Source organism: Urtica dioica, chromosome 8, assembly GCF_054948205.1.
Source record: "Urtica dioica subsp. dioica isolate 48M chromosome 8, U.dioica_male_clone48M_v1_H2, whole genome shotgun sequence".
Taxonomy (NCBI): Eukaryota; Viridiplantae; Streptophyta; class Magnoliopsida; order Rosales; family Urticaceae; genus Urtica; species Urtica dioica.
This window is the reverse complement of record NC_142763.1, coordinates 7,130,585-7,246,534: the sequence shown is the minus strand read 5'-3', so window position 1 is coordinate 7,246,534 and position 115,950 is coordinate 7,130,585. Positions and strand designations below refer to the sequence as shown.

Below are 115,950 nucleotides of genomic sequence, written 5' to 3'. Positions count from 1 at the left end.
CCCAACAGCGAGGAAGGCGGCAAGGCGCCCTTAAAATCGAAAACATCAAAACAAGCAAGATATTCAACACAGTATAACATTCAAAGACGAAGGTTAAAGACAACTCTCGCACCATCAAGACTCACAATATATAAAGGGCTTGCGCCGTCGAGACTCGAACAAAAAGAAAAAGAGAGCTCGTGTCGTCAAGACCCTAATAATAATATAAAAAAAAAGACGTTCGGACGAAATGTCGAAGTCATTCCAGCTCGACTAGACGAGGAGACGAGCTCGACTAGACGACGTAACGAGTTCCACTAGCTGGTGACGAGCTCGACTAGACGACGCAACGAGCTCGACTACCTGGTGACGTGCTCGACTAGACGACGTGATGAGCTCGCCTAGCCGGTGACGAGCTTGACTAGACGAAGTGACGAGCTCGACAAGACGAAGTGACGAGCTCGACTAGACGACGTGACGAGCTCGACTAGCTGGCGACGAACTCGACTAGACGAGGTGACGAGGTCAAAATCCCAACACCATCAATACTCTTACAAAATATTATTTTGAAAAAGATTGCACAGATAATCCATAGACTCTTAAAAATTATATAACTATTAATGCTCTAAGGGAAATTGTTCATTTGTCGAATAAACCCAAAACTGGGACCCGCGAAAGATACAGCGGACTAGAAGGACGCTCAACAAGCTGCGCCACCAAAATGAAAAACCAACAAATGATGATTTTCCCAAAAGCATACAAACACATAAACTACGCAAAAAGAAAGGGGCAAGCACGGAATGTCATAAGCGACCGTACGAACAAAGGACATGCAAGCTCCTAAAATGACGAGTCGCTATCGCCACTCAAGTCTACTCGCTCCTCGCCCCAAGGGGGAACCTCATCGTCCTCGCTAGCCTCGGTCACCTCTGGAGGCAAGTTAGAAGGAACATGGGAGAAAGAAATAGGGAGACCCGGGTTCTCTGTTATCGTCTTTCCTTTCCCTCGAAAGATCCCGCGCCAGTAAGAAATCGTACGCTCGTACGCGTGATTGGAAATGAGCTGGCGCCGCGCCTCCCGAAGTACGACGCACTCCGCCCGAAACGCATTACGCTCCGTCTGAACGGTGGAACGATCGGCATGAACAGCCTGTAGGTTCGAACGAATATGTCGGAGCTCGACGGCCTGATTGCGGTTCTTTCCCGATGAGTCGACTGCCTCATCCCGCAACTTCTTGATCATTGAGGCGCCCTCCTCCCGACCGGCCTTCAGACCATCTTCCCTCGCAAGGCGGAGGGCTTCGGACGGTGGTTCGGCCGTCTTCGCCAAGTCGCAGAAGTTGCGCTTCACAGCAAGGGCAGAGAAGTAGCACTGCAAACATATAAACAAAAATAAGTTAAAAAAAAACAAAAGAATTTATATATATAAGTAAATATGTATACCTGCAAGGCATTCTGAGTAAGTGTCTCGACGAGAGCAACGTCGGGCATCCGATCTATTTTGATCACCTCCAACGGAAGAGCCGCTTCGATACAAGCAATGGCCTTAGCAGCCAAGGGGAGTGACCCCCGAAAAGAAGACGACACTGCGGCGGGTGACGTGCGATGAGCTTCCTTATTCTTCTTCGAAATGTTGCCACGAGGAAGAGCAGACGACGTAGCCTTGTCGTCTCTAGGCCTCTTCGAGCTGGCACCCGACACCCTCACGGACAAGGCAGAGGCCTTGCCGGCATGAGAAGACGAGACGAGCAGAGGAGGCGGAGAAGGAAGCCTCGCGTCAATGAAAGATGTCGACCCTATCGACCTACGCCCACGAGCACCATAAAGGCAAAATGGGTCAAGCGGATATATAGCCCAATAGAACTTAAACTTTTGCAAAATAGCCATAGTTTGCCAACTATAAGCAAACTAGCCCAGGTAAGATTAATCTAGGCTGTATTAAATTTAATCCCAACGAACTATAAAGACAGAATGTAAGCTTTATGAAGGCTGGATTAAAATTAATCGATGCAGGATTAAAAGTCATAGTACTCTCAATTGGCTATTTTGCTATACCTAATGAAACTATGGCTATTTTGCAAAAGTCATAGTTTGAATTGGCTACTTCATACAATTTTTCCAACATAAAGTAATAATGTTCTTTTAATAGAAAGGTCCGATAAATTTTACATTCGATGTCCCTCAACCTCATATTTTGCAATCTGCATTCACCTTAGAAAAACAATTTACTATGTATAAGCCAATTTTAAAAAGTTATCCATATAAATATTACTCAAATTATTAGGATACGTTCCCCCTCAAAATTCCACCATTTATATAAATCTTCAATAAGTCAAAAATATTTATTACAGAATGTGCAATTTTTTTTTATATATATCCAATTTTAGATTAGATTTTATATGCACTCCCCAAATATCGACATTAATATTAATTAGGTCACTCTTCAAATATCCAAAAAGAGGTGTACCATTAGTGATAATTTATTAGTTTTATTTTTTGTTTTACATAGCACACTGTTTTTTTATAAGGTCAATGATCAATCTATTTTGTTTAACATGGTCAAAAAGTTCTCATAAATAGCACAAAACGAAAAAATAAAAATAAAAAAAAATTAAAAATAAAATTGAACTACCAACTTGTTCAAAGCATCTCTTGGTACAATGAAACGATACAAGGCATATCTGTAAATGCAATTCCCTTTTTTTGTTTTGTTACGAGAACTAAGTACTAATTCTTCAAGTCAATTAGTATTTTAGAAAAATATTATATTTTTCCATACATGCTAGTTGATAAATTTTGTGACATGTCAATATGGCAACGTAGTAGAATAATGCTTTATTAAACTCCTTTAGTTGGTTGATGCCATAACTTATTTATCATAATATGCCAATTCATTTAATGATATTTATTAACCGTTTGGATTTTCCAATGTTATTTAATTATATTATAAGCATCGTATAGAATTTATCCAAAAATGCTCATCCTTTGAATATTCTAATTTAGAAATAAAAATTACCGATGCATTTATTTACTTGTTCAATTATGAAAGAAATTTTGCTTATTAATCTTTATTTATATTTATTTTTATAGGAAATAGCTTCATCATAGATTATTTGACGGATAATGAGATCGTAGCGGATACAGATTCTTTAACAGAGAATGAAGTATTGAAAGAAAAGGTAAACCCATCATATATCGTACATTATCTTCGCTTATCTCACTTCGTTATCTCACTGCGTCATTTCGATACCTCGTACTTTCCTACGAGTATCTTCGCTTATCTCACTTCGTTATCTCACTGCGTCATTTCGATACCTCGTACTTTCCTACGAGTATCTTCGCTTTTCTCACTTCGTTATCTCACTGCGTCATTTATTTTATGTCCGGTATCTCACTCCGGTATCCCTATCAAACATTACAGATATCATTGAAAAACGAGTATTGGAGTTCTTGCTGCATGAATCTTCCTCGTATGACAATTATAGCTACTTGAATCTTCCCATACTTTGACATGAATTCGATTCTTGATACGAGTTATCTCCGCATAAGAACCAGTGTCAATGCTTCTCACTAATTAATAGTTTCCGCCTCAACCAGATAGAATTAGAAATCTCGTGTCACCAATCAACGAGCTAACCAAATTTAATAAGATTGTGGATAGCTTCTTGAATAGTACTAGAGCCATGAGAAATTTAGACTCTGCATAAGTTATTACAAGCAACAAAATATCATTAAAAATCAACTCTATCGGAGTCGTATTATACCCATCGTTGAAGTTTGTAGATCATATACCTTGAGAATCAGACTCCGAAAATGGTGTCTAACTAACCTTGTGACATGTGTGAATGTCGTGGAGAATCGCACGAGATTCAATTACCTCGAGGTTATACTGTTGTACAAAGTACGAATTCGTACAACAGTTTTTGAACACTACAGTTAATCAAAGTTCTCGTCGCCGCGACCTATCTAGTTCTAGCCGCAACGGGAATGTACGGCAGCTACATTAAACTATCGTACAGAGACAACTATGTGAGACAGATAAAAAAAACGGCCATGCAATATATTCGTCTCCGCGGTGAGAGTGATTCCCGCCGCGGCCAAATTACAAAAGCTTTGACATTTTAAATAAATTGTTGTACAACATGGTCCTAGCCGCAATGAGCGTAATTTGCGCCGTGGCGAGGAGGCTTGGACGACATTTTTTAAGAACTGTCATCCAAAGTGTGTCGTCCAAACCATAGTTCGCAGTAGTGTCATGTGTTACTTCTTGTTAGCATCATTTATTGAAACTGAATGATAACTTACAGATTTTATAAAGGTCAAGGGTTTTTGAGATGAAAGCTCATAATACTTCAGACTTCTTTGTCAAATAGGATTATTAGATGCCAACCAATGATAACCTGATGAGTCTAACACCTATATGTTCCTCACAATTGATCACAATACAAAAAAATTGAACTTGATTCTGCCACTCTCCTTTGTGGGCACGTTGTAACGCTGTAAATGTTGATATACATATATGTCTTGTGCAGATACAAAGAAACCTGCAATTGAGAATACAAGAACAAGGGAGATACCTGCAAATGATGTTCGAGAAGCAATGCAAATCAGGTATGGACAAGATAAAGGCTTCATCCTCAGCTTTTGAGAACCCTTCTGCCGCGCCTTCCGACCCAATTCGAGATTCCCCTGAAAAGGGTGACCCAGAGACCTCCAAAACCGACCACGGGAAAAGTGAAAACGATGCCAAAACTACACCGCGAGAAGGTTCTGATAAGATCAACGGGCATCAAGAGGAAGCTGAGACACACGAGCCAGACTCGTGCGAAGCCGGTTCTCAACCAACAAAGCGTCCGAGAACAACCGAATAAGCCGACTCGCAAGTCAACTTAGCATTAGAATTGAAACTGACAATACATCAATAGTAATATCGAGTAGCCGTAGCTTGGAAGAAGAGCTTTTTAAACTTGTCAATTATTGCAGTTGGAACTATCATTAAACAAGTTTTGCCACACTCTATTCTTAATACTCGTATTTAGGGCTCTGGGAATTATCTGGCTCCATTGCCGTGTTAATAGCAAGGAATCGACTGTTCTCTGGTCTAAATTATAATAATACAATGCCGTCGACTACATAACCTTGAGATTAATACTGTTGTGTTCTCTCTATTATCCCTTGGATGTTTACTTGTAATATCTTACCGGCTAATTCCTTTACGGATTGTATTGCGTGTTGTGTTGTGATTGTCGAAGAAAATTCGGCAGGATTGTGTGTGATTGAGAATGGGTAATCTTTAAAAATCTTTAATTTCCCATCTTACAAAAAAAAACACAACGCGATTGATGACCAAACGTGAAGCTTAAATCATACACGGCCAGAGGCAATAAAATGAAGTGACAACCAAACTTCAAGCTTAGGTTAATTAGAAAATATAATCTAGCATGCTTCCTTTGAACCTAAGCAACACCAAAAAATATATATTAAAATAGAAAACAAACCCATTTTTGATCTCGTACCAAATCACTAACGTCTCTTAGAATCAAACTCACGACTTCCAAACTCACAGTAGGTAGATTCTATCTCTCTTGTCCATTCTCTCTTCTCCTTTACACTCTTAATCCCCACAATATAACCACACTCTCATCATTCCTCCACAACAAAAACAACCTCTCTCTTCATCCCCGATCTCCTCTGATCATATCACCACGCCATGGCCTCGAACCCCATGGCCGGCTCTACCTCGTTCCCTGAAACCGAGGTATAACTTTCCTAACCCCACACACTCACAGACACAATACTCGATTCGACAACACGACATAAATTTTTTTTTTTTTAATTTTTTTTTTGCAGAATCGGCCTCCGACACGACAAGCCTTAGAAAAACAATTTACTATGTATAAGCCAATTTTAAAAAGTTATCCATATAAATATTACTCAAATTATTAGGATTCGTTCCCCCTCAAAATTCCACCATTTATATAAATCTTCAATAAGTCAAAAATATTTATTACAGAATGTGTAATTTTTTTTTTTTATATATCCAATTTTAGATTAGATTTTATACGCACTCCCCAAATATCGACATTAATATTAATTAGGTCACTCTTCAAATATCCAAAAAGAGTTGTACCATTAGTGATAATTTATTAGTTTTATTTTTTGTTTTACATAGCACACTTTTTTTATTTTTTGTTTTACATAACATGGTCAAAAAGTTCTCATAAATAGCACAAAACGAAACATAAAATAAAATAAAATAAAATAAAATTGAACTACCAACTTGTTCAAAGCATCTCTTGGTACAATGAAACGATACAAGGCATACCCGTAAATGCAATTCCCTTTTTTTTTGTTGTTACGACAACTAAGTAATAATTCTTCAAGTCAATTAGTATTTGAGAAAAAATTTATATTTTTCCATACATGCTAGTTGATAAATTTTGTGACATGTCAATATGGCAACGTAGTAGAATAATGCTTTATTAAACTCCTTTTGTTGGTTGATGCCATAACTTATTTATCATAATATGCCCATTCATTTAATGATATTTATTAACCGTTTGGATTTTCCGATGTTCTTTAATTATGTTACAAGGATCGTATAGAATTTATCCAAAAATGCTCATCCTTTGAATATTCTAATTTAGAAATAATAATTACCGATGCATTTATTTACTTGTTCAATTATGAAAGAAATTTCGCTTATTAATCTTTATTTATATTTATTTTTATAGGAAATAGCTTCATCAAAATTTGTTTGAGCAATTTCACTAAGATATTCTCCGCAGAAGAACCAGTGTCAATGCTTCTCACTAATTAATAGTTTCCGTCTCAACCAGATAGAATTAGAAATCTCGTGTCACCAAACCTTGTTGGAATCAACGAGCTAACCAACTTTAATAAGATGGTGGATAGCTTCTTAAATAGTACTCGAGCCATGAGAAATTTAGACTCTGCATAAGTTATTACAAGCAACAAAATATCATTAAAAATCAACTCTATCGGAGTCGTATTATACCCATCGTTGAAGTTTGTAGATCATATACCTTGAGAATCAGACTCCGAAAATGGCGTCTAACAAACCTTGTGACATGTGTGAATGTCGTGGAGAATCGCACGAGTTTCAACCACCTCGAGGTTATACTGTTGTACAAAGTACGAATTCGTACAACAGTTTTTGAACACTACTGTCAATCAAAGTTCTCGTCGCCGCGACCTATCTAGTTCTAGCCGCAACGGGAATGTACGGCAGCTACATTAAACTATCTTACAGAGACAATTATGTGAGACAGATAAAAAAACGGCCATGCAATATATTCGTCTCCGCGGTGAGAGTGATTCCCGCCGCGGCCAAATTACAAAAGCTTGGACATTTTAAATAAATTGTTGTACAACATGCTCCTAGCCGCAATGAGCGTAATTTGCGCCGTGGCGAGGAGGCTTGGACGACATTTTTTAAGAACTGTCATCCAAAGTGTGTCGTCCAAACCATAGTTCACAGTAGTGTCATGTGTTACTTCTTGTTAGCATCATTTATTGAAACTGAATGATAACTTACAGATTTATTAAAGGTCAAGGGTTACTCTGCTATTTAGTTTTGAGATGAAAGCACATAATACTTCAAGACTTCTTTGTCAAATAGGATTATTAGATGCCAACCAATGATAACCTGATGAGTCTAACACCTATATGTTCCTCCCAATCGATCACAATACAAAAAAATTGAACTTGATTATGCCACTCTCCTTTGTGGGCACGTTGTAACGCTGTAAATGTTGATATACATATATGTCTTGTGCAGATACAAAGAAACCTGCAATTGAGAATACAAGAACAAGGGAGATACCTGCAAATGATGCTCGAGAAGCAATGAAAATCAGGTATGGACAAGATAAAGGCTTCATCCTCAGCTTTTGAGAACCCTTCTGCCGCGCCTTCCGACCCAATTCGAGATTCCCCTGAAAAGGGTGACCCAGAGACCTCCAAAACCGACCACGGGAAAAGTGAAAATGATGCCAAAACTACACCGCGAGAAGGTTCTGATAAGATCAACGGGCATCAAGGGGAAGCTGAGACACACGAGCCAGACTCGTGCGAAGCCGGTTCTCAACCAACAAAGCGTCCGAGAACAACCGAATAAGCCGACTCGCAGGTCAACTTAGCATTAGAATTGAAACTGACAATACATCAATAGTAATATCGAGTAGCCGTAGCTTGGAAGAAGAGCTTTTTAAACTTGTCAATTATTGCAGTTGGAACTATCATTAAACAAGTTTTGCCACACTCTATTCTTAATACTCGTATTTAGGGCTCTGGGAATTATCTGGCTCCATTGCCGTGTTATCTGCAAGGAATCGACTGTTCTCTGGTCTAAATTATAATAATACAATGCCGTCGACTACATAACCTTGAGATTAATACTGTTGTGTTCTCTCTATTATCCCTTGGATGTTTACTTGTAATATCTTACCGGCTAATTCCTTTACGGATTGTATTGTGTGTTGTGTTGTGATTGTCGAAGAAAATTCGGCAGGATTTTGTGTGATTGAGACTGGGTAATCTTTAAAGATCTAAAATTTCCCATCTTACCAAAAAAAACACAACGCGATTGATGACCAAACGCGAAGCTTAAATCATACACGGCCAGAGGCAATAAAATGAAGTGACAACCAAACTTCAAGCTTAGGTTAATCAGAAAATATAATCTAGCATGCTTCCTTTGAACCTAAGCAACACCAAAAAATATATATTAAAATAGAAAACAAACCCATTTTTGATCTCGTACCAAATCACTAACGTCTCTTAGAATCAAACTCACGACTTCCCAACTCACAGTAGGTAGATTCTAACTCTCTTGTCCATTCTCTTTAATCCTTTTTCACTCTCAATCCCCACAATATAACCACACTCTCATCATTCCTCCACAACAAAAACCAACTCTCTCTTCAGCCCCGATCTCCTCTGATCATATCACCACGCCATGGCCTCGAACCCCATGGCCGGATCTACCTCGTTACCTGAAACCGAGGTATAACTTTCCTAACCCCACACACACACAGACACACAATACTTGATTCGACAACACGACATAATTTTTTTTTTTAAATTTTTTTTTTGCAGAATCAGCCTCCGACACGACAAGCCTTGTCGAAGAGCACTTGCCGTGTGTATGGGGACGAGATCGGGTGCAACGAGAACGGAGAGGTGTTCTCGGCGTGCCACGTGTGCAAGTTTCCAGTGTGCCGGCCGTGCTACGACTACGAGCGCAGCGACGGAAACCGTGCTGTCCTACGTACATTTTCGTATCTATGCGCTGAGAAAGTTTCGTGAAATCTTGTGACCTAAGTTATTATTATCCTGTTCAGGTTCTCCCAGGGTCGCTGGGGATGATGAAGACGAATTCGATGGAGAATATTTTGACGACGAGTTTCCAATTAAGAATCATCTTCAGCTTGATCACTCAGATCAGAATCCTCTTGCCAACGACCTATTTGAAGCCATTTTCAGGGCAATTATAAATAATTATTTATTTTACGGGACGGTGGAGACAACCATAACAATAATAACAGTAATCAGCAATGGCAGCCCAATGTTCACGCTTTCTCTGTTGGAGGAAGTGGTAATTGGATTTCCTAATCGATATCAGAAATATATATATATATATATATATATATATATATATATATATACACATTCAATTAATTGCGTTGCTGTGATTGGAATGTGTAGTTGCTGGTAAGGAATTTGAGGGGGAGAGAGAAGGTTATGGCAATGAGTCCAATGAGGAATGGAAAGACAGAGTGGAAAAGTGGAAAGCGAGGCAAGAAAAGATAGGAAATGTGCTCAGCAAAGACGATGTAAACAACGTTGAAGCCGATGGGGATGATTACATGTAAGTCTTAAATCACCTCTCAATAAAAGAATAAATAAAAATTACTCACAACTGAATAACAAGAGTAGGCCAATTTTTATTTATTATTGAGCTATGATTAAATGGACAATCTTAACATTAAAGTTGTGTACTTGAAAAAGAAAGTCACCGATAATCTCCACAAGAGCAATTCCCATCTTTATGATACTAACTGAAGAATAGAAGTAAAATGAAACAAGGTGTAGTATAATTGTTGAAAGAAATTACCAATAATCTCCACAAGAACAATCTCCATCTTTGAAATGGTGAAACCTACTAGCGTCCTTGAGAACGATTTCTCTCCCGGAGACCAAAGCGATCAACTTGATCGCGGAGTGGCAATCGCCGCTGACCCGATGGCCCTGCACGATCTGCAGCGGCGTCCCGTCGGAAGTACTGATGATCCCGAACGAGATCGCGAGTTTCTCGCTCTGATGCGACGACCGTTCTTCGCGTTCGTCGAGCACAGAGCCTCGCTCGGGTACGTACCCGAGCTGTGTGATCTCGGCCGTCAGTTCCTCGAGTTTCCGGTAGATTTTTTCGGTTTCCGCATGGGTCTTGTCTCCAGACCGAAACACGTGAGCCTGTTTCTTCACCTCTATCCAAGTGTACGCCGGGAAAATCCTCAGACCCTTCCTTTTCATGGTCCGAAGCACGGAAAAAGCTTCCTTTGCCTTTCCTGTGGCCTTGTCTATGTTCAAGAGGACTAGATAGCCGTTGACAAATTCCGGCTCCATTCCGTAGATCTTCTCGGCGGCGATTCTCCCGAGCTCCAAATCCCCGTGGACCCGGCAAGCGGTGAGAAGCGCGTCCCACATGTTGATCTTGGGCTCGAACGGGGCTTTCAGTATCATCTCGTGGGCTTCTTCCAACCAGCCTTCTCTCCCGAGCAGCTCGATCATGCACGCGTAGTGCATCGCCCGAGGCTTGACATTGTGGTCTCTGCTCATCGACTCGAAGATCGCCCAGGCTTGATCGGAGAGGCCCGAGTAGGAACAAGCCGAGAGGACCGTGAGGAACGTGATGTGGTCGGGGATGATCTCCCGGTTGTTCTCCCTCGTCATCCTCTCGAAGAGCTTGATGGCCTCGCTCCCGAGCCCGTGGTTGCCGTACGCGGCGATCATCGCGTTCCACGTGATCACGTTCTTGAACGGCATTTTGTCGAACACGTTGCGGGCGTCCTTGGCGCTGCCCCACTTTCCGTAGAAGTCGATGAGCGAGGTGTTGGCGACGAGGTCGAATCCGTAGCCGTGGCTCACAAGGTCGGCGTGGGCTTGCTTGCCGTGCGCCAGCGAGGCGAGCCTCGAGCAGATCTTGATGACTATGGAGTACGTGAATTGGTTGATTTTAACGCCCGAGTCTCTCATCTCGTAGTACGAACTCAGGGCTTCCTCGGTGTGTTCGTGGAGCACGTTCGCTGCGATGATCGAGTTCCAAGCCACCGCTGTCTTCTTCGCCATCCTGGAGAACACGAGCCGAGCTTCTTTAATGGAGTTGCACTTGCTGTACATGTTGATCAGAGCGCAGGCCACGAAGGCATCCGATCGATCGTCACGATTCCGAGGCCAGAGCAGGCTCGCATCACGGTGGTGAATGTGTGGGTTCCGATCTCGGAGAATTTCTCGTGGATCACGAGGAACAGACTGATCGCCTCGGCAAAGTGCCTCGAATACACGAGGCCCGTGATCATCATGGTGGATGAGACCAAGTCCCTCTCGGGCAATGCGTCGAACAGTGTGCGTGCTACTTTCATCATCCCGCACCTCACGTGCATATAAAGAAACCTCTTCCTCATGTACAAATCCAATTCAAGGCCAGTCCTGGAAACGAATTCAGAGAGATTTTTCACTTCTCTAACGGAGTTCAATCCGATGCAAGCCCATACCAGTGAATCGAGAGTACTGGTAGCCACCTTCGGCTCCTCGATCGATGCCGTTTTTTTCTTCTCGCCAACGTCCACCGCGAAACGTTTCGCCTCCGGGCGTGGCTGGAGAGAGCACTTTGCGCGGGAAGCCACAGCCTTCGGCGGCGATATCAGAGATCTCCGGCGCTCGAAGGACCGAGTATCGGAGGAAGAAAAACCGAAGACGCAAGAAATTGTGGCGGTTCGAGATTTCCATGGCTATAGAGATGAGATCGTAGCTTTGGAAACACACGCAGAGAAGAAAGATCAGAGCGAGTTTCGTTCGGAGATTTGCTTCGGAGAGTACGAAGTCTGAGACCAACTCCATCCACCCGATTAAACCATTTTCAACTCTTATCTATAACAAATTGAAATATTATTTTTATATTCTTTTTTTTTTTTACTTTCTCTTTTTATTTCCATACTATTATATTTATGGGCAGTGTAGCAAAATAACAAGTTTGAAACTATAGATTTTATTTTTAGCTTATATTTCATATTTTTTAGGAAAATAGTCAACGTGCTTAGGTGTCAATAATTAATAGACTAATTTACCCTTTTACTAAATCAAATGGAAATAATGAATATAATTATATTAAATAATAGGCAATAACGATGTAAAATAACAGACAATTTCAAAATTGTTATACGTAGCCTTTAACCTCTAACAAATCTCAACAAAATATTTTATCAAAGATATCATCAATCACGCGGCGCGCTAATCTAGAACAGTTTCACCAAGACTGACGTTACTGTGTAAGAACCTGTCAACACAGATAATAAACGTAAATTACTGGAAATTATCTCATTCTCCACATTTAAGTAATTTGAATGGAAATAAATGGAAATAACTGTAAATAAATAATTTGTAACTCTACATTTTTCCAAAAACTGACATTCGAAAATCTTCACTCCCGCCAACCACCACCGTGAGGCTCGTCGCGACCCCGTCTCCAAGCTCTCCCTCCCCTACGCTCTCGTCAACCGCCTCTTGTGGGCGTTTATCTGGCTCCGACGAGCCTTAGCCGACCTCCTCCGCCGCCTCCGGCCGATCTGCGTCATCGGCGACAACTTCTTCGGCTGGACTGCCCCCTTGGCCCGCGACCTCGGCGTCTTCCTCGTCATCTTGGCATGTTGAAGGTTTAAAAAAAACCCCAGATATGATTTTGTGGAGAGAGAGAGAGAGAGAGAGAGAGAGAGAGAGAGAGAGAGAGAGCGTGGTTAAAAAAAAAAGCAGATCTGATTTTGTGGAGAGAGAAAGAGAGAGAGAGAGAGAGAGAGAGAGAGAGAGAGAGAGAACGTGGATTCTAATATCTGGTAACTACTTTCTACAAAATAGGAATTTAACATGTACAAAAAAGGAAAAAAAAATAACTTGATTTTAAAAAACTGCTTTAATTATTGAAGGACAAAAAAGTAAAAAATATTTTGCCATCTAATACGTTTGGCTGTTTCCCTAGAAAACTCCAAACATATGCTAAATCTCAAACCTAGTGTTATAGGTGGCCTAGTTACTTAGAAAACTCTATATTTATTTCATATCTTCCAATTATACCACTTATTCATTATTTAATAATAAAATATTACTCCATAAAATAATTCAAAATACAAATTAACATAAACTAAACTTAATATTTATTAATGTCATTTTAGTTTTTCTCAAACTCTAAATGTCAATGTTGTATTTGAAAATAAATTTAAAATACAAAAATATAAAATATGAATAATTTAAGGATAAATATGATATAATTTTATAAATAAGTGCAAATGTATAAATTATAAACTTTACAAGGGCTAAAAAAAAATTTAGTGTAGTGAATAGTGTTGCGCCATATTTGGCGCAACACTAAAATCAATTAAACACCCACGTCATTTTGGCGTGGGATATAGGGTATGGTTGGACTCCACCCTGACATCATTCAGTGGGAATGACGTTCGGGTAGAGTTGGTCTGAAGCTTGAAAGAAACGGTTTCTTTCATTGTTAGCTCTGCATATGTTGTTTTGACTGTTTGTCTGAAGACTGAACATAAAATACTTTTTAAATCACTGACATAAAATACAAAAAAAAAAAAAGTAGTTGGCTGAGTAACCCAAGAAACCACATTTGTAGATAGCGAGATCCGACCTTTGTTAAAATTAATAATAGTTCATTGAAAAATTAGTAGTTCTAGGCAAGGAAAAAAAATGTCATTTTCGTTACCGTTCCGAACTTCTTGATTTACGAAAAATCGACAAGTCGATGGAAAACCGAACGGAAAAAATGTGGAAAAGGGTATTCGATTTGCAGTTTTCAAATGCCGTTTTCCATGGAAAAACGACAACACTACTACAAATACAGTTTTCCGGTGCGGTTGACTTTTGGGTGCGACTATTCGCACCTAAAAGTCGCACCAAAAAGACTTTCAGGTGCGAATAGTCGGACCCAAAAATCAATTAAGCGCTGAAAAATTTTCGGGAAATTTTTTGAATTTGGGTGCGACTAGTCGCACCCAATAGTGTTGTACTACTATTGGGTGTGACTTAGTCGCACCCAATACTGTCTCCAAACTTATAGGTGCGACTAAGTCGCACCTAAATGTCCAAAAAAATTTCGGCGGCCAAAACTTCCCCCTTTTTTAAAAAAATGTCATTGGGTGCGACTTAGTCGCACCCGAAACAACTGACACAGGTCATTGGGTGCGACTTAGTCGCACCCAAAGGTGTCATTGGGTGCGACAAAGTCGCACCCAAATTTAAAAGTCTTTATATATAAAGCATGCTCGATAGGTTTTCATTCAAACACCAAATTCGCCCAAAAAAACCTTACCGCCTCTATCTCTCTGTCTCCGACTCTCTCCTTCTCTCCCACCCCGTCGCCGCCACCACCCCGTCGCCGCCACCACCACTACGCTCCTCCGACCGCCGCCACGACCTCTCAGCCTCCGTCACGAGGACCGCCGCCACTGCCCCTCTCTCTCTCGGGCCACCCCGTCGAAGCCACCACTCCAACCTCCTCTCGCCACCACTGCCCTCTCTCTCTCTGGCCACCCCGTCGCCGCCGCCACCACTACGCTCCTCCGACCGCCGCCACGACCTCTCAGCCTCCGTCACGAGGACCGCCGCCACTGCCCTCTCTCTCTCCGGCCACCCCGTCGCAGCCACCACTCCAACCTCCAACCTCTCGCCGCCACTGCCCTCTCTCTCTCCGGCCACCCCGTCGCCGCCGCCACCACTACGCTCCTCCGACTGCCGCCACGACCCTCTCTCTCTCAGCCTACAGGTTCGTCTCTCTCTATCACTCATCTTTCCCTCTATCTATTTCCCTTGGTCTCTTACAGTCTCTTTGCCTCTGAGAAAAATTAGGGGTTTTTTCTTCTAGAGTGAATGAGGGAGTGGGTGTGACCGTGTGGGTGTGTGCTTCTCTGTTTGGGTGCATTTGATGTAATGTTGAAAGAGTTATCTCTAGAAATTATGTATTTTCTTTTTAAACTATGAAGTGTGAAGATCAGAGAATGAGAGAAAAGAGTGTTTGGTCCGATTAGGATTTTAAATTTTGGGGCTTTTGGATTTTGAACGTAAATCGTGAAATTGATGTTTGAATATTTCAATTTGAGGTTGAGGTTTGGTTGTTACGTGTTCAATTGGTTGATTTCATGGAATACGTGTTCAATTTGTGACTTTTGGATTGATTTCACGGAGCAGGTGCCTCTCGCTGCGAGACAGTCCTACTCCGACAGCCTCTTTCGCTTCGTCCGAGCACGCCTCACTGCAACCCCGAGCTTTTTTCCGTTGCTCCGTCGCTCACAGCCTCAAGCCACCGTCCTTGCTCGTCGGCTCTTCAAGAGGTTAGTTCATTTATTTATATTCTTATATGTACTCTAATTAATTAGAAAGTTAATTAGATAGCCAATTTAGTTTAGTTAGGTTAGTTTTATATGTTAATTGTAATTTGAAATTATTACTTAATATATAACATTAGTAAATTGTAAATGATATCATTAGTTTACTTAATTTGAAATGTTAATTAGACATTTTAGTTTAGTTAGTAATGTTATATTGTGAATGTTATGTTAATTTTAGTAATGTTAATTTGAATTAATTTGATAACATGTTTAGATTGTATAGTAAAATGCTTAGGTTTGTGATTTAGTAAATTATATGTTTGGATTGAATTAACAAATGTTATGTTAATTTGAATTAATTTAATAACATGTATAGATTGTATAATAAAATGCTTAGGTTTGTGATTTAGTAAATGATATGTTTGGATTGAATTAACAAATGTTATGTTAATTTTAGTAATGTTAATTTGAATTAATTTAATAACATGTTTAGATTGTATAGTAACATGCTTATGTTTGTGATTTAGTAAATGATATGTTTGGATTGAATTAACATATGTTATGTTTGAATTAATTTAAGTTGATAGAATTAGTTAGTTTGTTGTAAACGAGCCACGGAGGTTCTGTTTAGAGTTTAGTTGATTATTATGATAGTTTTAGATGATTTGTATATGCTTTTAAATGAGTTTGCTGGTTTTTGGTTTGTTAGTATTATAGGGGAAACTCTGCCGAATTTTAGATTGAGTTTCTAGCATATTATTCTCAAATAACATAAAATTCATAATCTCATCTTCATTCATTGATCTTCGTCCCGTACCAATAAGTAATCGACTTCATTCGTCTTCGTCACTTAACAACAACTCTTAATAATTGTTCTTTTTTCATTTCGTTTAGCGAAATCAATGTCCAATCCAAGTAGAGATTGGATCACCGAAAACAATCGGTTGTCCTTGCAGTATAAACTCGGAGTTAATGAATTTATCCGCGTTCCGAACGATAATTACGAATATCGATGTCCATGCAAGCCTTGCAACAACGTGAGATGGCACGACATTGGGGTTGTAAGGCATCATCTGCTAAACAAAGGTTTTACCCCGGGCTACACAGAATGGTATCATCATGGCGAGGTCGTGCGTTCCGTCGGTCATCTTGAAGAAGTCCCCATCGGAGAAACAACCCAGAGAGGAGTAGGAGGAATACATGCTGCTATGGAGGATATAAGAGATCACGAGGATTTCGATGGTGTTACGGAGCCGGCTCCGAGCGATGTGCGTGTGGAGGAGCAAGTGGAAGACTTGTTCGCTGAGTTGGAAGCGGAATTGTACCCTGGATGCAAGGAGTTTTCGTCGTTGTCATTCTTGGTTCAGTTGATGCACCTTAAAGTCACGAACCATTGGACGAACAAGTCGTTCACAGAACTGCTGCAGCTTTTGAGGAAGTCTCATCCAGCCGGTAATCGAATACCGGAGAAGCACTACGAGGCAAAAGCGAAGCTGAAACGTTTTGGCATGGGATACGAGATGATCGACGCGTGTATTAATGACTGTGTCCTATTCCGAAAACATCTCGCGAACGTCGACGTGTGTCCGATATGTAACGAGAGTAGATGGAAGCCAACTGGTAAGAAGATACCGCAGAAGATATTGCGATATTTTCCCTTGAAAGATCGATTGAAGCGACTGTACGCATCTCGACACACGGCGCTTCATATGGAGTGGCACGAAAGAGATCGCGTCAGGGAAGCTGGCGTTCTACGACATCCTGTTGATGGTACCGCGTGGAAGAATTTGGACGAGAGATACCCAGGTTTTGCTGCAGAGCCTCGGAACGTGCGGCTTGGGCTAGCTGCGGATGGATTCAACCCGTTTGGGGATATGAGCCTATCATACAGCATGTGGCCTGTAGTATTTACGACGTACAACTTGCCGCCTTGGTTGTGCATGAAGAAAGAGTACCTGATGGAAAGCTCACAGGTTTGAAGTCGCATGATTGCCACGTGATCTTGCAAAGATTGTTGGCTGTTGGTATTCGTCCTTTTGTGCCACAACCAATACATGATACGATCACTGAGCTTTGCAACTTTTTCAAGTTGATAAGTTCGAGAACATTAAGAGCTGAAGATCTCGAAAGAGCGCAAGAGTCTATCGTCGAGATCTTATGTAAGCTTGAGATGATATTTCCACCTGCTTTTTTCACGATCATGGTTCACGTGGCGATCCATCTACCAGAGGAAGCGTTGCACGGCGGCCCGGTGCATATGCGGTGGATGTACCCTTTTGAGAGATACCTTGGGACGTTAAAACATTTTGTCAAAAATAGAGCTAGACCAGAAGGCTCTATTGCTGAAGCTTATGTTGTAGAAGAAGATCTAACGTTCATTGCAAGGTATATTGAAGATAAGAAGGTAGTTGAAGAAGTTCAAGTGCGAGAGCTCTCCATTTTTCGATCCGAGATGTGTGTGCCTTATGGGATGATGAACGCGATAGTATTAGACGATGAGCAAAGAGAAAAAGCGGAGTGGTACATCTATACCAACTGTCCTGAAGTGGATCCGTATTTGGTGTAAGTAATCGATCCACTTGCTTCTCTAACTTATTTCATTGTTGTATTTTCTTTACGCAATGTTTTAAACATGCAACAGCGAGCATTTGGATTTCCTGAACGAATCTGGAGTTCGCGATATTGAAGCGGAGCATAGAAAGGGATTCAAAGATTGGTTTGCGAACAAGGTAATAACACAATAACCCGGTTTTTTATAAACACACAAGTGCTAACCAATACTTTGTTTCGTAATAACCAGATTTTTGAAATGAAAGCTAGTGGGTCTGACGTGTCTGACGAGATCTACTCGCTTTCTATTGGTTCCCTTTTAAGTCGCTTATCAATATCCATGCTGCTTTGTTAACGGCGTGAAGTTCATTACTCATCGTCGCGATAATCAACGAGTCACTCAAAATAGCGGTGTATGTGTGCCTGTGGATGATTTCACTTACTACGGTCGTATGGAAGACGTCAAAGTGCTGAATTATAGGTACGACTGTCGTGTTGTATTATTCAAATGTATATGGTACGGTGACAAGCACGATGCTCGACGACTAGTTCACAACGATAAGACTACTGGAGAAACGAGTGCTTTTACCGCGAAACAGTGGTTTACAGAGGAGCCGTACATACTCACAATTCAAGAGAAACAAGTCTTTTACATCAAAGATCTTGTTTTAGGTGGTAACTGGGAAATCGTTCAGGAATGCAATCATCGAGGGATTTGGGACGTTCCTGAAGTCGACCCCACCACCTCAGCCTCGATTCCGTTGACAATAGAATTGTCAAACATCGATCGTCTGAATCATCGACATGAAATCGAAGATGCTGAGCTAGTAAATATCGTTGACGATGGTGAGGAAGACGATGATGATCATGAGGAATGCATCGTTTTTGAGGGAGAAGATGTTGATGTTGATGTTGATGTTGATATAGGTAGTGATGACGATGAATGAGAACTATCTATGTAACCACGGTTTTCCACCGCCATATGTGAGGTTTTATAATAAAATATATCCGTGGTGTCACCCACGTTTTTGTATGATGTTGTTTCCTTTTGTTTTGTGATGTATGTTCACAAATGTTGTTTTATTTTATACGATGTCAATTTATAAATGTTGTTTTCATTTTATAGGATGTCGACCGCTTCAGGTTCTGGTGGAGATTCGCCACAGAGACCGGATTCTCAAGGTCCGCCACAGGAACCTGAGTCCCAAGGTCCTAAGAAATCAAGGGGACCAACAACCGGCTCGACGTCGGCGCGAGCAACACAGGGGGTACCGGGTGCGAAGGTGGTCAAGTGGGACCCAATAAGCCAAACATTCTATCAAGAGATAAGGAAAGAAAATAAAAAAGTTGGACTATTTAACAACCGCCTCGGTGCTTTGGTGAAAGCACATATCCCGCCTACGACTCGTGATTGGAGTGAAGTGACGCCACAGATGTTGGCTGCTATTTTGAGCGCACTTCATTCCGAGTTCAGATTTGTGTACACGGATCTTGACACCGGCGAGGATCAACCTGCGGATTGCTTTCAGAATACGATTGATCAGGCTATCATTCGGAATGCCAAGATCAGGCGACGCAACCAGAAGTCCAAGCTATCAGAGAAGTTCAGATTGGAGTTTTGTGGGAGCACAGAAAACGCTAAGGCGGAAACACCACCGGGATATAAGAAAGAGGATTGGGAGGCGGTGGTAGACGAGTTCGCGACTGACGATTGGAAGGTACGTAATGTATGATTGTAATAAATCACAATATCTTTATCAGATTGAATAATGACAAAATTAATTATTTGCAGAAAAAATTTACTCGCAACAAGGAGAATTCGAAGAAGAAGAAGACGAGGTCGACTCAAGGATCTCTTTCTTTCTTGGCTCATCGTCATTTGAACGTAAGTTATTCTAATTTTGAAATACTTAAGTTGAAATAAATTCAGTACTTATATTTTCATAACAATTACAGAGTAAGGATGATGGGACTTTGGGCTCCGCGTTAACGACGTGGGAGCAAAAACACCATAATAGAAAAGGTGAATGGACGACAGATTGGGCGAGACGAGCACATGTAAGTCATATGTTATAATTAAGAGTACGTTACTTACATAATAATTAATTTTTAATAATTTTTTTATGTGTAAAGGCGCGGATAGTTACTCTACTGGCGGATCTTCAGCGACAAGCAGAAGAGCAAGGCGTAGTCTTTGACCAGGACGCCGCAGAGGAGCACGCGATGCTAGAAATTCTCGGGAACCGTCAAGATTGGTACGTTGGAATAGGTCCAACGGTCCCGAGAACATCTTGGGCTATTGCTCAGGCTCAGGACGAAAGCTCGTCGTCAGGCTCAGGCTCGTCGCGGCGCCGCGTTCCAGATCCAGTGGTTGGCGAGCTCCAAGCTCAGGTGGCGGCACAACAACTCGCTATGGCGGCACAACAACAGCAGATGGAGGAGATGCAGCGACAAATCTTCGCGTTCACGCAGCAGTTTTCACCCTTGCCTCAGATGTCGTCCGGCACGATGCCACAGATGCCGCAGATGTCGCCCGACATGATGCCACAGATGCCTCAGACGACGCCGCCGCCTCAGATGCACCCTATGCATCAGACAACGCCGCCATCAGTTTCAATGGCAGATGCTCAGACGACGCCGCCAGGTTCAGCAGATTACCAGCGAGAGCGTACGAGCGGCAGTGAGCGTACGAGCGGAAGTGGACGAGGAGGTAGCAGCAGTTCTGGAGGAAGATTTGGCGGAAGATGGAGTAAAATGTTCAAGGATTGGTTTACAAACCGAGGAAAAGGAAAGGGAAAAGAATGAACATTTATTTTAATTATTTGTCGTACATTATATAATTATTGTAATCGAACAACAAATGGTTAGTTTTTATTATGATTATAAATATTAATTAATGAATTTTCTAATTAATAAACTATTAAGTTATTTGATTACAATTATAGAATTCGTAATATATTATGATTATAAATATTAATTAATGAATTTTTCTAATTAATAAACTATTTAGTTATTTGATTACAATTATAGAATTCGTAATTAATGAATTTCTAATTAATAAATATTAAATAATAAATAAAAAAAACTTAAAAACAGCTATCGGGTGCGACTAGTCGCACCCATAAATTTGGCGCGAATGAATTTGGGTGCGACTAGTCGCACCCAAAGACTTGGCGCGAATGATTTTGGGTGCGACTAGTCGCACCCGTTGGCCTACCCGCCAAATTTATGGGTGCGACTAGTCGCACCCAATGGCCTTCGCGCGGACTTTTTCGCACATTTTTTCTAACTTATGGGTGCGAATATGGGTGCGAATATCCGCACCTAAAAGTCGCACCTAAAAATCATGACCTTCGGGTGCGACTAGTCGCACCCATGACCTTTAGGTGCGAACTTTCGGGTGCGACTTTGTCGTACCTAAAGGTATCAATGGGTGCGACTTTCGACCTTTGGGTGCGAAAAAAGTCGCACCCAATGCTTTTTTTTGTACTAGTGCAACCCGATGAAAAACCGAACGGAAAAAATGTGGCAAAATAAATTTAAAATATACACATGTAATACATACATATATTTTTCAATTTTTAAACATATATAAATAAAATACATTATGTATATAATCTTTTTTAATAAAAAATTGTATATATATATATATAATATTTTATAAATTTGTGTTATTAATGTATAATATTTTATAAATTTGAGCTATTTTGTATGTAATATTTTGTATATAATATTTTGTATGTAATATTTTCAAATGAAATAGAATCTTCACAAAATATTTGAAGACTAATATGTAATAATATTTTATTGTAATACTTGATACATTGTATATAATACTTAAAAAAAAAACGACAGCAGCAAAAACGACAGTAAAAAGACAAACGACGAAAATCGATAAAAACCGAAAAACGACGACGAATCGACATATTACCCTTTCGACGGCCGCTGACTCGCCGGAAACGAATTTCCGGGCGAAATTCTTGGAAATTCGTCGGCTTTAAATCCTTGGTTCTAGGTACATAAATTTAATAAAAATTCAAAAGTGTCGATACAAATTAAATTTTTTATGAATAATTTAAATATAAATATGCAATCAATTTATAACGATTATTTCGTCTATTATATTTTTTTAAATAAATACGATTTAAGGAAAGAAATATCTATTCCTTTACACCATTAAAAAATGAGTTTAGTTTTATTTTGTTGGATGTATCTAGTTCGTTGTGTATATTTTTAAGTGTTGAAATCTAGAATAAAGTCAATATAGCGGCTCATAATTTTATAATTTACTTTTTTTATATAAAAATAAACTAATTTGTTTTGAATATATCTCGATGAAGTCTATGATTAACTTTGAGTTACATGATTAAAAATGAATTTTATTTTTCAAAATAAAACAATTTATTTAAAAAAAATAATCATATAAAACTAATTATTTAACAAAATAACAATTGTTTTAAGTTTACATCAAAATAATCAAAATTCTTATCTAATTAGCAATTTTTTTATACAGCTATACTACATATAGATTGCATACCTCAATATGTAAATCTATTCACATCTAATATTTGCCTTTTTTTTTTTTTTTTTATTTGGACTATCTCTAATTTTTAGATAAACCTAACTAGCTAATAATATACCAATAAAAATGAATGATTTTTTGTAGGGCTGTACAAAACCGAACCGAATTTCGGATAAAACCGATACGAAACCGAAATTTGGAGCCGCGTCAGCTAATCGAAATTCGGATTCGGATAACAGATCCGGTTTACAAAATTGGACCGGTTATCGGATTTGATTTTGGGAAAATCTGGATATCAGTTATTTAACCGATTTTTTTAATTAAAAATAAATATATATTAAAAAAAACTTCTCATATATCAACTCATACTGCTACTACAACTTGATTTGATTATGTGATTTATAAAGGTATAATTTATATTCCATTAATAGGACGGTTAATTTTATCGTATTGTCTTATTATGTATTTGGTTCAAAATATTATTATATTATCATATCATGTATTGTTACTTTGAAGAAGGAAGTAATATTTTGATATATGGTTCAAAAGATTTTTTGGTATTGTTTGTTTCCATTCCATTGTATATATGGTTGTAATTGTAAATACAAACTGAATGTTAAATGTTGAGAGTTGAGTGGGTGTCAACCGAGGTATAACTTTCCTAACCCCACACACTCACAGACACAATACTCGATTCAACAACACGACATAATTTTTTTTTTTAATTTTTTTTTGCAAAATCGGCCTCCGACACGACAAGCCTTGTCGAAGAGCACTTGCCGTGTGTGTGGGGACGAGATCGGGTGCAACGAGAACGGAGAGGTGTTCTTGGCGTGCCACGTGTGCAAGTTTCCGGTGTGCCGGCCGTGCTACGACTACGAGCGCAGCGACGGAAACCAGTGTTGTCCTCAGTGCAACACTCGTTATAAGCGCCACAGAGGTGTGTGATACTACGTACATTTCCGTATCTATTTGAAGACATTTTAAGGGCAATTATAAATAATTATTTATTTTACAGGACGGTGGAGACAACCATAACAATAATAACAGTAATCAGCAATGGCAGCCCAATGTTCACGCTTTCTCTGTTGGCGGAAGTGGTAATTGGATTTCCTAATCGATACCAGAAATATATATGTATATATATATATATATATATATATATATATATATATATATATATATAGACATTCAATTAATTAAGTTGCTGTGATTGGAATGTGTAGTTGCTGCTAAGGAATTTGATGGAGAGAGAGAAGGTTATGGCAATGAGTCCAATGAGGAATGGAAAGACAGTGTAAAAGTGGGAAGCGAGGCAAGAAAAGAGAGGTGTTGAGTCTTCAAACCAATTCAAGATGATCTGCGCTAATAATCAATGAACACAGAAATAACTTGCATCGCAAGCAACACATGCAAACACAAACAAGAACTGAAACTAAGCGGAAAAAGAAAAGAACTCAGCGATTTTATCCTGGTTCGGTCTTAAATTGACCTACGTCCAGCCTTGGGGTTTCTTCACTATCAATGAGATCAAGACTCTCGAGTAGATATTACAGATTACAAGTATTGAGGAATCTCTCAACTGTTGTTTCTCTCTAACAGCTTATCTCGCTCTCTCTCTACTTTCTCTCACTACGACGTGTCTCTCAGAAAACAGAATGAATGAATTACAAGGAGAAACCAAACCTAGCTCAATTTAAAGACAAACCCACGCGGTAGCTTCCTGTGCACGTCATCAAGATCCAACGGCAGAATTACAGCAGACGTGCTGAAGTCTGATGTAGGCGATTCCCTTGTGCTGCTCCACGTGGCACACTAGGATTAGATCACTTCATAACAATTCTCCACCTTGATCTAAGTCCTCTCAAATCATTTAGATCATAAACCCCTTGTCCATTTACTCTTCTTTTACACAGCTTCCAACATTGACTATCTTCAGACAATGTTGAAACTTTGTTGCTGGTAGTGGCTTTGTCATCATATCAGCCGAGTTGTTTTCGGTGGCAATCTTCATCACATTAACTCCACCTGAGTTAATCATTAACTCCGATCTTGGAGAATTTCTCGTGGATCACGACGAACAGACTGATCGCCTCGGTGAAGCGCCTCGAATCCACGAGGCCCGCGATCATCATGGTGGATGAGACCAAGTCCCTCTCGGGCAATTCGTCGAATAGTTTGCGTGCGTCGATCATCATCCCGCACCTCACGTGCATATAAAGAAACCTCTTCCTCATGTGCAAATCCAATTCAAGGCAAGTCCTGGAAACGAATTCAGAGAGATTTTTCACTCCTCTAACGGAGTTCAATCCGACGCAAGCCCTTACCAGTGAATCGAGAGTACTGGTCCGGATTCCATTACAGCCAGCGATCTCCAAAACCCCGAAAAGCTCGAGTGCTTCTTCGTATCTCTTCCCCTAAACAAGCATCTCTATCTCATTACAAATCCCACTCATCGATCTCGTAGCCACCTTCGGCTCCTCGATCGATGCCGTTTTTTTCCTCTCGCCAACGTCCACCGCGAAACGTTTCGCCTCCGGGCGTGGCTGGAGAGAGCACTTTGCGCGGGGAGCCACAGCCTTCGGCGGAGATATCAGAGATCTCCGGCGCTCGAAGGACCGAGTATCGGAGGAAGAAAAACCGAAGACGCAAGAAATTGTGGCGGTTCGAGATCCGAGCGAGATTTCCATGGCTATAGAGATGAGATCGTAGCTTTGGAAACACACGCAGAGTATTGGAGATGAGGGACTTTGGCTGGTTGTGTTTCTTCGTTGGTTTTATTTAACGTCTTTTTGTTTTTAATTTCTCTTTGTTTGTTATTGTTGTCGTTTTAGTCTGAGGCTTTAATGAATTGCAATACGACTTGTCGTGTGGACATAGTCGATTGACGTTTGTTAAAGCTGATATTTTTTGTATTTAAATACCTTTGTACTCTGGTTATTTTGAATCAATGAAACAGTATTTTTTCTTTCATTCTTGGATCGGATTCTCAAGTCAAATATGGTATCAGAGCTTTTCCGTGATCTCTGAGAATCTTGATCTTCTTTTCTCATCTCGTCTGGTTCCTGGATTCTTAATCCTCTGCTTCATTGGCGGACAATCAATCCTCGACGACAGAGATGCCTTCCATCGGAATCACCGGAAATCCTCGCCTTAGGTCGACCTTTGATGACCAATCATCGCCGTACTATCTTCATCATTCAGACTCTTCTGGAGGTAGCCTTGTCTCCAATGTCTTGACAGGTACCAATTATATGTCATGGAGTCGATCGATGCTCATTGTCCTTGAAGCAAAGAACAAGTTAGGGTTCATCGACGGCACGATCTTGAAGCCTTCGCCTGAAGATCCAGATCTTCTTCGCTTGTGGAGTCGAAACAATAGCACGATTATCATTTGGATCATGAATTCTGTGAACAAGGAAATCGCTTCGAGCATTCTTTTTGGAAGAACTGCCAGAGACATTTGGAACGATCTGAAGGATCATTTCAACAAAGCAACGGGCCAAGAATCTTCCAATTAAGGCGTGAATTCATCAACCTATCACAAGATCAACAATCCATCGGTGTTTACTTCACAAGACTCAAGGCTATATATCAAGATCTTTGTGATTTCAAACCAGACTGTACGTGTCCGTGCACTTGTGGAGGAAAGGCCAAATTGAATGAATTCGCTGAATCGGAATATGTTATGCAATTCCTCATGGGATTGAATGAGAACTACACTCATGTTCGGGGTCAAGTCCTTCTCATGGAGCCGATTCCACCAATAAGCAAAGTCTACGCCATGTTGTCTCAGGAAGAGACTCAAAGATCAGTTGGTTTGGATTCCTTGTCCTCCAATGATCAATCCAACTCTCTTGCCATGGCGGTTCGTGAAGACAACAAGAAGCTCAGAGGAAAAGAGAAGTATATGCATACACTGCAAGATGCTTGGTCACACAGTGGACAAATGCTACAAAGTGCATGGATATCCCCCTGGTTACAAGTTCAAATCCAAGAACCAAGCCAACACGGTTGAAGGATCAAGCAATGGCCATGGAGGAGGTCCAGACTATTCAGCATCAACGGTCACTTCTCACCTTTCCTCTGATCAAATCCACCAGTTGATCAACCACTTGTTCAGTCAGCTCACAGCTTCCAACAAGACAAGTCCTGGCACATCCGGTGAAGTCAACATGACTTCATTCCATACAGGTTTACATGGTTTGATCAACTCTTCTTTTGCTTCGAATTTTGTTAATGATTCTTGGATTCTGGACTCAGGGGCTACACGGCACATATGTGCTAAGAAATCTCTTTTTTCAGAACTAAGAACTCTACAAAATTCGACAGTTACTCTCCCTAATCATACTATCACTGATGTTAGTTTTATAGGGACTGTTAGGCTTCACAATAATTTGGTTTTGCACAATGTGCTATATGTACCTTCTTTTAAGTTTAACCTTATATCTGTGAAAGCTCTAACCAAAGACTCTAATGTTGTTGTGACTTTTTCGGATACTACTTTTATGATTCAGGAGGCCAAGTCTTGAAGACGATTGGCAAGGGTGAAGGAAAAGATGAGCTCTACATCCTAACCAAGAATAGCTTCATCAACCTAACTATCCGTGTGAATCAAGTCTCAGCACACACTTGGCATCAAAGGCTAGGACATCTATCCTCTAAACGTTTAGTTGCTCTTAAAAACCGGTTAGCTTATAGTGGTCGTGATGTAGATACTCAACCTTGTTACATTTTCCCTCTTGAAAAGCAACATCCTTTACCCTTTCATTCTGTAAATAATCTCTATGAATCTTGTTTTGATCTGGTTTATTGTGACATATGGGGACCATATAAAGTTCCTTCTCGTCTTGGACACAGATTTTTCTTGACTCTTGTTGATGATTGTACACGGTTCTGTTGGATTTTCTTAGTGAAGCATAAGTCTGATGTTCACACCATCATTCCTCGTTTTTGTGCTTATGTCTCTAATCACTTTTCTGTCACCATTAAGAATTTTAGATCTGACAATGCTCATGAGCTTCTTTTTGCATATTATTTTTCCAAACATGGAATTATACATCAATTCTCCTGTGTTGAGACTCCACAGCAGAATTCTGTTGTGGAAAGAAAACATCAACATTTACTCAGTGTAGCAAGATCTCTTTTGTTTCAATCACAGCTTCCTATAGCTTTTTGGAGTGATTGTATTTTGACTGCTACTTACATTATTAACAGAATTCCTTCTCCTATTTTATCTTATAAAATCCCTTATGAGCTTTTATACAAAAAGGAGGTTGATTATCTTCACCTGCGAGTTTTTGGATGTCTTTTTTTTTGCTTCTACGTTGCAGGCACATAGGACAAAGTTTGAACCAAGAGCCAGGAAATGTGTTTTATTGGGTTATCCTCAGGGTGTCAAGGGATATAAACTCTTGGATATTAATACTATGGAAGTATTTCTATCAAGAGATGTTGTTTTTTTATGAAAACCTTTTTCCTTTTCATGATATCACTGAAAAGGATGCTGTTAAAGATCCTTTTGATGATTGTCCTATTCCTAACGTTGTTCCCAATTTTATTCCTGCACCACCTAGGACTAACATCCATTCCTCTACTCTTGAGGTACCTATAATTGACACAGGGTCAGATGTTCACATCTCTCAACATTCCACAGGAACAGATGTACCTACAAGGAGATCTGTTAGATGTCCTGTACAACCTCATTATCTGAAAGAATACCATTGCAATCTCATAAAATCAGGTGCACGTTTTACTTCTAAACACACCCTTGATAATGTATTAAGTTATGAGAAGTTGTCTATGCCTTTCAGAGATTATGTGTTGTCTGTTTCACTGCACATTGCTCCACAATTCTATCATATGGCTGTAGATAAAGAGTGGCGAGATGCAATGAAGGAAGAGATTGATGCCATGCATAACAACAACACTTGGACAGTTATGCCTCTTCCTGAAAACAAAACGGCTATAGGCTGCAGATGGATCTACACCAACAAGCTTCACTCAAATGGATCTTTAGCCAGAAGAAAGGCACGTCTAGTTGCAAAGGGCTACACACAAAAAGAGGGAGTTGACTTTCTTGACACTTTTTCTCTTGTAGCTAAATTTGTTTCAGTCAAAGTTTTGCTTAGCTTAGCCTCTTCACAAAACTGGTTTCTTTTTCAACTAGATATTAGTAATGCCTTTCTAAATGGTGATCTTTATGAGGAAGTATATATGGAATTACCTATGGGGTATATGAAACAGGAGGAGAACAAGATTCATGGTTCTAAGTTGGTTTGCAAGCTTCATAAATCTATTTATAGGCTAAAGCACGCTTCAAGGCAATGGAATTTGAAATTTACAGAGTTCATGGTGCAAGCTGGGTTTACTCAATCTAGGTGTCAATACAGAGAAGAAAGATTAGAGCGAGTTTCGTTCGGAGATTTGCTTCGGAGAGTACGAAGTCTGAAGCCTGAACGAAACGGTTTCTTGCATTGTTAACTCCGCCTATATTGTTTTGACTGTTTGTCTGAAGACTCTGAACATAAAATACTTTTTAAATCACTTACATAAAATACCAAAAAAAAAAAAAAAAGTAGTTGGCTGAGTGACCCAAGAAACCACATTTGTAGATAGCGAGATCCGACCTTTGTTAAAATTAATAATAGTTCATTGAGAAATGGGTTATATAGCTATATAAGCCACACGTTTATAAGGATTTTGGTTTTAACCAACTTTCTGTTACTTTTTTGTTAATAGCCACAGCAATCTATTTACAGCATGTTAAAAAACATGAATGACCTTAAATAACTCCCGCCCATTTTTACTCCAGATATTAAAAAATTAAAAACCAAATATTCGGTGAATAACTACTCCCTCTATTCAAGGAACGTCATTAACGTCATTAATTAATACACCAAATCACGCAGCCTCAACAAATCACTCGAACACAATTTCATAACAAAAAAACCCAAACCATTTCAGAGCAAAAAAAAAAAAAAAAAAAAACTCAGATCGAAACTCGGCAAATGAAGAAGTTCTGGAACTTTTCGGCGATTAAAGAGTTTTCGGAAGCTTTTATGCAATTGAAGATCATAAACACTCGAACCCGACAACAAAGAAAAGGTAATATCCCGAGTTTTTTTTTTGTTTTTCAAAAATGGCTGTTCTAAATTTTTTTTACGGCTGCTCTAATTTTTTTTTTTTTTTCCAAAAAAGGATGTTCTTACTTTACCGAGAAATTGTGTTTGCATCCTAATGTTTTTGTTCAAGAATGTTAATTAAGGATTTTCAATATGAGAATGGCGTTGTTTTTTAAATCAATAATATTGTTTGAGTGAGTGGCGTTGTTTTTTTGGATCTGCTGTAGAAAATTGTTTGAATCTGCATCGGGGATCGAGTCTGAGAAGGACGCTGTGGAAGAGGTGACGCGGGGATCGCGGTGGATGGCGACGAAGGCGCGGGCTATTTTGGGGTACGCAGCGGTGGGCGGCGTGGGGATGCTGCTGGTGGCGACGAAGGTGGCGGCGACGAGCAACAAGCTTCTTGCTGAGAGAAGTTTATGGTTTTTTTTTAATACAGTATGTTCGTGTAAATAGATATCATATTTACAGTATGTTCGTGTAAATAGAAATCATATTTACAGTATATTCGTGTAAATACGAAGCTTATTTACAGTATATTCGTGTAAATACGAAGCTTATTTACAGTATATTCACTGTAAATAGAAAGCCAATTTACAGTATACTCGTGTAAATAAACTGAAAAAATTCTGGAAATATTTTGAGCACGAAAATTTTGGAAATTATGAATATATGGAAGACAAAATAATATCAATGAATGAAGAATTAATTCGAAATTAATTACCTAATGAATTGCAACGAAAATAGAAACTAATTAACTAAAGTCAACGCTGAAAATTTCCAAATACATAACAATTAATGGCTGAGAACTTTCAAAATCTGCTCAAAATTCAAATTTCAAATTTGAAAACTTCCCTATTCGGTTTCAATATTTAATTCGAAATTTAAAAAAAATTGCCTAATTAAAATAGCGTAAGGACAAAAAGGTAAAACTAATTCAATTAATAAGCTGCCACGTAAGCAAGATGGCTATTTACGGGAAATTAACGAAAGAATGGGTAAAACCAAATTGCTAGTGTTTTAGATGGCTAAACAGCTAATTTTTTGTTGAAAAATTAGTAGTTCTAGGCAAGGAAACAAATGTCGTTTTCGTTACCGTTTCGAGCCTCCTAATTTACAGAAAATCGACAAGTCGATGGAAAACCGAACGGAAAAAATGGAGAAAAGGGTATTCAATTTGCCATTTTCAAATGCCGTTTTCCATGGAAAAACGACAAACCGATGAAAAACCAAACGGAAAAAATGTGGTAAAATATATTTAAAATATATACACGCAATACATACATATATTTTTCAATTTTTAAACATATATAAAGAAAATACATTATGTATATAATATTTTTTAATAGAAAACTGTATATATAAATATATATATATATATATATATAATATTTTATAAATTTGTACTATTAATGTATAATATTTTATAAATTTGAGCTATTTTGTATGTAATATTTTTTATATAATATTTTGTATGTAATATTTTCAAATGAAATAGAATCTTCACAAAATATTTGAAGACTAAAATATGTAATAATATTTTGTATGTAATACTTGATACATTGTATATAATACTTAAAAAAAAAACAGCAGCAATAACGACAGTAAAAACGACAAACGACGAAAATCGGCGAAAGCGACAAAAAATGAAAAAACGACGATGAAATGACATATTACCCTTTCGACGGCCGTCGACTCGCCGAAAAAAAATTTTCGGGCGAAATTCCTGGAAATTCGTCGGCTTTTAAATCCTTGGTTCTAGGTACATAAATTTAATAAAAATTCAAAAGTGTCAATACAAATTAATTTTTTTATGAATAATTTAAATATAAATATATCTGGATTGTGAGCTTTGTAAAAAAAAAAAAAAACTTCAAATCATTATTCTTTTACTCAAAAAGTAAAATACTTTGACTATGCAATCAATTTATAACGATTATTTTGTCTAATATTATTTTTAAAGAAATACGATTTAAGGAAAGAAATATCTATTCCTTTACACCATAAAAAAAATGAGTTTAGTTTTATTGTTGGATGTATCGAGTTTGTTGTGTATATTTTTAAGACTTGAAACCTAGAATAAAGTCAATATAGCGGCTTATAATTTTATAATTTACTTTTTTTTATAGAAATAAACTCATTTGTTTTGAATATATCTCGATGAAGTCTATGATTAACTTCGAGTTACATGATTAAAAATGAATTTTATTTTTAAAAAAATAATCATATAAAACTAATTATTTAACAAAATAACAATTGTTTTAAGTTTAAACAAAATAATCAAAATTCTTATCTATTTAGCAATTTTTTTATACAGCTATACTACATATAAATCGCATACCTAAGTATGTAAATCTATTCACATCTAATATTTGCCTTTTTTATTTTATTTTATTTATTTGGACTATCTCTAATTTTTAGACAAACCTAACTAGCTAATATATACCAATAAAAAAAATCAAAATGAATGTTTTTTTGTAGGGCTGTACAAAACCGAACCGAAAATCGGATAAAACCGATATCCAAACCGAACCGAAACCAAAATTTGGAGCCACGTCAGCTAACCGAAATTCAGATTCGGATAACTGATCCGGTTTACAAAACTGGACCGGATATCGGATTTGATTTTAGGAAAATCTGGATATCGGTTATTTAACCGATTTTTTTTAATTAAAAATCAATATATATTAAAAAAAGCTTCTCATATATCAACTCCTACTACTACTACAATTTGGTTTGATTATGTGATTTATAAAGGTATAATTTATATTCCATTAATAGGACGGTTAATTTTATCGTATTGTCTTATTATGTATTTGGTTCAAAATATTATTATATTATCATATCATGTATTGTTACTTTGAAGAAGGAAGAAATATTTTGATATCATATATACGCGTAAATATACCACGTGGCGAGAAATGAGCAACGAGTTGTATTCGGAGCTGCGTATATTACATTAATTACACTTTGCCACCGACTTAACTTACCTGATTTACTCTCATAAAACAAATCACAAGCTGAAACCCTACTAGTGATTTCTTGAAGGGAATCAAGCAAAGTGAGCAACGAAAGTCGATTATTCAGCGGCGAAGAGACAGACTCGATCATTCAACGTACGTACGCAATTCCTTAATTAATTTACCCACATTTACTGCGATACATGATTGTAATAAACCCAAATACAAAACCCTAAATATTACCGCATTAGTCTTTAACTCGTAAGCTAATACTCGATTAATTTTGGAGAATATCGATTGCAGATTGATCCTAGTTCGTTAATAGTTGCGGTGCGATGGATGATTTGTGGATTGATTTTCCAGCGTTGGACGAGGAGTTCCTCTTCAGCGACGAATTCAAGAAGAGCGTTCGGGACGAACATGACCTGTTGCTGAGCGAAGAGTTTTCGTCGATATCAGCCGATTATTCTTGCGTCACAAGCAACCCAATCGAGGATGAGAAGTCAACGCAAGGACGAGTAGGACCCGAGAAGTGTATGGAGAAGCTGTTGCTGTGGAAAGAGCGTTGCGATGCAGAGGATGAGGCGAAGAACAAGTCAACGGCGATGAGAGGGCAAGAACGACCCAGGAAGAGCATGAAGGTGCTCTTGGAAAAGCTTCGCGAAGCCAAGAAGACGACAAAGACAAAGACAAAGACAAAAACAAAGACAAAGTCAAAGACAGGCACGACTGTGAAGGAAAGGATCGCAAAGGTTCTCAAGAACAAGAAAGCCGAGAACGCCAAGGCCCACCGGCTCTTTTTCCCTCATTAATTAGCTAATTATTTTTTGAGTGGGTGCCAACCTAGTTGGGATGTGCTCAACCTCTCATATATCATTCCTTTCTTGATCAATATCAGTGAAGTATTATTTTTATTTCATTTTAATAAGCTGAAGTATTAAAAAAAATTAAAATATATGATGATTAAATAAATACCACCACGTAACTGTTCATAAGCTGAAGAAGGCCGCACGCACGGACACCGATTTTTTCTATAACTCCGCCACCAAGTCCAACATGATGAATATACACGGCTCCCGCTATTCATCCACGACCCGGTTTGATTTATTTTTATTTTGTTTCAATTTTATTTTTTATTATTTGCACGTTTTCGATTTCATAGGAGAAATTCTATTGAATTATTTTCATTAATTTCTTCTATCAACCCGACGATCACCGCAACCGCGCAAAAAGCTTAAGGTACGAGCATGACTACTTGGTGTGGGAGATGGAGAGAGGGTCGGAGGAGCTGCTCAAGTTTCCGCAGTACTTTGGGTTCAGCTTGGGCAAGAGAATCGCGCCCAGGCACGAGCATCTCAAGAAGAGGAATGTCAAGATTCCTCTCAATCGAATGCTGATATGGGGTGACCAAAAGTTCTATGCCGAATGGAAATAACCAATAATTACCGTAACCTACTTTCCTTTTTTAATTGAATATGGATCGTGTATATAGTAGGGACATCAGAGGACTAGTCGTTTCTGTTGTCACTTTTAAAAAAGATGGGCAAAATATGGATCCTAATTTTAAATACAACAATTCGCTTCTAATTTTTATTATTAAAAAAAAAAAACAACATTATTTTTTTTTTACTAACGAACCGTCCTCATCTGGAATATTGAACTAATTTGGTAAACATACGTATATAGTTATTTTTTAATGACTTACCAGCAAGTATATACCCGTTATCTGACCACTCTAGAAATGATTATACGGGTGAGTGTAACATGTAAATTCTCTCTTTTTTTTTTTTTTTTTTTTTTTTGTGATATCGAAACATAATAGTGTATTTAGTCGTATAATCATTCCTTTTAGAGTTGTGCTTGGTCTGATCCGGTCTCAAATCCATGAAAGAACCAAACCGGTTTCTTTAGTTAGACCATCAAAAATTGAAACCAAATCGGACTTGTGAAAAATAACTAGACCAAATCAAACCGATGTCCTCATTTTCCGAGTTTAGAAGTTGAGATTACTATAAATTATAAAATCATAACTCATCATATAAAGAAAACTATAAAATCATGTATGGTTAACTGCATTCAAACCCTAAAGCACCAGGGATTATGTAACATCATTCTCAATACCAGAAATATTACTATAAATTGTCTAATCCCACCCAAATCTATAAAAAAAAAAAAACATAAAAAATCTGAGGTATCATAGCCAGCCATGGATTCTGAAAGGCACGATTTGGGATTGGTGTATTTTTTTTTTTTTTTTTAAGTCTAGGTTTTGCTTTAGAAGAACGATAGAACGTTCGAGCAAAAAAAAAAGGAATGATGGAATGGGTATGTTGTTTACTTTTAATTTTCAATATTGTTTATTTTTAAAATTAACTGGTCTGGTCCAATCCAGACCACGATTTTAAATCTTAGACCAGACCAAACTTTTTATGAAGATAGACCAGATCAGTGAAATTATAGATCATTTAAGAGTAGACCGTTGGCCGTTGGTCTAAAAATATACGGTCTGGACTTGTCACGATATTTCTGAGCAATCCTGATTCTTAATGCATAAGTACTATATTTTTCTAATTTTTTATGATCATACATTATTTAATATCCTTTTATATAGTTTGGATTATTCGTATTGTAAATTTTAAATTCAACGTGCAATATCAAAGCAATGTATAACGAGTCTGTCTTTTAAATTATTCCTAATATATTTTCAAACAATTCTTATAATATATCTTAATGAAATCATTGTTACGGTGAGAATTACAAATACATTATTCACTTCATTATCTTATAGCAATATAATAGTTATCTGTTAGTTCGACATATTATTTTTAAATATGATAAAGATAAATATAAGTAAGATTTAAATTTATTCTATAATGTATAGGTATAGGATAAAGTAAATTAATCACCCAAGACATACTGAGGCTTCTTAATTAACAAATGTAAAATTTATAAACTAGTTTATTAGTAGGACGATTAATTTTAATCGTATGTCTTATTATGTATTTGGTTCGAAATATTATTTTACTATCATCACGTATTATTACTTGGAAGAATAAGTCTTATCATCATGTGTTTGTTAGCATCATTTATTGAAACTGAATGATAACTTACAGAATTTATAAAAGTCCCAAGTTACTCTCTCATTTAGTTTTGAGATGGAAACTCATAATACTTCAGACTTCTTTGTCGAATAGGATTATTAAACACCAACCAATGATAACCTAAACCAGACGAGTATAACACCTATATGTTCCTCACAATTGATCACACTACAATATTAAACTTTACCTTTAAACTCATAACATTTTCGGCACTAGAAATTGTGTCTGGCATGACTTTACATGGAGAGAAATTCATTACTAAATATAAAAGATAAATTCTCACTCTTATATGGTTTATTTTAACAGAAAAATGGGACAAAACATACCACTGAGTAAAGTAATGAATTTCTTTACGGAAGAGGAAGGTATCATCAAAGGAGGACATTATCTCGCACCATTGAGCTAGACACCCACTTCATCTCTATAGCCTCGACTACTTCAACATTATCGTTCGGGGGTTTGAATTGTGACTTTCTAAACCCTTATGCAGATCTATAGCACTAGATCCCATAAGTGAATGCCACAACTGTTGTGCTCGAAGAATACATCAAAAAGGGTTTTCAACGGATTCACTAAAAAAGAAAAAATTTGAAGACTAAATACGAAACGACTTTATGAGTGTTTTGTTCGAGTGCGCACGTACATTTTTTCTAATATCTTATCATATATTATTTAGCATTTTTATTGTTAATGTAAATTTATTTTGAATTCAACTTACTTGTATTGAAGCATTATAGAATTTGTTTTAGATATAGACATCTAAAAGTCAAAATATCGCATCTAAAATGTCATTTAAAAGTCTTTTTTTAGTAGTCCCAAGCACACGGACTATTTTTCTATTAATTATTTAGTATCCTTATTTGGATTATCCATATTCTAATATTTAAATTCAACGTGTGTAATAGATAATTAAAGAGATATATAACGAATTAAAATGTGGAACCATAAATTATAGGATGAAAATTTTCATTCCAAATATTTATGCGTTAATCTAGATGGATCTGGAAATTCATTTGTTTTTTATATAAAAAAACTAAATGTGATATTATTATTATTATTATTTTTTTTTTTGTAGTTGTTGGTTGTAAAATATTTTACACTTATGTATATATACTTTTGATGACAAATATGTGATTTAATAAATTAGTTGATTCTAATATATTATCGATTCTACAAGCGAATATATCAATTAATAAATTATTTAATGGAAGAAAAATAAAGGTGAGGGATTCCGATTTTCCAATCTCTTCGTCTCCGCTTCATAGAGCATGGACAGCCTGTGACGACCCGACTTTTCGGACCGTCTTACTTATCTTACTTTTTAAGAACTTTAGAAAATTTGAGGTAAGTTTTTTTAAAAAACATAACTTAAAATATAAGTTTGAAAACTCATAACCTAAAAATAAATTTTCATTTAAAACTTGATGAACGAAAACAACCAAAAAAGTCGAAGTTGCATAATCGGAAACTTAAACCCATAAATACCATTGTAAATAAATACCATAAATAAAGTCGTAACCTTTAACGGAATCGAAAAACATAACTTAAACTATGAAAAATAAAACCTTGGGTTTGGATTATTGAAAAACTGGAAGTAAAGCGGAAGTCTTTTATTTTCGAAAACGGCAACCATAACCCAACCCTCTCGCTATCGCCGCCGCTGATCCACCCTCCTCACTTGTTCATATGATGTTTTCTTCATTATTATTAGTACTTTTTCCCATTAATAAAAGATACATAAATTCAATTTTTGACACTTTCACGTGCTTCATTACATATTTAACTAAATTTCTCTTTTCAGGTTTTAAATTTGAACTAATATACAAAAGAATAATAAAAGCCATATTTTAAAAGATCAAGCAATGTTATATCGATAGAATAAAGCAATGCAGCTACAAAGAATAGAATAGCTGAAGCAATATGAGTGTGAGCATGTATATTCTCTAGAATCTCAACAAATCATAATAAGTGTGTCCCTTAAAAGAATTTTATTTTATTTTTCTCTCATCTCTCTTTACAAAAATATCTCTAGCCTTTATTATCCATGCTGCAAAGCCTTTAGCATATAATGTGATAGAAAATGACAAATCCAATGTGACAAAATTTATTTCAAGAATTTTTTTTTTTTGAGAAGTGGCACTATGGACGAAGATTACATGATATATTAACAGTGTAAAGCGCATGTGGCATTATTGATCAAGATTACTTAATTTAGAATAAATCTTAAGGGACATGTATTTTCTCTTTCTCTCTCTTTAAAAAAAATCTCTAACCTTTATTCTCCATCCTACAAAGCCTTTAGCATATAATGTGGAAAATGACAAATCCAATGTATGACAAAATTTATTTCAAGAATTTTTTTTTTAGAAGTGACACTATTGACCAAGATTACATGATATATTAACAGTGCAAAGCACAGATGACACTATTGGCCAAAATTACTTAATTTAGAATAAATCCTAAGGAGACATGTATTTTCTCTTTCTCTCTCTTTAAAAAAAATCTCTAACCTTTATTCTCCATCCTACAAAGCCTTTAGCATATAATGTGAAAAATGACAAATCCAATGTGACAAAATTTATTTCAAGAATTTTTTTTTTTTTTTGAGAAGTGGTACTATTGACCAATATTATATGATATATTAACAGTGCAAAGCGCAGATGACACTATTGGCCAAGATTACTTAATTTAGAATAAATCCTAAAGAGGCATGCATTTTCTTTTCTCTCTTTAAAAAAAATCTCTAGCCTTTACTCTCTCCATCCAACAAAGCCTTTAGCATATAATGTGATAGAAAATGACAAATCCAATGTGACAAAATTTATTTCAATAACTTTTTTCAAGAAATTTATTTACAAAATGACGCCCGATTAATTACACGTGTCGAATTGTGGCCATGCCACATCATATTTTGACAAGAAAAAGAGCAATTGCGTCGCTTAAAAACAGCAGTGACGCAATAGGGGCGACGCAAATAACCCTTTTTGTAGTAGTTGTGACACTATTGGCCAATATTACTTACTTTAGAATAAATCCTAAGGGGCATGCATTTTTTTCAGCCCATGGGGCTTGAACACATAACCTCTCCGTCGAGGTAAGTGTAAGATTACCACTAAACCAAGCTAGCTATCACAAACATTTTTTTTTTGCTCGTAAAGATATATATTTTAACATGTAAAATTTGTTACAACTAGTTTTTTTTTTAAGTATAGGTAAATTTTCATATATGGAAAAAAAAACTCATCATGACCACAATAAATTAATTAACTAAAAAGTAAATTTAATTTACTCTTTAGTTAATTTATTAACTGCGAGCGTGGTGAACTATTTTTTTAATGAAATGAAAATTTGGATATTTTTTAAAATAAGAGTAATCTATTAAACTACTGGCTTAATTGCCCATTTTAACATAGCCTTTCCTAATATATTATGAGAGTAATCACTCTTTTTTTTTTACATGGAAGAGTACAACAGACTGGTAACGATTTAAATAACCACCTAAACTCTGTATTAAAAAAATATCATAAAAGTCTAACCATACTTTATAAACTTAACATTGTTTTTTTTTCTTTTCTAATTTCTAACATTTTTCGACTAATTTTATCTTCTTTTAACATCTATAACGTTGCACACGCTAATTTTACACGTAGTACCAATGAACTCCATTTAGGTATATTATGGGTTATTAATATTAAAATTGAGTTATATAATAAACATCATAATTTGTATGAATTTTATCGTACATTAAAATTCATGCAAATTATAATATACATTATAATTATAACGTACGATACCATACGATAATGTACGATATGCTGTACGATAAAATTCATATATTTTTTTTAACATTTTAAGAGAAAAAAGTCAAATTCACGTGAAATTTTGTCATTCTATGTTATCATAGCTCGTCAGATTCCTTAATATCTCATTGAATTTAGTTATATCTCGTCGGAATCGAGCGTGAAAGATCGAATGAAAGATTGAAAAGATAGAGAGTGAAAGTGAAATGAATGTATTTATTCAAAAGCGTATTTGTGTCCGAAATTGGGACAAAAGTCAATTTTTAGATATTTTTAAAGTGTGAGGTCTAATCTCGATATTTTGTTAATTTGTAGGTGTATAAAATGAAATTTCTCTAATTATATGTAGCCTAACTCCATCTATCTATCCCTTTCCAAAGAGTGTCCTTCAATTACACTGTGCAATTAAATTGAGCTGAATGCACGCACGGATATATTTATACGATATACATAATATATATATATATATATATATATATATATATATATATATATATATATATATATATATACACACACTACTAACTGGAGGTTAACAAGCTCCCAGATCTAAGCTACGACATTAGGACGTACGTATATGATATTATATCTATCAACTACTATAATAACAAATAAATAAAAGTCGGCAGTTTAATATACCACAACAAAACACACGCAAACAATTTATGTCTCAGAGTCAGACTGATACCATATGGTGGTGTGTATATAAAATTAACAAAAATTTATCGATATAAGCCACATAAATATAAGCGTTTGCGTTTTAGCTAACGTTTTGTAAATTTTTCGTAAATAGTCAAAAACTGTTGTAAAGTCCATACATCACTTCACACGTGTACATATTCAAGACCCTTAGCCAATTTTCACTTTAACATTAATATATATATATATATATATATATATATATATATAAATATATATATATATAAATCGTTTTCCAATGTTTTCAATTAATAAATCGTCGAGTTTCACATCCTTGGGACTAAAATACTCAAGTAGTATAACGATAATTCTTTTCCATGTGTAGGAGGGTTTTATGAGAAAAATGTTACATATATAAAATGAAAAATATATATTTTATAAAAAATTAATATCGTCATCGATTGTCTGATTTTACTGAGATAACGGATACCGACAAAATTTTTATAGATATTTAAAGTACCGCTACTGATGTACTGATCCGAGTTTTATCGAGATACCGATTATCGACAGAGATACCGACGAATATTCTATAAAATCATATATATGCATATCATATATATATATATATATATATATATTTTAAAATAAAAATCTTAACTTATATTAGTTCTATTTTCTTTTCAAATGATCTTAATGATCTTCATATTTGGGTTCCTACAATTTTTATGTTTCTTTTCTTTACAAGGACAAGACTTGATATAAAATTATTATGCATAATAACATGTGTACATGTACTATAAATGCTCTCTGTCAACAATAATTCAAAAATTAAAAATAAAATTAGTAAACATATTTTACAATAATTCAATTTTTTATTTAAAAAATAAAACTAATAAAAGTTGAACAAAATTTTAACTATTCGACTCACAAATTTTGTAAAAAAAAAATTGGACGATATTTTAAAACTGTAAATTATAATATAGATATCATGCCGAAACTCTTCAAAAACTTAGATATGGCTAAATATAGTTAGATATCGCCTATATTTAAAACCTTGGTCCCACTTTATATATACAAAGGACGGATGGTAGATGTCTCTTAATTAACTTTTGAAAATTAAAAATTTTATATTAAATTTTTATATTTTTCGCCCTAACTTATATATGTTTTTTTAAATTTCCCCTTGAAATTTATTTTTTCAAATTGGCCCCAATCGAGCTCCACAACTATATGTATATATATATATATATATATATATATATATATATATATATATATATATATACCTGTAGCAGACCGAAGAAGCCTCCTCAATCCCGGGACAGTCTCCGGCAGCATCAACTCCGGCACCGACCCGGCCCCAACTCGCCGGAGAGCCTCCACGCAGTCCGACTCCGTGACCGCCACGTTCGAGTTCGACAGCACGAGCCGCTCCACGACCAGCCCAGCCCCGCCGCCATCGCAGGCCATGTGGGCCCCGACGATCCCGCCGTAGCTGCAGCCCACGAGCGCGGCGACCCGGCCCACCCCGACCGCCCCGAGGGCCCGCGCCAGGCACCGGGCCTGGCGGGCCACGGACCGGTCCGGGTCCCGCGAGAACGACCCGCCGAAGAAGAGGAGGTCCGGTACGACCACCGAGAAATGCCGCGAGAACGCGGCTATCTGGAGTACCCACATCAGCTCCGCCGAGGCCCTGAAGCCGTGCAAAAGCAAAAGGACGGGCTTATCGGAGGATGATTTCGTCGTTTCTTTAGAGTCTCGGGACGGTGACCAAAAGCAGATCACCGTCCCGGGCTCGATTTCTACGGTGTGATGACTCAACCCGCAAACTTTTGATAAATATAATTCCACCACATAGGTCACTGATGTCAAGAGGTTCACCATAGCTAGCTCTTTCGTGTTTTATTTACTTTGCTTACTACCCATGTTAGATTTAGGGAAAAAGATTGTAGACAAAGGATTGAGAGTGAAGATATTTTCTCATTAGTGAATCAATGATACAACTGTGTATATATACAAAGACTGGTGATCAGTTAGCTACAACAACTTTAACTGCCTGGGCTGACGTGGCTAACTGATATCAGATGTGTATAAATAGGGCGCGTGTATAGCACGCAGGCTTATACTCTAACACTTCCCCTCAAACCCAGCGCACTTGAGCCTGTAACACGAAGCTTGTCACGCCACTCCAAAAATTGTTTGCTCGGAACTGCCTTGGTTAGCACGTCTGCAATTTGCTCTAACGAAGGGACATGTTTGACATCGATTTCCTTGGCTTGTACTTTTTCCCGTACAAAGTACAGGTCGAGTTCGATGTGTTTCGTGCGTTGATGTTGAACTGGGTTGGCATCGAGCAAGACTGTGCTTTGGTTGTCACACCATACGACTGGTGGCTTCAGAACTGGAGCACGAAGTTCAGATAGTAGTGACTTCAACCAGGTGATTTCAGCAACTATGGCTGCGAGACTGCGATACTCAGCTTCAGTACTTGAACGTGACACTGTCTGTTGCTTCTTGGATTGCCAGGTTATGAGGTTTGTACCAAGATAGACACATAAGCCAGTTGTAGAGCGTCTGTCATCAAGATCTGACGCCCAGTCTGCATCACAGAATCCTGAAAGACTGAGATCTTCAGTTGGACGTAGAAGAAGACCATGAGTGGTTGTGCCTTTTAGGTACCTCAATATCCTTTTAACAGCTCGCCAGTGTTCATCAGTTGGGGACTGCATGAACTGACACACCTTAATGACAGAGTAGGAGATTTCAGGCCGCGTGATTGTGACATATTGAAGGGCTCCAACTATTTGGCGATAAGCTTGAGGATCATCATCAACGGCTTTGCTTCCATACTTGCTCAATTTTTGTCCACTAGTCATCGGTGTATGCATACTCTTGGCTGTTGACATCTTTGACTTGCGTAGCAAGTCATTGATGTACTTGGTCTGTGAGAGATGAAGACCAGATTTGGTGTGGGTAGCCTCAATGCCCAAGAAGTAGTGAATCTCGCCCTGGTCTTTTAAGGCAAACGAGGCATTGAGAGAGTGGATGAGCTGTTTGATGTGAGCAGTATCATTTCCAGTAACCAGGATGTCGTCTACATATACAAGAATGAAGACTACAGTGTTTCCAGCAAATTTCATGAACAGAGAATGGTCAGATTTGGCACTTTGAAACCCAAATGAGAGGAGGGTGTGATGGAGTGTATCAAACCAGGCTCGGGGAGCCTGTTTTAGACCATATAACGCTTTGTGTAATCTGCACACTTTGTGTTCATTTTCTTTGCTGACAAAGCCTTGAGGCTGGACCATGTACACCTCCTCTGTGATTGTTCCATTAAGGAACGCATTGTTGACGTCCAACTGAGACACTTTCCAACCTCGAGAGATAGCAATGGTGAGAACAACACGCACTGTGGTTGGCTTGATAACTGGACTAAAGGCTTCACTGAAATCAAAGCCAGCCATTTGGTGAAATCCTTTAGCTACGAGATGTGCTTTGAGTCTGTTCAACGATCCATCTGAGTTTTCTTTGATTCTGAAAACCCACTTGCAGCCTATTGGATTCCTGTCTCGTGGAAGATCAACCAGAGACCAAGTGCCATTCTGAATGAGAGCATTGTACTCACACTGCATAGCTTTGTTCCAAGCCACGTCCTTGAGAGCGTCGTCTGCCGTGTCAGGCTCATGTATGGTTGTGAGGAATGCTTTAGGCTTGTGAATCCCATGTTTGGCACGTGTTATCATAGGATGAATGTTTGTGGAGGGTATACTGATAGGAGGTGGGTCAGGCTGTGTATAGGGTATTAAATCAGTGCAGGTATTCCTTGTATCTCTAGGTTGAGGGTCACTGGGTGGCTGAGAGGTTGCTAACATTTGGCTAGTTTGGGTGTGTGAGGAAATATGTGGTTCACTGGGAATGGATGGTGTGAAGGTAGGAATGTGGTTAGGAGTCTGGGTTGGTATTATAGAGGGTGTGATCTGTACTGGTTGTTGGGTATGCTTAGGTGGAGAGAACAATGTGGTGTAAGGAAAAACTGACTCATTAAAGATGACATTTCTGGAAATAATGACTTTTCCTGATGATGTGAGACACTTATAGCCTTTATGGTTAATACTGTAGCCTAGGAAAACACATGGCTGAGACCTAAAATCTAATTTGTGTTGGTTAAAAGGTCTTAGGTTAGGGAAGCATTCACAACCAAATGACTTGAGACTCATATAATCTGGAGGAGATTTGAATAATACCTCAAGAGGACTCTTTCCTTGAAGCACCTGTGATGGAAGCCTGTTATGAAGATAAACTGCTGTCCTGTAGGCTTCATCCCAGAAAATAAGAGGCATTGAGGCACGTGCAAGTAGAGTGAGGCCATTTTCTACTATTTTTCTGTGCTTTCTTTCAGCAAGTCCATTCTGCTGATGTGAGTGTGGACAGGATATACGATGTTGAATCCCATTTTCTGCAAGATAGGCTGTGAACGCACGGTATTCTCCACCCCAATCTGTCTGAATTGCTTTTACTTTGTGGCCAAGTTACAGCTCTACTCTTGCTTTGAATTGAAGAAAAGCAGTGAAGGCCTCTGACTTGTTGTGCAGGAGATACAACCAGGTCAATCTGGAATAGGTGTCTATGAAATGGATATAGTACCTATAACCATGTTTAGATATCATAGGAGAAGGATCCCACAAATCCGAATGGACAAGCTGCAATGGTGCTGTGTACACAGTCTCAGATGTGACATATGGAAAATTATGTATTTTTCCTTTGCAACAGGCACTGCAGAAAGTAATATCAGCTTTATTGATCATGCTTGAATTGAGTATGTTACAGCCAGTTAAGACACTCTTCACAACTTGAATTGAAGGGTGGCCTAATCTATCATGCCAACGAGAGAGTATCAAGCTTTCTTTGGAGACATGAGGCTTGACTGAACTCCTCTGAACTTGAGCCTTTGACGCCACATTAGCTGAGTGAAACCTTGACAACATATTTGAGGAAGACTGGAGATTACTGGGGCTGAACGAGTAGAGTCCATTGCGTTGCTTGCCTTCAAGAAGCACTACCTGTGTTCCCTGATCCTTTACACAGCATGAGTGTGGGTGAAACTCAAAGAATACTGAGTTATCTTTAGTAAACTTTGATACACTCATTAGGTTCTTAGTGATTTGAGGCACATGTAAAATGTTCTGTAACTTGAGTGGTTTCGCTTGTGAACAGCTTTGAAACACAGAACTTCCAATGTTAGAAATGGGAAGAGCCATACCATTACCAACGAGAACCTTTTCTGAACCATTGTAGCTTCTTTGAGTGTTCAAATTGGTTGAGTCTGGAGTGATGTGAGCAGTTGCGCCAGAATCTGGGTACCACATCGGATCATAGGCAGTTTATGGAGTGGCTAGATGCATTTGGTGATGAACAGGAGCCGCAAAGTGTCCATTGTTGTTGTAGCCACCAGATTGATCATAGCCATAGTTGCTTCCTTGGTTGCCATAGCCTTGAGTTTGAGTAAAGTGAGCCTGTGGTGGTGCAGAAGGACGGAAGAACTGGTTTTGCTGCTGAGGTGGTCCTGAGAAGGCTTGATCGTATCTGTGAAAGCATTTGAAGGCTGGATGACCTAGACGTCCACAGATTTGACACAGAGGCCGATTGTTGTTGGTTCGTCCACGTCCGCGTCCATTTCGGCCACCACGATAGCCATTGTTGCTGTTACGACCGCCATTGTTGGAGCCGCGTCCACCATTGTTGTGACTGTTGTTGGACGAGTCTGATTGAACAGACATGAGATTCGCTGAGTGATTTGTGTCATTGACCTGATTTCGTTTCTCAATTCTCTTTTCTTGAGACAAGAGAAGAGATTCGACTTCAGCAACCGTGTACGGATCAGCTCTTGTTTCAATTGATGTGATGAACGAATCATACTCAGCTCCAAGACCATCAAAGATCGCTCCAATGTGCGCATCGACTGTGAGAGTATGGCCTACAGATCCAAGAAGGTCAACAATATTCTTGATCTTAAGTAGGTATTCGTTCATTGACAGCGAATTTTTCTTCGTGGATTCGAGATCGCCTTTCAACTGTTTGACTTTAGTCCTCGTTTGGACAGTGAAATATTGCTGAAGCGTAGACCAAATTTTGTGTGTCTCATCACATCCAATCATGCGTGTGAGAAGACTTTCAGACATGGAAGATAGAAGCCAGGACAAAAGAAGTTGATCTTGCCTCTCCCAGTCAAGAAAAGCTTGATTGATCTGACCTGAGCTTTCATCGGAGGCAGAGAGGAATTTCGCTGGCTTTGAAGACTCCACGAGAAAGACTTGGAGACTATGACCACGAATCGCAACAGAGACTTGATGATTCCACAACAGATAGTTGTCGTTGGTGAGCTTGATCGATAGTGAATGAGAGAACACCACTGGTCCATATTTTGATGCCGCCATTGAAGACGATTCTTCTCCGATCAGAGTTGGTGAGGATTCGATTTCTGGAGAGCCGAGCTCTGATACCATGTTAGATTTAGGGAAAAAGATTGTAGACAAAGGATTGAGAGTGAAGATATTTTCTCATTAGTGAATCAATGATACAACTGTGTATATATACAAAGACTGGTGATCAGTTAGCTACAACAACTCTAACTGTCTGGGCTGACGTGGCTAACTGATATCAGATGAGTATAAATAGGGCGCGTGTCTAGCACGCAGGCTTATACTCTAACAACCCAAGGTTCTCTCTTCAGTCCTATCCTACATTACGTATATAATATATATATGTGTTATTTATTACATGGTTGTTTGGTGTGTACAAGTTGACAAGTTGACTTGATCAAATTATTATCTTCAAATTTATCTTCCATTTCATTTCCGCATTGAATGAGACGGTATGCCATTCCTCTCTATCTACAGTTCACGCACGTTGTGTAAATTTGCCAACGCACCAACGAATTGTCTCCGTTAATAATCGTCATCAGACATGTAAATAACACACTGGTATACCGTGGTAAATAATACATAGGATAGCCTAGTGGTAATTCCACACCACCTCCTGTGGAGGTCGTGGGTTCAATCCCCACTGCAGCAAAGCTGCCTTAAAAAAAATCGTCATCAGACATTTAATTCATTGTCGGTGCAAAGTTTTACGAAGCTTGGGCTTGTGCGCTGAGTTTGCTACTTAATGTCATTTGAATTTGTATAAAACAAAAAACAAGCAAAAACAAAAATGAAATCATAAAATAGCTAGTCATTTAAATATATATATATATATATATATATATATTATTTTTTATTTCCACACATCTCATTTTCATTTTTTTTAATATGTTTTTCTAACTCTACATCATTCAAGACACAAAATAATGTGCGTGGGTATTTTATACTGGATAAGATAGTTCAGCTAACGGCACGAATAATGAAGACGTGCTATTATTATGGGAGTTTCTGGACTGGAGCATAGTACAATTTCAGATTTTATTCATGACTAAAATTATTTCTTGTTTGAATCTGATTGCCAATGTGTAATGAATCGGTATTGTTAATAAGCCCAATCACCATATCGGGTTAAATCATCTATGGGTTTTGTTTTTAGGGTACTTTGAAGGGTCGTGATGATCTCTGGGTCAAATTTTACTTTTGTCCCGTAAATTTGATAGGGCTTCCTATGTACTTTAAGACACGAAAAAGATTAGACTCTATAATTTACGAAGCGTCTATTTAAAAAATTCTCAAAACATATATTCGGAGTGAGATTTACCTCCTTCTTAATTTTGAGTTAACGTAGACGCGACAAATCAAACATGTATTTATTTTATAATTGCTTAGTCACGTTTACATGAAAACAACGTATGTTATAACTTAATATAGACTTATCACGCCTATACTAGAAAAAACAAATAGAAACCACAAGAATGTCGCGTCTATTTGGAAATTATTATTGCGGATGCAAACTTTTAATGCAATGTGAAAGGTATATCCTCTTTTGAGATTATCTTCATAGTTTCTCTAAACATATTTTTCACTATTTTTTTTAAAATAAATCTTTTATATATATATATATATATATATATATATATATATATATATATATATATATATAAGTCAAATGGTCACTTTACACTTTCTAAATTAAAAATTATAGCTTAATTATTTAATAATTAAAACATACCAAAAATTTAATAAGTTGTATGTGCTTACTATCTGAGATATTGGAGCGAGTATTTAGATAAATGTAAGCTTAATAATTGAGAGTAACCATTCGACTATTTGATACAATTTCTTCTTATTTTTGCTATGAATTACTTTAAAAATGTTATGATTTTATATAATTTGAAAGTTTCATGTTAAATATGCTAGCTATTTGAACTATTCATCGAGAGACGTATAATATATCATTTATATTGGATTAGATAGTTCATGATGACGTCATTAACTATGAATGTGTTATCATCATGGGAATTTATAAAACAAATTGTAGGGGTAGTAGATACAATCTTATTTGATATACTCTCTCTCTCGTTGTGTGATTGTAGTTTAGGAATCGTCTCAATCAATTCTCGACTTGGTATCAGAGCCCATTAAGCCCAAACGGGTATCCGATCCAATCGTTGGGATTCGGCCCAATATGAACGAATGCAAAGAGCTGCCATCTTGAAGGGACGTGTTAGGAATCCCACATCGAAAGTGAATGGAAACTAACAAGAACTTATAATAATTTTTTTTTAAAATTTGTATTAAATAGACTGACTACATTGCCCTAAAATTAATTCAAGTCATTGTATTCTATAGATAGTGGCTTATCCATACAACATTTTTTCTCGGTAAATTTTAGTAGACTATATATATTGGTTTTAATTTCTTATACACAAAGCCTTCCTATATATATATATATATATATATATATATATATATATATGTATGGCTCATTCATTCCAATTTGAAGGAAAACACTGAACAAAGATGGCTCTGTAAGAAAATAGCCCAACAAGTTTTGGGGATGTGCCTTATTTTTTCATCCTTTCTCCCAAACCAGGATTTTAATTGCGTCACGCGAATAGAATACTAGTGACCATACGTTATATATAGAGTTTCGCAAATTTTATATGTTTGACTGGTTTAGTGTTCGGATTGACATATTATATGACCAAAAAGTAGAGCTCTCACTTAATTTCTAAACGCATGATGCAAATAAAAAAATATGACCAAAAGTAGAATTGAAGCGTAAAGTGTTCAGTTAATGACATATTTTGTATCTTAATTATTATAAGGATCTGTCACGCTAACTGTTTCAATACATGTACAAGATGTGGTATTATAATACGTACCTAGGATTTGTATGGACGCTGCAAACATAACGTTATTTATGGAGCTTTGATTATCTAGGTTACTTAGTACTGTATGTTTAATATGCATTTGAACTTTCAGAAGTACTATTAAGTAGAATAATAAAGATATTCATAACTTGCATAAATTAACAAAAAAATTAAACGTTTGTTCACGCGTTTTTAGTATTAAATACAACCATGATTTGTCATATTTGATACAAAGATATCTCACCTCAGGAAGAAGACTTATATATATAGCATGAAAACAAAATAAGTCATCAGCGAAATTTTTCAAAATTTGATTATAGTATCATAGAATATATATTTGTATAACTAACAAGTTATATTTAAGATTATGTTATTTATGTATGCTTCTAAGCCGTTAAATATGTAGAGAATTTTTTTGAACTAGACGTATAACAAGTTATCAAAGAATTAAAATAAAACTAATTTAACAAGTTTGAAAACTGTATTTTCATTTTGATTTTGATGAAATAAAATGTTATAATTAAACCTCAAACTATTTGATGCTTTGATTTTTTATTCCTTTTTTTTTAAACTCTGTATTTACTCTCGATCTCTTTTCGTCATCTTAATTTATCTCGTTTTCGCTTCTAAATTAGCACGAGACTCCAGAAAAATTGAGATTACTAAAACAAAATCTGTTTTGTATAATTGATCCCTGCAATATCACATTGTATAGATCTTTGTATTATAAAGCGAAAAATACTCTCATTTCCCATGTTATCAAGTACCAAGTTCGATTTCTATTCCTTCCCACGTTTGCATTAAATTTCACAAGAGCAATTTCATAAAGTGGACCTAATTGTATACAAAATATCATTATTAGACCACGTTTTTTAAAAATATCTAAAACTAAACCTTTGGTCCCAAAATGGACAAAAATACCCTTAAAACAATAAAAACACAAAAATCAGCAGAAAAAAAAAAAAAAAAAAAAAACAGTCGCTCACTCCTCACATTCTCTCCCTCTCTCAAACCCGATATTCCCTTCTCCACTATTCCGACCGATTGCGACGCCGTACGACCGGTTGCGACCAAGTACGACGTATTGCGTCCACTTGCGATGGAAACCGGTGGACAATGCTTGAACTCCGGCGGTGGTGGTGGTCCAAGAGCTCGAGGGTCTCAATCCAAGAAAAAGGTAATTTTTTTCTTCGATTCTCTTGTTAAATCTAGTATTTAATAGTTAGAAATGTGTTTAGGATAGATATATTAAAGATTTAGGGCCATTTGGATAGATTTGAATCGATTTTGAAAAGTTAGGGTTTTAAAATTTTCCCGGAATATTTTGCGATGAACTTCAAGCAATTGCGACCGGTTGCGATGAAATGCATACCAAATTGCGTCCGGTTGCGACCAATTGCCACTGGTTTCGATATTTTTAATTTTTTTTAAAAAATTATATTTTGCGACCAATTGCGACGATTTGTGACCAATTGCGACAGTTTACGACCAAATACGATGCGTAGCGACCATTTGTGACTGAAAATGATTTTTTGACTAATTTTTTGTGTTTTTTGTCTTTTGTAGGATCATTTGAGATACCTTTATGAAGTGGATTTCCCGGCTCGGGTCTCGTATCTTGGGTCCACATCATTGAAGAAAGTGTATGAGAGATTTTTCAAGTTGGAGATTTTGGATAGAGTTATCGGGACTCCATTTGAGCAATTTTTTACGAAGGATCAAGTCGAGTTACAATACTCGGGCGTGCTTATACATAATTTGCTTCAGAGGAGGATCGAGCCCACTGCACGAGGAGAGATACACTTCGGTATGGGTTCTCAAAGAGTGAGATTTGGACGCCTTGAATACGCTTTAGTAAGCGGTTTCACGTATGAAGATGGTCCGAGTTTGACAGAACAACAAGAGCGCAAGAGCGACAGATTGATCACAGAGTACCTAAACGGTAGAGACAATTGCAAGTTGAGTGCGTTAATAGACGCGTTCAATGCTTGTGCGAATGTGGACGATGCTTTTAAACTTGGCCTCTTAGTCTTCGTCTACGGGTACTTTCTTGGGCAAGTGACCAACGTCGCAATCGATGAAAGATTTAGAAAGTTTTTGCGTATTATTGAAGACTTGCCGTTCTTCTACACATTGCCGTGGGGAAATATCACGTGGTCCGTACTTTGTACTGAACTCTCGGTGGACTTGGGGCATATTCACGAGAAGTTGAATTTAAAGTTGAAGAAGAAGCCGGATGTGGATCAGAAGGAAGCAAAGTACACATTGCGCGGCAATATGCAAATGGTTCAATATTGGGCGTACGAGGCAATTCCGGATGTTGGAATTAAATTTGCTACAAACCACGACAGAGCAATGCCGAGGATGCATTCTTGGACCAGCAGCCTAATCATTACGGCGAAGGAATTGTTACCGATTCTCAGGAAAAAAACGGTAATTTCTATTACTTAACTTGATTCAACTTTTAAAAACGGTAAAGCTTAAAAACATGTTTTGTTTTTGTAGACGGGAGTTTTACCGATGTTGAGACCACGAGTCGGAGAGAAAGAATTTTTCGAGAATCTAGAGATGCAGACAAAGAAATGTCTATATCCGGTAGACGTTGAGGGAGAAGACGCGAAGGAGCCAGAAAATCTCGATGATGAGATTCATTTAGTAGCGTCGATCGCTCCGAATGTGCTAGGGCGTGACGTAGACGTAGAGTACGACGACGATGACGAAGAATACGATCCAAACAAACCACATGTTTCTCCTAATCCTCGTCCTGGAGTTTCTCGTCGACAAGCTCCTGCTCCACAAGCTCCTCCTCCACAAGCTCCTGCTCCTGTATCGGCAGATGATCCCGACGCTCTAGTCGTTATTACGCGTGCTATGTGGGACGAAATGATCCAATGTCAATACATGCAAATGCGAATGCATGCCACGAACGAGAGACGCCTTGAGAGAATGAGACGTGATAAGGTATAATTTTATTTTTAATATACTTGTCATGTCTAACAACATAATTCTTTGAACTTGTTTTTAATGTATTGAATTTTTTTGTTATTTGAACTTGCAGATAGCCATGTGGCATAGGCTTAACATTATTTTCCAGGACGTGACGGGTTTACCTCCTGGTGATGTACCCACTACACAGGCTCATGGCGAACAGAAGAAGCCAGGACCGCCACCCGAAAAGTGGTCACCTTCTTCTTCAAGGCGGTCACCTTCTTCTTCAAGGCGGTCACCTTCTTCGCCGAGGCGCTCAACTTCTTCGTTGAGGCACTCACCTACTACACAGGGGTCTCGTTCAAAGAGGCCGAATTCAGACGACATCCCAGATAAACAGAAGTCGCTTCTAAAACCAGTTACGAAGAAACGCAAGATGTCTGCTGAAGAAAAACTCCGCCACCTCGTCCGCAGAGACAGACGAAGATGCATTGGGAAGAATTCACGGATCCACTAAAGCATAAGTATGGAGAAGACTCAGTCGTGCCGTTCAATCCTCTTAAGAAAACAAAAGAAACTGACTACAACAAGTTCGTGCTATGGGTGCGTACAAGGAAATTTGATGGGAAGTACAAGAACCGAATTAACCTCACCACTATCGACGCCGATAATGACTGGTTCAAGAAGCTCATGGAACCAGCGGAGTGGCTCGATGATTCGGTACGTTTCTGTTATACTAAAATTTTAATATGTTTGTACTATTATATTGCTCTTTAATAAGCTATGTTAACGTGTTACAGCATCTTGATGCTATTACACATGTGATTTGGAGACGCCAACTAGAGCTCGACGATTACCGACAGGATGTTCGCGTCATGAGTACGAGATGGGGAAGCTCCGTCATCTCAAGCTTTCTTAAAGAAGAAGAGAAAAAAAAAAGAAGCCATAAGGCTAAGCCAGAATCCCGAACCAGTGGAGTGGAACCGTAATCTCGTGTTTAGGGAGATACAGGGACACAGAGGCAATAAAATATTGCCATGGAAGTCCGCAAAAGAGATAGTGTTCGTGGCCAACTTCAAAAACATCCATTGGATCACATTCCTCATCAACTTAGACGACTGGCATATCACCGTATTCGACTGCCAGAGAGAACTGATCAGGGATCCAAAACGCGCGCCAGTATTCCAAGAGCTGATGGAGGTGCGTATGAATATAACTTATGTTTTGTTTCATTTAATATAGTAGTTTCATTTCTTAATTTTAATACTTTTGCAGAATTGGTGTCGAGCTATACCTCGGGCGATGGTCTTGAGTGGAGCATATGCTAGACATGAGAAGGTGTATGCTAATTTAGAGACTGGGGAGCCAACTCTGCCTCCATTGGAGTGGCGCGTTGACAAAGAAGCCCCGCAGTGTACCTACAGGTACTTTTCTTATATTTTTATGATAAGTTTAATAAACATGTCACAAATTTTTTATAAGTTTTTTTAATTATGTTTAAATTGGTATGTTTTTTAGCGGTGATTGCGGGATGTTCGCAATCAAATACGTGGAGCATATACTACTCGACATAGATTTTAGTGAGATCACGTCAGCGAACATGAAGACTTTTAGGAACAAATGGTGTGGTGACCTATTCTATGGTCATCTTGTTCCATGATTATTTATCTTCGTTGTTGTACTTTATATGTAGTTCGAATGGTACTTTATATGTAGACTTTTTTTGTTATCTATCATTAAGTAGTTTTACATTAAACTTCAATTAACAAAAAGACAACATTAAACTAAAATTTAAATGATAGTTCGCGTACAAATCATCATTCTGTTATAAGAATTACAAAAAGACAACGTGTGAATTAAAAAAAAACAACATCAAATAACGATGCAATCACTCATCCCTCCATTTGCAAGTCTTTCTGTTATGTCTCGTACCACCACATTTGCTACATTTGTGAGGGATAGTAATTTTTTCACCTTGTGATGGAAATCGTTTGATTCTTCGTCTTCCTTGTTTACTTTGCTTCTTCGGTCGTCCGGCTTGTTTCTTTTCAACTGGTTCTTTAACTTCCATTGTGGAAATATCATGTGGAACGTCCCACGTGTCTTCATCTCCAACTGGATATATTGGTTCCTTGTTCAATCCAAGTCTCCTTCAAATAGAAGTCCTTGACTAACGACATCACGTCGACACCTCTTCTCTGTGCAGAGGCGATGGCATGCTGGCACGGGATGCCTAATTGTTGAAGAAGTCCACAAGTGCATGTCTCCGCCTGCAAGTCAACGTTATATTCACCTGTTAGGTCTTTGACATGACACTCATGTAGACCAAGTGGATACACGTCGACGAATTTTGACTTGTCGCTGAGATTAGTGAAATCTTCTTGCCACGTTGGTGTCAATTTTGTTGTCAAGTTGCTAGCCTCTTCTACTCGATCGAAAAACCAATTCTGGAGTGCGAATCGAATGAACTCAAGCAGTGTCGTAATCGGAAACGTTCTAGCATTCCTCGTTTTACTGTTGAAGCTTTCTGCATAGTGCTAGTCATGACTTCGTACCTAAAAACAACAAAAACTACTTTAATAACACGAGAAATTGTAGATTTATAAACGACCGAAGGTACATAGTCTTACCATTTTCCTGGAAAGAACGCTCTAGCCCATCGATCGATACCAACTTCTTCAAGATACTTTTCCATTTCGATGTCTTTCTGTCTCAGCTGTCTGAAGTGTGCACAAAATGATCTTTCATTGAAAGCGTAAGCAGCGCCGTACAGTTCATGCTCACAATGATCAGTCTTGAACTTATGCTGGACGTTCAGTTTCAAGTGATGGTAGCATGCTCCATGAGGTACGCTTGGGAACACAACATTGAGACCGTGCTCGATGCTAACATGTCGATCTGATACAAACGCCAAACTTGGGACGTCTTCACCGATTGCTTCTCGCAACTTCCTCAAAAACCAAATCCATGAAGCATGACACTCGCAATCTACAACCCCAAATGCAAGTGGATATACACTACCAGAAATATGGGATACAACTACAGTTTTTTTTTAACTCCAGTTTAGCCTTTTAACGGAGTCTTTGAATACAGACTACGGTCACCTTTTTTTATGCTTATATTAGACTCTAGTCGAATATAAAGCTGTAGAGAATGGTCTATTTTTCTCTACAGCTAATATAAAAAAGTAGTGGTAATACCCAAAAAATAAAAAATGATCAAAATTTCACCATTTTTAGATGGAGGGAAATTTCCTACAAAATTTTGGCACATTTACACTACAGTCAAAGGTAAAGAAGGAGTTGTAATACTTAAAATATAAAAAATTAACAAAATTTTACTATTTGAGTTCGGGAGGGAAATTTCCCACTAACAAAATTGTTTCCCACCCATATATGAATATGAAAAGTAAGAAAAAATGACTAAGTATACTTGTACGCAACACGAGGAACTAAAACAACTGAAACATTTATTATACCATATCTAATATTGCTCCAAAAAAAACAACATTCGAACAAGAACTTGACTCTCGTTGACCACCATCACTGACACCACCCAACATTGACCACCGTCGCAGCTTTGCCGGCGACACATCACAACCCTAAAAACCTTGTTCTAGGTCTTCCAGTCATAATCCTAACGTCGTCGTCTTCGATCGGTATGAGCTTTTTTTTTCCGTTCTTCATCAGTTTTGTTGCTCGATTTGGGGTTATTTAGTAACGGATTTGAGAAATTTAGGGTTTAGTCTTAGAAATTTGTGGTTTATTTGAGGTCTCATTGCTTTGTTGCTCTATTTGGGGTTATTTGGGGTCTCATTGCCTTTTCTTACCTATTTGTAGATTAAGAATGCAAATTATCTAGTTTATTCAGTTTTGTGTATGTTTTCTTATGTACAGAGATTAAACTCAGTCAACAATGGTTCGCGTGAGTAAGTAAACTGAACTCTATGTGTGTGCTTGTGATTGCTAATTGAACTCTGTGTGTGTGCTTGTGGTTGCTAATTGAACTCTGTGTGTTTGGTTTATTATGTTTTAGAGGTTGGTCATGCTCATCCAAAGGTCTCAGGAGTGACAAAACGGATATTAGAAGCCGTTAAAAAGACTTCGAGATCTTCTGGTCGTGGGGATAGTTCCCGAGAAGCACACGTTGGTGATCCTAGTACAAAGTAAGTACTTTTATGCTTCATATGTCATTTACACATTTACAAAGTACAAAGTAAGTTCTTGTTGATCCGGTTGTAGAAATATTAGACTATTAGGTCATTTAATAAATTGATTTAAATAACACATTTTCACAGAATTGACAAGTCATGGTTAAATTCCGATAGACGCTCAAAAGAATTTGAAGATGGTGTTGAATCTTTCTTACAGTTTTGTAAAATTAACTTACCCAATTTGGAGTCCTTACGATGTCCATGTAAAAGGTGTGGAAATATGGGATCGCATTCTTTTGAAATCATCAGAGATCATATTTTCTGTAATGGTATGGACCAAACATACGTTATTTGGACATGCCATGGTGAAAACATGGTCTGTAGTACAGACAAAAAGCTCATCCACCAACCAAAAGCACATACTTTTGGTGACTGCGATGATGCTTTTAATACCGTCGAAATGGTTAAGGCCGCTAATAATCTTGTGGAAAAAGATTCTGGCATGTTTGTTGAATACGTAGAAGATGCGAAAAGGCCACTCTACGACGGTTGTCTGAAATTTACTAAGTTATCAGCTTTAGTAAGATTGTACAATCTGAAAGTCAAACACGGGTGGAGCGATACAAGTTTTGATGAGCTGTTGATGCTGTTGGGTGACATGTTTCCGAAAGGAAGTCAATTGCCAAAGTCTATCTACGAGGCCAAGAAGACGTTGTGTACCTTAGGTATGGAATATGAAAAAATCCATGCTTGTCCTAATGACTGTATTCTGTATAGGAAGGACAAGGTTGATTTCGATGTTTGTCCTGTTTGTTATGCATCTCGGTGGAAAATTCCAAAAGGGTCCATGAAACCTACAGTAGGTGTTCCAGCAAAAGTCTTGTGGTATTTCCCCCCAATACCCAGATTTAAAAGAATGTACCGTACACCGGAAATAACGAAGAATCTGACTTGGCATGCCAACGATAGAGAAGTCGACGGGTATTTGAGACATCCAGCCGATGCAGCTTCGTGGAAATCGATAGATAAGAAGTGGCCTTCTTTTTCAGATGAATCAAGGAATCTTCGATTGGCTATAGCGGCTGATGGGATTAATCCGTATCGTTCTTTCAGTAGTCGGCATAGTACGTGGCCTGTTACGTTGATAACATATAATCTTCCTTCGTGGCTGTGCATGAAGAGGAAGTATATCATGTTAACGTTACTGATATCGGGTCCCAAGCAACCGGGAAATGACATCGACGTCTACTTGGAACCCCTCGTGGACGACCTGAAACTGTTATGGAGCACAGGTATCGAAGTTTTTGATGCTCATTTAAAAGAGACATTCACTCTTAGAGCCATTCTGCTATGGACAATAAACGATTTGCCAGCGTATGGAAATATGAGCGGTTGTGTCGTAAAAGGCTACAATGGTTGTCCAGTATGTGGTAAAGACACACATGGCTTGTATCTTCGTCATAGCAGGAAGGTCGCATACCTAGGTCATCGCAGGTTTTTGAATCGGCATCATCCTTTCAGAAAAGCAAAGAAGGCATTTAATGGGTCCCAAGAACTCGGTGATGCTCCTACATGCTTGTCCGGAACAGAAGTCTTACAGAAGGTGACTCGTATTGGATATGTATACGGGAAATGTTCGAAGAAGAAGAAGGGTGAAGAAAAGGCAGATCCGATACTCCCTTGGAAAAAAAGGTCAATCTTCTTTGATCTTAAATATTGGGAGTTTCTTCCTGTGCGTCATATTTTGGACGTAATGCATGTCGAGAAGAATGTGTGTGAAAGTATTATAGGAACATTGCTTGATGTCTCGCACAAGTCAAAGGATGGTCTTAAAAGTCGCTTAGATCTTCAGGATATGGGCATCCGGACCAAGCTTCATCCAAAGGTTGGTGACAAGAAAACATATTTGCCTCAATCAACCTACACATTGACGAAGGAAGAGAAGAAAAGGTTCTGCAATCTGTTGTCAGCGCTCAAAGTGCCCGGTGGCCCTACGGTTCCAACCTTAGAAACTGTGTGTCGATGGAGGAGTTAAAACTGTTTGGATTGAAATCACACGATTATCATACGCTTATGCAACAGATTCTTCCAGTCGCATTACGAGGATTGCTGGATAAGAAGGTCCGAACCACAATAACAAGAGTCTCTCGCTTCTTCAATGCGATATGCAGCAAAGTTGTCGATGCTTCCAAACTGGCAAGCCTTCAAGAAGAATTTACAACAACTATGTGCCACTTGGAAAAGTATTTTCCACCATCTTTTTTTGACATAACGGTTCATCTAATGATACATCTAGTACGAGAAGTTCAATTTTGTGGACCGGTTCGTCTAACTTGGATGTATCCACATGAACGGAACATGAAAGTTATGAAAGGTTACGTGCGCAATCGCAGCCGACCAGAAGGTTGTATTGTAGAATGTTACATAGTTGAAGAAGGTATGGAATATTGCTCGGAGTACTTGACTTCTGTAGAATCTGTTGGTGTTCCGTCCACGAGAAATGAATCGGGTGTAGATGTTGGCAAACCAATCTCTTCTGGAAGAGTGCATACACCTAAACAGATAGAATTGGAGCAAGCACATCTTTTTGTGGTGGAGAACACTACTGAAATCAGTCCGTATATCAAGTAAGTAAATAATTTTTTTTTTTACTTCATATGATATATGTTTTAAGACAAATGGTGACTTGTTGATATGCTACTTAGGAAGCATATGGAGTACTTGCTTGAATGTAATCTAAGTAAAGTGAAGGACCAGAAATGGCTTCAAGATGAGCACAATCAATCATTTACCAATTCGCTCCGTGACAAAGTATATGTTCATTATACAAGAACTAGTAACACAAAATCAATAAGTGTGTTATTTTTTTTAAATTTCTATAGGTTGCTCTTGATTTGGAAGAGTCTAGAGTTTCGGTATCACAGACATTAAGGTGGATGTCACATGGACCGAAAGCACACGTTCTTTCCTACAGTGGATATATCATCAACGGATTTCGTTTTTTCACAAAGGACCGTGATGACACATGTTCTGTTCAAAATAGCAGTGTCGCAGTAATGGCTGAGACAATGCAAGTGTGCAGCTCAAAGGACAAGAAACCAATTGTTTCAGACATGACATTCTTTGGGACTATTCAACAAATATGGGAGTTAGACTATGTCGTATCCAAAGTGGTGGTCTTCAAATGTAAATGGGTTGACAGTTCAAGGGGTGTTAAGGTAGATGATGGATTCACAGTGGTTGATCTTTCAAAGACTGGTCACAAGTCAGATCCATTCATTTTGGCAGACCAAGTCAAACAAGTTTTCTATGTAGAAGAGGGAATGGATACGTCGTGGTCAATTATGGTACCGAATTTGAAAAATGACTTTGCTAGTCCAATACCAGAGGATGATGTTGATTATGAAGCTCCTGCCACCGAACTATTCTCTGATGCAGAGTCTTCAGATTCGACAGATGACGAAACATGTTTGCAAATAGATGAAGAGGGTACTTGGATCGATAATGACTAGTGCGAGGAAGAAGTGAGAAAACTTAATTAACATGTTTATGTGTGTGTGTGTGTGTGGGACTGTTTCATAATTAATACTGATGTATATTGTTTGTGTCTGTACGTGTATAATTCTGATTCATAACCTTATTGTGTGTAGGTGTAGTGTACCTGTGGTTGATGCAAAAGATGAAGACAAATCACAGACATCTCGAGCAAAAAAAAGGACAAGAAGGGCATGTATAGTTGAGGAAAAAAACACTGGCAAATCAGAGGCACTGAGACGCTTAGAGGAGGAAAAGAATGACGACACAGCAGTGGCACCGCAACAAAAAAAGAAGAAAAAATCTGGACCTGTAGTTCAGGAAAAGGAAAAACAAACATCAGTGCCAAATGACTGTACAACAGTGGAACCAAAAGCAAAAAAAAGGACATCAAGGGGACCTACTCTTCTTACCAAGGTTGTTATAGCTAGAGCAAATGGTGTGGTGAAGCCAATAACTTACAATGACCTTGGACAAAGCATCGGTGACACAAACTCAGAAATGCAAAGCTATGTAGGTGTTGTTGTGCGATCAACTGTACCCATTGAGATCGAAAATTGGCATTCGGTATCAACTGAGCTCAAGGAGAAAGTGTGGGATCAAATCAAGGTAAAGCCATGTTCTGATTCCATTTAAAAACTATGGTGTCGTATTCCATATGTAATACCCGTGCTTTTTTTTTATGCAGACATCGTATGACGTGCCTTTCGAGGGTAAGAAAGCTATATTATCATCTGCGTGTACAAAGTGGAGACAGTTCAAGTACAAGCTGGCAACCAATTACATCAACAACTATGTTGACAAGCCACGCATGTTTGCAAAACCGCCACCGGCGTATCCTTTTATTACGCAGAAATCTTGGAAGATTTTTGTTGCGAAACGTCTCTCCGATGACTTTAGAACTTTGAGTACAGAACAGTCTAACAAGTCAAAGAAGATGAAGTATCGGCACCACCTTTCTAGGCGTGGATTCGCAAACGTAGCAGCTGACTTGGTGAGTATTGAAGTTGATATATGTGCATCAGACTGTTTTTTATATTGATATTGTGAAGTTGTTTTAGTATGTGGATTGTTTCATTTCCTGCTCTATTATAGTCTAAGGAAAGGGGTGGCACTGGTAAACCATCTCGAAGTGAGCTTTGGAAGATCGCTTATGCAAAAGGCAGTGCTGCAGAGGATGAAGAGATTAGCTCATTTATAGACAATCTGGTTAGAATAAATAATTGAACTATTTTTTTGTCTATCTGGGTAGTCAAACTTAACTTACCTATATGTTTGTATACTTGTAGGATGATTGTACCAAAAAGATTACGGATAGGGCTATTTATTTAAACCCGAAGGAAGACGCTCTCACATTAGCGTTGGGAAATAAAGACCGTGGTGGTTTAGTAAGGTGTATTGGGCATGGCGTTACTCCTTCAAAGTACTTCAACACTCCAAGGCAGACAAAAACAAGCGATGTCCTGCAACTCGTCTTAGAGGAGCAAAAGAAACTGACAGAGGCACATCAACGAGACGCCGATGAAAGGCGAATTTTACTATTACAAATCAAGGAACTTCAAGAGGAAAACATGAAGTTAAAGGCTGGCGATAACAACTTCAAAAGCTCTCTTCTTCAATTAGATAAGGGTAGTTGCACAGCCAAAAAACCAAATCTACACTTCTCCGATGACAAGGAAAATTGCAGTGACGAACAAAAACTCTACCAGGAAGAATGCAATGATATCGAATTGATCGGGCGTAGAGATTTCGCCAACGGAAAGGTAAAAATGACCCCTGTTTTGGTTCTTAATTAGTTAATTGTTAAAATTTACTAAACTAAATTCTGTTTTTTTTAAGGAACAACCATGTAAACTAGCTGTGGACAGCATTTCTAATGTTGTTGCTTATGGTAAAATTTGTTCTGAAACTGCGACCAAAGGAACAGTTTGGGGAATCAAATTGGGGGATGAAGTTGTACGTGTCCATGTAGATATGTGCGTTGATGAGAAGGCTATATCTCCAATGCGAATGGGTAAACATGAATTGACTGTCAAAGAAGTAGTTGGTAATCAAGTTCGGTGGCCTAAGAATATGGTTACAATTGAGAAATCCAAGGTAATCACTCAACTAATTCTTACGTGTTGCTCATTTTTTTTAAAATTATGGAGTCTAGAATATCCAATACGTGTTTCTTTTCAGGTGGTAACACCCGTTCGTAGGTTTCCCAGGAAAAAAACCAAAAAGATATGGAGTCTAGAATATCTCAAGACTAATGTTGCTAAAGTCATGGGGAATGACAACTCAATATCTTTTCCCTTGGACGAGAATATTTTTGGCAAAGATCGAGTTCTATATATTCTTCGTGATGATATTATGGCATTTTGTAGCATGGAGTGGATCACGTCGAGCTGCATTGTTTTGTACATGAGGTAATCTTTTCAATACTCATTGATCTATTTCAAATATATGTATATTTTAGGCACATCATAATGAATATTTGCTTTATGTGAATTAGCTACTTGTATAAGAAGATCATGAGCATGAAAATTGGATCTATGTATGCGTTCATAGATCCAGTGTCTTTGAATATGGGGACCAGTGGACAAAAATCTGACCTTATTGCCAACAGAATGGAGGGTTGTGGTGTTGGTCAACTATTCTTAGCTCCTTTCAATCCCGTGTAAGTATATTTACATGAGTATATTGTGCTTAGACGGTTAATACATTGTTTACGTGGATTCAGAAATCATTGGACGTTGCTTGCACTCGACCCGCATAATGACCGAGTTTATTACTTTGATTCTCTTGCTCGTAAACCTGGAAATGATATCAAAGCTGTTATTAATACGTGAGTTCACACATTGATCGACTTCTTCATATTTATGGATCTTACATAGTTATACATTACATATATATCATGACATGTGTATTTCTGTACGTAGTGCTATGAAATTAGTCAACTCGAAAGCCAACAAAACTATGAAGAAACAAGCTACATGGGAAGTTGTTAAGGTATGTTTAAATTTTGTAGCTAGTCTGATTTTGTGCTTGGGATTGAATCTGAAATTGGGTTGAGCTACTGTGTGGATTGAATCTGAATTTTGTAGCTGACTCAATCATTGGTTGTTAACTTACTTTTTTCTGTTTGTCTAGTGTCCTCGACAACCGGGCGGAACAGAGTGTGGATATTATGTGATTAAGTACATGGAAGATATCATTGGCCATCACCTAATCTCGAGTGAAGCTAAAGTAATTTGCTTAGCCTTAATCTTTTTTTTTTTCTGGAAAAATACAGCCTTAATATAGTTATAAGCTTGTTTGTTTACTTGATGTGGTTAAGTAATTTTCATTTTTTTCATCGTTAATATAGTTCGATGGAAAACGTAGCTATACTCAAGACGAGCTCGATGTGATGGGCCAAGAATGGGCTGCCTACCTTCAAACTTTGTATTAGGTAGTGTTCTGGACACTATCAAACTATTTTGTATTTTATGTAGAATCATGATATCACTTGGATGGATTTGCTGTAGAATTGTGTGATATTTGGCACTTAGTATGCATGAAGCAGAGACGTCTTTGGATTTAGGTATTGTGGTTTTGTATGCCTGTACTAGTATGGATATGTTGATGAATTTGGTACTTGGTATGATTGGTATGAATTTGGTACTCTTGTAGGATTATTCAGGATATATGGTTGGATGTAAATCTGGTACTTATGTGGATGTGTTTTTATGCATGTTTGTGTTTTGGTACAAATATAGGTACAAATTATACAAATTAGAAGATTGAACCATTTTAATTCAATATATATTTTTATACAAAATATTGCATTCACAGATATTTTACAACAGAATTCAAATGTAGTTAAATGATGACGTTAAGTTCAACTCCAATTAAAAGAAAGTAGTCTAAGCTAAATCACACAAGAGACTACAAACGTAAACTAGAGTCTTAAGTGCGTAAACTGAAAACTACAATTTATAAATGTAGTCTTAAAGCTAAATATAAATATCTATCTTCCTAGACTACAACAATACGCAGTAGTCTAAGATAAAAACATGAACCACCTCAAATTTTCAACTACACCTAAAAGATGTAGTCTTCAACAAAAAAGACTGAAGTCATAGACAAATAGATAAGACTCCAGTGCAATAGATGCCACAAAAACGCCGTAGTTTGTCCAACTCAATTAATTATAACTACTCTTTAAAGCTGTAGTGTTTATTGACTCAAAATTTGAACAACTACATTATAAAAATGTAGTCTTCAACAGAAAACACTGGAGTCATAGGCAAAGAGATAAGACTCCAGTGCAATAGATGCCACAAAAACGTCGTAGTCTGTCTAATTGACTCAATTAAGACTACTTGTTAAAACTGTAGTTTTTTTATCTTATGTAATTGAGTTCTATATAACTACAGCATAACGATGTAGTATTTATAGATGCCACTAGTAAGACTACATCTAAACAATGTAGTTATATATTTTAACTACAGTCTTATAAAACAGATACACTACAGCCAAACACTGGAGTCATAATCAAAGAGATAAGACTCCAGTGCAATAGATGACAGTCAGTAAACTGTAGTGGATTTAAAATGACTACAGCGTTCAGCAGTAGTTAGAGGCCAAATTTCTGGTAGTGATAACTGACTATTCGCATCCGTTGTGATTGCGCAAAGCAGCTGTCCCCCATACATTGTCTTCAAAAATGCACCGTCCACTGCTATGACCGGTCGACAAGACTTAAACCCTCTAAGACATGCGCCAATAGCAAAAAAGGCGTACTTGAATTTGTTACCATCTCTCACAAAGTCAGTTAAAGTCCCATGATTCTTTTGCTTCAGCATATGCAGCCAAGACGGTAACTTCTGATAAGATTCTTTTTGTGTACCTCTCACGTACCCAATAGCTTTTTCTCTAGATCTCCAAGCCTTCAAGTACGATAAGTTAACGCCCCATCTTGTCTTGACTTCTTCTCTTACATTGTGCGATGAATAGTCAGCCAACGAATTAATTCCAAATTTATCTTTAAAGACGTGACCGATAACCCATGGTTTAGCTCCTATATGACCCTCCGTTCGAACCAAGCGCGCACAAGAGTGTTTACTCTCGTAAGTCGTAATAATCCAAGTTGCATTCCACTATATGATACTCCTCATCCTCCAAGTGCATGTCTCATCTTTGCATAGAAGATACCATCTGCTCTTCGACGAAGATTTAACTCTAAACTCAAAATTATTCTTTAGAGCAAACAAGTACATATGTTTCTTCAATTCATCTTTGTTGTCAAACACCAGTCCAACATATACTTCTTCTGAGCTAGCTGTTACAGTCAAGGATTAGATAACAATAGTTAGATATTGCTAATTCTAATTTACCATATCTTATATTTTTTTACACGAAATCTACGTTACCTGTAGAAGATTGACTTCGGTTTTGAGTTGGAAAGTCATTCACTACATCCTCGCGTGTGAACTCGGGAGCTTTCCAGGTGGATGGACCACACTTCGTTGGTGGCACGACGCACTCCGAAGATAATCTTATGTTAGTAGGCTCGCATGGTTGACAATGGCCTGATGGGACTGTGAAATTATTTACAAACTCATCATATTCATCACGATTCACAAATTCTTCAAACTCTTCACCTCTCTCTCCTTCGTTGTTGTGTTCATCGACACCGTCATTGTCTTCGCCATGGAAACATTCTTCGCCATCTCTATCATCTCTATGGTAGTCATCATTGTGGTAATCATCTCTATCACGTCTATACACTTCGTCTTCGTCTTCAACTCGATCATACACCTCAATTGCAAGTGTAGTGTGTTCGTCATCGTTGTGGTTCCGTCTCTTTTTCGGTTCGTTTCGAGACAATTCTTCAACCATAATTTCTTTTCCTTTTCCTTTGTATACTTCTCAACATACACTTGTTGGCGCGATGATATTCGGTGGCGTGATGATATGTTTGGCTATCAAACTTACACAAATCGGAAATCTCTTTCGGTGTTTATGCTTTAAGTAATACGAAACATTCGCATCGTTCGTCAAAACTTGCGGTGCTATTGGAAGTACACCCATTGTGTATGGGACTTCAAGTTTTAAGTCGTACGAGAATCTGTCCACGTTGATCATCTCGTACACTTTATCCACTAATTCCGTGTACGTCAGATCTTTCGAAACATCGATTGACTCAGTTCTAGCATCCTTGAACACCCATAAATGCGCATTTCTCTCCAAGTGCCATTAATTTGGAGGAAAACTACAAAAACAGCATTAAAAAGTCAACAAAATCAGTTATACATAAAAAAAGTCAACACAAAGTCAACAGGATCGCAATTGGTCGCAACAGGTCACAAATGGTCGCAACAGGTCACAAATTGTCGCATTTGGTCGCAAATGGTCACAACCGGTCGTATTTCGTCACATTTGGTAGCAAATGGTCGCAACAGGTCGCATTTGGTCGCAAATGGTCGCAAATGGTCGTGAATGGTATTTTTGTGTTTTTTTTAATTTCATCGCAAAGTAACTTGAATTTCATCGCAAATGGTCGCAAATTAACTTAATTTTCCAGATTTTAGCCGAAAAATCCTAGATATAAAAGTTTTCTAAACCCTAAGTTACCCTAAACCCCTAAATATTAGACAAAAATATAATCAAAATGATAAAATTAGTTAACTTACCCATGATTACTCCAAAATAGAGAGGATTTGAGAGCTTGAGAGATGATTTGAGTGAGAATATGTGAGAGAAAGAGGGTTTATAAGGTTAGAGGGGTATTTTCGTCCATTTTGGAGCCAAAAGTTCAGTTTTAAATATTTTTAAAAAATGTGGTCTAGTAATAATATTTGGTACACATTTAGGTCAACTTTATGAAATATCTCTTTCACAACTGTTAGAAGTTAGAGCACGAACACACACAAAAAAAAAAAAAAAAACACACACACACACTCACACACAATACTTATCAAATCAAACCAAACCAACCAAACAAGAAAAACCGCACGTGCATGTCTCATATCACACAACTCAAACAAACCACCCTCATTCTCCTCCGTACGTAAACACACAAAGTACACACGCATATATATTATATACATACATATCATCGTTGAACAACAGTGACCGGATAATCATGAATACAGTCATCCCAAGGGTTCTCACTCGACGGTTCAACGTCCCTGATCGCCTCCCAAACAGCGCTGTTGCACTTAAAGCCGCTCCCGAACGCGATCTGCCAAACGGTCCAAACCCTATCCCCTCTCTTCACCCTCCTTTTCACCTCCACGTAGGCGAGCTCGTACCATATCGAGCTCGACGACGTGTTCCTGAACCGGTGCAGAGTCATCCTCGACGCCTCGGTCTGGTCCGGCGAGAGCCTCAGGCTCCGCTCGAGCTCCTCGATCACCGCCCGCGTGGATACAGAAGTGCCCGAACGCCCGGCCAAACTCCGGCACGTACAGCTCGGCTCGTGTTCTCCAGGATGGCGGAGAAGACAACGGTGGCTTGGACCTCGATCATCGCAGCGAACGCGCTCCACGAACACACCGAGGAAGCCCTGAGTTTGTACTACGAGATGAGAGATTCGGGCGTTAAACACAACCCATTCACGTTCTCCATAGTCATCAAGATCTGCTCCAGGCTCGCCTCGCTGGCGCACGCCAAGCAAGTCCACGCCGACCTCGTGAGCCACGGCTATGGATTCAACCTCGTCGCCAACACCGCACTCGTCGACTTCTACGGAAAGTGGGGCAGCGCCGAGGACGCCCGCAACGTGTTTGAAAAAATGCCGTTCAAGAACGTGATCACGTGGAGCGCGATGATCGCCACGTACGGCAACCACGGGCTCGGGAGAGAGGCCATCGAGCTCTTCGAGAGGATGACGAGGGAGAAAAACCGGAAGATCATCCCAGACCACGTCACGTTCCTCGCGGTCCTCTCGGCTTGTTTCTACTCGGGCCTCTCCGATCAAGGCTGGGCGATCTTCGAGTCGATGAGCAGAGACCACAATGTCAAGCCTCGGGCGAAGCACTACGAGTGCATGATCGAGCTGCTCGGGAGAGAAGGCTGGTTGGAAGAAGCCCACACGATGATACTGAAAGCCCCGTTCGAGCCCAAGATCAACATGTGGGCCGCGCTTCTCACCGCTTGCCGGGTCCACGGGGATTTGGAGCTCGGGAGAATCTCCGCCGAGAAGATCTACGGAATGGAGCCGGATTTGCTCAACGTCTATCTAGTCCTCTTGAACATATACAAGGCCACAGGAAAGGCAAAGGAAGCTTCTTCCGTGCTTCGGACCCTGAAAAGGAAGGGTCTAAGGATTTTCTTCCGGATTTGCTCACGTGTTTCGGTCTGGAGACAAGACCCATGCGGAAACCGAAAAAATCTACCGGAAACTCGAGGAACTGACGGCCGAGATCACAGAGCTCGGGTACGTCCCCGAGCGAGGCTCTGTGCTCGACGAACGCGAAGAACGGTCGTCGCATCAGAGCGAGAAACTCGTGATCTCGTTCGGGATCATCAGTACTTCCGACGGGACGCCGCTGCAGATCGTGCAGGGCCATCGGGTCAGCGGCGATTGCCACTCCGCGATCAAGTTGATCGCTTTGGTCGCCGGGAGAGAAATCGTTCTCAGGGACGCTAGTAGGTTTCACCGTTTCAAAGATGGAGGTTGTTCTTGTGGAGATTATTGGTAATTTCTTTCAACAATTATACTACACCTTGTTTCATTTTACTTCTATTCTTCAGTTAGTATCATAAAGATGGGAATTGCTCTTGTGGAGATTATTGGTGACTTTCTTGTCTTTCTTTTTCAAGCACACAACTTTAATGTTAAGATTGTCCATTTAATCATAGCTCAATAATAAATAAAAATTGGCCTACTCTTGTTATTCAGTTGTGAGTAATTTTTATTTATTCTTTTATTGAGAGGTGATTTAAGACTTACATGTAATCATCCTCATCGGCTTCAACGTTTTTTACATCGTCTTTGCTGAGCACATTTCCTCTCTTTTCTTGCCTCGCTTTCCACTTTTCCACTCTGTCATGGCGTGGTGATATGATCAGAGGAGATCGGGGATGAAGAGAGAGTTGGTTTTTGTTGTGGAGGAATGATGAGAGTGTGGTTATATTGTGGGGATTGAGAGTGAAAAAGGAGAAAAGAGAATGGACAAGAGAGTTTGAATCTACCTACTGTGAGTTGGGAAGTCGTGAGTTTGATTCTAAGAGACGTTAGTGATTTGGTAGGAGATCAAAAATGGGTTTGTTTTCTATTATAATATATATTTGTTGGTACTGTTGCTTAGGTTCAAAGGAAGCATGCTAGATTATATTTTCTGATTAACCTAAGCTTGAAGTTTGGTTGTCACTTCATTTTATTGCCTCTGGCCGTGTATGATTTAAGCTTCGTGTTTGGTCATCAATCGAGTTGTGTTTTTTTTTTGTAAGATGGGAAATTTTAGATCTTTAAAGATTACCTAGTCTCAATCACACACAATCCTCCCGAATTTTCTTCGACAATCACAACACAACACGCAATACAATCCGTAAAGGAATTAGCCGGTAAGATATTACAAGTAAACATCCAAAGGATAATAGAGAGAACACAACAGCATTAATCTCAAGGTTATGTAGTCGACGGCACTGTATTATTATAATTTAGACCCGAGAACAGTTGATTCCTTGCAGATAACACGGCAATGGAGCCAGATAATTCCCAGAGCCCTAAATACGAGTATTAAGAATAGAGTGTGGCAAAACTTGTTTAATGATAGCTCAAACTGCAATAATTGACAAGTTTCAAAAGCTCTTCTTCCACTCTACGGCTACTCGATATTACTATTGACGTATTGTCAGTTTCAATTCTAATGCTACGTTGACCTGCGAGTCGGCTTATTCGGTTGTTCTCGGACGCTTTGTTGGTTGAGAACCAGCTTCGCACGAGTCTGGCTCGTGTTTCTCAGCTTCCTCTTGATGCCCGTTGATCTTATCAGAACCTTCTCGCGGTGTAGTTTTGGCAACGTTTTCACTTTTCTCGTGGTCGGTTTTGGAGGTCTCTGGGTCACCCTTTTCAGGGGAATCTCGAATTGGGTCGGAAGGCGCGGCAGAAGGGTTCTCAAAAGCTGAGGATGAAGCCTTTATCTTGTCCATACCTGATTCGCATTGCTTCTCGAACATCATTTGCAGTTATCTCCCTTGTTCTTGTATTCTCAATTGCAGGTTTCTTTGTATCTACACAAGACATATATGTATATCAACATTTACAGCGTTACAACGTGTCCACAAAGGAGAGTGGCAGAATCAAGTTCAATTTTTTTGTATTGTGATCAATTGTGAGGAACATATAGGTGTTAGACTCATCAGGTTATCATTGGTTGGCATCTAATAATCCTATTTGACAAAGAAGTCTGAAGTATTATGAGCTATCATCTAATAAACCCTTGACCTTTATAAAATCTGTAAGTTATCATTCAGTTTCAATAAATGATGCTAACAAGAAGTAACACATGACACTACTGCGAACTATGGTTTGGACGACACACTTTGGATGACAGTTCTTAAAAAATGTCGTCCAAGCCTCCTCGCCACGGCGCCAATTACGCTTATTGCGGCTAGGAGCACGTTGTACAACAATTTATTTGAAATGTCCAAGCTTTTGTAATTTGGCCACGGCGGGAATCACTCTCACCGCGGAGACGAATATTGCATGGCCGTTTTTATTTATCTGTCTCTCATAGGTTTCTCTGTACGACAGTTTAATGTAGCTGCCGTACATTCCCGTTGCGGCTAGAACTAGATAGGTCGCGGCGACGAGAACTTTGATTGACAATGTTCAAAAACTGTTGTACGAATTCGTACTTTGTACAACAGTATAACCTCGAGGTGGTTGAAACTCGTGCGATTCTCCACGACGTTCACACATGTCACAAGGTTTGTTAGATGCCATTTTCGGAGTCTGATTCTCAAGGTATATGATCTACAAACTTCAACGGTGGGTATAATACGACTCCGACAGAGTTGATTTTTAATGATATTTTGTTGCTTGTAATAACTTATGCAGAGTCTAAATTTCTCATGGCTCTAGTACTATTCAAGAAGCTATCCACAATCTTATTAAAGTTGGTTAGCTCGTTGATTCCAACAAGGTTTGGTGACACGAGATTTCTAATTCTATCTAGTTGAGGCAGAAACTATTAATTAGTGAGAAGCATTGACACTGGTTCTTCTGCGGAGAATATCTTATTGAAATTGCTCAAACAAATTTTGATGAAGCTATTTCCTATAAAAATAAATATAAATAAAGATTAATAAGCGAAATTTCTTTCATAATTGAACAAGTAAATAAATGCATCGGTAATTATTATTTCTAAATTAGAATATTCAAAGATGAGTATTTTTGGATTAATTCTATACGATGCTTATAATATAATTAAATAACATTGGAAAATCCAAACGGTTAATAGATATCATTGAATGAATGGGCATATTATGATAAATAAGTTATGGCATCAACCAACTAAAAGGAGTTTAATAAAGCATTATTCTACTACGTTACTGTTAAGCCGTTTTTTGGGTTTAACATTCGAACATTCGAGAACACGTGGCGTGCCTGGAATAGTCACGTGCCTAGTATGGGGTCGGCCCAAATTACTTTTCGAGAGTCCAATGGGCTCAAGGAAGTTCGGGACAAAGCCCAAAGCGTCCAAGAGCTTCAGAGGATCTTAGAATCGTAAAGAGGGAAACGATGCTTTGCCTTCTTTTTCGTCGAGAACGCGTTCTTCGTCTTAGATTTCTGGCCTGGAGGTCGAGCTCGCCTGGAGGTCGAGCTCGTCTGGGGGGTCGAACCTGGCTGGAGGTCGCCTGTGGGGTCGAGCTTGTCTGGAGGTTGAGCTCGGCTGGAGGTCGAGCTCACCTGGAGATCGCCCCTGCTTGGAGGGTGAGCTCCTGCCTGGGGGGTCGAGCTTGGCCGGAGGTCGAGCTCGGCTGGAGATCGCCCTTCCTGGAGCTTGAGCTCGCCTTGGGGTCGAACTCGGCTGGAGAGTCGAGCGCGCCTGGAGATCGCCCTTCCTGGAGCTTGAGCTCGCCTAGTGATCGCTCCTGCCTGGAGGGTGAGCTCGCCTGGGGGGTCGAGCTCGGCTGGAGGTCGAGCTCGCCTGGAGATCGCCCTTCCTGGAGGTTGAGCTCGCCTGGGGGGTCGAGCTCGGCTGGAGAGTCGAGCTCGCCTAGCGATCGCCCCTGCCTGGAGGGTGAGCTCGTCTGGGGGGTCGAGCTCGCCTGGAGATCGTCCCTGCCTGGAGGTTGAGCTCGCCTGGGGGTCGAGCTCGGCTGGAGGTCGAGCTCGCCTGGGGAGTCGAGCTCGCCTAGAGGTTGAGCTCGCCTGGAAGGTTGATCTCGAATTAAGATCGCCCCTGTCTGGAGGGTGAGCTCGCCTGGGGGTCGAGCTCGGCTGGAGGTCGAGCTCGCCTGGAGAGTCGAGCTCGCCTAGAGGTTGAGCTCGCCGTGAGATCGCCCCTGCCTGGAGGGTGAGCTCGCCTAGAGATCGCCCCGCCTGGAGGGAGCTCGCCTGGGGGGGTCGAGCTTGTCGGGAGGTCGCCCCTGTCTGGAGGGTGAGCTCGCCCGGGGGTCGAGCTCGGCTGGAGGTCGAGCTCGCCTGGAAGGTTGAGCTCGCCCTGAGATCGCCCCTGCCTGGAGGGTGAGCTCGCCTGGAGATCTCCCCGCCTGGAGGGAGCTCGCCTGGGGGGTCGAGCTTGTCAGGAGGTCGCCCCTGCCCGGAGGTTGAGCTCGCTTGGAAGGTTGAGCTCGCCTTGAGATCGCCCCTGCCTAGAGGGTGAGCTCGCCTGGGGGTCGAGCTCGGCTGGAGGTCGAGCTCGCCTGGAGAATCGAGCTCGCCTAGAGGTTGAGCTCGCCTGGAAGGTTGAGCTCGAATTTAGATCCCCCCTGCCTGGAAGGTGAGCTCGCCTGGGGAGTCGAGCTCGGCTGGAGGTCGAGCTCGCTTGGAAGGTTGAGCTCGCCTTGAGATCGCCCCTGCCTGGAGGGTGAGCTCGCCTGGAGGTCGCCCTGCCTGGAGGGAGATCGCCTGGGGGGGTCGAGCTTGTTAGGAGGTCGCCCCTGCCCGGAGGTTGAGCTCGCCTTGAAGGTTGAGCTCGCCTTGAGATCGCCCCTGCCTGGATGGTGAGCTCGTCCGGGGGTCGAGCTCGGCTGGAGGTCGAGCTCGCCTAGAGGTGCTCGCCTGGAAGGTTGAGCTCGCCTTGAGATCGCCCCTGCCTGGATGGTGAGCTCGCCTGGGGGTCGAGCTCGGCTGTAGGTCGAGCTCGCCTGGAGAGTCATGCTCGCCTAGTGATCGCCCCCGCCTGGAGGTTGAGCTCGCCTGGAGGTCGCCCTGCCTGGAGGGAGCTCGCCTGGGGGCCGTGACCGCGCTCCTCGTGAGCTGCCTACGTACCCGTCTTGCGGGATCAGGTCATGACTTAGATCATGGGATTCTTGGTTCAGGCTCTATTCCAGAGTCGGGAATGGAATTTTTTGGGGTTTAGCGTATTTTGGGTTCGGAATGAATCCTGGATCTTCTTCTCCTTTAGTTCCGAGTGAGTTCTGAGTTCGGAGTGAGTCCTGAGTTCGGAGTGAGTCCTGAGTTTGGAGTCCTCTTGAGTTGGGAGAGTATTTGGTTGAGTGGATTCTGGGATTGAGAGTCTTTGGGGTTTAGAGAGTTCTTTGAGTTCGGGGAATCCTTTATTTCTCTCCTTTTGAGTTGAGAATGAGTGAATTATTTATAGGAAAAGAAACCGGTGCTTGATGCTTGGTTGATGCTTGATTGAGGCTTGGTTGGCGCTTGGTTTTTGCTTGGTCGGTGCTTGATTGAAGCTTGGTTGGCGTTTGGTTTTTGCTTGATTGAAGCTTGGTTGAAGCTTGGTTTTCGCTTGGTTTGAAGCTTGGTTTTTGCTTGGTTGAAGCTTGGTTTGCGCTTGATTTTTTCTTGGTTGGAGCTTAGTTTTTGGGCTTGGTTGAAGCTTGGTTTTTGGCTTTGGTTGAAGCTCGGTTTTTGGCTTTGGTTTTTGCTTGGTTGGAGCTTGGTTTTTGGCTTGGTTGAAGCTTGGTTTTTGGCTTTGGTTGAAGCTCGATTTTTGGCTTTGGTTGAAGCTCCGTTTTTGGCTTTGTCGTGCGTGTTTGACTTAAGCTGTAACGTCGTTTTTGCGATTGGGGTGTCGTTTTTTTACCATAAGAAAAAGACGGCATAAAAGTTACCATATTGACATGTCACAAAATTTATCAACTAGCATGAACGGAAAAATATAATTTTTTTTCTCAAATACTAATTGACTTGAAGAATTAGTACTTAGTTCTCGTAACAACCCAAAAAAAGGGAATTGCATTTACAGATATGCCTTGTATCGTTTCATTGTACCAAGAGATGCTTTGAACAAGTTGGTAGTTCAATTTTTTTTTTTTTTTCGTTTTGTGCTATTTATGAGAACTTTTTGACCATGTTACACAAAATAGATTGATCATTGACCTTATAAAAAAAACAGTGTGCTATGTAAAACAAAAAAATAAAACTAATAAATTATCACTAATGGTACACCTCTTTTTGGATATTTGAAGAGTGACCTAATTAATATTAATGTCAATATTTGGGGAGTGCGTATAAAATCTGATCTAAAATTGGATATATATAAAAAATAAAATAAAAATACACATTCTGTAATAAATATTTTTGACTTATTGAAGATTTATATAAATGGTGGAATTTTGAGGGTGAACGAATACTAATAATTTGAGTAATATTTATATGGATAACTTTTTAAAATTGGCTTATACATAGTAAATTGTTTTTCTAAGGTGAATGCAGATTGCAAAATATGAGGTTGAGGGACATCGAATGTAAAATTTATCGGACCTTTCAATTAAAAAAACATTATTACTTTATGTTAAGGAGAAAAAAATCCTATTTATCTTCTAAGTTGTGCATCTATTTGTTGGAATTGATCTAGGGTTTAAGAAAAAGTTTAACGCTTCGGTAAGCGGCGGAATTTTAAAAATTTTCTTTTGACAAGTAAAACGATTTTACTAACCTAGACAAAGAGTAAGCACATGTAAATAAAAACTATTATGAGCATAAACAATTTACTAACATTTTTAGAAGCTTGAACGTTGATGAGCCTTCGGAAGGTTGAAAACGTTCGTCTCCCTCGCAGCACGTCTCTCTTCTTTCCTCGGCAACACGAACAACCACGATGGTTTCTATCACAAGAATCACTCGAGAGAAAAGAAATTAGTGAGTGGGCACTTTTAAACACGACGACTCGAGAAAAAGTCTCAAAGTCGAAGAGCTAAAACACTAGGTCAAATGTTGACCTAGGTGCCAAAACAAAACGAAAAATAACTAGAGAGAAAGAGATGAGAAATCGGCTACAAGGTCTAGAGAGAGAGTCTCTCAATCTCTAACTTATGTGGAATGAATCAAATGAGATGAATGATGTGGGGTATTTATAGGAGGAGGATTACCTTCAAAAGGTAGTTTCCTCTTTTCTATACCCCTTGCACGTCCAAATGAGCTTCTAGAAGCCTTTGGATTTGTTTCCTCATTTGCTTTCTCTCTTAGTTGGCCGAAAATGCACTTTCCTTCTAAAGGAAATTTGTTTCCTCTTTTTCTTTTGGCAAGTATCTTCATACATCAATGCACAAAATAAACTCTCTTTCCCACTATGGCATGAACGAAATTCAGCCTTATTTTCCTTGGGTTGGACGAAATTTGAGCTTCTAGAAGGAGCCTCTAGATGTTTTTTCATTTGTTCATGACAACATAAGAAAAGCCCATATTAAGAATTTTCAAGTAAAATTCCATGAAATGAAATTAATCCTCAAGGCCCAATTACACTAATATGGCTGAGTAATATTTATTTCATTTGTCATCATATGACAATGTCAAAAATAATTTATTGACATTCATTTCGTCCTATGTCCAAAAAGACCAAAATATCCTTTTGACAATTTTCGTAAAACTTGTCTCGTTCTTGTTTTGACTTAGCTTCTAGTTTAACTATTCCTACTCGATGTGATTTGTGACAGTGACCTCATGGATCCAAATGAACAAAGCTTGAGCTAAATACATGGACTCAAAAGTTCACAAACCATTTCCAAGTTTAGCTTAATGTCAACTGACTCCACTAAAGAGTTGACACTGAAAATCTCTCGGTTCAAATGAATTTATTTTCTACTCAAGAATTCAACCAAATTATGATGAGCGGATCCACTGAATCATATCTATGTTTACCCTTCATGAATATCATCAGCTAGTCGGGATTTACGAAATTACCATTTTACCTTTCTAGCTGTTATTTCGTCAACTCCTTTGTCGCTTGTGAATAAGTTAGAAACAATGTATTGACGAGGAGCTAACAAGTCACATTGTTTCATCCAAAAGAGTCAAAACTCAATTCGGACACTGGTCAGTTCATTTATTCACATTCCAAGGAACAAAGCATGAGGTGATATACATTGTATTTTAGCAATCTTGATGCGGGCCGAATTCTGCGTCCAAATTTGTCGGTCCAACTTTAAAGGGCCGTATCTTTTGACTCGGTTATCTGATTTACGCGTACAGCATATCAAATCGAAGAGAAAGACGAGATCTTTAATATGTCGTGTACAGTTTGTTAAAAATCGAATCTCAGACCCAGTTTATTCTGCTTCGAAATATCTCGGTCCATTTAATGTTTAGCAATTTAATTGTGTGACTTTTGGGTTTGTTTGTCCTTTGGTTTTCTTGTCTTTTGGTATACTTGTAACCATCATTTGAAGTTGTATTTATAGGCAACTCAATCTGAATGAAGATGATGAATCAACATTTCTGAAAACAGTTTTGTGAGAAAATACTCTCTAATTTCTTAGGTTCTAAATCGTTGAACTTATCAAGGCAAATAACGTTGTGGCGTTCTTCGAGTTCTAGACTTATCAATAGTTTCATTCCATAGACTATTGTGGCGTCTTTCATTCCCCCCTCAATCTTATCAATAGTTCAAATTACAAACTATTGTGGCGATTATCACTCCACCCAAAACACCAAACCGACCCTTCCTTTTAACCTATCCAAAAACCACCAAAAATTCCCTACAACAACAAAACCGCAAACCTTCATCCAAATTGAAGCAAAGACTTATTGAGGCAACCCACGTAATTCCGCAACGATTTGAGCTTCGTTCATCGCAAAGACAGCGAGGTTCACATCAAATCTTGTACATGAATTCCATATCTATGAGAACTTCACAAAGTTACTCATGTCATTCTCATAACTTAGTATTTCACCAATAGGCCCTGTTTAGAATCACATAGTGAGTCCGAACTCTGACTTTCTCAAATGAGAATACGTAAGTTGTGAAATGGTATGTCTCATTTCAGGATTAAGGTAAGCACGATTCAATTCATACGTAGTGACTTCGAGACATAAGAGGTTAAATGGTTTGTTCTTATTTTGTCTCTAGAAGTGCACTGGTCAATTCAGTACCTTCGGAAGATACCTAGAAGAACTATAGAGTCTCCAACTCTCAATGCCCCATAACCAGACATCATAGATTCTCCTAACAATCGTACTGAGGTCAATAGTCCTTTGACCCTTAGATTGCGAATATATCGTTTTAAGCAAACTACGAAGAGTTTGTTCATGCAAATCTACATTTGTCTCCTCGTATGTTGTTAAGTTTGTTTATGGACTAAAGACTAATGTTTCAACTTTTTATTAATGAATAAGCAATTACAAGCAAGAGTCTTCGTGAGACTTTATTATATCAAATGTACAAAATAAAGACTACAACTCTTGTTGTTGGCACCATTGACAACAAACTCCCACTTGACTCAAAGAAGATGTGTGTAGTCCTTCATGCCTAATCCCTCTCGATGTTGGTCGAAGACCTTGTTCACTAGGGCCTTGGTGAATGGATCTGCCAGAGATCTATTTCACCTCCACGTCTCCGCGCTGCACGATCTCTCGAATAGCCAATTTATCATGATAACATTCGAATATTACAATTATACCCTTAGGTTAATATTATTAACTATCATAGTAAATCTAATTAACAATAACAAAAACTACAGTAATCTTATTTGTCGTAACAAGAATAACAGTAAATCTTATTTATCGTAACAAGAACAATAGTAAATCTTATTTACCGTAACAAAAAAACAATAAATCTTATTTATCGTAATAAGAACAATAGTAAATCTTATTTATCGTAACAAGAACAAAAGTAAATTTTATTTAGGGAAAATAACACATTTATACCCTGTGTTTTAGTGAAATGTCGAGTTTAACCCTCAGTTTTCAAAAATGTCGAGTTTATACCCTCTGTTTAACTAAAATGACGAAATTATACCCTCTGTTTAACTAAAATGACGAAATTATACCCTAAAATAGACAACAGTGTCACAAATTTTCTTTTTATTGACTTCTCATTGACGTTGACTATAATTATTTATATATAAACACCAATTATCTTTATTCATTCGCGCCATATATGTAATTTATTTAAAAACTAAAAAATAAACAACAGTCTCTTAATCGTGAAGAACACAGAAAGAGGCAAATGGGTAAACATCGATAGTTGATAGTCATCAAAATCGCATATTCGAACAGAGTATCCAGGATTTAGAGTTACAATTTGAACACGGAATTAAGTCATTTCTTAGGAGGTATGAGTTTTATTATTTAATTTCAATTTAAGGCTATTTTTATTTCAAAATTGAGAATTTGGAAGTTAAGGCACTGATTTAGATTTGATTTGGTTTTTCTTATATAAGAGTTAATATCAATGAAAGGGAGATTTGTGACGTTGTTATTCATTTCAGGGTATAATTTCGTCATTTTAGTTAAACAGATGGTATAATTTCGTCATTTTAGTTAAACAGCGGGTATGAACTCGACATTTTTGAAAACCGAGGGTTAAACTCGACATTTCACTAAAACACAGGGTATAAATGTGTTATTTTCCCTTTTATTTACCGTAACATTTTCTAGTTAATCTAACAGTAAATACGATTTACTAATTATTTCATATTAACAGTAAATCGTATTAACCATTCAGTAAATCATTCGTTTCTATGGTAAATATAACAGTAAATCTGATTTACTAATTATTTCATATTAACAGTAAATCGTATTAACCATTGAGTAAATCATTCGTTTCTATGGTAAATATAACAGTTTATCGTATTTACTGTTATATTTACCATGAGTAAATCATTCGTTTCATATTAATTGTCATGAAGAACGACAAAGGAAAAGGGAAACTGGTTGACTCTGAACCTATGGGGTCCTGCATGGCTGGACAGATCACGAAACAAAATGAAGGCCCTTCCGTTTCATCCTCGTCACCTCTGGTCGGGAGATTTGTTAGAAAATCCAGAGGTGATGGACCAGATTCGACCACTCTCGACGACAGAAACCCGAAGGATCAAGTGAAAATCGCAGCTCTATCGTCCCAATACGAATACGAAGACAAGTGTGACGATTCTTTTGACGATCTGGGTCTGAGTGTAGCGGAGTCAGGGGTGGAGGTAAGTGAGATTCTAGGCAGCAGAATAAGCTCATCGAGTAACAGAGGTAAATCCTGGGAACAATCATCCGCTCGGGGCCGTGAAGCAGCTCATGGAACAACAAGATAATCCGCCCCAGCTCCGATCTCCTTCTCCGCTACCTGGACGCCCTTCGCCACCTCATCGCGCTCCCTCCTCGCCCCCTCCGCCACCTTACCGAGCTTCAAGATCTCGAAGAGTCTCTGCTCGTCGCTCTCTCTCGCCCCTCTCGTTTCCTCTCTCGCTGCCTCGATTTCCGAGATCGCCGGCTCTAGGACAACGACTCCGCCGTCAGATCTGCCTACGTCGCCTCCGTCGAGTCGCTCTTCTGCCACGTGACGAAGCCTCCGTTCGCGTCGTTCCTCAAGCAGGAATAGAACTCGCAGATCGGAGCCGCCATGTGCCTCGTCTCTATCTTCAACGCCTCTCTCAAGCTTCGATGATTGCTTCACTCCTCTTGTGGCTCATTCACGACTAAGCGCATTTTGATTGTGTCTTCCTCATCGCGATCGTTCCTCGGATTTGGCTCCGTTCGACGCTCTTCTCCGTTGGGTCTTCAATGGGATAAGGTTAGGGTTAGCTTTGGGCGGCGATGGAGGCGGGCAAAACAATCGTCTCCGTTCTCGTCGAAGGAGTGGGAAGCGGAGAAAATCAGAATTGAAATCGCAAAAATGAAGATACAGGAACAAAATATTGAAGAACAACTCTCTAATCAGTTACAAAATGGCAAAATAGGAACAAGATATATTTATTGGCTATTACTTTATGTTTAGGGGAAAAAAAATCCTATTTATCCTCTAAGTTGTGCATCTATTTGTGTGTCTTTTGAGCATACTGTTTATTACTTGTCTCCCTAAAAATAGTTATTTAGTAACTCAAATACATCCTTTCGGTTAGGTCAGAGATCTCTCGGTTTCGCTTCATATATCTTTTTTCTTCTTCTGCTTTTTGAGCTGCGGTTTCTGTTTGGTTGTTTCGTATGATATATTTTTCGAAGATTTTACATTGCTGATTCAGTATTTGGATCAGAAATGTGACACGCTGATATGAGAGAGAGAGAGAGAGAGAGAGAGAGAGAGAGAAGGCGAGAGACTACTGATTGTAACAGAATGATCTCATAATGAAATCTTACATTGGAAAATACGAGATTGCAAAACAAAAAGCTAGGGAGACAGAGATAATCAAGAAAGAAATAGAAACAACAATTATGAAACGAACTAAACATGCAGAGCTAGAAATTACGAAATAAAACGAAAAATTAGATTATTCTTCGATCATATTTAATCTGATACGTGGTTGACCTTGAGGTTTCTAATCCTGCAATGGAAAACAATAAAATAATAAGTACGTGAAGCCACGAAATTAGTGGTTTGCAAATAGATTCCAGTAATTAATTAAATACATGAAACGATAAAAAAAATATAAAAAATAAAATAAAAACGCTCGCTTCAGTTAGTTATTGTATATATCAAATAAGGATGTGTTTTCCAGGAACTAATAAGAGTAAACACGAATGTGTTTTTTAATAGATTTTTAAATTTATTTTTAGGAAGGCTCTTTCTTTTTGTTAATAGATTCTTATCGGTATATAAGTGAGAAGCCAGTATTGATTGAGCCATTAGTAAGCTTTAGATTTGGGAAGCACTATCGTGGGACAAAAATCTGGGCTTGTTACGTGGATGGAAAAAAAGTAGTTGTAAATGGTTTGACTAGAAAAAAAAAAGAAAAAAAAAAGAAAAAAAAGAGAACTCTTATATTTGACTACCATGCTTGGTATACCTTTTTTTACCACCCACCGGTGGTCTTGTACTTTGGGAGCGGAATTTGGTTGGACTCGATAAGCTTAATATCTTCGACGACGAGCTCATAGTGCACCTTAACCTCATCGGCAGTTTTCCGCCAACGGCTCTTGCAACCTTGACCCAACGGTCAGGGGTTTCCTTGTCGAACAAGGCAAGAGCACGCTCGAAGGCCTTGTTTTGCTTGTCGGTCCATGACGGCATTGTGGAGGAAGCCATATGTGTTTTGAGCTTGTGAGATATGGGAAGAAGATAATAAGAACGGCAATAGTGAAAAGGAAAAAAAGAGTTTCAAAGAGGATATTAGAACTTTGTCTAAGTGTGAGTGATGGTTTGAATGAAAAATAAAAGAATGCAAGGCTTGCTTTTTATAAGGGGAAAAGAGTGAGGGGTTAGCTGGGATGTGGCTAGTTGTCACGGATGTGCCTTGTTAAATTTTTATGACATTTGAAAAAAAAAATGACGGCAAAAATGCTCAAAGTTTGCTATAATCGATATTTATAATCATTTTTTTTCTTGGACAAAAATACCCGATGTTACAAATTTAGTTACGTATAAATACTTTTGCCATTAAAATTTATGTTTAAACTTAACGGTGCAAGTAGTTACGGCGCCACTAAATAGTAACATGTGTTATTTTTGTAAAAAAAAAATTAGTATATAAGTAGTGTTTGGTCTAAACATTTAATATTTTTGCCGCTATTATTAGTTATTTGTCTCCTTATTAGGAACCACAAATTTTGACGAAGCTATTTCCTATAAAAATAAATATAAATAAAGATTAAAAAGCGAAATTTCTTTAATAATTGAACAAGTAAATAAATGCATCGGTAATTATTATTTTTAAATAGAATATTCAAAGGATGAGCATTTTTGGATAAATTCTATACGATGCTTGTAACATAATTAAATAACATCGGAAAATCCAAACGGTTAATAAATATCATTAAATGAATGGGCATATTATGATAAATAAGTTATGGCATCAACCAACTATAGGAGTTAGTGCTGACTAAGCCATTAGTAAGCTTTGGATTTGGGAAGCACTATCGTGGGACAAAAATATGGGCTTGTTATTTAGATGGGAAAAAGTAGTTGTAAATCGTTTGACTAGGAAAAAAAAAAAGAAAAAGAGAGAGAACTCTTATATTTGACAACAATGCATGGTATACCTCTTTTTACCACCCACCGGTGGCCTTGTACTTCGGGAGCGGAATTTGGTTGGACTCGATAAACTTAATATCTTGGACGAGGAGCTCACAGTGCACCTTAACCTCATCGGCAGTTTTCCCGCCAACGGCTCTTGCAACCTTGACCCAACGGTCAGGGGTTTCCATGTCGAACAAGGCAAGAGCACGCTCGAAGGCCTTGTTTTGCTTGTCGGTCCATGACGGCATTGTGGAGGAAGCCATTTGTGTTTTGAGCTTGAGAGAGCTGGGAAGATATATATATATATATATATATATATATATATCTGTCACGACCCGCAGGTGACAGCTCGCCCATGAACCGCGACTAATCCACTCAAATCTGTACATAACTCATAGTATAAACACATAAATTAAACATAATATCTCGTAAGATTATATAATAAAATAGTTTGCGAAAATTCGGGGAAATTTTTCGCTTTTATAACTTAGAGTCTTATAGCGACTCCTATACAAATATGTTCCGGAACGTTTTATCAGAAGATACTAACCCCCGATTAAGAAACCCCATAGCCCATAGGTCAAGGCAATACGCGCTCGATCTCGGTCTTCAATCTCGTTCCCCGCTTACCAGCTTTTCCCTTATCTACATTACCAAGGGTCATAAAACTATGAGTCGATTGACTCAGTAAGTGAGAGTCTAACTTAGAAAATAAAGCGACTAATGTCATGTGATAACATGTGACGTGCAAACAAACACATAAGAATGCATTGATGCAAATCTAACTAGTTCTGGAGCATGACTAATGTGTGCACAATTTCATTTTACTTCTATTCTTCTTAGTATCATAAAGATGGGAATTGCTCTTGTGGAGATTATTGGTGACTTTCTTTTTCAAGTACACAACTTTAATGTTAAGATTGTCCATTTAATCATAGCTCAATAGTAAATAAAAATTGGCCTACTCTTGTTATTCAGTTGTGAGTAATTTTTATTTATTCTTTTATTGAGAGGTGATTTGAGACTTACATGTAATCATCCTCATCGGCTGCAACGTTGTTTACATCGTCTTTGCTGAGCACATTTCCTCTCTTTTCTTGCCTCGTTTTCCATTTTTCCAACTCTGCCTTTCCATTCCTAGTTGGACTCATTGCCATAACCTTCTCTCTCTCCCTCAAATTCCTTACCAGCAACTACACATTCCAATCACAGCAACACAATTAATTGAATGTCTGTATATATATATATATATATATATATATATATATATATATATATATATATATATATATAGTAACATGTGCTACGCACGTGGTTAATAAGGATTTACTTAAATAATATAATTTAAAATTAATCAAAGTTACTTAATTAACATATTTTAAATACTTAGTCTCATATTCATAAATAAACAAATAAAGTACATGTTTCCCATAGTTTTTCAATAAACACACACAATCACAAAATACTACGATAAAGTATGGATGAAACAAAGTAAATAGCAGAGAAAATACATGATGTTCTTTAAATAAAATAAAATAAAAAATAGTATAATCAAAGCCTAAGTTTTTTGTTAGAGGTGGATGTTGCAGAGGAGTGATCATCATCTTTGTTTTTCAATTCTTGGTCGATAAAATTAAGCTCAGTGAGCTTGGAAACTTGACTAAGGTTGAATTGGTGTTGCATTCCTCTTGAATTTAGAATTTTTGTGTCTTAAATATAGAATGCTTTTGTGATAGCTTCCTTGGACTTGAATAGTGGCCTTTCAAAGAAGATTTTTGTGAACTCTGATGTTGCAAATGTGAATAATGATTAATTTTGTAAATTATTACAAAATGTTTAGATAAGCAAAACATATTTTTATATATTGTTTTACCTGCTTCGAAATGTTGGATATTTGTGAAGTCTTGCATGAAAAGATCTTTTCAGCAGTGTAACCAAGGCACGCAGCTTCAAACTTCTTTGAACCATCCGTCAAAATGAACTGAATGCGTAACCTACAAAGTAATTTGTCAATGGGAAAAATATTGTCACGTGGAAAAATATTTTGTCACGTGAAAAAATTAATTTTTTTTTAAAAGAAGCAAATATTGGCAAGCCTAATCTTTGACTGGATAATCCTCAGTTGGATTTTTCTCTGATTCTTAATTAGCAAATGCTTATGCACGTGATAAATTTAGATGTTAATTGGCAAAGATATTAATTAGGTAGGATAAAAGACATAATTACCCCATGAACTATGGCGGTGACGAAAATACACTCCTTGTACTATAAAATCGATCAGTTTACCCCTTAATATCAGTTCTTGTAACATTTGTGGTCCTTCCGTTTATTTTTGGATTTGATCCGTTAGTTATATATACACACTTTTGTAACTATATATGTAAAGTGAGGGAATTTTCCTAAATACCCTTAACATCTATTAAAAAAAATAAAATTAAATAAAATTAATAAATCATACGCAATAACAACCTCTCTCTCTCTCTCTCTCTCTCTCTCTCTCTCTCCTCTGAATCTCCCCGAAGCTTCTCTGCTCGCCCATCACTTCAACGTGAACCACCACCACTCTCCAAATCGCTTTAGCGACACAGTTATGAGCCTTTCATCTTCAACCTCCGAATATCCGATTTTGCTCCTTGCTCGCTTGTCCATGTTCACCGCGATTGTGCTCCGGCATGGCGGACGACATTTGGTGCCTCTGAGAAATCAAGGAGGCGATGCGAGACCCATATGAAGCTCTCCGGCACAGATCTCCTTCATTGTCGACTCAATCTCTCTGACAACGCTTTCGACGGAGTCGTCCCCAAGGAGCTTTCTCGTTGATTAGTCGTGGATTTAAGCTTTTAATGGCTCGGTTGGTACTTCCAGGCAAAAGCACGGGTTTTGTCAGGACGAGTTTGTTCGGATTGATTTCGTCTGCTCATGTGATTATCCATTTCTAAATCAATTCGATTATTCAACATATATCTACATGTCTAAATCGTCGATCGTTAAATTGTTGTTATCTCATAGGTTATGCTTTTCTCTTGTTGAAACTTGACTCATTTTTTTGTTCAGTTTCTTCTTCTTGCCTTTTCGTCATTTTCTTAGCTTCAGACCACTGGTCATGTTGGTTTCGTTGAGAATTCAGCGAGGAGTATCAGGAACTACAAGCGTTTCATCGCTTCAGAGGTTTGTGGATTTTTTTTTTCGATTTTGCTTTAGAATATAAAAGCTTGTTAGAACTCAGAAGTGTTGAATAGAAGATTTCTGAAAGCTATTTATTTGGAGTTTTTTCTCAGGCTATCTAGATACTAAATAGCCTCTTTCCCTGCCCTTCACAGTCATCTGTAAGTTTGCTATGAATTCAATGTTTCTCATTTTATGACCCACTATGACTTTAGTAGCTTTCCGACATTCTTACAATAATTACTTCTTCTCCAGAGGTCTCGGCTCTTCAACAGGAGGCTAGTTTGTTCAGTTTTGGTGTCGGTCCGGTTGAGAATCCTAAGTACGATCTTGGTTGAGATTCACCGCGAGAACTTGGCTCGCTGAACTTGGTGTCGGTCCGGTTCGCACGCAGATAAACCCAACATGAGAGAGAGAGAGAGAGAGAGAGAGAGAGAGAATGTATTAATTCTTTATTTTAATTTCTTTATTAATGACTTTCTTTATTAATATTATTTTAATTTATTTATTTAATATTATTTTATTAATCTTAATCAAGATAAAAATTAGAATTACATATAATATCCTTATTTTGAGTGTCACATGATATCCACATGCTTATTTAACGGATGATTTAACAGAATTTTAGACGGAAGGACAACATTGAAATTAATACAAAGATGAAGGGGAAAATATCGAGTTTTTAAAGTATAGGGGGTGCACTCTTATAGACGCCATAGTTCAGGGGGCAAATATGTCATTTATTCTAATTAGGTATGTCAATGTAATTATCTAATTTTAATTAATACAACTCCGCCGAGGCCCCGAATACAATCTCAGCAATATACATTTTTTTTTATAAATTATGAAAACATTTATGGGGACGAGATCGGGTGCAACGAGAACGGAGAGGTGTTCTCGGCGTGCCACGTGTGCAAGTTTCCGGTGTGCCGGCCGTGCTACGACTACGAGCGCAGCGACGGAAAGTTTCGTGAAAACTTGTGGCCTAAGTTATTATTATCCTGTTCAGGTTGTCTCAGGGTCGCTGGGGATGATGAAGACGAATTCGATGGAGAAGATTTTGACGACGAGTTTCCAGTTCAGAATCATCTTCAGCTTGATCACTCAGATCAGAATCCTCTTGCCAACGACTCGGTAAAAAAAATATTATTTCCCGGAAGATCTATTTGAAGACATTTTCAGGGCAATTATAATTAATTATTTATTTTACGGGACGGTGGAGACAACCATAACAATAATAACAGTAATCAGCAATGGCAGCCCAATGTTCACGCTTTCTCTGTTGGAGGAAGTGGTAATTGGATTTCCTAATCGATATCAGAAATATATATATAGACATTCAATTAATTGCGTTGCTGTGATTGGAATGTGTAGATGCTGGTAAGGAATTTGAGGGAGAGAGAGAAGGTTATGGCAATGAGTCCAATGAGGAATGGAAAGACAGAGTGGAGAAGTGGAAAGCGAGGCAAGAAAAGATAGGAAATGTGCTCAGCAAAGACAATGTAAACAACGTTGAAGCCGATGAGGATGATTACATGTAAGTCTTAAATCACCTCTCAATAAAAGAATAAATAAAAATTACTCACAACTGAATAGCAAGAGTAGGCCAATTTTTATTTATTATTGAGCTATGATTAAATGGACAATCTTAACATTAAAGTTGTGTACTTGAAAAAGAAAGACAAGAAAGTCACCAATAATCTCCACAAGAGAAATTCCCATCTTTATGATACTAACTGAAGAATAGAAGTAAAATGAAACAAGGTGTAGTATAATTGTTGAAAGAAATTACCAATAATCTCCACAAGAACAATCTCCATCTTTGAAATGGTGAAACCTAATAGCGCCCCTGAGAACGATTTCTCTCCCGGCGACCAAAGCGATCAACTTGATCGCGGAGTGGCAATCGCCGCTGACCCGATGGCCCTGCACGATCTGCAGCGGCGTCCCGTCGGATGTACTGATGATCCCGAACGAGATCGCGAGTTTCTCGCTCTGGTGCGACGACCGTTCTTCGCGTTCGTCGAGCACAGAGTCTCGCTCGGGGACGTACCCGAGTTCTGTGATCTCGGCCGTCAGTTCCTCGAGTTTCCGGTAGATTTTTTCGGTTTCCGCATGGGTCTTGTCTCCAGACCGAAACACGTGAGCCTGTTTCTTCACTTCTATCCAAGTGCACGCCGGGAAAATCCTCAGACCCTTCCTTTTCAGGGTCTGAAGCACGGAAGAAGCTTCCTTTGCCATTCCTGTGGCCTTGTATATGTTCAAGAGGACTAGATAGCTGTTGAGCAATTCCGGCTCCATTCCGTAGATCTTCTCGGCGGCGATTCTCCCGAGCTCCAAATCCCCGTGGACCCGGCAAGCGGTGAGAAGCGCGGCCCACATCTTGACCGTGGGCTCGAAGGGGGCTTTCAGTATCATCTCGTGGGCTTCTGCCAACAAGCCTTCTCTCCCGAGCAGCTCGATCATGCACGCGTAGTGCATCGCCCGAGGCTTGACATTGTGGTCTCTGCTCATCGACTCGAAGATCGCCCAGCCTTGATTGGAGAGGCCCGAGTAGGAACAAGCCGAGAGGACCGCGATAAACGTGACGTGGTCGGGGATGATCTTCCGGTTGTTCTCCCTCGTCATCCTCTCGAAGAGCTCGATGGCCTCGCTCCCGAGCCCGTGGTTGCCGTACGCGGCGATCATCGCGTTCCACGTGATCACGTCCTTGAGCGGCATTTTGTCGAACACGTTGCGGGCGTCCTCGGTGCTGCCCCACTTTCCGTAGCAGTCGATGAGCGCGGTGTTGGCGACGAGGTTGAATCCGTAGCCGTGGCTCACGAGGTCGGCGTGGACTTGCTTGGCGTGCGCCAGCGAGGCGAGCCTCGAGCAGATCTTGAGGACTATGGAGAACGTGAATTGGTTGATTTTAACGCCCGAGTCTCTCATCTCGTAGTACGAACTCAGGGCTTCCTCGGTGTGTTCGTGGAGCGCGTTCGCTGCGATGATCGAGGTCCAAGCCACCGTGGTCTTCTCCGCCAGCCTGGAGAACACGAGCCGAGCTTCTTTAATGGAGTTGCACTTGCTGTACATGTTGATCAGAGCATTGGCCACGAAGTCGTTGGCCACCACGTTGGACTTGACCGCGCAGGAGTGAATCTGCCGTCCGATCGTCACGATTCCGAGGCCCGAGCAGGCTCGGATCACGGGGGTGAATGTGTGGGCTCCGATCTCGGAGAATTTCTCGTGGATCTCGACGAACAGACTGATCGCCTCGGCGAAGTTCCTCGAATCCACGAGGCCCAGGATCATCATGTTGGATGAGACCAAGTCCCTCTCGGGCAATTCGTCGAATAGTTTGCGTGCGTCGATCATCATCCCGCACCTCACGTGCATATAAAGAAACCTCTTCCTCATGTGCAAATCCAATTCAAGGCCAGTCCTGGAAACGAATTCAGAGAGATTTTTCACTTCTGTAACGGAGTTCAATCCGATGCAAGCATATACCAGTGAATCGAGAGTACTGGTCCGGATTCCATTACAGCCAGCGATCTTCAAAACCCCGAAAAGCTCGAGTGCTTCTTCGTATCTCTTCCCCGAAACAAGCTTCTCTATCTCATCGCAAATCCCACTCATCGACCTCGTAGCCACCTTCGGCTCCTCGGTCGATGCCGTTTTTTTCCTCTCGCCAACGTCCACCGCGAAACGTTTCGCCTCCGGGCGTGGCTGGAGAGAGCACTTTGCGCGGGGAGCCACAGCCTTCGGCGGCGATTTTAGAGATCTCCGGCGCTCGAAGGACCGAGTATCGGAGGAAGAAAAACCCAAGACGCAAGAAATTGTGGCTGTTCGAGATCCGAGCGAGATTTCCATGGCTATAGAGATGAGATCGTAGCTTTGGAAACACACGCAGAGAAGAAAGATCAGAGCGAGTTTCGTTAGGAGAGTACGAAGTCTGACACCAACTCCATCCACCCGATTACACCATTTTCAACACTTATCTATACCAAATTGAAATATTAATTTTATATTCAACTTTCTCATTTTATTTCCATATTCTTATATTTATTTCATATCTTCCAATTATACCACTTATTCATTATTTAATAATAAAATATTACTCCATAAAATAATTCAAATTACAAATTAACATAAACTAAACTTAATATTTATTAATGTCATTTTAGTTTTTCTCAAACTCTAAATATCAATGTTGTATTTGAAAATAAATTTAAAATATAAAATATAAATAATTCAAGGATAAATATGATATAATTTTATAAATAAGTGCAAATGTATAAATTATAAACTTTATAAGGGCTAATTTTTTTTTTAGTGTAGTGAATAGTGTTGCGTCATATTTGGCGCAACACTAAAATCAATTAAACACCCACGCCATTTTGGCGTGGGATATAGGGTATGGTTGGACTCCACCCTGATGCCATTCAGTGGGAATGACGTTCGGGTGGAGTTGGTCTGAAGCCTGAAATAAACGGTTTCGTGCATTGTTAACTCCGCCTATGTTGTTTTGACTAGACTGAACATAAAATACTTTTTAAATCACTGACATAAAATACAAAAAAATAAATAAATAAATAAATAAAAAGTTGGTTGAGTGACCCAAGAAATCACATTTGTAGATAGCGAGATCCGACCTTTGTTAAAATTAATAATAGTTCATTGAAAAATTAGTAGATCTAGGCAAGGAAAAAAATGTCATTTTCGTTACCGTTTCGAGCTTCCTGATTTACGGAAAATCGACAAGTCGATGGAAAATCGAACGGAAAAAAATGTGGAAAAGGGTATTCGATTTGCAGTTTTCAAATTCCGTTTTCCATGGAAAAACGACAACCCGATGAAAAACCGAACGGAAAAAATGTGGCAAAATATATTTAAAATATATACATGTAACACATACATATATTTTTCAATTTTTAAACATATATAAATAATACATTATGTATATAATCTTTTTAAATAGAAAATTGTATATATATATATATATAATATTTTATAAATTTGTGCTATTAATGTATAATATTTTATAAATTTGAGCTATTTTGTATGTAATATTTTTTATATAATATTTTGTATGTAATATTTTCAAATGAAATAGAATCTTCACAAAATATTTGAAGACTAAAATATGTAATAAAAAAACCCACAGCAGCAAAAACGACAGTAAAAACGACAAACGACGAAAATCGGCGAAAAACGACAAAAACCGAAAAATGATGACGAAACGACATATTACCCTTTCGACGGCCGTTGACTCGCGGGAAACGAATTTTCGGATGAAATTCTTGGAAATTCGTCGGCTTTTAAAAACTTGGTTCTAGGTACATAAATTTAATAAAAATTCAAAAGTGTCGATACAAATTAAATTTTTTATGAATAATTTAAATATAAATATGCAATCAATTTATAACGATTATTTTGTCTAATATGTTTTTTTTAAAGAAATACGATTGGAGGAAAGAAATATCTATTCCTTTACACCATAAAAAAATGAGTTTAGTTTTATTTTGTTGGATGTATCGAGTTCGTTGTGTATATTTTTAAGAGTTGAAACCTAGAATAAAGTCAATATAGCGGCTCATAATTTTATAATTTACTTTTTTTATATAAAAAATAAACTCATTTGTTTTGAATATATCTCGATGAAGTCTATGATTAACTTTGAGTTACATGATTAAAAATGAATTTTATTTTTCAAAATAAAACAATTTATTTATAAAAAATATAATCATATAAAACTAATTATTTAACAAAATAACAATTGTTTTAAGTTTACATCAAAATAATCAAAATTCTTATCTATTTAGCAATTTTTTTATACAGCTATACTACATATAAATTGCATACCTCATTATGTAAATCTATTCACATCTAATATGTTGTAGGGCTGTACAAAACCGAACCGAAAATCGGATAAAACCGATATCCAAACCGAACCGAAACCGAAATTTGGAGCCACGTCAGCTAACCGAAATTCGGATTCGGATAACTGATTCGGTTTACAAAGTTGGACCGGATATCGGATTTGATTTTGGGAAAATCTGGATATCGGTTATTTAACCGATTTTTTTTCATCAAAAATAAATATATATTAAAAAAACTTCTCATATATCAACTCCTACTGTTACTACAACTTGATTTGATTATGTGATTTATAAAGGTATAATTTATATTCCATTAATAGGACTGTTAATTTTATCGTATTGTCTTATTATATATTTGGTTCAAAATATTATTATATTATCATATCATGTGTTACTTTGAAGAAGGAAGTAATATTTTGATATATGGTTCAAAAGATTTTTTGGTGTTGTTTGTTTGCATTCCATTGGATATATGGTTGTAATTGTAAATACAAACTGAATGTTAAATGTTGAGAGTTGAGTGGGTGCCAACCTAGTTGGGATGTGCTCAAACCTCTCATATATCATTACTTTCTTTATCAATATCAATGAAGTATTATTTTTATTCCATTTTTACATTCATGTTTTTACTACCTGATTATTTATCATTTTAAATTTTAATTTTTTTGTTTGCATCAACAGATAATCATTTACAATTACTATGCCAAAACGTAGTTTTGTTTCTTTTGATAGAAATAAACTAGTATAGTTCACAATGAAAGAAGAGTCCAAATAACAGTTAAAAAAAATTAGAAAGAAAAAAAATGGAAGCGTGCTAAAACGTGAACATGCTTATACTATTTCCGATTTTATTTTGCAAGTATGGAAAAATGATCAAGACAGCGTTTCTTAGTCCTTAACTATACGTACGTGCTTCCATACTAATAATAAAAAATAAAATAAAGAGATGAAATATCCATCTTCCCCCTTTCAACTCATAAACACCCAAGTGAAATGTGGTTCCTAAGGAGACAAATAACTAATAATAGTGGCAAAAATATTAAATGTTTAGACAAAACACTACTTATATACTCATTTTTTTTTTTTGCAAAAATACCACATATTACTATTTAGTAACGCCGTAACTACTTGCAACGTTAAGTTCAAACATAAATTTTAACGGCGAAAGTATTAATACGTAACTAAATTTGTAGCATGAGATATTTTTGCCCAAGAAAAAAATGAGTATATAAATATCGATTAGAGTAAATTTGAGCAATTTTGCAGCCATTTTATTTTTCAAATGTCATAAAAATTTAACAAGGCACATCCGTGACAACTAGCCACATCCCACCTCACCCCTCACTATTTTCCCCTTATAAAAAGCAAGCCTTGCATTCTTTTATTTTTCATTTAAACCATCACTCACACTTAGACAAAGTTCTAATATCATCTTTGAAGCTTTTTTTTCAATTACACTATACCCGTTCTTATATATCTCTATATATATATATACAAGCAATAGGCCCCGGCGTTGCCGGCGTTGCCCGGGAGGCTTGATAAATTTTAAATTAGATAATAATGTGAACGGTTTGCAATTGTTGGTTGTCACTTGTTATATGTAAAAGTTAGCATTTTTTTTACCACTTTTTAATATATATTTAAACCATTTTAATTAAATAATAACTCAGATATAAAAAAAAATAGAAATAGTAAGTTGTAATAATAATTGTTATCGTTTTAAAGTTAGTTTAGGAAATTTTCATTTTTAGAGTTGTTTCTAAAATTTTCGCTTTCTAGAGTTATTTATGGAATTTTCGTTTTTTAAAGTCGTTTATAGAATTTTATTATACGGTTATTTATGTAATTTTAAAATTTAAGAGATATTTTTGGAAAATTTTAAGAGAAAAAACCCGGATTCACTGTAGCATGAACAGTAAAATCCGGGTTCTTCTTTATATATATATATATATATATATATATATATATATATATATATATCTTCCCATCTCTCTATCAAGCTCAAAACACAAATGGCTTCCTCCACAATGCCGTCATGGACCGACAAGCAAAACAAGGCCTTCGAGTGTGCTCTTGCCTTGTTCGACAAGGAAACCCCTAACCGTTGTGTGAAGGTTGCAAGAGCCGTTGGCGGGAAAACTGCCGATGAGGTTAAGGTGCATTGTGAGCTCCTCGTCGAAGATATTAAGTTTATCGAGTCTAACCAAATTCCGCTCCCAAAGTACAAGACCACCGGTGGGTGGTAAAAAGAGGTATACCATGCATGGTTGTCAAATATAAGAGTTCTCTTTTTTTTTTCCTAGCCAAACGATTTACAACTACTTTTTCCCATCTAAATAACAAGCCCCGATTTTTGTCCCACGATAGTGCTTCCCAAATCCAAAGCTTACTAATGGCTCAATCAGCACTAACTCCTATAGTTGGTTGATGCTATAACTTATTTATCATAATATGCCCATTCATTTAATGATATTTATTAACCGTTTGGATTTTCCGATGTTATTAAATTATGTTACAAGCATCGTATAGAATTTATCCAATCATGCTCATCCTTTGAATATTCTATTTAAAAATAATAATTACCGATGCATTTATTTACTTGTTCAATTATTAAAGAAATTTCGCTTATTAATCTTTATTTATATTTATTTACAACTACTTTTTCCCATCTACATAACAAGCCCAGATTTTTGTCCCACGATAGTGCTTCCCAAATCTAAAGCTTACTAATGGCTCAATCAGCACTGGCTTCTCGCTTATATACCGATAAGAATCTGTTAACAAAAAGAAAGAGCCTTCCTAAAAATAAATTTAAAAATATATTCAAAAACACATTCGTGTTTACTCTTATTAGTTCCTGGAAAACACATCCTTATTTGATATATACAATAACTAACTGAAAAGAGCATTTTTATTTTATTTTTTATATTTTTTTTCGTTTCATGTATTTAATTAATTACTGGAATCTATTTACAAACTACTAATTTTGTGGCTTCACGTACTTATTATTTTATTGTTTTCCATTGCAGGATTAGAATCCTCAAGCTCAACCACGTATCGGATTAAATATGATCGAAGAATAATCTAATTTTTCGTTTTATTTCGTAATTTCCAGCTATGCATGTTTAGTTCGTTTCGTAATTGCTGTTTCTATTTCTTTTTTATTATCTCTGTCTCCCTAGCTTTTTGTTCTGCAATCTCGTATTTTCCAATGTAAGATTTCATTATGAGATCATTCTGTTATAATCAGTAGTCTCTCGCCTTCTCTCTCTCTCTCTCTCTCTCTCTCTCTCTCTCATATCAGCATGTCACATTTCTTATCCAAATACTAAATCAGCAATGTAAAATCTTCGAAAAATATATCATATGACACAGCCAAACAGAAACCGCAGCTCAAAAAGCAGAAGAAGAAAAAAGATATATGAAGCGAAACCGAGAGATCTCTGACCTAACCGAAAGGATGTATTTGAGTTACTAAATAACTATTTTTAGGGAGACAAGTAATAAACAGTATGCTCAAAAGACACACAAATAGATGCACAACTTAGAGGTTAAATAGGATTTTTTTCCCCTAAACATAAAGTAATAGCCAATAAATATATCTTGTTCCTACTTTGCCATTTTGTAACTGATTAGAGAGTTGTTCTTCAATATTTTGTTCCTGTATCTTCATTTTTGCGATTTCGATTCTGATTTTCTCTGCCTCCCACTCCTTCGACGAGAACGGAGACGATTGTTTTGCCCGCCTCCATCGCCGCCCAAAGCTAACCCTAACCTTATCCCATTGAAGACCCAACGGAGAAGAGCGTCGAACGGAGCCAAATCCGAGGGACGATCGCGATGAGGAAGACACAATCAAAATGCGCTTGGTCGTGAATGAACCACAAGAGGAGTGAAGCAATCATCGAAGCTTGAGAGAGGCGTTGAAGATAGAGACGAGGCACATGGCGGCTCCGATCTGCGAGTTCTATTCCTGCTTGAGGAACGAAGCGAACGGAGGCTTCGTCACGTGGCGGAAGAGCGACTCGACAGAGGCGACGTAGGCAGATCTGACGGCGGAGTCGTTGTCCTAGAGCCGGCGATCTCGGAAATCGAGGCAGCGAGAGAGGAAACGAGAGGGGCGAGAGAGAGCGACGAGCAGAGACTCTTCGAGATCTTGAAGCTCGGTAAGGTGGCGGAGGGGGCGAGGAGGGAGCGCGATGAGGTGGCGAAGGGCGTCCAGGTGGCGGAGAAGGAGATCGGAGCTGGGGCGGATTATCTTGTTGTTCCATGAGCTGCTTCACGGCCCCGAGTGGATGATTGTTCCCAGGATTTACCTCTGTTACTCGATGAGCTTATTCTGCTGCCTAGAATCTCACTTACCTCCACCCCTGACTCCGCTACACTCAGACCCAGATCGTAGAAAGAATCGTCACACTCGTCTTCGTATTCGTATTGGGACGATAGAGCTGCATTTTCGCTTGATTATCCTTCGGGTTTCTGTCGTCGAGAGTGGTCGAATCTGGTCCATCACCTCTGGATTTTCTAACAAATCTCCCGACCAGAGGTGACGAGGATGAAACGGAAGGGCCTTCATTTTGTTTCGTGATCTGTCTAGCCATGCAGGACCCCATAGGTTCAGAGTCAACCAGTTTCCCTTTCCCTTTGTCGTTCTTCATGACAATTAATATGAAACGACTGATTTACTCATGGTAAATATAACAGTAAATACGATAAACTGTTATATTTACCATAGAAACGAATGATTTACTCAATGGTTAATACGATTTACTGTTAATATGAAATAATTAGTAAATCGTATTTACTGTTATATTTACAATAGAAACGAATGATTTACTGAATGGTTAATACAATTTACTGTTAATATGAAATAATTAGTAAATCGTATTTACTGTTAGATTAACTACAAAATGTTACGGTAAATAAAATTTACTTTTGTTCTTGTTACGATAAATAAGATTTACTATTGTTCTTATTACGATAAATAAGATTTATTGTTTTCTTGTTACGGTAAATAAGATTTACTATTGTTCTTGTTACGATAAATAAGATTTACTGTTATTTTGTTACGACAAATAAGATTACTGTAGTTTTTGTTATTGTTAATTAGATTTACTATGATAGTTAATAATATTAACCTAAGGGTATAATTGGAATATTCGAATGCTATCATGATAAATTGGCTATTTTCCTAAATATGTTAATAGTTGGGCTATAATTTTAAAGTAGGGGTGTCATTTTGGCTAATTCTTTAGCCGGCCCATAATTTGTTAGTTTTATTTTTTGTTTTAAATAGCACACTGTTTTTTTTATAAGGTCAATGATCAATGTATTTTGTTTAACATGGTCAAAAAGTTCTCATAAGTAGCACAAAACGAAAAAAAGAAAAAAAAATTGAACTACCAACTTGTTCAAAGCATCTCTTGGTACAATGAAACGATACAAGGCATATCTGTAAATGCAATTCCCTTTTTTTGGGTTGTTACGAGAACTAAGTACTAATTCTTCAAGTCAATTAGTATTTGAGAAAAAAATTATATTTTTCCATACATGCTAGTTGATAAATTTTGTGACATGTCAATATGGCAACGTAGTAGAATAATGCTTTATTAAACTCCTTTAGTTGGTTGATGTCATAACTTATTTATCATAATATGCCCATTCATTCAATGATATCTATTAACCGTTTTGATTTTCCAATGTTATTTAATTATATTATAAGCATCGTATAGAATTAATTCAAAAATGCTCATCCTTTGAATATTCTAATTTAGAAATAATAATTACCGATGCATTTATTTACTTGTTCAATTCTGAAAGAAATTTCGCTTATTAATCTATATTTATATTTATTTTTATAGGAAATAGCTTCATCAAAATTTGTTTGAGCAATTTCAATAGGATATTCTCCGCAGAAGAACCAGTGTCAATGCTTCTCACTAATTAATAGTTTCCACCTCAACCAAATAGAATTAGAAATCTCGTGTCACCAAACCTTGTTGGAATCAACGGGCTAACCAACTTTAATAAGATTGTGGATAGCTTCTTGAATAGTACTAGAGCCATGAGAAATTTAGACTCTATATAAGTTATTACAAGCAACAAAATATCATTAAAAATCAACTCTATCGGAGTCGTATTATACCCATCGTTGAAGTTTGTAGATCATATATCTTGAGAATCAGACTCCGAAAATGGTGTCTAACAAACCTTGTGACATTGTGAATGTCGTGGAGAATTGCACGAGTTTCAACCACCTCGAGGTTATACTGTTGTACAAAGTACGAATTCGTACTACAGTTTTTGTTCATTCTTTTTCTAATAATATATTTTTTCTATTATAACAACATCTCAGATTCCAATTTTTTTTTCCTCTTATTAATCAGTGTTTTAAATAATTTTACCATAGTCAAACTAAAAAAAATTGTGATTTGAAATTAATAAGATAAAAAAAAGGCCAAAAGACAAAAAAAAAATGACTTTCATGCTAATTATTATTTTTTTTTTTGGGATGATTGAAAGAAAAAAAAATTAGGCCCCTTTTTTTTCTTCGCCCAGGGCCCCCGATTTAGTTGAGCCGGCTCTGGCCGCGACCTATCTAGTTCTAGCCGCAACGGGAATGTACGGCAGCTACATTAAACTATCGTACATAGACAACTATGTGAGACAGATAAAAAAAATAACGGCCATGCAATATATTCGTCTCCGCGGTGAGAGTGATTCCCGCCAAGGCCAAATTACAAAAGCTTGGACATTTTGAATAAATTGTTGTACAACATGCTCCTAGCCGCAATGAGCGTAAGTTGCGCCGTGGCGAGGAGGCTTGGACGACATTTTTTAAGAACTGTCATCCAAAGTGTGTCGTCCAAACCATAGTTCGCAGTAGTGTCATGTGTTACTTCTTGTTAGCATCATTTATTGAAACTGAATGATAACTTACAGATTTCATAAAGGTCACGGGTTACTCTGCTATTTAGTTTTGAGATGAAAGCTCATATTACTTCAGACTTCTTTGTCAAATAGGATTATTAGACACCAACCAATGATAACCTGATGAGTCTAACACCTATATATATGTTGGATGAAGTGGTAATTGGATTTCCTAATTGATGTAAAAAATATATGTGTATATATATATATGTGTGTGTATATATATACAGACATTCAATTAATTGCGTTGCTGTGATTGAAATGTGTAGTTGCTGGTAAGGAATTTGAGGGAGAGAGAGAAGGTTATGGCAATGAGTCCAATGAGGAATGGAAAGACAGAGTGGAAAAGTGGAAAGCGAGGAAAGAAAAGAGAGGAAATGTGCTCAGCAAAGACGATGTAAACAACGTTGAAGCCGATGAGGATGATTACATGTAAGTCTCAAATCACCTCTCAATAAAAGAATAAATAAAAATTACTCACAACTGAATAACAAGAGTAGGCCAATTTTTATTTACTATTGAGCTATGATTAAATGGACAATCTTAACATTAAAGTTGTGTACTTGAAAAAGAAAGTCACCAATAATCTCCACAAGCGTTCGAGTGGTGACACGCAAGGACGTCGAGAAGGTTTTTCTTAAAAAAACGGTAATTTATAATTTATATGTTTTATAAATAATTTATACACTTATCTAAATTTTAAATATTTATAATTTTTTTTCTCTTGTAGCTCGGTGTTCTTCAGATGTTGAGACCAAGGACCGGTGAGCGCGAGTTTTCTAGCAACTAGAAACGCAACTCAGTAGATAGCGAGATAAAATACAAAAAAAAAAGTAGTTGGCTGAGTGACCCAAGAAACCACATTTGTAGATAGCGAGATCCGACCTTTGTTAAAATTAATAATAGTTCATTGAAAAATTAGTAGTTTAAGGCAAGGAAAAAAATGCCGTTTTCGTTATCGTTTCGAGTCTCCTGATTTACGGAAAATCGACAAGTCGATGGAAAACCGAACGAAAAAAATGTGGAAAAGGGTATTCGATTTGCCGTTTTCAAATGCCGTTTTCCATGGAAAACTGACAAGCCGATAGAAAACCGAACGGAAAAAATGTGGCAAAATATATTTAAAATATATACATATAATACATACATATATTTTTCAATTTTTAAACATATATAAAGAAAATACATTATGTATATAAACTCTTTTAATAGAAAATTGTATATATTTAATATTTTATAAATCTGTGCTATTAATGTATAATATTTTATAAATTTGTGCTATTTTGTATGTAATATTTTTTATATAATATTTTGTATGTAATATTTTCAAATAAAATAGAATCTTTACAAAATATTTGAAGACTAAAATATGTAATAATAGTTTGTATGTAATACTTGATACATTATATATAATACTTTACAAAATAAGAATCACGACAGGAGCAGCAGCGGTTTAAAAAAAAACGACAGTAAAAATGACAAACGACGAAAAATATGCATGTGGCTTAAACTAGGCTTTCTTCCCCTCCACAATTCAAAAGGTGTCTTAGGAACTGCCTTACTGGGAACCCTGTTAAATAAATATACAGCGGTCTTTAAAGCATACATGCACAAAGATTTGGGTAAAGAAGAATTGATTAACATACTCCTAAGCATATCCATTAAAGTACGATTACGTCTTTTTGCTACACCATTTTGTTGTGGTGTTCCTGGCATAGTGTATTGAGCACAGATGCCACAGCTTTCTAGGAACTTAGCAAATGGACCAGGGCACTGTCCACTTTCATCATATCTTCCATAGTATTCACCACCTCTGTCAGACCTAACAATTTTCACCTTTCTATCTAATTGTCTCTCAACTTCATTGACAAACACCTTAGGGTATCTACCGATTGAGATTTTTCATGCAACAAATAGATATATCCATAACGTGAAAAGTCGTCGATAAAAGTGATGAAATACATTTCTCCACCAAGTGATGGAACATCAAACGGCCCACAAATATCGGTATGTATAATTTCAAGGAGCTGTGAGCTTCTTGTGGCTGCTTTCTTAAGCGTGTGTTTTGTGTGCTTTCCCTTAATGCACTCTACACAAATTCCAAGATTGGTAAAATCCAAATCAGGTAGGATATCATTCTTCACCAACCTTTCAATTCTTTCTTTGGATATATGACCCAAACATTTATGCCATAAGTAACCAGATGTTTCATTAGATAAACCACGTTTAGTACCAACATTATGATGCACGGTTAATAGAGTTTCAGCAAAAAGGGTATCAAGCTTTAGTTTGTACAAACCATCATAAAGAATACCATAACCCAAAAAAAGATTTTGTTTGAATAAACTGAAACATCCATTCCCAAAATTAAAAGAGTACCCGGCTTTATCGAGTTTAGATATGGAAACCAAATTGCGAGAAACGGAAGGAACATAAAAAGTTTGAAAAATGTTTAAATGATGCCCAGTGTCTAGGACTAAACGATAGGTTCCAATGGCTTCAACTTGGACTTTGGCTCTGTTTCCCATGATGATGAATTTTTTATTTTGGCTTATGGTTTGGGTCGTAAGAAATCTCTGCACCGTATTTGAAACATGAGCGGTACAACCAGTATCAAGCCACCAAGTATTATAAGGAACTTCAGCAAAATTTGATTCGAAACATACAAAAGCACTAGGCTTACCCTTTCTTTCGAACCACGCCTTACGTTTCAGGTAATCTTTCTGCCAGTGTCCATTCTTTTTCACTACTACAAATTAACATATTGGGTGTGGAAGGGTATTAGGTGCGACATGTCGCACCTAAGCTAATATTTGCTGCGACATGTCGCACCGGATATGATTATTAAGTGCCACAACGTCGCACCTAATAGTTTTAGGGTATTACAAATACCCGAGCGTCCTCTCCTTCTTCCTCTCCCGAAATTATCTTCCAGTTTTGCCGACCCTCATTTGCCGAAGCTGCGTCCTCCGACACCTCGCTGCCCCACGGCCCCTCGTCCTTCCTTTGCCCGCCGCGTCCAACCTCGCCGTCCTCCTCCAAGGTACATCTCTCTCTCTCTCTCTCTCTCTCTCTCTCTCTCTCTCTCTCTCTCTCTCTCTCTCTCTCTCTCTCTCTTTCAATCTCACTCAGCTCTCTCTCCATCTCCGACCAGTATTTCCCGCCCCGCCGCCCGCGACCCCCACTCCGGCGTCGTGACTAGCTCGCCGCCCCGCTGCCCCACCGCCCTCCCGCCCCGCCGCCCGCGACCCCCACTCCGGCCCCGTGACCAGCCCGCTGCCCCGCTGCCCCACCGCCACGCCACCAGCGCCGCTGCCCTGCCTGCCCCTCGTCAATCCATGCCGCCTCGCCACCCCGCTGCCCCACTGCCCCGCCACCCCGCTGCCCCACCGCCCCTGCTGCCCTGCCCCGCATCCAGCCCCGCTGCCCGGTACGTCTCTCTCTCTCTCTCACCTTTATCCCCATCTCACTCTGTCTCTCTGCAGGTTCGTCCCGCTCGCCGCCCGTGAACAGCCCGCTCGTCGACACCGACTTGCCGCAGCCCGTGCCCGACCTCGCCGCAGCTTGGTCACTCGCAGCCCCCCGCCGTAGCTCATTGCCTCTTCGTCGCCTCGGAAAAGGTTAGTTATTTTAATAATATCTAATATGTTAGATTAGATTAGTTAAGTTGATTACTTTTAATAATATGTAATATGTTAGATTACATTAATTAAGGTGATTACTTTTAATAATATGTAATATGTTAGATTAGATTAATTAAGTTGATTACTTTTAATAACATGTAATATGTTATATTAGATTAATTAAGTTAAAAGTAACATATTAAATTAATTAGTAACATGTTTACTGTAATTTAATGTAACATGTTTAGTGTAATTTGATTGAAATTTGTTGAATTAGTAACATGTTAAATTTAATTTAAACTTATTGAAAATTTATTGCAACCGAGCTACGGAGGCTCAGTATATTATTTAGTACGTTAATTGATAGTCCTGGTTGGTTATATATGTGTTTTTTTTTATTGCAGATTTTGGTTAGTCAATATTTTAGAGAAAACTCTGCCGAATTTTCTGTAGAATAATAAGTATTTGTAAAAAAAATTAACTCTTTCAATAATATAACGAATTCTAACCATTTTTCCAAATTAATACATATTTTCACAATTTCTCTTGCACTCTTACAAATTCGCTCTCGAATCTTTCAAATGTTAACGAGTCACTCTCAATTTCCTAGCAATTCATCACTCTCAATTTCATAACAATTCACTCTAAATTTCAAATATTAATGATTTACTCTCAATTTTACCTCTCAATTTCCTAATAATTCACTCTTACAAAATGAATTCTAACGATTCATTTTTATCTCTCAATTTCCCGTCCCATTTAGAAGAATGTCAAATCCAAGTAGGGACTGGATTACCGAGAACAATCGGTTGAGTTTGCAATATAAAACAGGGGTTAACGAGTTTATCCGCCTTTAAAGCAAACTCCCGAACGAAAACGGTCATTATCGTTGTCCTTGTAAGTCTTGCAATAACGTGAGATGGTTGGACATCGGGGTCGTAAAGAATCACCTTTTGAACAAGGGGATTACCCCGGGATACACCGAATGGTATCATCACGGCGAACGTCATGTGCTTACCCAAGTAGAAGATGCTAGCGAGACTAACCAGAGAGGAGTCGGTGGATTGCACGATGCTCTCCATGATATAATGGATCACGAGGACTTTGACGATTTTACGGATCTGACTCCGAGTGAAGTGCGTGCAGATGAGCAAGTCGAAGACTTGTTCGTCGAGTTGGAAGCAGAATTGTACCCTGGATGCAAAGAGTTTTCGTCTTTGTCGTTCTTGGTTTCGTTGATGCACATCAAAGTCACGAACCATTGGACGAACAAGTCGTTTACAGAATTGTTGCAGCTCTTGAGGAAGTCTCATCCAATTGGTAACCGAATTCCGGAAAAACACTACGAGGCAAAGGCGAAGCTGAAGCGTTTCGGCATTGGATACGATATGATCGACGCGTGCATCAACGATTGTGTGTTATTTCGAAAAGATCTCGAGAAAGCTGAAGTGTGCCCAATTTGCAATGAGAGCAGATGGAAGCCAACCGGGAAGAATGTATCACAAAAGATATTACGATACTTTCCCTTGAAAGATCGATTGAAGCGATTGTACGCTTCTCGACACACGTCGCTTGAGATGCAGTGGCACGAACGAGATCGCGTCAAAGACGAAGGCGTTTTGCGACATCCTGCGGATGGTTCGACGTGGAAGAATCTAGATGAGAGATACCCAAATTTCGTTGCAGAGCCTCGTAACGTACGTCTGGGACTAGCTTCTGATGGGTTCAACCCGTTTGGGGAAATGAGTCTAGCGTATAGTATGTGGCCCGTGGTACTAACTGCGTACAACTTGCCACCTTGGTTGTGCATGAAAAAAGAAAACTTGATGCTGACGCTTTTGATACCTGGACGGAGCTCACCTGGAAAAGACATGGACGTGTTTTTAGAACCACTAGTTGAAGAGCTGAAAGAATTGTGGGATACTGGGTTCTAAGTGCGAGACGGGGTGAACGATGAAGTGTTTCGGTTGCGTGTCGCGCTTCTATGGACGATAAACGACTTTCCGGCTCGATCGTATTTGTCGGGATGGAGTGGCCAAAGGTATCTTGCGTGCCCCACGTGCAACATTGAGACGCCATCTATGAAAATTAGAAACAGGATTGTCTACTATGACCATCGTCAATTCTTGCCTACGCCTCACCGATTGAGGAAAATCATTGATCACTACGTAAATCGTCACGGGAAGCGCCGTAAACCTGTCAAGTTAACTGTGCAAGACATACTCGATCAGTTGGCTAGTGTTTCTTTCACGACAACTGGCAAAAATGTCGGTAAACGAAAACGTGCTGAGTGCGAATTGAATTGGACCAAAAAGAGCATCTTCTATAAGTTGTCTTACTGGTCAGAATTAGAGTTGAAGCACAACATGGACGTCATGCATATAGAGAAGAACGTGTGCGAGAATCTTCTCGGGAGGATGCTCAGCTTGGAAAAGAAGAACTACGATACGGAGAAGTCGAGATTTGACTTGATGGACTTGAAAATCAAGTCTTCTCTGCACTTGAGACAACAAAGGAATGGGTGGTACAAACCGTCAGCAGCGTACACGTTTAAGCTTGAGTAGAGACACTGGTTTACCGAGTTCCTCCAATCTGTTAAATTCCCAGACGGGCTCGCTGGAAATTTGAAGAAAAATGTAACTGCTGACGGGAAGCTCACAGGTTTGAAGTCGCACGATTGTCACGCGATCATGCAAAGGCTGTTGGCTGATGGTATTCGCCCTTTTGTGCCAAAACCGATACAAGAGACGATCTCCGAGCTCTGCAACTTTTTCAAGTTGATCAGTTCTAGAACCCTAAGAGTGGACGATCTCGAAAAAGCGCAAGATTTGAAACGCCACCGGCGAAACGCCATTCTCCCTCGCATATGTGATCGAGGCCGTGGTTCCGATCGAAACCGAGATACCCACGTTCCGAGTCGATACGTTCGACGAGGCAAACAATGACGAAGCCATGCGCCTGGAGTTGGACTTGATTGACGAAAAGAGGTCAGAAGCATTCAGACGCCTCGCTGCACAGAAGCGCAAGGTCGAAAGATACTACAACTCCAAGATCAAAAGGCGAACCTTTGCCGTCGGAAGCCTTGTACTCAGACGAGTCTTCCAGAATACACAAGTTCAAGGCGCCGGCGTCCTAGGCCCGAACTGGGAAGGTTCCTATAGAGTCCGAAAAGTCATTCACGACGGGACGTACTACATCGAGCACACGGACGGAACTCCGATTCGCCACCCGTGGAATGCGGAACACTTGAGGCAGTACTACCAGTAGCTAGCGTTCCCCACGTTTTATCGCTTTTATTTCCCATTTCCAATAAGGCCTACGAGCCAATGTTTTAGGATTTTAAATTTTTCGCAAACGTAATAAAATTCGAGTTTTCCATTTCAAAATTTGTTTTGTGCAAGTTTTCCGGTTATCAAAAATTAAACTTATAACCCTGAAACTTGGGGGGGCTAGCAACGGTAAGGAAACCCTAAAAAAGAACACGCTCCACCAAAAATTTTTTAAGACGCCTACATGGCGCAACCAAGTCGTCTCTCGAGACACACCTAAGACGCTATGGCGCACCTAAGACGCCTACATGGCGCACCCAAGTCGTCTCTCGAGACGCACCTAAGACGCCTACATGGCGCACTTAAGACGCCTACATGGCGCACTTAAGACGCCTACATGGCGCACCTAAGACGCCTACATGGCGCAACCAAGTCGTCTCTCGAGACGCACCTAAGACGCCTACATGGCGCACTTAAGATGCCTACATGGCGCACGTAAGACGCCTACATGGCGCAACCAAGTCGTTTCTCGAAACACACCTAAGACGCCTACATGGCGCACCTAAGACGCCTACATGGCGCACTTAAGACGCTTATATGGCGCACCTAAGACGCCTACATGGCGCAATCAAAACACCTACCCGGCACACATAAGGCGCCTACGTAGCATGGCTGACTCGCAGTTGAAAAAACTTACAGAACGCAAGCCATCCAAGCGGTTGGCGCGTCTGAAGTGAGATCAAGCTGAGATAAACGAACTGGCAAGACCATTGACACAAACACTTGCCTATCGAAACATGCCATGACAAATGAATGAGCAAAAACGTTCATAAAAATAAATATCGTCTCATTAAAGAAAAGGCAACTGCCCCAAAAATCTTAGAAAGCAAGCGCTAAAACAAGTTTGCTGAAAGGAAAAACCTAAAAGAAAGCATGCGCTAAACACCTGCGCGAAAAAATAATAAAGAAAATATATCACTCGGCGGGATCATCGCCAATAGGATCGGCCCCGTCGAGTGGTGGGAACCCCCCGAGAAGCATTCTCGATAGCTGTGGCGTTCCGACACTCCACCGACGCCGCACGTCTCGCCTCTTCGACCCCGACGTCAAAATCGTCTTGAAGGTCGGACGCGAGCTGTTCCGCTGCAGCTTTCTTAGCGGTGACCCGAGCCACTTCCTCCGCCAAGGAGTCGCGCTCACGCTCCGCTCGAACACGGGCAGCTTCGCTCGATGAAAGCTGGCCTTGAAGAATACATGTTTCTTCTGTACGCGATTCCAACTGGCGTCGAAGGTCCCGCACCTCGCTTCGGAAAGCTTCCGTCGATCGAGTCGCCACTTCGAGAGCCTGACATTTCGTCGTTAGCTCCTCAGCCATCTTCGCCACGGCCGACTGAGCACGGTCGCATTTGCCGCGGGTAACCCCCAATTCCACGCGAGCCTCTTGAAGCTGCTCGCGAAACCACTACTACAAATATAGTTTTCCGGTGCGGTAGACGTTTGGGTGCGACTTTTCGCACCTAAAAGTCGCACCCAAAAAGACTTTTGGGTGCGAAAAGTCGGACCCAAAAGTCAAACAAGCACTGGAAAATTTTCACAATTTTTTATTACGTTGGGTGCGACAAGTCGCACCCAATGTCCTGTGACGGACTTTTGGGTTCGACCAAGTCGCACCTAATACTTAATCCTAACTATTGGGTGCGACTTAGTCGCACCCAAATGTCTTAAATTTTTCCGCGGCCAAATTTTCCCCCTCTCTTTTCAAATATCAGTGGGTGCGAAAAAGTCGCACCCAAAAGTCCGTCACAGGTCATTGGGTGCGACAAAGTCGCACCCAATGAAACTTTTGGGTGCGAGAAAGTCGCACCGAAATTCTAGGTCAGGATATAAAAGAAATTTTCTATGCGATTTTCATTCATAATCACTCCGTCTCTCTCAATCCGACCCTATCTCCTCAATCCGTCCCTCTCTCCTCTCCGGGTTCTCTCCTACCACCACAGTCCACCGTCGCTCTCTCCGACCACCACCGACGGGTCTTCGCCCGACCTCTGCTCCCGCGGCGAGCGACCACCACCGCGCGACGGCTGTCTGCGCTCGGGCCCGCTTCTTCATTTCCTTGCGCGCCATCAAGCTTCGAGACCCAGCCATCGCCGCGCGCTCCGACCAAGAAAAACGACCGCCGCGAGCTCACCAAGGACGCCGGACCGAGAATCAGCGCCAGAGAAAGAGAAAGTGAGCACCGGAGACAACACCAATCTCACGAAAACAATGTGAGAATCTCTTACCCGAAATGAAAATTGGAAAATTAGGGTTTGAGATTGGAAAATTTAGGATTTTTTATTTCCTTGATAATTTCGTGAAATTGATTTGCTTTCGATATTGATTGAGCTCGGTTGATGTTGATTATTACCTGGATTTGTGAATTTGAAGTCGTTTATTTGGAAATTTCTTGATTTTGGCCGAAATTGGAAAAATTAGGGTTTTGGATGTTTGATTTGGGGCTTTTTGATTCCGAAAATTATTGGATGATTTTGAAATGTTTTTTTTTTCTGTTGGTTTTTGTTAGTCTGCAGGGTTACTCAGTGTGTATGTGTGTTTTTTTCTTTTTGTTTCAGTTGGTTTGGCGAAACCCAGGCAGCGACGCCCACGAACTCCCCGTCGCAGCACCGTCGTGCCTCTCGCAGCCTCGCCGTGCTCAAGTCCCGCCTACAGGTTAGCCTCTTGAAGCCTTTTTAATTGTGTTTTTAATTAATTTAGATTAATTGTAATTAGTATAATTAGTCTAATTGTTAATTAGTTAGGTAATTAAATAGTTTTTTATATGTATATATGTATTAATAATGTAGTTAGTTTGATAAAATTGTTAATTATGTAATTGAAATTAATTTGATATAATTATAAAAATTGTTAATTATGTAATTGAAATTAATTTGATATAATTAGTAAAATTGGTAAAATTGTTAATGTAATTGAAATTAATTTGATATAATCCCTTATTAAAATTGTTAATCATGTAATTGAAATTAATTTGATATAATTAGTAAAATTGGTAAAATGTTTTATGTAGTTGAAATTAATTTAGTTAGTAATTTTTTAAGTTAATATAATATAATTTAAGTTATTTGTTCAATTGTTAATCATGAAATTGAATTTAGTTGAGTTATTGTATAATTTAGTTTTAGTTTACATATTTTTGATAAATGAGTTGATATTATAGAATTTTTGTTGTAATCGAGCCACGGAGGTTCGATTTAGGGTTTAGTTGATTATGAAGATAGTTTTGGATGATTTATATATGCTTTTGAAATGAGTTTGCTGCGAGAGCGTACGAGCGGAGTGCACGAGGAGGTAGCAGCAGTTCCGGAGGAAGATTTGGCGGAAGATGGAGTAAAACATTCAAGGAGTGGTTTACAAACCGAGGAAAAGGAAAGGGAAAAGAATGAACATTTTTTTTAATTATTTGTCGTACATTATAATAATTATTGTAATCGAACAACAAATGTTTAGTTTTTATTATTATTATGAATATTAATTAATGAATTTTCTAATTAATAAACTATTTAGTAAGTATTATTTGATTATAATCATAGAATTTATAAGCATAATAAACCAAAAAAAAAAATAAAAAAAAAACTATCGGGTGCGACTATCCGCACCCGAAAATTGAGCGGGTAGATCTTTGGGTGCGAATAGTCGCACTCAAAGGTCAACATTCCCCGCCACATAATGGCGGGCAGGCTATTGGGTGCGACTTTTCGCACCCAATAGTTTCGCGGGAAAGCCATTGGGTGCGACTAGTCGCACCCAAACATTTGGCGGGTAGGCCAATGGGTGCGACTAATCGCACCCAAAGGTTTGGCGGGTAGGCCAATGGGTGCGACTAATCGCACCCAAAGGTTTGGCGGGTAGGCCTTTGGGTGCGAAAAGTCGCACCCAATAGCCTTCCCGCGGACTTTTTCGCACATCTTTTCTGACTTATGGGTGCGAATATGGGTGCGAAAAACCGCACCTAAAAGTCATGACCATCGGGTGCGACTTTTCGCACCCATCACCTTTAGGTGCGAACTTTCAGGTGCGACAAAGTCGCACCTAAAGGTATCATTGGGTGCGACTTTTGACTTTTAGGTGCGAAAAAAGTCGCACCCAATGATGTTTTTTGTACTAGTGGACTCGCAAACTCTACCTTTGAGTGAGAACCTCGCTCGGCACGGGCCAGCTGAGACTTCGCTTGAGCAAGCTCCTCTTGGGCAAGGCTCATCCGTCGGATAAGGTCGTGAAGGATCTTCTCGCCCCGGGTCGCTCGAGCAAGCACCTGAGAAGGCAAAAAGACAAGTCAGCAAAAGACAAGGCCCTAACAAACAAAGCAAGAGAAACTTACTCTCTGTGCGTCAGAGACGCCGTGACGAAAGAACTCCACGTCGCTGCTGGCCACGACGCTCTTCCACATCTTCATCGAAGATTGAGTGAGACCCAGAGAACATTCCCCTCTAACCTCTGCGGCTTCCACCTCGACCATCGAATTTACGCGCTTCGAGTCCGAAGACGTGTCTGGTAGAGCCGAGGAAGAGGGTCGCTTCAAAGAAGCACGAGGGCCGCTCTCCGTCGGATAGCCGGCATCGGGCTTCTCCCGACCGTTCCGTGCTGCGATCCGAGAATGGATTGCCGTCAGCGACTTTGGGTCCCGAGAAGCCTTCGCTAAGCGCGCCCGAGCCCTCGCCCTAGCCGAGGAGGCTACCAAAGCAACAAAGTCAAAACCCTAGACTAAAAGCAAAAAACAGAAAGAGCAAAAGTCGAAATACCTGGGAGACCGCTGCTCGAGGGAGATGACACGATGCTGGGAGCGCTCTCTGCCCGCTGACTGTCGTCACGGCCAAGAGGAAAAGACGGGAACCACCCGCTAGAATCCATCAGCTCAGGTGAACGGAATCGCTCAACAGTCTTCCGAGCCTTCGACATTCCCCGGATCTCCTTCACGAAGTCGAGATCATCGGCCCCCGCTTGGCAGAAAACTCAGTCAAGGGACCAAACCGAAGTGGCGCGTCGCCAAAGGCCTCCGCCGAAACCCACACCCACGATCTTCGATTATACTTCTCCGAGTCCGTGATCAGCTTAGTATTCCGGCGATCGCGGGCCATGAAGAAACTGGGTTGCCCGGGCGCGGGAAAGACCGCGACGAGATTGCGGAAGTCAATGCTTCTCACTAATTAATAGTTTCCGCCTCAACCAGATAGAATTAGAAATCTCGTGTCACCAAACCTTGTTGGAATCAACGAGCTAACCAACTTTAATAAGATTGTGGATAGCTTCTTGAATAGTACTAGAGCCATGAGAAATTTAGACTCTGCATAAGTTATTACAAGCAACAAAATATCATTAAAAATCAACTCTATCGGAGTCGTATTATACCCATCGTTGAAGTTTGTATATCATATACCTTGAGAATCAGACTCCGAAAATGGTGTCTAACTAACCTTGTGACATGTGTGAATGTCGTGGAGAATCGCACGAGTTTCAATTACCTCGAGGTTATACTGTTGTACAAAGTACGAATTCGTACAACAGTTTTTGAACACTACTGTCAATCAAAGTTCTCATCGCCGCGACCTATCTAGTTCTAGCCGCAACGGGAATGTACGGCAGCTACATTAAACTATCGTACAGAGACAACTATGTGAGACAGATAAAAAAAACGGCCATGCAATATATTCGTCTCCGCGGTGAGAGTGATTCCTGCCGCGGCCAAATTACAAAAGCTTTGACATTTTAAATAAATTGTTGTACAACATGCTCCTAGCCGCAATGAGCGTAATTTGCGCCGTGGCGAGGAGGCTTGGACGACATTTTTTAAGAACTGTCATCCAAAGTGTGTCGTCCAAACCATAGTTCGCAGTAGTGTCATGTGTTACTTCTTGTTAGCATCATTTATTGAAACTGAATGATAACTTACAAATTTTATAAAGGTCAAGGGTTTTTGAGATGAAAGCTCATAATACTTCAGACTTCTTTGTCAAATAGGATTATTAGATGCCAACCAATGATAACCTGATGAGTCTAACACCTATATGTTCCTCACAATTGATCACAATGATTCTGCCACTCTCCTTTGTGGGCACGTTGTAACGTTGTAAATGTTGATATATATATATGTCTTGTGCAGATACAAAGAAACCTGCAATTGAGAATACAAGAACAAGGGAGATACCTGCAAATGATGTTCGAGAAGCAATGCAAATCAGGTATGGACAAGATAAAGGCTTCATCCTCAGCTTTTGAGAACCCTTCTGCCGCGCCTTCCGACCCAATTCGAGATTCCCCTGAAAAGGGTGACCCAGAGATATCCAAAACCGACCACGGGAAAAGTGAAAACGATGCCAAAACTACACCGCGAGAAGGTTCTGATAAGATCAACGGGCATCAAGAGGAAGCTGAGAAACACGAGCTAGACTCGTGCGAAGCCGGTTCTCAACCAACAAAGCGTCCCAGAACAACCGAATAAACCGACTCGCAAGTCAACTTAGCATTAGAATTGAAACTGACAATACATCAATAGTAATATCGAGTAGCCGTAGCTTGGAAGAAGAGCTTTTTAAACTTGTCAATTATTGCAGTTGGAACTATCATTAAACAAGTTTTGCCACACTCTGTTCTTATTAATACTCGTATTTAGGGCTCTGGGAATTATCTGGCTCTATTGCCGTGTTATCTGCAAGGAATCGACTGTTCTCGGGTCTAAATTATAATAATACAGTGCCGTCGACTACATAAATTGATACTGTTGTGTTCTCTCTATTATCCCTTGGATGTTTACTTGTAATATCTTACCGGCTAATTCCTTTACGGATTGTATTGCGTGTTGTGTTGTGATTGTCGAAGAAAATTCGGCAGGATTGTGTATAATTGAGACTGGGTAATCTTTAAAGATCTAAAATTTCCCATCTTACCAAAAAAAACACAACGCGATTGATGACCAAACGCGAAGCTTAAATCATACACGGCCAGAGGCAATAAAATGAAGTGACAACCAAACTTCAAGCTTAGGTTAATCAGAAAATATAATCTAGCATGCTTCCTTTGAACCTAAGCAACACCAAAAAATATATATTAAAATAGAAAACAAACCCATTTTTGATCTCGTACCAAATCACTAACGTCTCTTAGAATCAAACTCACGACTTCCCAACTCACAGTAGGTGGATTCTAACTCTCTTGTCCATTCTCTCTTCTCCTTTTCGCTCTCAATCCCCACAATATAACCACACTCTCATCATTCCTCCACAACAAAAACCAACTCTCTCTTCGTCCCCGATCTCCTCTGATCATATCACCACGCCATGGCCTCGAACCCCGTGGCCGGCTCTACCTCGTTCCCTGAAACCGAGGTATAACTTTCCTAACCCCATACACACACAGACACACAATACTTGATTCGACAACACGACATAATTTTTTTTTGCAGAACCGACCTCCGACACGACAAGCCTTGTCGAAGAGCACTTGCCGTGTGTATGGGGACGAGATCGGGTGCAACGAGAACGGAGAGGTGTTCTCGGCGTGCCACGTGTGCAAGTTTCCGGTGTGCCGGCCGTGCTACGACTACGAGCGCAGCGACGGAAACCAGTGGTATACGTACATTTCCGTATCTATGCGCTGAGAAAGTTTCGTGAAAACTTGTGGCCTAAGTTATTATTATCCTGTTCAGGTTGTCTCAGGGTCGCTGGGGATGATGAAGACGAATTCGATGGAGAAGATTTTGACGACGAGTTTCCAGTTCAGAATCATCTTCAGCTTGATCACTCAGATCAGAATCCTCTTGCCAACGACTCGGTAAAAAAAAATATTATTTCCCGGAAGATCTATTTGAAGACATTTTCAGGGCAATTATAATTAATTATTTATTTTACGGGACGGTGGAGACAACCATAACAATAATAACAGTAATCAGCAATGGCAGCCCAATGTTCACGCTTTCTCTGTTGGAGGAAGTGGTAATTGGATTTCCTAATCGATATCAGAAATATATATATAGACATTCAATTAATTGCGTTGCTGTGATTGGAATGTGTAGTTGCTGGTAAGGAATTTGAGGGAGAGAGAGAAGGTTATGGCAATGAGTCCAATGAGGAATGGAAAGACAGAGTGGAAAAGTGGAAAGCGAGGCAAGAAAAGATAGGAAATGTGCTCAGCAAAGACAATGTAAACAACGTTGAAGCCGATGAGGATGATTACATGTAAGTCTTAAATCACCTCTCAATAAAAGAATAAATAAAAATTACTCACAACTGAATAGCAAGAGTAGGCCAATTTTTATTTATTATTGAGCTATGATTAAATGGACAATCTTAACATTAAAGTTGTGTACTTGAAAAAGAAAGACAAGAAAGTCACCAATAATCTCCACAAGAGAAATTCCCATCTTTATGATACTAACTGAAGAATAGAAGTAAAATGAAACAAGGTGTAGTATAATTGTTGAAAGAAATTACCAATAATCTCCACAAGAACAATCTCCATCTTTGAAATGGTGAAACCTAATAGCGCCCCTGAGAACGATTTCTCTCCCGGCGACCAAAGCGATCAACTTGATCGCGGAGTGGCAATCGCCGCTGACCCGATGGCCCTGCACGATCTGCAGCGGCGTCCCGTCGGATGTACTGATGATCCCGAACGAGATCGCGAGTTTCTCGCTCTGGTGCGACGACCGTTCTTCGCGTTCGTCGAGCACAGAGTCTCGCTCGGGGACGTACCCGAGTTCTGTGATCTCGGCCGTCAGTTCCTCGAGTTTCCGGTAGATTTTTTCGGTTTCCGCATGGGTCTTGTCTCCAGACCGAAAAACGTGAGCCTGTTTCTTCACTTCTATCCAAGTGCACGCCGGGAAAATCCTCAGACCCTTCCTTTTCAGGGTCTGAAGCACGGAAGAAGCTTCCTTTGCCATTCCTGTGGCCTTGTATATGTTCAAGAGGACTAGATAGCTGTTGAGCAATTCCGGCTCCATTCCGTAGATCTTCTCGGCGGCGATTCTCCCGAGCTCCAAATCCCCGTGGACCCGGCAAGCGGTGAGAAGCGCGGCCCACATCTTGACCGTGGGCTCGAAGGGGGCTTTCAGTATCATCTCGTGGGCTTCTGCCAACAAGCCTTCTCTCCCGAGCAGCTCGATCATGCACGCGTAGTGCATCGCCCGAGGCTTGACATTGTGGTCTCTGCTCATCGACTCGAAGATCGCCCAGCCTTGATTGGAGAGGCCCGAGTAGGAACAAGCCGAGAGGACCGCGATAAACGTGACGTGGTCGGGGATGATCTTCCGGTTGTTCTCCCTCGTCATCCTCTCGAAGAGCTCGATGGCCTCGCTCCCGAGCCCGTGGTTGCCGTACGCGGCGATCATCGCGTTCCACGTGATCACGTCCTTGAGCGGCATTTTGTCGAACACGTTGCGGGCGTCCTCGGTGCTGCCCCACTTTCCGTAGCAGTCGATGAGCGCGGTGTTGGCGACGAGGTTGAATCCGTAGCCGTGGCTCACGAGGTCGGCGTGGACTTGCTTGGCGTGCGCCAGCGAGGCGAGCCTCGAGCAGATCTTGAGGACTATGGAGAACGTGAATTGGTTGATTTTAACGCCCGAGTCTCTCATCTCGTAGTACGAACTCAGGGCTTCCTCGGTGTGTTCGTGGAGCGCGTTCGCTGCGATGATCGAGGTCCAAGCCACCGTGGTCTTCTCCGCCAGCCTGGAGAACACGAGCCGAGCTTCTTTAATGGAGTTGCACTTGCTGTACATGTTGATCAGAGCATTGGCCACGAAGTCGTTGGCCACCACGTTGGACTTGACCGCGCAGGAGTGAATCTGCCGTCCGATCGTCACGATTCCGAGGCCCGAGCAGGCTCGGATCACGGGGGTGAATGTGTGGGCTCCGATCTCGGAGAATTTCTCGTGGATCTCAACGAACAGACTGATCGCCTCGGCGAAGTTCCTCGAATCCACGAGGCCCAGGATCATCATGTTGGATGAGACCAAGTCCCTCTCGGGCAATTCGTCGAATAGTTTGCGTGCGTCGATCATCATCCCGCACCTCACGTGCATATAAAGAAACCTCTTCCTCATGTGCAAATCCAATTCAAGGCCAGTCCTGGAAACGAATTCAGAGAGATTTTTCACTTCTGTAACGGAGTTCAATCCGATGCAAGCATATACCAGTGAATCGAGAGTACTGGTCCGGATTCCATTACAGCCAGCGATCTTCAAAACCCCGAAAAGCTCGAGTGCTTCTTCGTATCTCTTCCCCGAAACAAGCTTCTCTATCTCATCGCAAATCCCACTCATCGACCTCGTAGCCACCTTCGGCTCCTCGGTCGATGCCGTTTTTTTCCTCTCGCCAACGTCCACCGCGAAACGTTTCGCCTCCGGGCGTGG

General features: G+C 39.0%; 3 protein-coding genes and 5 pseudogenes across 3 annotated transcripts; 3 read left to right on the top strand and 5 right to left on the bottom strand.

Annotated features, from left to right (window-relative positions):
- Positions 1-10,207: 10,207 nt before the first annotated feature.
- LOC149387726 (pentatricopeptide repeat-containing protein At5g50390, chloroplastic pseudogene) lies at positions 10,208-11,399 on the bottom strand (annotated as a pseudogene).
- A 3,963-nt stretch (positions 11,400-15,362) lies between these two features.
- Positions 15,363-87,159, top strand: LOC149387722 (cellulose synthase A catalytic subunit 9 [UDP-forming]-like). Its single transcript, XM_089622230.1, has 4 exons — positions 15,363-15,391; positions 15,474-15,616; positions 23,314-23,625; positions 86,881-87,159. The coding sequence occupies exons 1-4, from the start codon at positions 15,363-15,365 to the stop codon at positions 87,039-87,041; spliced, it is 645 nt and encodes a 214-aa protein (XP_089478356.1). The 3' UTR covers positions 87,042-87,159.
- On the top strand, positions 56,448-59,017 carry LOC149387725 (uncharacterized). The gene is made up of 5 exons (XM_089624577.1): positions 56,448-56,460; positions 56,568-56,697; positions 56,995-58,681; positions 58,768-58,881; positions 58,982-59,017. Exons 1-5 carry the CDS (start codon positions 56,448-56,450, stop codon positions 59,015-59,017), a joined length of 1,980 nt encoding a protein of 659 aa, XP_089480703.1.
- LOC149387724 (transcription factor RADIALIS pseudogene) lies at positions 81,544-81,776 on the bottom strand (annotated as a pseudogene).
- LOC149387723 (transcription factor RADIALIS pseudogene) lies at positions 82,736-82,969 on the bottom strand (annotated as a pseudogene).
- A 322-nt stretch (positions 87,160-87,481) lies between the features above and the next one.
- Positions 87,482-89,723, bottom strand: LOC149387721 (pentatricopeptide repeat-containing protein At5g50390, chloroplastic pseudogene; annotated as a pseudogene).
- Positions 89,724-112,812: 23,089 nt separating this feature from the next.
- On the top strand, positions 112,813-113,853 carry LOC149387720 (uncharacterized). The gene is made up of 3 exons (XM_089623045.1): positions 112,813-113,171; positions 113,251-113,375; positions 113,617-113,853. Exons 1-3 carry the CDS (start codon positions 113,057-113,059, stop codon positions 113,719-113,721), a joined length of 345 nt encoding a protein of 114 aa, XP_089479171.1. The 5' UTR covers positions 112,813-113,056; the 3' UTR covers positions 113,722-113,853.
- An 87-nt stretch (positions 113,854-113,940) lies between these two features.
- The window catches only part of LOC149387719 (pentatricopeptide repeat-containing protein At5g50390, chloroplastic pseudogene), a 2,154-nt pseudogene continuing 144 nt past the window's right edge, over positions 113,941-115,950 (bottom strand).

Bases quoted from the DNA above. Each gene is read 5' to 3' on its own strand.
- LOC149387720 (XM_089623045.1), top strand. From the start codon at position 113,057: ATGGGGACGAGATCGGGTGCAACGAGAACGGAGAGGTGTTCTCGGCGT. The intron at 113,172-113,250 runs GTATACGTACAT...TATCCTGTTCAG, and splicing joins CGCAGCGACGGAAACCAGTG to GTTGTCTCAGGGTCGCTGGG. The intron at 113,376-113,616 runs GTAAAAAAAAAT...TGGAATGTGTAG, and splicing joins ATCCTCTTGCCAACGACTCG to TTGCTGGTAAGGAATTTGAG.
- LOC149387722 (XM_089622230.1), top strand. From the start codon at position 15,363: ATGTTTGAATATTTCAATTTGAGGTTGAG. The intron at 15,392-15,473 runs GTTTGGTTGTTA...TTCACGGAGCAG, and splicing joins TATTTCAATTTGAGGTTGAG to GTGCCTCTCGCTGCGAGACA. The intron at 15,617-23,313 runs GTTAGTTCATTT...TTAAATGTTGAG, and splicing joins GCTCGTCGGCTCTTCAAGAG to AGTTGAGTGGGTGTCAACCG.
- LOC149387725 (XM_089624577.1), top strand. The intron at 58,682-58,767 runs GTTCCAACCTTA...CTTATGCAACAG, and splicing joins AAGTGCCCGGTGGCCCTACG to ATTCTTCCAGTCGCATTACG. The intron at 58,882-58,981 runs GCAAGCCTTCAA...TGATACATCTAG, and splicing joins TTGTCGATGCTTCCAAACTG to TACGAGAAGTTCAATTTTGT.